Source organism: Trachurus japonicus, chromosome 23, assembly GCF_045865225.1.
Source record: "Trachurus japonicus isolate A0001 chromosome 23, Traja_1.0".
NCBI classification, from domain to species: domain Eukaryota; kingdom Metazoa; phylum Chordata; class Actinopteri; order Carangiformes; family Carangidae; genus Trachurus; species Trachurus japonicus.
Window position 1 is genome coordinate 3,969,637 of NC_140929.1, and position 144,179 is coordinate 4,113,815.

At 40.4% G+C, this 144,179-nt stretch overlaps 4 protein-coding genes and 1 long non-coding RNA gene across 13 annotated transcripts in view; 4 read left to right on the forward strand and 1 right to left on the reverse strand.

Annotated features, from left to right (window-relative positions):
• LOC146962358 (uncharacterized) overlaps positions 1-272 on the forward strand; it is a 3,514-nt gene extending 3,242 nt beyond the window's left edge. The window contains exon 3 of the long non-coding RNA XR_015035121.1: positions 194-272. This is a non-coding gene — a long non-coding RNA (uncharacterized LOC146962358). The remainder of the gene's footprint in view (positions 1-193) is intronic.
• A 14,240-nt stretch (positions 273-14,512) lies between these two features.
• Positions 14,513-66,443, reverse strand: LOC146962359 (laminin subunit beta-1-like). The gene is made up of 33 exons (XM_085769033.1): positions 66,289-66,443; positions 64,115-64,323; positions 60,122-60,257; positions 54,998-55,071; positions 53,233-53,421; positions 53,048-53,111; positions 50,798-51,000; positions 49,793-49,913; positions 48,771-48,959; positions 47,104-47,280; positions 46,049-46,161; positions 45,857-45,936; positions 45,121-45,256; positions 44,091-44,249; positions 43,207-43,340; positions 43,014-43,134; positions 41,505-41,691; positions 39,607-39,750; positions 38,570-38,801; positions 37,288-37,451; positions 35,696-35,920; positions 34,695-34,912; positions 32,440-32,536; positions 26,734-27,103; positions 25,510-25,694; positions 22,843-23,084; positions 21,826-22,032; positions 20,046-20,190; positions 19,712-19,919; positions 18,700-18,841; positions 17,285-17,461; positions 16,916-17,075; positions 14,513-15,191 (listed from the first exon to the last, which is right to left on the reverse strand). Exons 1-33 carry the CDS (start codon positions 66,320-66,322, stop codon positions 15,055-15,057), a joined length of 5,379 nt encoding a protein of 1,792 aa, XP_085625159.1. The 5' UTR covers positions 66,323-66,443; the 3' UTR covers positions 14,513-15,054.
• Positions 66,444-68,496: 2,053 nt separating this feature from the next.
• Positions 68,497-74,378, forward strand: ssbp1 (single-stranded DNA binding protein 1). Its single transcript, XM_085768800.1, has 7 exons — positions 68,497-68,573; positions 69,485-69,543; positions 70,002-70,059; positions 70,771-70,911; positions 72,317-72,404; positions 73,326-73,414; positions 73,511-74,378. Exons 2-7 carry the CDS (start codon positions 69,520-69,522, stop codon positions 73,552-73,554), a joined length of 444 nt encoding a protein of 147 aa, XP_085624926.1. The 5' UTR covers positions 68,497-68,573; positions 69,485-69,519; the 3' UTR covers positions 73,555-74,378.
• A 1,457-nt stretch (positions 74,379-75,835) lies between these two features.
• Positions 75,836-118,729, forward strand: creb3l2 (cAMP responsive element binding protein 3-like 2). 2 transcript variants are annotated; one of them, XM_085769326.1, is made up of 12 exons: positions 75,836-76,245; positions 100,333-100,600; positions 102,973-103,277; positions 104,937-105,015; positions 106,199-106,410; positions 107,398-107,544; positions 109,422-109,480; positions 109,836-109,904; positions 111,857-111,956; positions 112,918-113,047; positions 115,099-115,339; positions 116,705-118,729. In XM_085769326.1, the coding sequence occupies exons 1-12, from the start codon at positions 76,150-76,152 to the stop codon at positions 116,778-116,780; spliced, it is 1,782 nt and encodes a 593-aa protein (XP_085625452.1). In that variant the 5' UTR covers positions 75,836-76,149; the 3' UTR covers positions 116,781-118,729. The 2 variants fall into 2 exon arrangements, with proteins under 2 accessions (XP_085625452.1, XP_085625453.1); XM_085769327.1 differs by having other exon boundaries at positions 102,976-103,277.
• A 5,759-nt stretch (positions 118,730-124,488) lies between these two features.
• The window catches only part of dgki (diacylglycerol kinase, iota), a 113,149-nt gene continuing 93,458 nt past the window's right edge, over positions 124,489-144,179 (forward strand). For 2 of the 8 annotated variants that reach the window (XM_085769969.1, XM_085769973.1), the window contains exon 1: positions 124,489-125,049. In XM_085769969.1, coding sequence (XP_085626095.1) covers positions 124,814-125,049 — 236 coding nt within the window. In that variant the 5' untranslated portion in view covers positions 124,489-124,813. The remainder of the gene's footprint in view (positions 125,050-144,179) is intronic. The other 6 variants (XM_085769970.1, XM_085769971.1, XM_085769974.1 and 3 more) reach the window with 4 other exon arrangements.

A 144,179-nucleotide genomic window follows, 5' to 3' on the forward strand; every position in this document is an offset into this window, starting at 1 on the left:
TGGTCCATAGATTCATGACATCATCCTGGGGATACCACAGAAAAGTGTGACCTTTGACCTTGGGGGGCGCTGTGTTTAAACTGCTTTCCTACTGTGCATAGTTACACTTGTCTTTGTAATGTTGCTACCGCATATATTTGCTTTTTGAACACAAATATGTTTCTATGTTTCTTTCTCCCAGGTCCTGGTCTAGGAGCGACTCCAAGTGTCCTGGCTCCGACTCCGACTCCAAGTGACTCAGCTCCGACTCCGAGTGTCTCGACTCCAACTCCGACTCCGAGTGTCTCGACTCCAACTCCGACTCCGAGTGACTCGACTCCGACTCCGAGTGTCTCGACTCCAACTCCGACTCCGAGTGACTCGACTCCGACTCCGAGTGACTCGACTCCGACTTCGAGTGTCTTAGCTCCGACTCCGAGTGTCTCAGCTCCAACTCCGACTCCGACTCCGACTCCGACTCCGAGTGACTCGACTCTGACTCCGAGTGACTCGACTCCGACTCCGACTCCGACTCCGAGTGACTCGACTCCGACTCCGACTCCGACTCCGAGTGACTCGACTCCGACTCCGAGTGTCCCAGTAGAAAAGAGGCTGGTGCAGGTTGTCCGTCCGCTGCTGGATGAACTCCTGGACCGTGAGTTGGTGAAACTGAAGGGGAAATGGGGTCTGCTGCCGCGATAGCAAACAGAGAAGAGAAAGCTCGAGAGGTGATCAACACGGTGCAAAAAAAAGGACAAGCAGCTTCCTCAGCTCTGATCAAAGCTCTGTGTGAGGTGGATCGCTGCCTGTCAAGAAAGCTGAACCTGAGGTTTTTATGTCTGACACCAGGGGAAGATAAATGCATTTCATACCATTTTTTCCCTCCCGATACCAATGCCGATACTTGTGCTGTGGGTATCGGACAATAATGAGTGTGTCTTTAAAAAAGAAAATGTGTGTGTGTTTTTGTGTATAGTATATAGCCTAGTACTACTCCTGCGTGGATGTGACATGATTATTATAGTTGCAAGGCCTGGTTCATGTTTGGTTATTGAATATAAAAGATATAATTAAATCACAGACTCTAGTAGTTTTTATCTTTTTTTTTTTTATCATCTGCAACAGTTATTTTTGGGTGAAGAACACAGGAGGAAACATCATTTTAAACGGAAATTTTGCGCAATGTCAGAGTTGAATATCCACTTGAGTGCATCAAATATGTCAGAATTACTCCGTTACTGTCCACCACTGTCTAGCACTCTAGTCTGGGTGTAAACATTTAGATACACTGGTGTAAAGACGGTGGGCAAAACACATGTTACTTGAGTAAGAGTAAAGAAGTACTTGCTTTTAAAGATAGGCTACTTAAGTATCCAAAAGTACATGCTTTTAAATTTACTTTAAGTAAGAGTCAGAGTAACATTTTAAATTTCTTATTTTTCACATCATGAATTACTATATTTTTTTCTAAATGAATGTAAGGAGCTTTTAGCTCTTGTTTCTGAGAATTAACTCTTTGAAAGCAGCTGCACTGATGTGCTGCTTTTAGGGGTTAGGGTTTCCTTCTTTGACAAACACAGCTTGTGTCCAATAGGATTTTAGAGAGCAGACCTGAAAGTAACGAGTACTTTTCAGCCTTCCTAGAAATTAACTCGAGTAAAAGTAAAAATATTTGTCTTGGAAATGTATTCAAGTAAGAGTAATAAGTACCAAAGAAATCTAATACTCAAGTACAGTAGGCTACAAATCCTCTATGTACTTAAGTACAGTAGCTACTCAAGTAAATTGACTCCGTTAGCCTACTGTCCACCACTGTCTAGCACTCTAGTCTGGGTGTAAACAAAGATACGCTGGTGTAAAGACGGTGGGCAAAACACTCTACTGGGTTATGGGAGAATAGTTAGATCTGGATATGACCGGTAGAGGGCAGCATGACGCTGGATAGCGTAGCCTACAGCCTGCCGGAAGAAGAGGAAGAAGAAAGACTGTGGGCGGAGTTTTCCTGGATTTCCGGGTTTCGAATAGAGTGCACTCTAGTTTCGATTTGAAGAAGAGCGGGACCTCGGCGTCGGCGACACATACCCGTTAATATAATACATGGCTTACAGTCTATGATCCATGCACACACCGCACCGGAGTCACACACCAAATAAACAAAGAGCCAAGTGAGGAATCGAACCGAAACTACTTAGCAAGGTAATGAAACTTTCTTCGGGTCCGTGTACGTTTCGTTAGTTTGATTTTTCCTTTAAACCGAACTGTCAGAAAACGAAAGTAAGTTGGTAATTTGGTTTTCCGTTTCAAACCAAAAACCAAAAAAACACAATTCAGGCTGGTTTTTGTTTTTTAGTTTTTTTAGTTTTTAAAACGAAATAACGAGGAAACCAAAATCAAATTACGGTCAGAATTTGATTGTCTTTTCGTTTTTGATCTTAAACAACTCATTAACGCCGACGACAGACCGAAAATGTCTGAACTTCAAAATAAAAGCCCAGTGAATTGCGTTATAGCCACAGACTGTAGATGAATGGCCTATAAAATCTTTTTTTTCTTTGTAAATATTGTGTTTTGAGAACATGGATACATTTTCACAGCTGTGTTTATTTTTACACATGAGTGACAAGCTGATCGTTAATTAGCCTAGTTCATCTTCCTCATGTACTGTTCTCCTCGCTGCGCTGGCTCTCTGTCTCCGCTGCTGCAGCGCTTCGCTTTTCTTCCATTCAGTCAGATCACTTTCACAACGTGTTCTGCGGCCCGTCTCCGGTCCCAACTGGGCTCCGGAGGCTGTCCCTCTCTGAGAGGGTGAGGTCAGCTTCACTCCCGCATTAACGCCGATGACAGCCTGGAAGGGCATATTTGGCAGGTGGCAGCGGCCCCTTTATGGTTCTTACTCTTTTCAGTCACATGAGATCCAGTCCCAGACCTCGGCTACAGTCCGGGATTTCATCAGGCTCCCTTCCCGGCACAGGGCACTCTAATTGGCAGCATAGATGAGGGGAATCGCCGTGCGTAATGGTCGCGCGTGATGACAGCTCCTCGCCGGTGGAACACAATAAACTGCGCTATTTTCATGACTATTTACATTGTAGATTCTCACTGAAATTCCACTAATGAACCCTGACAAGGCACACCTGTGAGTGAAAACCATGTTCAGGTCAGGTTCACCTCTTGAAGCTCATCAAGAGAATGCCAAGAGCAAAAAGCAGTAATCAGAGCAAAGGGTGGCTACTCTGAAGAAACTAGAATTGGTGGGGTCAGAGATAGAGGAGGAGGAGGAAGAAGGAGAGGAAGAAGAAAGAGAAGACAAAGAAGAAAAGAATAAAGAGAAGACAAAGAAGAAAAGACATGTTTTTAGTTCTTTCACACTTTTTTTGTTAATTCCACATATGTTCATTCATAGTTTTGGTGCCTTCAGTGAGAATAAAGGAAACACATTGAATGAGAAGGTGTGTCCAAACTTTTGGCCTGTACTGTATAAAAAGGTAACACTGGACATCATCAGAAGAAGAAACACAACCTCAAAAGAAAAACAGATCATAGAATGCAGGAATATTCTAACACAAGGGGAAAAAAACAATAGTAAGAATGACATTTTTTTTCATTTTCATACATTTTACAAAGGAGTAAGGTGGAGGTCATCATTGATCCCTGGATATGCTGTAGCTTTCAGCTTGTAGATCCATTCTGCTTCTTTTTGATTCAGACTTTTCCTATCTGCCTCTGGGACATGGTCTATGTACTTATAGCTAAAAGAGAGGACGAGGGGGCAAAGCAAAAAAACGCGCGGAGCGTTGTAAAAGGTTTGACACCAGAAATGATATCTAGGAACGTCAAGGATTAAAACCTGGGTGGACAACCCGGTCAACTAGCTGCTGGAAAGCTACAGGGGGCCAAAATCCCTTTCTTGGGTCATTTTGCTGGCGAAATTATGTAAATGCAAATATTTAGGTACTACAATGGCATAAATAGTCATACAACTATAACATTTGGCAGAGAGTATCTTGACACATAGGGGGAGGCAGGAAAAAAAGATTCTGGGGTTTGTTGCAACTCAATTTTAAGATATCACCCTCAACATCCCAAGAAAGACCAAAAAAAGTACTGTTCGCCTGACAAATTCTCATGGAAATTATTATTTTTCAGCACTTTATGGAGAATATCTATGCTTAACACGTATTTGGAAAATTTCCTTAATTCATAAGCTTCCATTTGAGTCCAAGATAGCCTTTCTACTAGCTACTCAATCAATCAATCAATTCCTTTATTTGTTTGAGAGGGACAGTGTACATTAATGAACATTTTAAAAGGATAAAATGTAAATGCACCCAATTATAGCCAGTAGGCTAATTTCCGTTGGCAGTCCCCCTGCCGGATGGAGCATGGCAATGAGACATATAATAAAGGTGTAAAAATTACATTAAGACAAATAACACATATCATTACACAACATTACACTTTAGCCCCCACCCCTCCCACCCATACGCACGTATGCACATACAATATTATAACACATTACTAGTACTAATATATATTAAAACAGGTCAGTACATTAAAGACAGACAGATCAGTACATTAGAAGCATGCAGTTAGAACATTAAATGTGATTACATGTTTGGTTGGCTCTAAGCCATACCTTCAGGTGGCTCTTAAAAGTAGTCAGAGTAGGGCATTCCTTTATGGGTAAGGGTAGTGTGTTCCAGATTGCAGTTCCCTTCGTAGACAGGGCATTTTGACTGAATGAGGTTTTCCTGTATGGAACCACACAGTCCCTATTAGTAATTGATCTGGTGGTCCTTGTTTGTTTAAATGCAATAAACTCTTTAAGTGGAGATGGCGCCAGGCCATGAAGTACTTTATATATTAAGCATACAGAGGAGAATTTACAAAAATTAGGAAAACTCAGCAAATTATATTTCACTAGAATGTTACAATGATGGTAAGAAAGCGTTTTTTTGTCTAAGATTTTGAGTGCTTTTTTATACAGAAGCTCAACTGGTTTCACGATAGTAGAGCCGGTCATGGACCAGCTGGTAATACAGTAGCTTAAATGAGAAAAAATCATAGAGTGCAGAAACATCAAGTGGACTGGAAAGCTACAGGCTGTCTCCAAACAATGCATATATAATATGAATTAAGGAAATTTTCTATGCATGTTAGGCATAGATATTCTCCATAAAGTGCTGAAAAATAATAATTTCCATGAGAATTTGTCAGGCGAACAGTACTTTTTTGGGTCTTTTTTGGGATGTTGAGGGTGATATCTTAAAATCAAGTTGCAACAAACCCCAGAATCTTTTTTTCATGCCTCCCCCTATGTGTCAAGTTATTCTCTGCCAAATTGTATAGTAGTATGACTATTTATGCCATTGTAGTACCTAAATATTTGCATTTACATCATTTCGCCAGCAAAATGACCCAAGAAAGGGGTTTTTGCCCCCTGTAGCTTTCCAACAGCTAGTTGACCGGGTTGTCCACCCAGGTTTTAATCCTTGAAGTTCCTAGATATCATTTCTGGTGTCAAACCTTTTACAACGCTCCGTGTCCGTTTTTCAAAAAACTGGGATTTTGCCCCCTGGGTAGACGGGTCATTGCTATGACACTCTTTAAAGTGTTTAGCCATGGTATCAGTTCTGATTACCTATCCTAATAGTATATTTATGCTCTGCAAGTACGTATGTCTTGTAGCCTGCGTTTCGTGCGGCCTGTGTAGAAAACCTGGCAGACCAGGCATTAAAATTTATAAAACTTTAAAACGTCTTATTTTTAACTTGAAAGCTTTTAGACTTAACAATAGTAGCAGATATCGCCGTGTACAAGTCAGAGGTAGAAAGATGTGTGCAGTGGTGTGAGAAGCATAATTTGATTTTAAATGTTAAGAAAACAAAAGAAATCCTGTTCGATCCCAGGTCTGTTGGTGATCACAGTCTAGTCTTTCTGAATGAGGAGAGGGTTGAACAGGTTACAGTGCACAAGTATTTGGGCATTTATTTTGACTCTAAGTTACAGTGGGCTCACCATGTAGACTATGTTTGTTCAAGGATCAGCCAGCGCCTGTACTTTTTGCGCAGGCTTAGGGTTCATGGAGTGGATAAAGATGTCATGTTGTTGTTCTACAGAGCAGCCATAGAAACCATCATCCGCTATGGCATTACAACTTGGTTTGGCAACCTGACCATTAAATGTAAAGTACAACTCCAAAACCTGATCAAAAGGGCAGGAAAAATAATTGGCATGTTGCCTCCATCATCTCTCCAGGAGATATTCGAACAAACAGTTATGAAGCAAGGTCTAAAAATCACCTCAGACCCAAATCACATCCTCCACAGGGAGTATGAGTTGATGCCTTCAGGAAGAAGGTACAGGTTACCAAGCTGTAAGCTCAATAGATACAAATTCTCATTTATTCCATTATCAATTAAGCTACTTAATAACAGGAAATAAGTTGTGTGTGTGTGGGGGGGGGGGGGGGTGAGCATGTTGTGGTGTGTAAAGAGTAATGTGCAATAATGAGTGTGTTGCTGTATGTATAGAGGAATGTGCAATAATGAGTGTGCTGCTGTAGGTATAGAGGAAAGGGTAATGTGCAATAATGAGTGTGCTGCTGAACGTAAAGAGGAATGTGCAATAATGAGTGTGCTGCTGAATGTAAAGAGGAATGTGCAATAATTTTGCTGTAGCAAGGGGTCAGATGGGCATCATGGTATTATTATTATTGTCTTTCTATTTTTATATGTATAAGGGATTTCAGGACATTGTGGGGGGCAAGGAGCTGGGGGATATGATGGGGATATGGGATATGATGTTGTGTTTGTTTATGGTCTTGATGTTTTGTTTATGTGTTCATGGCGCCTGGGAGTCTCTGGTTTGTCCACTACGAATTTCTCCCAAGGGAGACAATAAAGACTAACCTAACCTAACCTAACCTAGTGCAGTGGGGACAGTTGCCACATCTGTAACACCCCTTTAATTCTGATTTGAGCCAGTTACTAGGCTGTACAGCTGGTAAATGACTATGAGAAACTCTGTCTTTTAGACTTCAGAAAGGTCACAACTTGGGGTCCAGGAAAAATACCTTTGAGTGTCTTATCACATTCAATGGGCTTTATGCACAGCTCCACTACTTCCTGAAATAAGCCAGCTCCTTTATTTCCTGTTTTACATTATTGGACCAACTGATTAATCCAGGTGTGTCTGACACACCTGGATTAATCAGTTGGTCCAACAATGTTGTTATTTGCCTGTTTACTGACTAAACTTGAAAGGAATGCCCTCAGTGATCTAGCGAAAGATAAAGTCAAAATAAGTATTATATTATCAGACCCACCTGAAAATTTAATGAATTCCCAATAATGTAACAAGGTATTACATTATCGGTAAAAATGTTATTACAATATCAGTCAGGATATTTTATTACATTATTGGGTTTTATTACATTTTCGATCGAGTTAAGTACAAATTTTATTACATTTTCAGTAAATTATTACATTGTAGGGTGCTACACTCCCTCAACAAAAGACTGGCCACTAGATGGCAGTCAGAGGTCATTTATTTGACAGGTTGAGTGAAGGGAAAAGGGAAGCTCAACAGACAGAACACAGAGGAAGGCTGAGGTGGCAGCCTACAACAATTTACTGTTATCCACACTAGGGCTGCAACGAGAAGCATATTTTACTATCCGGATGTTCGGGGTCACTATTCGAGTAGTACTCGAGTATTCGTTTACCGACGGGTGGTGGTGAGTGATTGGAGCGGAGCATGTGGGAGGAGAGCGGAGCAGCCAAAGAGAGCCATGTGAATCAGACAGTAAAGTAACACACTTTTTTCATAATAACACACTTACTATTTTACTAAAACAGCTGAAACAGTTGTCCATGTGTGATATTTTTCCTCACAGATCCGCCCTCAAATCACTCGCAATTAAAAGAGCAAAAAAAAAAAGAAGGAATGCCACGGAATTAAATTGTCCCGTTAATAGGCTAAACGTATGTCTTATAACAGCAGCGCACACTTCAATAAAGGAACCATTAACATTTCAGCCTAAATAGGCTAAAAAATAAAATATTGGCAGATACATTTTTTAGGGGGGGTTGTATCCGAGTAGGTGAAATGGTACTCGGATGCCGTCCAAGCCGAGCGAGTACTCAGATATCGGCTACAGCCCTAATTCACACAGTGTTTATAAAGAGTTTCACTATGTAAAATCAAGAAGTTATAACTGTTGAGATATGATAGTTGTGTTGTGTTGATAATCACTGGGGAGTTGGGTAACTTGGGTAATGTCCTTATCTTTATACTATAGCAAATAAGGGTCTTATTTGCTATAAAGATAAGGACATTCCCATTACTTAGTGTTATTTGCAATCCAGATGTTCAAATAAAAAAGTCTCATTGGAAACGTTCTCATGTTCACAGCAGTAAGTCATAATGTCGACCATCAGGGAGGAGCTCTTCAATACTCTGGATGATTTAAATAAAGAGCAGTTTAAGCGCTTCAAGTTTTTTCTGAAAGAAGATAGCGTCCTGGAAGGCAGCTCAAGAATCCCAGCGTCTAAGGTGGACGAGGCAGACAGGATGGACCTGGTGGATCTAATGATACAACAATATAAGAGTCGCACAGCTCAAAAGATAACCAGGAACATTCTGGAGAAGATCGGCAGGAACGATCTTGTCAAGTCAAGGCCAAGAGGTTAGTTGATTGATGAAAATAACAACTTTGTCTCTATTATTATTATTATTAGGGTATTTCTTCTGATGACCCCGTTGAAATTCAAATGTTTATTATGGGCCAGAGTGATGACAATGTTGTCTGATGAGGACCCTTTTGAAATTGTGCTGTTTCTTATTATTAGGGCCCAAGCGCAGCAGCGGTGCAAGGGAGGACTCCATGGACGTCACACCCGTGAGGGATGGGGGTGTTTCAACACCCCCACTTTTACAGCAAGGTGATTTCATCCCCTATACATTTTCCAAAGGTAAAACCTTTTGCCCACCCAAGTTAATATCAGCGGAACGCAGAAAACTCTAATTCAGATGACAGCATACATGCATGGGGGGCCGTTCTGATGTAGCCTAGTTTCTTTTGCCAGAACAAACCCATTTCTTTCAAAGTAGATGCGTGCATGCACGCTTTCATCTGATCAACTCCAGATTTGCCACACCTCAATTAGACAACTTTGGGATCTTAAGTTATCAAAAGCTTTTCTGTACATCAACGACATATTATAATTTCTCCTTACTCAAAGCGCCTTCAAGTGGTAATAGAAAATGTAGCTATTCTTTAACTCTGACGTGTACTAATCCTACACAGTTGAACCCATCAGTTTAATTTCTGCTCTCAAACATGCTCAACAAGTTGTTGAAGCTACATTATGACCCCTGTGAAGTTTCATGTCAAGGCAGCGCAGCAATCCACTGCATCCCTACTGTGCATACACCTTTGCTTTTTGAACATGAGTATGTTTCTGTGTTTTTTTCTCCCAGGTCCTGGTCTAGGACCGACTCCGAGTGTCTCAGCAGTAGAGGGGCCGAAGACTCTGTCTCAGTCCACCAAGAGTGTTTCTGCACGGGTTCCAGCTCCGACTGCGAGTGTCTTGGCGGTAAAGAGGCCGAGGTCTGCTCAGCCTCAGTCCATTGAGAATGCCATCGGGAGTGCTTTTCAATTTACAGAACTAACTATGGGTCTCATACCAAGAGTGCCCCCTATTCCCCAACTTCTGGAAGGGTTAGACCTACTCTTCCAGGAGTCACCCTAACCCTAACCGTTAGGGTTAGGGTGAATTGTCTGCTGCAGCGATAGCAAAAAAATCAGACGAAGCTCAAGAGGTGATCGACACTGTGCAAAAAAAAGGAGAAGTAGCTTACTCAGCTATGATGAGAGTTCTGTGTGAGGTGGATCGCTGCCTGTCAACACAGCTGAAGCTGAGGTAGAAACGGTCTGTCAGGTTTTTATGTGGAAGCTAAATGGAAAAGGACACAAGAAAACATCAGTTATAAAATTAGTCTGTTGAGTGTCTTACTCCATCTGGTCCCACTTCCCTGGTCATCACCATCATCTACCGTCCTCCCAAACCAAACCACTCCTTCCCTTCAGACCTTTTAGAATTCCTCACCCAGCTATCCGCCATATCCCCCTCAATTCTCCTGCTCGGCGACTTCAACATCCACGTTGATGATCCAAACTGCAAAAGTGCAATAGACCTCCTGGAACTGCTTCACTGCCTTCACTTCACCCAGCATGTCAACTTCCCCACCCACTGTCGCAGCCACATTCTGGACCTAGTCTGCTCCGCCGGTCTCACACTCCACCAACTCTCCAGTCTCAACCTCCACATCTCGGACCATCTGGCCATCACCATGGACTTTATCATCCCTGTCCCTCTCCCAAAGCTCAAACGCAACATAACCTTCCGTAACATGAAGTCCATCAACCCCATCAACCAACATTCTACAACAACACATTGTCCCTCTGTCCGATAAACTGGCTCGCCTAAAAACTAAAACTGTCTCATTCACTCACACAGCTCCCTGGTACACTCCCGAACTCCGTCAAATGAAAACCCGTAAGCGTCAGCTTGAACGACAGTACAAGAAAACCACTCTCACAGTTCATCTCCATGCCTACACAGACCACCTTTCAGACTACAAAAATGCCCTCAATACTGCCCGGTCCACCTCCTACTCACAGCTCAACCACTCTGGCTCCATCAACCCCAAGACTCTATTTTCCACCGTCAACAAACTCCTCAAACCCTGTGACAACACCCTCTCCTCCATCACAGTTGATAAATGCAACTCCTTCCTGTCATTCTTTCAGTAAAAAATCAACACCATCTATTACCATCCATCCTGCCGCCCCGACCACTCCACCCCTTTCACAGTTCACTCCCGTCTCCCCTCAAGAACTCCTACCCATCATCACTAACATGAAAAGCTCCACATCCGTCCTGGACCCCATACCATCCTCCATCATCAAAGTCTTGTCTCGCAGCAATCTCCCCACTCATCGTTACCATCATCAACTCCTCCCTGACCTCTGGCTATGTTCCCCAATCCCTGAAACTGGCCACTGTCACCCCCATCCTCAAAAAACCCGGCCTGGATCCTGACACCATCTCAAACTTTCGTCCCATCTCAAACCTCCCTTTTCTGTCAAGAATTCTGGAACGCTTTGTCGCTTCACAAATAAAAACCCACCTCCGCTCTCATGAACTGTATGAACCCTTCCAATCTGGATTCCGCCCACAACACAGCACCGAAACCGCTCTCCTGAAAATCACAAACGATCTCCTCCTCTCTGCAGACTCTGGGCACCTCAACATACTGATCCTCCTTGACCTCACTGCAGCCTTCGACACCATCAACCACTCCATTCTCCTGTAACCTGGCTCAAATCATACCTCGCCGACAGACATCAGTTCATCCACATTAACAACTGCACCTCCTCCACTGTCCCTCTCCCTCAAGGCGTCCCCCAGGGCTCGGTGCTTGGTTCTCTCCTCTTCATCCTCTACTTACTCCCCCTTGGTTCCATCATTCGCCGTCACGGTGTCTGTTTCCACTGCTACACCGACGACATCCAAATCTACATCTCTACAAAATCCATCACCCCTGCCACCCACTCCACCCTCGGCTCCACCACGGGCGGCTGTGGCTCAGGTGGTAGAACGGGTCGTTCACTAACCGGAAGGTCAGCGGTTCGATTCCCGGCTCCCCCTGTCTGCATGTCGAAGTGTCCTTGGGCAAGACACTGAACCCACACCTGCCCTGTGTGAATGTGTGTGAATGATTATCTTCCAAAGCCTGTCTGCGAGCAGTGCTGTATGAATGTGTGTGAAAGGGTGAATGCGACCATTACAGTGTAAAGCGCTTTGAGTGGTCCGAGTGACTAGAAAAGCGCTATATAAGTGCAAGTCCATTTACCATTTACCTCGCCAACTGTCTGACAGAACTAAAATCATGGCTGCGAACTAACTTCCTTCAACTGAACTGTGACAAATCAGAAATCATACTCATTGGCCCAAAATCCCCCACCACATCGACCCAGAACTTTCCCCTCAGCATCGATAACACCACCCTGTCACCCACCCGGTTCATCCGTAACCTTGGTATCATCTTCGACAATAACCTCTCATTTGAACATCACATCATGGCGGCACGGTGGCACAGTGGTTAGCACTGCCTCACAGCAAGAAGGTCCTGGGTTCGAATCCCCAGTCGCCCAGGTCCTTTCTGTGTGGAGTTTGCATGTTCTCCCCGTGTCTGCGTGGGTTTCCTCCGGGTGCTCCGGTTTCCCTAGCCTGATCCTCCAGTCAGCGCCCCTGACCAAAGACACTGGCTCATAATCTGGAGTTGGTCCCCGGGTGCTGCACCGTGGCTGCCCACTGCTCCTCAGGGATGGGTTAAATGCAGAGAAAGAATTTCACTGTACTAGCTGTATATGTGACAAATAAAGTACCTTTACCTTTACCTTTACCCTTACCAGCCGCCTCACCCAAACTGCTTTCTTTCACCTCAAGAACATCGCTCACCTCCTTCGTCCATTACTCTCCGTCTCTGCAGCCGAAACTCTCATCCAGGCATTCATCACCTCATGACTCGACTACTGCAATAGCATCCTCTACGGCTCATCGTCCAAGGTTCTCAACAAACTTTAGTACATTCAAAACTCCGCTGCCCGCCTCCTCACCCACCCCTGTACTGCAAAACTTACACTGGCTCCCTGTCCCACATCGAATTAACTTCAATCTCCTCCTCCTCACCCACAAAGCCCTCCATAACCAGGCCACTTCCTTCCTCACGGACATGCTCCACCACCACACTCCCTCCCGCAACCTCCGATCATCCGATGCAAACCTCCTCTCACACCGGCTCAGGACCAAGCACAGCACCTGGGGCGACAGAGCCTTCTCCATAGCCGCTCCCTCCCTCTGGAACGCCCTCCCCAAACACATCCGTGACTGTTCTGACCCATCCACCTTCAAATCATTTTCAGCTGTAAAAGCGCTATATTACAGGATACCCAGAGACCCCTGGACTCTGTATCTGGGTTTGTCTCCAGAAGGCACTATTCAAAAGAAGGGCCTGTATCTTTTCAAAATATTGATCTTGGCATGTAAAAAGGCCATAACAAGAAACTGGTTGAAAAGTGACCCTCCAAGTCCAGGGCAGTGGCTGTCTCAGAATGAAAGCAGGGACCTTGGACCAAAGGTGGCAGAAATGGTTTGTGTATACGAAAAAATAAGAGTCTAATATGCAGCAGACCTAATTTATTTATTTTAAATAATTTTTCTTTATTCTTTTTTATTTACTTTTGCTCTGTTTTTCATCTTCTATCATTTTGGTAACTTGCATTGTTGTACAATGGCTCTTGTTTATGTAAAACAAAAAAAGCAAAATAAATAAAGAGTTTAAAAAAATGTTTAATACATACTGTAAGTGCTGAAGCAAGCTGACTTGTATCTGTGTGACATATGGAAAAGTGCGACCAAGCAAAGTTGTCACCCACAGGACTGCGCCTTTATCCTATACTGTACTTACTTTCAAGATGAGATTCAGCTCTACACACTGTATGTTCACTCAAAAAAGTGAATGAGGTGGGTTGTGCACTGTATATTATTTTTATGTTTTCAGTTTACTTAAAATACATGTCTTTGTTAAGTTGAAATATTTTTTTATTTTTTTAAGTCCATGTAATTGTGAACTTGCCTGTATAAATAAAATGTATTATTTGTCATCCTTTTTTTTGACATTTTCAGGGGCATTCAGTCTTATTTTTGTAAAAAAAAAAATGGTGCGACTGTCGTTTCAAATTACTGTATATAAAACCAACATGAAAACAAAATGTACATGTAAACCAATCTGATATATACTATTAAAACATTAAAGATATTTCTGAATTTCTCATCTTGTGAACTCTTATTTGTCACTGACCCATATATAGTTATGAATGTACGTAGATGCATGTCCACAGATTAATGCATACACTGTATACAAATTATTCATCATGTGTGCTTGAGTATGTTAGTATTTTACTGGGCACCACATTTTAATAGGGAGCTGCAACCACTAGGTGGCACAATAAGCACTGAGTTAATGTAGAAGGACCCCGTTTTACTGCTAAAATCTGTTTTCATGTACAGTTCAACCTCTTTTTCTCTCAGCTGTATGTGATTTATAAACTGATTACGAGATCAGATTTGAAAAGATCTTGTTGGAAAACCTTGAATAGTTTCAGTTGTGGAATTAGTCCAGAGTTAAACCAGAAAGAAAGAGGCCTGAAAACAACATACTTTTGATAGTACAGCACATGAATGTATTGTAAACCTCATATTAATATGATGTAAAGCTTAATCCAAGACTTAAAAACCCTCCATGGAGTGTGTTGGTGTGTTGAAAGTCTGATTTTAGCTTTACACAACATTATTTGATTGCAACATCAAAAATGAGTCATATCTAATCAAAACCAGGCGATGCTTTGTGAACACCCACCCTGCTGGAAGGAAAAAAAGAACAAATTCGACGCCTCAGTAACTTCATCATCAAATCCAATTTTTATTATTTGGTCAAAGTCACAGCACTTTTTTTTTTTTTTTCCACAAATGCCTTTTTTTTTTTTTTTATCCAGACAGTGTTTCATATCTTTGGGCTTACTGTACGATGTAAATATAAAACTTTTAATATCTCTATCAAATATGTTCAGTCATATGTTTAAATACACACATTGTCGTAGTAGCTTACACAGTTAAATACTTCTATATTCTCTAGCTTGTAGCGCTGAGGTCACATTGGCTTTCAGTGGTTTCCTTTGGGACGTCAACACTTTTAATGGCTTTAATGGCAGATTTTCCATTGTTAAAATACTTGTTGGCATAAGCTGCCTAAAATACTTTGGTGTTAAGTTGTTGGATCGCACACAGTGACAGTGTCAAACATTTTACAGTGTTTGGTCCTAATAGTTTTTTTTTTTTTGTTGAATGAATTAGTCAGGGAGAAGTTTTCAGGAATCCTAAAAACTAAAACATTTGGTGCTATTAAACTCCCAGCCAGCGCTCATCATCATCATGATCATCATCATCACAGACAGGTGCTGTACAGAGTCACTTTGTGGCTGATCTCCTCCAGGACGCGACGGACCAGCTGCTCCAGCTCGGCCAGCTCCGAGGCTCTGGCCTCCAGGATGCACTGGTTCGCCTCGTAGGACGTTTCCAACTCTGGAAACATAGAGAACATAAAGGTGACATGGAGTCAGAGTCAGAGTCAGAGTGCTTTATTAATCCCAAAAGGCCAACTCATTTCTCCAGTCAGCCCATCCATAATAAGTAGTAGATATAATGTCGCATATGAAGCAGTAAATAAGTGGAAAACAAATAGACATACACTATATTTGTATGGTTTTATAGCTGTTAAAGCAGAAGTAAGCGATCCGGTCGTTTTGTCTAACTTCCTGTCAGCAGATGGAGTCCCTACGTCACCACATTCACACGCATCCCTTGGCTGCACACACAGAGAGGACCGCCCCTTTATGCCCTTCTCTCTCCTCATTGGATAAAGGTTGTAGGATACAAGGAAAGTTTTCTCCTCGGCTTACAGCAGAGCAGAGTGACTGACAGACCCGTGTTTCAAACCAAACACTCTATAGAAGTGATTGCTGTCAGAAGATACAACTATTTAAGACTTATATTAACACAAATATTCCGCTTACTTCTGCTTTAAGTCAATATAGACTTGGATTTTTGAGTTTGAATATGAGAAAACAAGACAACTAAAGATGTCACCCTTGACTATGGTGGTATTAGTGCCAAAATTAATAAACTGTATCCGTGCATCATCAAAAATAATCATTAGTTGCCACCCTAGTGTGCACATCTAGTCCCAGTTCAACAAAATCAGTATATAAAGGAGAATTAACACAGAATATCCTCAATTTCCCTGAGGGTAACCTCCCAAGGGATTAATAAAGTACTATCTATCTATCTATCTATCTATCTATCTATCTATCTATCTATCTATCTATCTATCTATCTATCTATCTATCTATCTATCTATCTATCTATCTATCTATCTATCTATCTATCTATCTATCTATCTACATCAAGTTCAAGGCAAAAATAACAAATCTGTAAATGTTAAGGCTAAATACAAATGTATTAAATTGTGTTGTGTTAATGAATGTGCATTATAGAAATCCTACATTGACGGCCCATTTTGGAACAATAATAAACATATTCATAGTTTTTTTTAAAGATATTTTTGATCATGTATCATACTATCATTACATTATATATTATAGACTTTTTATCTGTAGGAGGCTGTGCTGTAAGCTCAAAGTTAATTTACATTTACCTTTACATTTTACTTTTTTTTTATAGTTTTTCTTTTCTTTTCCCTTTTTAGTGTTTACTTGAACTTAAATCATCTGTACCAGTTCTCTTCTTTTGTCTCGCTTTCTTTTCTCACCTCTTTTCGTTTATTTATTTATTTAGTGTTGTTATCATTACTACTACTTTAAATTTTACTACCAACATCTTCCCTGTTTTTTTTTTTCATTTTTTCCCTTTCTTTTTATTTTTTAATTTTATTATTTCTCTACATTGTACAAGGTATGTGATTATTATTTCTTGACCGTGCTTCAGTTATTTGTTAGATCAAGGTGAGGTCATGTTATAAGGCTTTCGGGCTTCAGACCTCACCTGCACATTTCTTTTTCACATCTTTCTTACTAGTAAGAGAGATAAGTAGATGTTTTGTTTTATTTTTTATGTGCAAATAAAATAAAGTCTAAAAAAGTCTAAAAGTCTACCTTTTTTTTGCACTAATTAAACAAATACCATATGGAAGCTTCTAATATTCATTGTGAGGTGTGATATAATTATCATCTCAGAAATACATGAATGAAAAACACACCAGTAAATAAACTGTAGATATATTTTTTTACCTCTGAGTCTGTGCAGTTTGCTGCTGCTCTGAGCGAGCAGCTCTTTGGCCTCCTGCTGCAGCTCGTCGGCTCTCCTCCTCGCCTGCAGCACCGACTCCCCTTTATCCTCCACCAGGTCCTCCACCTCCTCAAACTTATCTTTCACCTCCACGTCAAACTCCTGCACACACACACACACACACACACACACACACACAAACAAGCATGACGAGGATGATGACAACAGATGAAAGCGGTTTGTGTGTTTGATGCTAGGTGGTCCTCGCTAACCCAAAATACAAATGTAAGGTATTTCAAGAGGTTAAGTGGTTGTGCTCAGTGTGTGTGTGTGTGTGTGTGTGTGTGTGTGTGTGTGTGTGTGTGAGAGACCTGCTGGGCCTCCTCTGCCTCCAGCTTGGCCTGCTCCGTGACGTATTCGGCCGTCTCCACCAGCTGGTTCACTTCCAGGTCGTTCTGCCTCAGCAGCCCCACGTCCCTCTCCAGCTGCACCAGACGATCGGTGGTTTTACTGAGCTCCAGCTCCGACGAGGCCGTCTCCGCCTCCACCTCAAACACACAGAGGATTCTAATTATTCTATCTACGCTCAAAGGTGAACAGTGTTAAATTCCTTGACTGATGCTGTTATTGCTTCAGCAGCTCTGAAAGGATCCGACTTGACGTCACGACAACATGAAAACATGGCGGCCTTCGTCTTAAACGGTTAGAGTTTAGACATTTTGGGGCGTTGCGTGGCGTAGTGGTTAGAGCGGGCGCCCCATGCATAGAGGCACAGTCCTCGCTGCAGTCGGCCCTGGTTCGAGTCCCGCGTCGGGCGCCATTTACTGCATGTCATTCCCTCTCTCTCTGCCTCCCCGTTTCCTCTCTGTCTCAACTGTGCTATCCATAAAGGCATAAATGCCCCAAAAATATACTTAAAAAAAAAAGAATTTAGACATTTTAATTTATTTGTTGAGGTTGAAACCATAGACTGTAAAAAGAATGGACGTAGCGTCCGTGACGTCACCCATTGGTTTTGGGGAGTCGTTTTTGTGACTCAAATATGGCGGCCTGAACATGTTGGATTGGCCGGCTGAGAACCCGCCCACTGGCCTCGAAGCAGCTGTCCACGGAGCTGCTCGGACCTGTCACTCAACGTTTCCGCGCCCTAATTGGCCAGAGTTTTAACCTAATAACGGTAAAACGATAGAGTTAAAAAAAAATTCACCCCCCTCAGAGTGTGTGCGGGGGTAGAAACTATCGATTGAGACGAAAAAACGTTCTGACACCAGGCTTTTAACATGTTTATTGAGGATGTAAAGTCGGCGATTTTAACATGGGGGTCTATAGGGAATGCTCCCTTCTGACACCAGCCCCCAGAGGAAGCTGAGGGGATTGCAGTTTTTTGAATGCGGAAGTGAGCTTCACTTCTCAGACCCACAACTGCCCCCTTGGTTTGAATGCATATTTTTTGTGTATCATTGCAGTAGCCTATATGAAATACGTTTATATTTAGCTGTGATTGTTGTATGCTGTGAAATTGCGGTTCCTCGTATGTGACGGAAATAACGTTTAACTGTTATCAAGGCTATGTGCACTCATCTGCAGCGTCTCCTCTTCCTCCAAAATAAACATAATTTACTGCTGCATTTATTTTTTCGTATTCAGCTATGAGCCACAATATGCCAAACTTCCTTCAGGTATCCATGTTTTTTTTTCTCCCGAGTTCCGCAATGATGTCGGAAGTCGGAAATTTTAGAGTTGGGATTTCCGACCTCCGAGTTGTTATGAACGCAGCAAAACTCACAGTGATCAGCAGTTCCAGGGTGCCTTTGGTGTTGTTCTGGGCCAGCTGGATGGCGTCCATGGCGACGTTCTGAGCGCGCTCGGTCTCATCCAGAGCTGTCTTCACCACTTCTGCCGTCTCCTTCATGTTGGACGCCTCCTCACTGACGGACACACACACACACACACACACACACACACACACACACACACACACACACACACAGAGGACGGTTAATTTCAGAGACCTAGAGCAGTGGTTTTTACACTTTTTACATGATGGACCCCTAAATTGACACATATTACACCAAGGACCCCCATTGGAGAAAATTTTGAAGCAAACACCAGAATTACAAAAATATTTTACTTTTTTAGTCAATGTACGTTCAAACTAGGGCCAGTGGCGTGAATTTTTGGAAATATTGTAGAGACATTTCGGGAAAAAAGTGGTACAATTTCTCCAAAAACGTTTCAACATTTCTAGAAAAAAGTGGTAAAAATTCTCAAAAAAAAAAAAGTTTGTATAGAAATTCTCGAAAAAAAGTGGTAAAATGTCTCAAAAACAGTTCTAGAAAAATGTGGTAAAATGTCACCAAAAAGCGGTAAAATTTCAACAAAAAATCTAGAAAAAGTACATTTCTAAAAAAAGTAAAAAAATTATATGAAAAAGTTTCTCAAAAAAAAATTCTAGAAAAAAGAGGTAAAAATCCCCCCCCCCCAAAAAAAAGTTAGTAAACAAATTCTAAACAAAGGTGGTAAAATTTCAAAAAATTTCAAAAAAAAAAAAAAAAAGTTTTCTAGAAAAAAGTGGTAATTTTTTTTTTTTTAAAGTAAAAAAGACCCAAAAAAAACCTAGAAAAAGTGTTTCCAAAAAAAAAAGAAAAAAATATATATAAAAAAGTGGTAAACATTTCTCAAAAAACATAAAAAGTTCTTGAAAAAAAGTGTTAAAATTTCAAGAGAAAGTTGGGGACCCCCTTGAACCATTGACCTCGAGATAACCAGCTTGATTCTCTGAGCTGGGTGCGTGTTACCTGGCGGCCTTGGCGTCCTTCAGCAGCGTCTCGGCGGCCTGGATGTCCTCGGCGCTCTGGCTCAGGATGGCCTCCACGCTGGTCAGGGTGCCGACCCGCTCCCTGATCTCCTTCGTCAGCTCCTGCAGCTTCTCCGTCGAGGTCGGCATCTCCAAAGCCATGACCTCGTTGGCCACCTTCTCGATCACTGCCACATCTGCTTTATCATCTGGATTAGTAAAAAGGAAAAAAAAAAGAAAACAACAACACACAACACAAGTCATTTACTCTGAAAAAGTAGAAATAAGTCCACGTGAGACCGTTTGGACGAGTGCAGGTTTGTAGTGCAGCTCACTCATGAGGAGGTCTCGAATCTCCTTGATGAGGTTGCGCAGCTGCTCGTTGCTCTGCTCCACCCGCTCTTTGCTCTGGTTGGACTTGGCCAGCACCTCCATTGCCTCCGCCTTGGCCTTGTTTGCACGACCATTTGCATCCCACACCTGAGCCCAAACACAACAATCAGTGGTTTGGTCACACAGATCCTTCAATGGGAACCTATTATGCTGATTTCAGGGGCTTTTTTTTATGATATTGAACCGCTGCACAGTTACACGCCTACACAAAGTTGTCTCACTGAAAGTCTATCTAACCTACAGGTACAGAAATTGGCTTGTTTACTATTTTAGTATATTAAAAATGTTAACTTCTCATATGAACACATGTTAGCCAGAATCAATGATGATGTGGATAATTTCAAGAGGTCATGGGACCGCTTTCTCAAATGTAATGATGTGACAATGTGATGACCGACTGCACTGATGTGAATGTAACTGATGAATGTTTATTGGTTTATTGATTGGTTGTTTCAAATATGAGCATTTATCATGGGCTGTTATATACCTGAAAACAACCTGAAGACGATTTATAAGTCTGAAAAGCTGTAAAAGCATAATAGTTCCCCTTTAAGCACTATGTATAAAGCTTTATCAGGCTTGGGTTGGGATTAAAAAAATGTCAGTCAGGTTCAAATAATGTAATTTCTTAACCTTTCTTTCAAGGTTGTTCTTTGATGCATTTCAGATGTGGTTCAGCTGCTCAGAATTACACACAAAAGAATTAATGAGAGACTTGTCTGAAATATTTAAGAGCACATTATCCCAGTGTAAAAAGAAGCTGCTGAAACATTGTGTAGGTTGCTGTCTGCATAGGAACATCTAAGGCTTCGCTCAGCGGCATTCAGTCACATGAGCCAGAAATAGGTTTGTTCATTTCACAGTTTGTTTGGTTTTGTGTATTTTGTTTGAGCCTATCACAGAGAACATGGTCTTCCTGACTTTGAACCGACGTGTGTTGTTTCCTCTAAACAGCTGATCCTATCTGTGTTCTGAATCAGAATCCAACAGAACATTTTTAGTCTTAACCCTAGAACACTAATGCTAAAATAGTAACATCATCACTAACGCCGGGTATTCTTTACCCGATATAATATACCCATAAAAAAATATTTCTCATCAAAGTATATTAAAATACAACAATACATGGCAAATTGAAGTACACTTCCTTAATTTTCCACTATACAATGTTTATATGTATGTTTTATGTATAAAAAAATGTCCCAAATTTGTGATTTTTTTTTGTTTTTTTAACAAAAACTTCCTTGAAAAAAAAACTAATGGAGCTGGGACTTTGTCCTTCAGACCACCCATTTGTGGGACATTTGAGACTTATTTGGTGGAGTTAAAAGAAAAAAGAAAAATTTTCAGCATCACCAGAAACGGTCGCCAGATTTAATACATAAACACTAACGTCGGGTGAAATCCACCCGAACATGTGCCTGCTGAAAAAACTAGGGATGGGAGCAGGGTAACATGCCTACCTTCAGTGACGTCAGTGAGCAGTATGAAGCTACCCAGGGACCCATGAAACAGCAACATAATGAAATGAATTATGAAACAATATTTCATGGGTGAAAATCACCCGACGTTAGTGTTCTAGGATTTAAAAAAAGAGGTATAGTTCCCCTTTAATTATGATTTACTGTAATAGGGTCCATGCATTTTAGTTTACTGTATGCTTACTTTTTCCACCAGTGTTGAACAGGTTAAAAAATAAAGTTCATGTTCTTATGATCTTACCATCCTGGAGAGCTTGTCCACCTCCTCCATGGCTGCTAGGATCTCCTGGTCCAGGTCCTTGGCTGACTTCAGAGCAGTTTGGGAGGTGGTGACGAGGCCTTTGCATCCTTCTCCTCCACACTGAGGAGCTCCGTCCGAGCCGACGCAACCCAACCCACCACAGGGGGCGCCGGAGCAGCTGTCGCCCTCAGCTGCACCGCCGCACGTCTGCAGAGGAAAGAGTCAGTGTGTCAGTTGATGATGTGAAAGCAAAATGTTTTTTATTATTAAAGGGATAGTTCACCCAAAATTGAAATTTCACTCATTATCTACTCACCCTCATGTGGACTAAGGGCTGGGAGAAGTTTCAGAGTCCTCCGTGGCTTCCCTGAGTTACAGGGGGTCTCGGCGTAGCAGTGCATGCCCATATAACGGTTGCAAATACCAAATACCAACTGTCTTCGTAACAAAAAGACACACCAAAAAACATCCAAATACCTCCATGCTGCTTGTATGTAATGTCTGTCTTGTATTGAAGCCCCGAAATGCGAAATTGTCCCGAAAAAAATTAAATAAGTCTATTTTTCAAGCTTGTTTGTAGCGGAAGCTCCTCTTCCCGGTTCGTCAAATTTGGACGAACCAGGGTCCTTCCTCTTCCCAGTTTGTCCAAATTTGAGGAGCTTCGAGAAGCTTCCGCTACAAAACAAGCTTGAAATATAGACTTATTTAATGTTTTTCGGGAAAATTTCGCATTTCGGGGCTTCAATACAAGACGGACATTACATACGAGCAGCATGGAGGTATTTGGATGTTTTTTTGTGGTGTGTCTTTTTGTTACGAAGACAGTTGGTATCCATTTGCAACCGTTATATGGACATGCACTGCTACGCCGAGACCCCCTGTAACTCAGAGAAGCCACGGAGGACTCTGAAACTTCTCCCAGCCCTTAGTCCACATGAGGGTGAGTAGATAATGAGTAGAAATTTCAATTTTGGGTGAACTATCCCTTTAAGTACAGTATATGATATGTTTCCTCACCTTCTCGCTAAGTGGTGTCAGGTCAAACTTGTCCAGCTCCTTGGACAGCTTGTCCAGCTTCTGCGAGTGCCTTTGCTGCTTGCGGTCGAACTCTTTCTGGCCGCTGCTCAGTTTGTCCCCCGTGGTTTTCCGTACTGCGGCCGACTCCGCCACCGTGTTCCCGGGGTCGCTGGTGGAAGCGTTGGCCTTGAGCTCTGCCAACACAGACTCCCTGTATGCTGCTGTGATGGTGTCCATGGCACCTAAAAACACACACACACACACACACACACACACACTGTCCGTCAGGGATATACTTCTAAAAACAATGCCCACGTCCGCCACAGCAAGACACTGATGTATTTGTAATTTTTTTGGAAAACAGTTCAGTCACTTTCCAATAGCTAGTAGAAAGGCTATCTTGGACTCAAATAGAAGCTTATGAATTAAGGAAGTTTTCTGTATACACGTTAGGCATAGATATTCTCCATAAAGTGCTGAAAAATAATAATTTTCATGAGAATTTGTCAGGCGAACAGTAGTTTTTTTGGTCTTTTTTGGGATGTTGAGGGTGATATCTTAAAATCGATTTGCAACAAACCCCAGAATCTTTTTTTCCTGCCTCCCCCTATGTGTCAAGATACTCTCTGCCAAATGTTATAGTTGTATGACTATTTATGCCATTGTAGTACCTAAATATTTGCATTTACATAATTTCGCCAGCCAAATTACCCGCAAAGAGGGGTTTTTGCCCCCTGTAGCTTTCCAGCAGCTAGTTGACCGGGTTGTCCACCCAGGTTTTAATCCTTGAAGTTCCTAGATATCATTTCTGGTGTCAAACCTTTTACAACGCTCCGTGTCCGTTTTTTTGCTTTGCCCCCTGGGTAAAAAATATGCGAAGACCGAACAGATTTTCTCGAAGGAGCATACAAAACGATGCTCAACTATTGCAACATGAAAGTAAAATCCCAGAATTAAAGGGATAGTTCACCCTAGAATGATATTTCGCTCATTATCTACTCACCCTCATGTTGACTAAGGGCTGGAAGAAGTTTCAGATTCCTCCGTGGCTTCTCTGAGTTACAGGGGGTCTCGGCATAGCAGTGCATGTCCATATAACGGTTGCAAATGGATACCAACTGTCTTCGTGACAAAAAGACACACCAAAAATCATCCAAATACCTCCATGCTGCTCGTATGTAATGTCCGTCTTGTGCTGAAGCCCCAAATTGCGTAATTGTCCCGAAAAAAATTAAATAAGTCTATATTTTAAGCTTGTTTGTAGCGGAAGCTTCTCGAAGCTCCTCTTCCTGGTCCGTCCAAATCTCGCGTGATTTGCGCCGGCGTCAGCATGCGTCAGTGCGGTTACTGCGAATCACGCGAGATTTGGACGGACCAGGAAGAGGAGCTTCGAGAAGCTTCCGCTACAAACAAGCTTAAAATATAGACTTATTTAATTTTTTTCGGGACAATTACGCAATTTGGGGCTTCAGCACAAGACGGACATTACATACGAGCAGCATGGAGGTATTTGGATGTTTTTTTGTGTGTGTTTTTTTACGAAGAGCTCCGGTGTCCCTTTGCAACCGTTATATGGACATGCACTGCTATGCCGAGACCCCCTGTAACTCAGAGAAGCCACGGAGGAATCTGAAACTTCTTCCAGCCCTTAGTCAACATGAGGGTGAGTAGATAATGAGCGAAATATCATTCTAGGGTGAACTATCCCTTTAAGTCTTAACCTTCCACCAAATTTAATTGAAATCTTTTTTTTTCAAATGAAGCCAATGTAATAGTATGAATGTGAAGCAATATGCCGACGATGTGCTTGTTTTCGTGTTAGTTAAAGGTTTGATTCAACTCTTTTTCAATTGAAGCCAATGTAATAGTATGAACACTGCAAAAACTCAAAATCTTACCAAGAATATTTGTCTTATTTCTAGTCAAAATTTTCATTTCTAGTCAAAACAAATCTCATTCTACTTAAAATAAGACTCATCACATTAAAAAGTAGCTTGTTTTTAGGCACTTTATTTTACTTCTTTCAAGCTGATTTTCACTTGAATTAAAGGCTAGGGAGGCAGCTTTTTTTGACAGTATTAGGCAAAAACTTACACACTAACCTTGGGGATAATGTAAATGAAGTGATGTGAAAAAAGATCAGACGTCTGCGTCTCCCCTAGGCTCTGTTTTCAGCCTGCAAAGAATCTACCCGTGACGGTTGATTTTGACCAATCACAGAGCAGCAGCCCTTATTCGTATTATTTGGACGTTTTAAAACGTAAGAAAGAGACGTTTTTTCTCTACTCGCTGCTCCGGCTGAGGGGATGAGAACCGTGTGGACTCAACTCAAAGCTTTTTTCTAGATTTCTGCCTCCCTTTCCTTTAAGTAGAAAAATCTGACAGTGGAGCAAGTTTTTCTTTCTTATTACAAGCTCAAAAAACTGCTTCCACTGGCAGATTTTTCTACTTATTTCAAATAAAAATTTGTTTGAAACAAGTGAAAATGATCTAAAAACAAGTTAATTTTTAAGTGATGAGTCTTATTTTAAGTGAAAAGAGATTGGTTTTGTCTAGAAATGAGACATTTTGACAAGAAATAAGAGAAATATTCTTGGAAAGATTTTGAGTTTTTGCAGTGAAGCAATATGCCGATGATTTGCTTGTTTTCGTGTCTTGATTTCTCACCCTGGATGTTGGCGTTCTTGGCGTCGTACACCTGCTGCCTCAGCTCCTTGACGTTCAGGTCGAGCTCATTGGCCTCGTTCACCAGTGCGTCCAAGTTCACGTCGGTGGAGTTGGCATCATCGTGGAGATCGTTCAAAGTCTCCTCGGTCGTGTTCAGCTTTCCGTTCAGGTAGGACATCAAACCACTGAGATAAACAAAGACACAGAGATGATTAGGGGTGGGCAAAAATATCGATATGGCAATATATCGCGATACTTTATATCGCGATACGATATCGATATTCAATATTTAAATATCGATTTTCTTTTCTTTTTTTTTCAAATAATAAATCATGTTTTAGACGTAAATCCAGTACGACTTCCGCACCTCTGCTTCGCGAGGTGTCACTGTACTGCTACCTCAGACAGTGTGTTGTACATGCAAATATGTTGTTGTAATTTGCACTTGTATAAAATGGCATGGATAATTTGAATTACATTGTTTTGACTCAGTTTGTCCCATAAATTATCACTATCATCTGTATGATATATCGTAGAATATCGCAATATATCGCAAAATTTGGATATCGCAATATCGTATCGTATCGTGACTTAAGTATCGTGATGCGTATCGTATCGTGAGGTCCTTGGCAATACCCACCCCTAGCGGAAACGATTACCACGCGCAAAACCCTCATTTACATATTGTGGTTTGCACGTGTTTTAATTTAGCAGGTTACTCTTAGTAGATCAGCTGTTTTGCGTGCACTAACCAAACACGCAATATTTTAGCGGGTGCAAACAATTTAGCGCCCGTTATCTGGGACCTTAGTAAATCCGGCCCACACACTGCAAAAACTCAAAATCTTACCAAGAATATTATTCTTATTATGTCTAATAAGACTCATCACATAAAAAGTAGCTTGTTTTTAGACAATTTTTACTTCTTTCAAGCATATTTTCACTTGAAATAATCTGATAGTAGAGCAAGTTTGTATTTCTTATTACAAGCACAAGAACAACTTGCTTTCACTGGCAGATTTTTCTACTTATTTCAAGTGAAAATTTGTTTGAAACAAGTGAAAATGATCTAAAAAACAAGTTATTTTTTTGTGATGAGTCTTATTTTAAGTGGAAAGAGATTAGTTTTGACTAGAAATTAGACATTTTGACAAGAAATAATACAAATATTCTTGGAAAGATTTTGAGTTTTTGCAGTGCAGTGATGACTGTTTTGGTACCTACGTGATCTGGTGCATCAGGTCCTGGTTCTGCTCCAGCTTCACCGCTGCGGGGTTGCTCTCCACGATGTCTCGGACAGCCTTAGAGTTTCTCTCCAAGCTGTCGATCAACTCCTTGTACGGCGCCGTCACCCCGATCGTCTGGAGCTCGGTCACCTGGGCCTCCAGACGACGCGTCTGATTGGTCAGCTCGCCGACCACGTTGTCCCAGATGGCGAAGCACTGGTGGCACGGTTCGCAGGCGGGGAACTCGCCCTGGTAGCCTCTGGCGCACTTGTCGCACCGCAGACCGGACACGCCCTTCACACAGGTGCACTGACCTGTGGCCCGGTGGCACTGCTCGCTGGAGATCCCCCGCGGGTCGCAGTCGCAAGCTGAAGACACAGATGGAAAAAGTCAGGTAGGAAATTAACTCAACTCCTGGAATATTCAAGTAAATCTAGGAATATGCATTTCACCATTTCACCCTACAGAGGGACAAACTATATTCTGAGGTTGTTAACTCTTCCAACTATAGACTGGAAACAAATTAACATGCTCTATTACTTAAAGCAGAAGTAAGCGATCCGGTCGTTTTGGCTAATGCTGCGTTCCAGGCAGGCTTTTGAAACCGTAAATTACAGCTTCAAGTCACGACTTACAACTTTGTAGCGTTCCAGGCAACCCACTCGTGTTTTTCCGACCTGTTTTACCTGTGAAAGTCACTATAACGGCCACTCGTAACTTCCGACCCGTGAACTCGTACCAGATCGAACTGGTACGAGTTCACAGGTCGGAAAAACACGAGTTACGGGTTGCCTTGAACGCACCATAACGTCTTGTCAACCGATGGAGTTAGCAGCCCCCGCCCTCGTCATGGATCTATTGGTCCTCGTCCCTACGTCACCACATTCAGGCGCATCCCTTGGCTGCACCACACAGCCCTTCATGCCGTTCTCTCTCCTCATTGGATAAAACTTGTAGGATACAAGAAAAGTTTTCTCCTCGGCTCAGAGCAGAGCAGAGGGACTGACAGACCCGTGTTTCGGTCCAAACACTCTATGTAAGTGATTGCTGTGGGAAGATAGAACTATTTAAGACTTATATTAACACAAAAATATTGCTTACTTCTGCTTTAATTTAGCTTAATTTAGTTATAATATTTTTTTATTTGCTTAAAATAGTTTCAAGTCCCAGAGTTTTCCTAGATCAATGATTCTCAAAGTTTGGTTCTCCAGGGGTCCTTGAGAGGGTTCAAGTGGGTCCCCAACTTTTTCTTGAAATTTTACCACTTTTTTTTGAGATTTTCTTTACTAGAAATGTTTAAAGCAGAAGTAAGTGATATATTTGTGTTAATATAAGTCTTAAATAGTTATATCTTCCGACAGCAATCACTTACATAGAGTGTTTGGTCTGAAACACGGGTCTGTCAGTCACTCTGCTCTGCTCTGAGTCGAGGAGAAAACATTTATCGTATCCTACAGTTTTTATCCAATGAGGAGAGAGAACGGCATGCAGGGCTGTGTGTGCAGCCAAGGGACGCCGTGAATGTGGCGACGTAGGGACGAGGACTGTTATGGTGCGTTCAAGGAAACTCGTATTTTTCCGACCGTGAAGTGGTACCAGTTCGATCTGGTACGAGTTCACGGGTCAGAAGTTACGAGTGGCCGTTATAGTGACTTTCACCGGTAAAACAGGTCGGAAAAACACGAGTGGGTTGCCTGAAACGCTACAAAGTCGTAAGTTGTGACTTGAAGCTGTAATTTACGATTTCAAAAGCCTGCCTGGAACGCAGCATTAGCGAAAACGACCGGACCACTTACTTCTGCTTTAAATGTTTGTTTTTGGAGAAATTGTACCAGTCTTTTCCAGATATTTCTCTACAAAAATTCATGTTATTTGAACGTCGATTGACTAAAAAAGTAACGTTCTTTTCTGGTGTTTGCTTCAAAATTTTGTCCAATGGGGGTCTGTGGTCTAATTTGTGTCAATTTCAGGGTCCTTGATATAAAAAAAGTTGGAGAACCTCTGTCCTAAATGATGCGCTCACCCTCTTTTAGCTCTGTTTTTGGTCTCCACCAGAGAACAGAACCAGTAACTATGAGCTGAAAGACGTTAAAAGTTAAGTTAATATATAGTTAATTAAAAAAATATGTACAAAAGCAATTTAATTTATTGGCCTAAAAATGGTCAGATCTCTTGAACTTCACATCTCATAACTTTAAATCAAAACTTCAAAATTCAGTTTATTTCACTTTGTATGGAGAATCAACAGAAATCTCGAGAAAGTAATAATGTAATGTCCAATTTAGGGCAATTGTGGTTGTGTGTGATGTGAATCTTTGAAAGCATTTGGCTTGCCATTAAAATAAAACTATTGTAGCATTACACTAAGTATAGTTAATGGTGCTCATGATGCTTAATATTGAAGATTTAGATGTAATAGTGACAAAAATAAAATGAGGCAATGGATGTAAAGTCGGAGTTGGGTCACAATCAACCAGTAAACGGCTATAGGCTACCAACAAAAAATAATATAGTTTATTTTCTATTTCCTGCTGCTTAACAGAGACACTGTACAGCCTTACATAAGACGTCTGGTAGTTTTTAAGTCTCCCCTGGGAGAGAAGTCATTTGAAGCTAATTCAACCTCCAGCTCCTCATGTAAATAAACTTGGACGTGAACTTGGACCGTGAAGGTCGTTCTGACCCCCCGAGCGTCCGCTCTCCCCCCCGGCAGGTTTGGTTTGGTATGATGAGTCAGGCAGAAGGAATGCAGAGTTTCAGAGTCGTTCACCGTCGACGCCGCTGCATTTTGTTTGTGTGATTTATGGAGCGGGAGGCGAAGGCTGGGTTTGAAGTTTTACGTTTTTTTGTCATGATGAAATATTACACTCGCCGTTAGAAACAGGTTTGGGTCAGAAGGTACGTGGTTATTATGGGATACTACCACCAAATGGCCACATAGCAATAACACTTATACATATACATTTTAATTGTTTTATGTTTTGTTTTTCACATGGCTGTAAACTGAATTTATGTTGAATGCTTATCTTAACAAATGTCTTGTCTTGAATTTTCACACAATATTGATTTTCTCTCTTTTTAATTGTTTTATGTTGTTTTTTCATTCTGTAAATTAAATTTATGTTGAATGTTTGTCTTTTGGAGGACCACTTGACAAGCCCTTAGGGGTTTTTTTTTGGTTTCTCCGGCACATTTGCTTCATCTACTGTATACTTTGTATGTCCTTTGTTGTTGTCGTTCCACTTTTGAATATGCTGTTTTATACATCTTTTATGTGCTAAATAAAAATACAAATACTTATACATTCTGACCTCTAACATGATGTCCAGTACATCTGAACACTAGAACAAAAACCACACTGCAAAAACTCAAAATCTTTCCAAGAATATTTGTCTTATTTCTTGTCAAAATGTCTCATTTCTGGTCAAAACTAATCTCTTTCCACTTAAAACAAGACTCATCACCTAAAAATGAACTTGTTTTTAGATCATTTTCACTTGTTTCAAACTAATTTTCACTTGAAATAAGTAGAAAAATCTGCCAGTGAAAACAAGTTTTTTTTGTGCTTGTAATAAGGAAGAAAAACTTGCTCCACTGTCAGATTTTTCTACTTATTTCAAGTGAAAATCAGCTTGAAAGAAGGAAAAAGTGTCTAAAAACAAGCTACTTTTTATGTGATTTTACGTAAAATGAGATTTGTTTTGACTAGAAATCACATTTTGACTATAAATAAGACAAATATTCTTGGTAAGATATTTGAGTTTTTGCAGTGCACCTCTCAGCTGCTGCAGCATCTTTAAGAGGCTTCACATTACTACACACATCGCTCCCACACACACATTTCTCCGTACGGCGACCACGGCGCTCAGATTTCCCATGACGCATCAGTGTATCATCTGTTCGGAGAGGAGAGGACGCCGAGGTCCAGCTGGTCTGACAGCCTGAAACTCGGTGGGAATAATTCAGAATTCCTGCGTCCTCTGGGTGTTTCTGCGTGACGAAAATGGGATGCCTGGGAGTTCTTCTGGAGAACATCTGGTTCTCATGAGCAGGGAATCCAGAGGTCATTCCCAGATCTCCTCCCACCTCCTTTTATTTCCCACTCCTCCTCTCACTCTCTCTCTTTCTGTCTCTCTCTCTGTGAGGGAGAGCCAGCTACTGTGAGAGAGAGAAGCACATTTCTGCGGATGAGTTTGTTCGACTCGACAATATAAAACTTTTTAAGACATCAGAAACAGATGTTCAGTCAGCGCCGGCTCCCTGCTGACACACTACTATACTATCGCTGCCTGACAACATCCACTTAAAGTCGTTTCAAAATCAGATGATGGAGAAACAACTTAAAAAGCTCAAGTCTTTCCACACTGGAGCTCAGAGGAGACGCTGAGCCCACACACAGAGACAGAAATGTAAAAGGAAGTGGACACAGTCGGACACTGTTTTGACTCAATTTGAAATGTAACAGTGATCAAGGCCGAGAGTTTTTACATCCATATTGGGTGAACAGTGTTGCACTCATGGCCGTGTTCCCTACTGTTGCAACAATGATCCTTTAAATATGCAAACAAGTCAACTGGAGGTCTTGTTTTTGCCACCTTAAATAGTCAGAGTTGGTTTAAAGGTCCCACGTTCTACTATATAAGATGAGATTTCCACATTTCATAAAGCAGCTCTAGGTTCTACGTATATTAATACTGTGAAAGTATCAAAGCCTCAGTCCACAGAGAAACACACACAGCCTGTATTCAGAAACTGAGCCTTAAAAAAACAGCCGTCAGGACTTCCTGTCACTTTGTGATGTCACAACAAAGCCCCGCCCCCTCACCACCTAGACCCAAACATCCAATCCAACACTTTGCAGGATTTCTCTTGAGTGTTTTATTCTGAAATCTGCTCTATTTCTTATTGGATCAATCAGAAAACAGTCATCCAATCTAGTCTGGGGCCGTTGACTTGCTGTTTTGGTAGGAAATGGATCCAGGGCAAGAGAGACAGGCCTTTCCGTCAAAATAAAAGCACCAAGCTAATAAAATGCAGTGAAACTCTTTAATTTAAGGAATATAATTTACAAGAAAGTCCCCAAGCCATTAAGTTAACATTTTGCTTTTATTGTATTACAAGTTAATGTTTATTTTATACGTTTTATGTTGGTGAACACTGTTATTTTGGTGAATTTGGTGATTTCGGTATCCGCTACAGACGGGAACCAGAATGCAGACGAAATTCGGAGTAAACAGACACCAGGCTCATCGCTTGTCTGAAGAGCCTGGTGACGCGAGGCTACATCCAATCAGAAGAGAGGCTCGGAGCCTCCTCCTCTCCTCTGATTGGCTGACACCGACCTCTTGTTACTACAGCTCAAGAGAGAATCTGAGAGAGGAGATGGGGAAACTACACTGAGATGGTTTTTAGATCTTCTTATGGATCAACCCTTCAAAATAAAACACATCTCAACTTGTGTGTAAAATGCACACAAACAGTGTCTCTTCTGATTAAAACCACTTGGTGGCACCAAAGTTAAGAATTAAATTCAAACTCGGCTGAAAGCTCATCAGCATTGTTTCAAATCTGTGCTAGAGTAAAAAAAAAAAGAAGAAAAAAACATGTGTCACTGCTCCAGTAAAAGGTCAGAAAACGGAAGGAGCGTCGTGATCTGTCCCAGTTTATTTAGTTTGTATGTCAGTGACGGGTTAGGATGACCTACCGTGGCATTTAACTTTAGGATCGCCCCAGAACAGTTCCTTACACTCCCGACACGTCTTTCCTCCAAATTCGGGTTTGCACGAGCACTGTCCTGTGACCTGCGGAGGAAAAAACGTAAAATAAATAAATAAAACACCACCAGAAGCAACCAAATCTCATCAGACAGAAGGCGTACGATACGATATGATATGAAACGTTATATATTTCTGTGTGTTTTTGCAGCTTTTTCTTTCTTTCTTTCCCTCGCAGACACAATGGCTCTTTGTGCTTTTTGATGTGACTTCTCTTCTCTTTGGACAAACGTGTATTCAGTTATTCCACAGTGTATTCTGAGACTTCCTTCCTCCGGTGGACAGCCGCCAGTAAACACAGAAACCCAAATGTTTGTGTATGTGTGTGAGAAAAAGAGAAAGAGAGAGAGAGAGAGTGGGTGCACTGCACTGCACACACACCATCCTGTTCTTTATGTGCAGAGTGTACACATGAATAATTGTGTGTTTGAGTGAAGTGGAGTTGCAGAGAGAAAAGAGTGAATTCCCAAACAGCTGGAGACCATATATCCAAAAGAAAAACAACGGTAACCAACAGCAGGTGATTAGACGTGGGGAACATTTTCCCTGCTAGGCTACTCCTCTACATTGTTGTCGGGACTGAGGCCTCGGCCAACAGCAGCTGATTGAGCCATGAGTCTGTTCGGCTATACATGATGACATTCGTAGAGAAGCAGCTGCTGCAGCGTTAATGCAGGAAACGATGCAGACAGGACAGGACAGATGTTGGACTCGCTGAGTGGTACTTACCCCTAATGTGTCTCTGAGGGGTTAAAGACCGACTCTCCCACATTAACGTCAACGTTGTTGGGAGCGATCAGCTGCAGCGGGAACACGACTATGGCTGCATCTCAATTCGATTATTTAGAGTATGTACAGGTGCATCTCAATAAATTAGAATATCATGGAAAAGTCTATTTCCAGTAGTTCAACTTAAATAGCCCCAAACCAAGTACTGAGTGCATATAGATGGACATGCTTTTCAAAAGGCCAACATTTCCATACTAAAAATGCTTTTTTTAATTGGTCTTTTGTAATATTCAAATTTTTTGAGATACTAGATTTTAGGCCTTCATTAAATGTAAGACATTATCATTACAATTACAAGAAATTAAGTAAATAAAGACATGAAATGTTTCATTCTGCTGGCAATGGAATGGATCTATTGCTTGAGAAGGTTCAAGGGGGTCCCAAACTTTTTTTTGTTTTACCACTTTTTCTATAAGTTTAAAAAAATTTTTTTTTTTTATAAATGTTTCCAGATTTTTTTTTAATTACTTTTTTTGAGAAATGTTTACCACTTTTTTTTATAATTATTTTTTTTTAGAAATGTTACCACTTTTCTAGATTTTTTATTTTTTACTTTTTTGAGAAATTGTACCACTTTTCTCTAGAATTCTTTAGAAACTTTTTTTTTGAGATTTTTTTTTCCTGAAATGTTTAAACGTTTTTGCAGAAATCGTACCAGTTTTTTCCCAGATATGTCTCTACAATATTTCCAAAAATTCACGCTATTGGCCCTAAAATTGAACGTACATTGACTAAAAAAGTAACCGTCTCAGAACAAATATTTGTGTATTTCTGGTGTTCGCTTCAAAATTTTGTCCAATGGGGGTCCTTCATGGTCTAATTTGTGTCAATTTAGGGGTCCTTGATGTAAAAAAGTTTGAGAACCACTGCTGTATACTACATCAGGGTAAATACAGCAGGAATCTTGAAGTTAATTTCAATACCTTTTTAAGACTTTTTCAAGTCCTTCTCAACATTTTTTAATACCTCACCGCTGCTTCAAGCTGTAACCATTTACATCAGTGAAACTTTTAACTGAACAGATCTCTATGATACAATAGAAATCAAAAAAGGCTGGGATAATAAATCAAAGGCAAAGTTTATCAAAAAAACAAAAACAACAATCTTCTTTTCTTTTTCATGAACCAGTTCATCTTTGTTTTTTAATAAAACAAATAAGTTCACACTTCCGCAATGTTTTTTAGGACTCAAACTCTTGGACAGCTAATTCAGAACAATATACCTTCAATATTTAAGACTTTATAAAGTCGTGAAAAGACTTTTTAATACTTTTTAAGGGTCTTAATTTTCCCCAAAATTGATTTATCACCTTTTAATACTTTTCAAGACCCCGCGGATACCCTGTTCCTGACAGTGTACTCTGTAAGTATTTGAATTGAAACAGCTTGTGACTCACCTCGTTGCAGGAGGAGCTGAGGGAGTGGACGGGGTCGCAGTCGCAGCGCCGGCAGCCCGAGCCGCTGCCCAGGTTCCAGGTGTCGGCGGCGCAGCGGTCGCAGTTCTGACCGACCACGTTGGGCTGGCACGGACACTGACCGCTGTGCTGGCTGCACTGACACTCGTCCGGGGAGGAACAAGCCTGAGGCACCGTCCCCAACGAGTAGCACATGCACTCTGCACAGAGGAGGTGGAAAGACACTCATCATAGATTCTGAGATTGTTCTCAAGTGGTTCTCAGAGCTTTTACTAACAAACACAATGATGATAATAATAATAACGATTCCTTTGTTTATATGGAGCCTTTAAAAGAATAGTTCACCCAAAATTCAAATTGCACTCATTATCTACTCCCCCTCATGTGGACTAAGGGCTGGGAGAAGTTTCAGAGTCCTCCGGGGCTTCTCTGAGTTACAGGGGGTCTCGGCGTAGCAGTGCATGTCCATATAACGGTTGCAAATGGATACCAACTGTCTTCGTAACAAAAAGACACACCAAAAAACATCCAAATAACCTCCATAGTGCTCGTATGTAATGTCCGTCCGTCCAAATCTCGCAAGATTTGCGCCGACGTCAGTGCGATTACTGACGCCGGCACAAATCTCGCGAGATTTGGACGGACCAGGAAGAGGAGCTGCCGCTACAAAACAAGCATGAAATATAGACTTATTTAATTTTTTTCGGAACAATTTCGCATTTCGGGGCTTCAATACAAGACGGACATTACATACGAGCAGCATGGAGGTATTTGGATGTTTTTTGGTGTGTCTTTTTGTTACGAAGACAGTTGGTATCCATTTGCAACCGTCATATGGACATGCACTGCTACGTCGAGACCCCCTGTAACTCGGAGAAGAAATTTCAATTTTGGGTGAACTATCCCTTTAACAGGCACTTCATCATTTAAAACCAGTTTAACTCTTATGGTTACGGTTGGATTCATGTCACAGCCGTACTCACTCCTGCAGCTCTGCGTGGCAGCGTTGCCGTAGTAACCCAGTTTGCAGTGCTGGCAGGCGTAGCCGTCGGTGTGGTGCTGGCACTTGAGGCAGGCGCCCGTCCGCACGTCGCAGGACCCGGGGTCGTGCATGTCGATGTTGTTGTTGCACTGGCAGCGCGTGCAGCGTCCGCCGGGCACCAGAGGGTTGCCGAAGTAACCGGGGGCGCACTGGTCACACCTGGCGCCTGGCAACGAGAGAGAAAAGGGGCGGGGCTTTCAGAGCAGCGGTTCTCAAATTATATTTTACCAAGAATATTTGTCTTATTTCTAGTCAAAATGTCATTTCTAGTCAAAACAAATGTCATTATACTTAAAATAAGACTCATCACATTAAAAAGCTGCTTGTTTTTAGACACTTTTTCCTTCTTTCAAGCATATTTTCACTTAAAATAATCTGATAGTGGAGCAAGTTTTTCTTCCTTATTACAAGCACAAAAAACTTGGCAGATTTTTCTACTTATTTAAAGTGAAAATTATCTAAAAACAAGATAATTTTTAGGTGATGAGTCTTATTTTAAGTGGAAAGGGATTAGTTTTGACAAGAAATGAGACATTTTGACAAGAAATAAGACAAATATTCTTGGAAAGATTTTGAGTTTTTACAGTGTAAATTGACACAAATTAGACCAAAGACCCCCACTGGACAAAATTTTGATGCAAACACCAGAAATAAACAAATATTTGTTCTCAGACTGAAGAACGTTAATTTTTTAGTCAATGTACGTTCAAATTATGGCCAATATCGTGAATTTTCGGAAATATTGTAGAGAAATATCTGGAAAAAACTAGTACAATTTCTCCAAAATCGTTTAAACATTTCAGGAAAAAAATCTCAAAAAGAAAAAAGTTTGTAAAAAATTCTAGAAAAAAGTGGTAAGATTTCCATTAAAAAAAAGTTACACATTTTCTAGAGAAAAGTTGTAAAATTTTTCAAAAAAGTAAAAACAAAAAAGAAAGTCTTGAAAAAGTGGCAACATTAAAAAAAAAATTGTTATAAAAAAAAGCGGCAAACATTTCTCAAAAACTTTGAAATTCTAGAAAAAAGTGGTAAGATTCTAAAATAAAATAAAAAAGATAAAGATTTTCTAGAAAAAAGTGGTCAAATTTCTAAAAAAAAAGAGTAAAAAAAAAAAATAAAAATTGAAAAAGTGGTAACATTTCCACTCTGCTGCACAAACTTTTTGTTTACCCCTTTTTTTTTTTTTTTAAATGTTACCACTTTTCTAGATTTTTTTTTACTTTTTTAAAGAAATCCTACCACTTTTTTCTAGAATTCTTTAGAAACTTTTTTTTGAGATTTTTTTTCCTGATATGTTTCTCAGAAAAATAAAAAAAAATCTAGAAAAAAGTGGTAAAATTTCAAGAAAAAGTTGGGGACCCCCTTAACCATCCTCAAGGACCCCTGGGGGGCCCCGGACCACACTTTGAGAACCATAGTTTTAGAGGACACTCAGACAGAAACACGAGACGGGGGTTGATCACAGCGTCTGAGCCGAGGTGTTTGGGTTTGCGTCGTGATGCGTGCGATGATGTCGTCTCTCCGTTTGTTTACCTTGGTAGCCGGGGCTGCACACGCACACCAGCTGGTTGCTGTAGTCGTGGAGATAGCAGCTGTCGGCGAACTGGCGTCCACTGCGCGGCCCGTCGGGACACATGCAGGGACGACAGTGGCTGCCTGAACCCAGCTCCGCGTCGCCGTGGTAACCGTTCAGACACCTGGAAGTAAGAAAAAAAAGGGTTGAACAGAACGACTCACACTTAATGTAATGTAGGAGAGCGGCTCAAACCCAAAATCAACTCTACAGAAGCCCAGAGCAGTCAAACTTTTCTTGAGAATAGAAACTGTCTTTTCCTGAGTTAACAATATAATTGACAAACTGATCGTTTCAAGTCTAAAAGCTCATTTTTTGAGTCCACACTCTGCATTAACTCTTTAAAATGTGGCCTCTGCTTCACACTGGTCTCCATTATGTATTATAGCCTATAAGCGATACATCTGCTTTATTAAAGGAGAAGTGTTTGTTGAAGTCGATTTTAGATCCAACCTTAAAACCGTTGTCCATAATAAACGACAGAAATGGCTCCTAGAAACATCTGGACATTTTATATAATAAAATAAATTATTTTCTTGGGAATAGAAACTTTAGGTAGGCTAACCTTTTAATTTACAGGCCATTAGTTACTTGATAATGTCAAGAAATAGGCAAGAAATAACAAGTAATTGTGTCATAATGTCTAGAAATAGGGTTATTTTTCATAGAAATGTGAAATGTTCATAAAAACATGACATTACTATGAAATTGACCTTATTTCTCGGCTGTCTCTTGACAACATCACGTAATTAATGGCCTGCACTGCAAAAACTCAAAATCTTTCCAAGAATATTTCTCATATTTCTCATATTTCTCATTTCTAGTCAAAACTAATCTCTTTCCACTTAAAATACGACTCATCACCTAAAAATTAACTTGTTTTTAGATAATTTCACTTCTTTCAACTAATTTTCACTTAAAATAAGTAGAAAAACCTGCCAGTGAAAGCCAGTTTTTTGTGCTTGTAAGAAAAACTTGCTTCACTATCAGATTTTTCTACTTATTTCAAGTAAAAATATGCTTGAAAGAAGTAAAAATTGTCTAAAACAATCTACTTTTTATGTGATTTTACGTATAATGAGATTTGTTTTGACTAGAAATTAAATTTTGACTAGAAATAAGACAAATATTCTTGGTAAGATTTTGAGTTTTTGCAGTGTGTACATTAAAGGGTTACCAAACTTTTCTTCGCCTTATCTATCGGCCGTCTTGTAAAAGCAGCAGCCAATCGGAGCGTCGTACCTCTCACAGTGGTGTCCGGTGGTGAAGTCCCTGCAGCCCTGACACTCTCCGGTCTGCGGGTGGCAGTGCTCGCTGTGGCCGTTGCAGTGGCAGCGGCGGCAGCGCGGGAAGCCCCAGAAGCCGGGGAGGCAGTGGGAACACTGATGCCCCGTCGCCCCGGGAACGCAGTCGCACTGACCCGTCGCCTCGTGGCAGAAGGCGCTGACCGCACCCTGAGGGTCGCAGCCGCACGCTGGCGGAGGAAGGAAAGGAAAGGAAAAGGGGTTTAACTCATTAGTGCATTTTGTTTTTTATAGGACGAATCTCCTTGTTGTTTACAACTACTTCCGGGTAGAAAACCAGCATGAGAACAATAGTGACGGACGAGAGTTTCACTATATCAAATTTTTCATGTTATTATATCGCCTTTTAGACTAATCTGATGTTTGTAAAGTCTATAAAACCAATGATTGGACAAACATTACTATTTCTGTGTGCACATTTTTGTAATTAGTCATGGTTATCAGAGATTAGCCGGGCTAACGGTTAGCTACCTGTTTAACTTTAATAACTCAGTGACTCAATAAACGGTCCATAAAAAAAGAAAAAAAATCTCCAGCGGATATCTGAGTTACAACATGACTGAGCTAACCGGAGTAGTTTCATGTCGTGTCCGACAACGGGAGGGTTTTAACAGCTGACGTCCTGCTGTTAGCTTAGCTACTGACGTTAGCTTAGCTACCGCCGTTAGCTTAGCTACCGTTAGCTGTCCCTGTCAGCTGCAGCCACTGATGCTTTCTAGACACTGTGATTCCCCCAAAACTAAATAAATACAACACATAGCAACACAAAACACACACACAGAAATAGTAATGTTTCTTCAATCATTTCAGATTTGTCTAAACAGTGATAGGGCGTGAAAAATATGATATATATAGCTAAACTTTCGTTCGTTACTACTGTTCTCATTCAAATTACGTGCTGGTTTTCTACCCAGAAGTAGTTGTAAACAACAAGGAGATTCGGTCAGTTGGTTCACATCAAAAAAAGGGACTCACGTATGCAGCCGGAGGGACTGAACCGGAACGTCGCCGGGGCGCAGTGATCGCAGTTCCTGCCGACGACGTTGGGTCGACACTGACACTGACCTCCGCTGGACTCGCACACGGCGCTGAGGGAGCCCTGAGGGTCACACTGGCATGCTGGGAAATGAGAGGAGGTAGAAAGAAGGAGGAGGAGGACATGAGTCGACTTTTACATTGATGAAATCAGAATCGACCCCGTGTTTCAAAGACAAACCGTCTACCGCGTACTAGAGACGCACCGATCTGATATTAAAGAGGAATTATGCAAGATTTTTACGTTAACTCTGCTACATATGACCCTTAACTCTTTGACTGCCAGCCATTTTCCAGCTTTTTGACTGATTTCCGTAGACCCACCATAATATTATGTACTGTTACTACATACACATTCAACCCATCAAAGTCTTGTGAAATTGACGGTTGAATATAGGTTAGTTTAGCCCAAAATGCCATTTTGGCACCAAAATCTTGAGAAAAAGAGGTTTTTGTGTCGGCTGTCATTTTCAGGTGAACCAGTACAATTGGCTCCTTTATATTTTGCTTTAGTGACGCCTCAACATCTGTACAGTTGTTCTCTTGTAAACAACAACTAAATCAACACTGACAAATGACTTTTGATGACAAAAGACAAAATATTTAGCTACTGACACACACTACTGCAGCCTTTTTTTAGTGTGTGTGCGTACGTGACGTGTGCGTGTGCATACGTGTGTGCATACGTGTGTGTGTGTGTGTGTGTGTGTGTGTGTGTGTGTGTGTGTGCCAGGTTTTGTAGCCGAAACACGGCGCTTTAGATCAGATCCAGCTTCCTCTGGTCAGCAGGCAGCGGTCTCACTCACTCTCTCTGTCTCACACACATCTACACACACACTACAGACACTCCCACCACGTTTACCTCTCGTCATGTTCGTAGATCGCGGGGTTTTCAAGCTGCTATCCGAGTGATTTCTCGCAAAATCTGGCGACTTTCCAAACGCTCTTGACGACTAACGACGAGCGATCGACGGGGTTGTTGTTACTAACGTTTGTGCTTTGTATCACGGAGCTGCACGGAGCTTCGACGAGCTGCCGAGCCGCCATGAGTGCACTTTATTTTGATGATACAAGTCTGATCTTCACAGAGGAGTAGGGCAAGACATTCAGCATGGCGTTGCCATTAAAAAAACGCTAAGACGAGTTATCTCGTCTTTGGCAGACTACGCTTGGATTCGCTAAGACGAGATAACTCGTCTTTGGCAGTGAAAGAGTTAATTAACCAGCTCCAGAGTCCCAGTTCTGGTTAAATCAATGACTTGTAACTAGTTCCAGGGAGATTGGAGGCTCTCTGCCTTCCACCTAGCGTCTCTTGGCTGAAAACCAACCTTGTAAGATCAGAGCCTCCGACATATTCTGCCCCTTTTCCACAAATTAAAATAGTTCCCAGGTGTCTTAAAGACATGTCTGTGACATGATTTGGTCAAAATATGATAAGGATCAAACATCACAGCTCTTTTCATCCTCTCAAAACAGCCCTGTTCAGAACGGCTGGTTTCAGTGCCTGTCCCTTTAAATGCAAATGAGCCACTGCTTGCCCCGCCCCCTTCTACTGATTGGAAGACAACTGAGGGAACAGCTGGTAAAACCACATGGATTTCAAACCAAGGGAGCCTGAAAATTGCAGATTTTTTTGTCAATTCTCAGTGATATTTCTATATGTCCGCTTTAAGATATCGACTAAATAGCCTGATCAGGTATCGGACAATGGTGCTGATCCATGACGCTGATCTACTCACTTAAATTCAAGACAAAAAACGCAGAGCAACAACGTTTCACAAAGTTAGGAAAGGTTTACAGTTTACTAATTCAACAGGCCGATCCAGTTTGGTACGTACCCATGGCTCCTTTGTGCAGCAGAGCGGAGACGCTGAAGATGTAGTCGTTGCAGATGTCGGTCATGGGGCTCTTGACGACGCTCTGGCTGCTCTCCAGACACCGGTAGCGCTGGAACGTGTCCCACGCTCCGTCGCCGTCGCTCCCGTGGAACATGTCCAGCTCCCGAACCCGCGGCATCAACACCAACTGTACAGAGAGGAAGAGGAGGAGGAAGAGGAGGAGGAGGAAGAGGAGGAAGAGGAGGAGGAGGAGGAGGAAGAGGAGGAAGGGTAAGAGGAATGGAAACCATAATAACAACATAGGTTTGGATTTAGAGAGGAGGGAGGATGTGAAAATTGAGTGAATTCAGCTTTAGAAGGTTTAGAAGATTTCCTTTAAAGGGTTACTTCACCCAAAATCGATAATTCACCAATTTTCTACTCACCGTCATGCCAAGGAAGGGTTTGGAGAACTTTCAGAGTCATCAAAACTCTTTAGGAGTTCCAGGGCAATGGATTTTCATATAATTTCATGTGTATTGGATGACATGCTATTTATTGTGTGTTATTTGTATTGTATTTTATGTGGTTTTATGTGTATTGTAAGTGGTGAAGCCAAAGACAAATTTTCCACATTGTGGACAATAAAGATATTGAATTGAATTGAATTGAATTGAATTTCATATAATTTCATCCAACGCAGTAGTTTGGTTGAAATCGGGCCAGTAGTTTTGGAGAAAATGACAGAGGCGATTTTCGAAAGTTTTTAACCCGCGCAGGAGTCGAAAGAGGTTTTTTTGACCAAAAATCAAATTTCTTCAAATTTCTTCAAATTTCTCCAAATTCGGATATGTCATCTGGGGGGCCGAGGGGAGTCCAACACGGAAGTTTGGTGGAGTTCACTTTTGAATGGTCCAAAACACACACTATGAACCATCCAGATACCTCCATACTGCTCGTCTGTACTGACCCAAGTGTTCTGAAGCCGCCACATGGAAAAGTTGTTGGGAAACAATTAATGTGATCTCTGTTTTTATCCTTGTTGTAGCAGTAGCTCCCAGTGGCTGTGTGAGATTTGCTGCCAGATGTTCATTGGTCGTTGTAAACCATTGGATGTTTGATGTAAACACAGAAGAACATCTCACAGCAAATCTCAGCAGCCACTAGGAGCTACTACTACAACAAGGATAAAAACAGAGATTAAATGAATTTTTCCCAACAACTTTTCCATGTGGCGGCTTCAGGACACTTGGGTCAATACAGACGAGCAGTGTGGAGGTATCTGGATGTTTCATAGTGTGTGTTTTGGACCATTCAAAAGTGAACTCTATCCGCCGCCATTATATGAAAATCCTAACCCTCTGAAAGTTCTCCAAACCCTTCCTTGGCACGACGGTGAGGAGATGATTGGTGAATTATCGAATTTTGGGTGAAGTATCCCTTTAAGAACAGGTACAGAATAAAGCTGCAGTAGAAACCTTTTCATATATTCATTTGTTTCTGTGTGTGTGTGTGTGTGTGTGTACGTACGGAGTCGATGAGTGTGTACGGGCTGTTGACGTCGCTGACGGACGAGTAGAGCGGCAGACTGAGCCGGACCGTGTAGTTCATCCCCTGCTCGAAGCAAACGGGCCTCAACAGCACCACATGTCTGAAACACAGCACAGAGTCAGTGTGTGTGTGTGTGTGTGTGTGTGTGTGTAGGTGTGTGTGTGTGTGTTACCTGGACCCCGGCGGCAGAGAGATGCTCTGCTCGTCTCCGCTCTGGATGGAGTTGCTGCAGTGACCTGAGTAGTTTGGTGGGTTGAAGACGGGACGTTGGACTCGGACGTTCACCTGCTCCCACTGCTCAGGCAGCTGCACACACACACACACACACACACACACACACACACACACACACACAGAGGAAGTTATTCTACAGTCTTAAAACTTAAAGGGATAGTTCAACATTTTGGCAAATTGGCCCATTGCCATAATCCCTATAGTCATAGCAGTAGGTTCGTTACCTTTATTTCTCAGTGCAAGTAATTTTTAGAACGGCGGAGCAGAGCGGCGAGCTGCTCAGAGCTACGCTACGGAGGCTCATGGGATTTCTTGGTTTCCCCTCAACAAACTCATCAAATACACAATCCAACAGCTCCACAACGCTCTGGTGGACAAGTTGTGACCTGCACATTCACCACACTATGAGATAATAACACAACGTTACCAGACAGAGTTGTTTTAGAGGGAAATTCATGCAGAACAGCTGATGTGCGTTGCCTTCAGGGACAGTTTTTCATCAAGCAGTCTCTGTATTTCCCTCTAAAACAACTCTGTCCGGTAACGTTGTGTTATTATCTCATAGCGTGGTGAATGTGCAGCTCACAACTTGTCCACCAGAGCGTTGTGGAGTTGTTGGATTGTGTATTTGATGAGTTTGATGAGGGAAACCAAGAAATCCCATTAGCCTCCGTAGCGTAGCTCTGAGCAGCTCACGGCTCTGCTCCGCCGTTCTAAAAATAGCTTGCACCGACAATTAAAGGTAACAAACCTACTGCAATTTGCCAAAATGTTGAACTATCCCTTTAAAGATACTAACTTTTAAGTGGGAGTGTGTGTTACCTGTGGTTCGTAGCGGATCAGGATGTCGTAGTCCATGGACTCTGGGACGTTGTCAATGTTGAACTCGAGGTAAGCTCCTTCTGGCACGTTGACGAAGCCGAGTCCCGTCCAGGTGGGGCTGCGGTCCAGAGGGAACGGCCGCTGCACCACCGTCACGCCCTGACACACACACACACACACACACACCACACACACAGGACGTTTACAAAAAGCTCTTAAAGGAGACGTATTCTGCCCCTTTCCCACAAATTAAAACAGTTCCCAGGTCTGTGACATGCTTCAGTCAAAATCCCCCAAGGATCAAACATCACAGCTCTTTCTGCTCATAACGGCTGGTTTCAGTGCCTGTCCCTTTAAATGCAAATGAGCCAATGCTCACTAGGCCACGCCCCCTTCTACTTGTACCTGTACTCGAGGAGGTAGGAGGTGGGATTATACGGAAGCATATTGCATTCACTTGAATAATAAAAAAAAAAATCCTGTTTTTCTGAGTAATTTATTTTTTGGTTTGTTTTTTTGAATAATGTTTTCTGTTTTTCAGGGTAATTTTTTTCTGACTTAGCTATTGAGATAAATCAACCAAAGATACTCTGGTTTCTAACCCATCTTTGGTTAAACTTTACTTGCAGGTGGGAGCTTCTCGTGGGATTTTGAAATCTCATAAAGTCAGAAAAAAAACTACCATGAAAAACTGAAGAGAAAAAAAAAAGTCAGAAAAACTGAAAAACTTGATCAAAAAAACAAAAAACAAAAAAATTATTCAGAAAAACTGAAATAATTACCTCGAAAAACAAACCAAAAAATAAATTACTCAAGTGAATGCAATACGCTTTTGTAGTATTATGCCAATTTGAAAGCAAATGACATCATTGTCGGACAAACTGAGGGAACAGATCGTAAAACCACATGGATTTCAACCTCAGGAGCCTGAAAACTACTGATTTATTTGTAAATTTTCACTTTTTGGGGGCCAAAATGAAAGACAAACACCCAAATACATGTTAAAGAGCCTTCAAGAAGTGACACTCACAGGTCCGTGCTTGGCGTCCTCGGCCTCGTAGGTGTAGTGATCCAGAGCGATGAAGTAGAAGCCGGACTCGACCTGCTCGCAGCGTCGTCCGAACATGTGCTCTCTGCACACACACTGTCCTGAGTACTGGTCGCAGCTGTGGACGCACACACAGACGTTAAAGCAGAAGTAAGCGATCCGGTGGTTTTGGCTAACTTCTTGTCAGCCGATGGAATTAGCAGTCCCCGCCCTCGTCCCTACGTCACCACATTCACGCGCATCCCTTGGCTGCACACACAGAGAGGACTGCCCCTTTATGCCGTTCTCTCTCCTCATTGGATAAAGGTTGTAGGATACAAGGAAAGTTTTCTCCTCGGCTCAGAGCAGAGCAGAGTGACTGACAGACCCGTGTTTCAGACCAAACACTCTATATAAGTGATTGCTGTCGGAAGATAGAACTATTTAAGACTTATATTAACACAAATATTCCGCTTACTTCTGCTTTAAGGACATCTAGACATTAGATACATAATCCAAAACCTACTTATAAACCTGAAAGTTTGCGAAGGGAGCACAAGTTTTTTTGGCCAACGTCACTTTGCAGACGGGAAATCTTGAATCTGAGCGCTGGATGTCACAGTTTTACCACCAATTTTACACACTGGACCTTTAATGTGCCTAATAAAGTGGCTAGTGAATGTATTTTTATATTTGATAACCGATTTTTAGCTTTTATGCTTTTATTTTGTAGACTCACTTGTTGTCGACAGCTCCGCCCTGGTCGCAGTCACATGGTCTGCAGCCGTCCATGTCGTTGGACAGACCCCAGTGCTGTGGCTGTGGAGGAAAAAAAACACACAAAAAACAGAGAACGGACATATGTGAGTCCAGATAACACACACACACACACACACACACACACAGAGTGAGGTTGTGTTTGGATCCGTACCAGACACTGATCACAGTTGTGTCCGTCGACGAGCCGCTTGCAGAAACATCTTCCTGAGTTTGAGTCGCAGGAGTTTCCTCCCGGCAGAGTTCCCACTGGGTTACAGGTACAAGCTGCCAACACACACACACACACACACACACTGATTCACTGTACTGCACTGTGTGTTTATTTATGTCCACTCAGTGTGTTTGTGTCTGCGTCCTAGAAAGTTTTCACTGAAGTTTCCCAGAAACAATCAAACTTTTTATTAGGTAAAAACCACAATTCACATACGTTTAAGTTTGAAAGCGTTTTTGCCTTTTTGATTTAATAGATATCTTAATGGGATAGTTCAACATTTTAGCAAATTGGCCCATTGCCATGATCCCTATAGTCATAGTAGTAGGTTCGTTACCTTTAATTGTCGGTGCAAGCTATTTTTAGAACGGTGGAGCAGAGCCGTGAGCTGCTCAGAGCTACGCTACGGAGGCTCATGGGATTTCTTGGTTTCCCTCATCAAACTCATCAAATACACAATCCAACAACTCCACAACGCCCTAACCCAAGTTGTGACCTGCACATTCACCACGCTATGAGATAATAACACAACGTTGTTTTAGAGGTAAATACAGAGACTGCTTGATGAAAAACTGTCCCTGAAGGCAACGTGCATCAGCGGTTTTGCATGAATTTCCCTCTAAAACAACTCTGTCTGGTAACGTTGTGTTATTATCTCATAGAACGGCTCTGCTCCGCCGTTCTAAAACAGCTTGCACCGACAATCAAAGGTAACGAACCTACTGCTATGACTATAGGGATTATGGCAATGGGGCCAATTTGCCAAAATGTTGAACTATCCCTTTGAGAGAGCATTGTTACATGGACGTTTTCAGGTGTAAATTAATACTGGATTATACTGAAAATGTTTATTTTGACTTAAACAAACAAGAAATGATGGTTTAAAAACCAAAAATAGGAATAAAACAAATATTAAAGGCGTAACGGCAAAATTCAAAACTGCATCCTGTGATTAGTTAAAGATAAATACGTGTCGTGAACTGGCGGTGACTTACGCAGGCAGCCGTCGGCGCCCTGGCCCAGGCCGTAGTGTCCCTGTCTGCAGTGGTCGCAGCGCTCGCCCTCCACGTTGCCTTTGCACCGACACTGACCCGAGATCAGCCCGGCCGCCACGTCGGTCCGAGAGTCGCACATGCCGCCCTGCAGAGAGCCGTCGGGGTCGCAGTTACAGGCTGAGAGGAGACCAGGGGAGGAGAAGGACGTCACGGTCAAACAGGAAACAATTCATCGTAAGACAAACGTCATGAACATTTATCATCAACCTGGTAATAATAAATGTTAAATCATCTTGTTGTGAGATTGCGAACTAAACATCTGCTTAGGGCGCCGTGGCCACTAGGGGGCCTCAAAGAGCAAATCACGTTTTAAAGCTAACGTGCGTAACATCTGTCGACCCCTAGAGGAATCCTGTGTAATTACAAAAACCCTTAATTGTTGTTTTTTTGCACTTTAAATTGTTGTTGCTGTTTATTTAAGACCAAAAATTAAAAAAAACTGTTTATTGGTTTATTTTAGACACAAGACATACGATTTTTTATTGATCAACAGTAGCATAGACGAATAAAAATATAAAGACTTTACTACGTAAAAAAATATGCTAAAAACAAAAATATGTACTGTTATGTAGAACATATTATTTAAATAGAGAAAAACTATAGTAATATATTGTTACTTTTAATCGGCCTGGTTGATATTCAGTATCCCACTACTTATTACTTACTACTTACTAGTTAAATAACTTCGAATATTAAGTGTAACTCAACCTCAAGCTGCACTTTTAGCTGAATTTGCGACCATTTCAGATTAAAAAAAGATGATGATTCGTAACGACAGATTAGAAAAAAAATCTGTATTATTGGCAGTAATAGAGGGCCCCAAAATACAAATTTTGCTGTGTGAGATAAAGTGAAGACTGGAATGAATGAATGCATTTTTATTTTCGAACGTTATATATAAAAAAAATGTAAAACTATTTGTACATACAAAAGAAAGAAAAAAAAAGAATAAAAATAGAGCCAAGACATAACAAAACACTGCACATTGTTTGAAAAAGGAGTAGGAAGAAGTAAAAAACTTTTTTAATTTTAGTTTGTAACTACACAGACATCCTTATAACTACATAATAAACCTATATACCATATATACACTTAATAAATATATAATATATACCATATATACCATATACTACATTAGTTACAATATAACAATCAACACTATTCTATTTATAGATTTATAGATTTATCCCTCATCATCCTCCGTTAACATACTTCCTCTTCCATATAGGCCTACTGTACTTACTGGAGGAAGTAGAAAGAAAACAAAACAGTATGTTAAATCCTGTCAGCAGCTCTTTTACTACAGAAATGTAGTAGCTGAAGTGTCAGCAGCAGCAGCCGTGTGTAATTTAAAAGAAGAAGGAGAAGACGAAGAAGGGGCAGTAAATAAAGGGCGAAGCTGCTTTTTATTTTACAGCCTTCGACTAATGACGATGAGTCTGTAACAACGACCACTTTCTGCTGCTCACTTCAAAGACCTGAGCCAGATGTTTCACTTCCAATGAGGTTTAACTGTGTTTTTAGAGGCGAGGGGGGGGGGTCGGGGGGGTCGGGGGGGTCAGAGGGGTCAGAGGTCACCGGGAGGCGACGTTATCGAGGTTACGAACCTTCACAGATCCTCGGGTCCCTCAGGTCTCTGTTTGGGTGCTGGAAGAAGAACGGCGCACACTCCTCGCACTGCCGGCCCACCGTGTTGTGTTGACAGTCGTCGCACACGCCGCCGCTCACGTTGCCCGTCGTCATGTAAACGGCGAGGTCGAAGTGACACGAGCCGGAGTGATGGTTACACTCACACACTGAGGAAGAGGAGGAAGAGGAAGACATGTCAACAGTTTAGACATGTTTTATACACTCGTCAGTATTTATTTATGGTTAATACTAGACGGAAACTAAACATTATTTTCCTCTGTGTGTTAATAAGAAAGTGAAAAATGCCCAAAAAGTCCAAACAAATCTTGTTCTGTTGGATTTAAAATTAAAAAACAAAGATATTTTTATTCCCTGTGACACATAATTGAGAAAAAAACTGTAATAAATGACTGAAATGATTAATCAATTCATCAACTATTCAATTTTATTCTCGTGTTTTACAGTATCTTTGAAAACTTGTTTTATAAATAGATTAATCTGAATTACACTAGAACCAGGTGTTTTATACACTTGTCAGTATTTATTTATGGTCACATTGTTCAATATTGGACTGAAACTAAGTTTTATTTTCCTCTGTGTGTTACTTAATAAGAAAGTGAAAAATGCCCAAAAAAAAGTCTCATTCTGTCAGATTTGAAATAAAAAAACAAATATATTTTTATTTCCTGTGACACATGACTGAGAAAACTTCAGATTTAAAAGGAAAACTTTGCACCGGCTCTGTAATAAATGACTGAAATGATGTTTTATAAATAAGAATTGAATTTACAGTAAATGAAACTAGAACCAGGCTAGCAGTTTCCCTTTGTTTCCAGTCTTTGTGCTAAGCTAAGCTAACTGGCCGATAAACACAGATAGATAGATAGATAGATAGATAGATAGATAGATAGATAGATAGATAGATAGATAGATAGATAGATAGATAGATAGATAGATAGATAGATAGATAGATAGATAGATAGATAGATGTGTGTCTCACTCTTGCAGGCGTGTGTGTTTCGTCCCTCTGCAGGTCTCCAGGGTAAATCCTGGTAGAAGTCCTGGCAGCGCTCGCAGTTCAGTCCCTCGGTGTTGTGGTTGCACACACAGCGGCCGTGAACCTGCAGAGAAACACACAAAAACACAACACACAGAAACATTCAGGTAATTTAGGAGGTTAACTTCCTCAGAAACATTGAAATCTGAATTTAAACGTCCACTTTAACTCCTCACTGCTCCAATAACTTTCAAACTATTTCAGATAAATTCAAAATATTGGAAATTAAGTTGAAAACTGAAGTGAGAAGTTCATTTTTGACCTTTAATACATCATTTCAAGAAGTAATCTCTCCTAAAAATCAATATTATTTGTGCGTTAATGCTAATTTAAGTGTCTTACAACACAAATATAGCTAATTTAGGAGGTTAATCTGCTAGAAAACTATACAATCTGAATTTAAATGTCCACTTTTTAAAACTCTTTTAACTCCTCACTGCTCCAATAACTTTCAAAATATGTTAAATAAATTAAAAACGTTGGAAGTTAAGTTGAAAACTGGGGTGAGAAGATCATTTCTGACCTTTTAATACATCAGTTTAAGAAATAATATCTCCGTAAATCCATTTTATTGGATGGGATTTACTGATGAAGACCATGCAATGTGCTCAAAAGCTTCAGAACAGCAACTAAATGGACCTCGTGTTTAAAAAAAACTAATCAAAACATCAGAGTTTTAGCAACAGAAACAACAGGTCTTTACTCCTAAAAAATAAAATAGAATAAATATAGCTTTGTAAGACTTTGAAATCACATGAAATCAAATAAAAAATAAGTAAAATCAAAGTCCCCATGCTGAAGAAAACCTTGTGATGCGACTGAAAGCTCCAGAATCAAACGTGAACTTTAAAAATCAATGGAGCTCTTATTTTGGTAATTTTTTTGTTTTTAACTTCGATAAAATAAAATAAAATAAAATAAAATAAAATAAATAAGGTGTATGTGTACCATGCCCTCGGCGCCCGTCGGCGCTCCCTCCATCGGGGCGCACTCGGAGGCGTGGCCGTAGCAGAAGCAGTTGCCGCGGACGACCATGTCGTAGAGGGCGTAGTAGTACTTCTCCGTCACCTCGTCGCGGGAGTCGAGCAGGTTGTCGCCGAGAGTGTGCAGCTTGATGAAGTTCACCCGCAGGTTGGTGATCTTCAGCATGTCTGCACGCACACACACACACACACACACACACACACACACACACACACACACACACACACACACACACACACACACACACACACACGCACACACACACACACACACACACAGACACACACACACACACACACACACAGACACACACACACACAGGAAATGGTTTAACACACACAGTTTGTTTGGACGTTCAGCTCAGCGTCTCGTTCATCATCCTCACTGCAAATACTTCACATGAGGCCTCCGTGTGTGTGTGTGTGTCTGTGTCTGTGTGTGTGTGTGTGTGTGTGTCTGTGTGTGTGTGTGTGTGTGTGTGTGTCTGTGTGTGTGTGTGTGTACACAAAGGCCGAGTTGCTTCTACATGTGAAATTCTCTCCGCTGCTCCTCCTGTCTGACCTCTGACCTCCGCGGCTCTGCTCCAGGTAGCCGTTACCTTGGCAACAGGCGACCAAGGGCCGGCCGTTACACACCGGGGACGAGACGAATAAACGACACAAAATTCAACGCATCAATACGAAACGCATCAGAATTGTTCACACTGGAGGTGACGTGAATATGCAACAGAAGCGACAGATATAAACCAAAGTTTGACTTTGCATCGTCTCTTAAAGGGATAGTTCACCCTAGAATGATATTTCGTCCAAATCTCGCGTGATTCGCAGTAACCGCACTGACGCCGGCGCAAATCACGCGAGATTTGGACGGACCAGGAAGAGGAGCTTCGAGAAGCTTCCGCTACAAACAAGCTTAAAATATAGACTTATTTAATTTTTTTTGGGACAATTACGCAATTTGGGGCTTCAGCACAAGACGGACATTACATACGAGCATCATGGAGGTATTTGGATGTTTTTTTGTGTGTGTTTTTTTACGAAGAGCTCTGGTGTCCCTTAGCCTCCGTAGCGTTGAAATGCAGCTGCCGCCGAGACCCCCTGTAACTCAGAGAAGGGATGGTGGACTCTGAGAATTCTTCCAGCCCTTAGTCCACATGAGGGTGAGTAGATAATGAGCGAAATATCATTCTAGGGTGAACTATCCCTTTAAATCTGCATAACTACTCATTGATTCTCCGTCACATATTCAACACCTGCTGTCGTCTTGTTACTAACTTCACTACATCAACACAGCAGCAGATCACAGTCTGATCAATATCTGATCACTGTCCTGACAGCCGAGCTGTTCGTTGATGCTTCTCTACTAGGGACGTCACGATTACTTGTTTTCACAATTAAAGAGACCCTGAGGAGTTTTCTTTTGGTTATATAAGAGTCTCATATTGTGGATGAATCTACGTTACCTCTTGTTAATGGCTCCATTTTCGATAAATATATTGTTTTGTCTTTATAGTTATTTTGACATTATTATATAGTGGTCCACTCAGCGTTTCCTAGTTTCAGTTTCCCGGACGCTGCCCGGCGGGTCATGGGAATAACGCCGCCGGATCGCTAGTTGGCATCGTTTATGGTCGGAACTACGACGGTATCTGATCGTCTTCCAACCTCCGACTTTCATTCTTGATCAATGAAAACATTCTTGGCAAATGTTTTCACTTTCGTCCGTCTTGCGCCGGTCCAAGAATTTCACCGTGCGCGCTGAGGCTCATGGGAAATGTAGTGTGACAACACTTCGCTTTCCGAAAGTCCTCGTTGTCACTTTAATCGCAGTATAAAACGCCATGATTATTTAATCATTAAGGTTCCTAAATACCGTCACTTTTCAAATTAAACTAACTGAGAGACACAGGTTGTTTACACTGTTGTCATGGTGATGTGACCTACCTCCTTTTCACGCTACATAATTGGTTGATGCGTTTATTCGCCGGGTGAAGGCTCAGAAAAATTCAACCTCACTCCGAAAAAGTCGCATTTTCACCGCGTAACATTCACAGTCGGTGTGAGCGGTTTTGATGCGATGAATTTCGTGTCTTTTATTCGTCACGTCCCCGGTGTGAAAGGGCCTTTAGTCGTCTGTTGCCAAGGTAACAACTGCAGAAACACCTGAGGGGTCAAAGTAACCAAACCTGCAGCAACAAGCTACTCCAGTACGTACTCTGGATCCTGACGCTGTACGGGTCCTCGATCTCAAACACCGGGTCCAGAACTCGTAAGATCACCTGGAGAAAATAAATCAGAGGTCAAAGGTCAAAGGTCAAAGGTCAAAGGTCAAAGGTCGTGTTGGAAGCATCTCCTAATCGAAACAACAACAACGTGTACAGATGAAAGCTTTGGACTCACCTCTCCCTCGGTGGACGGCTCGATGTCGGAGTAGCGCGAGTCACAGATGATGTCGTCCACTTTGAGCATCGGCCCCGTCGACTCGCCGGGGAACGACGACTCGCAGTCGTAGGCGAAGTAACGATAAACCTGCCACGACTTCCCGAAGTCCATCGACCGCTCGATCGCCATGGCAGCCGGGCGAAACGTCTGGGGGACAGACGGTTACACAACAATTTAATAGAAAAAAAATGACTTTATTATTATCTTAAATATGTTTTTCTGAATTTTCATAAATGTGTGTTTAAAATGAGAAAATGATAACAATGATAAAAAGTCATTATTTTAACTTAAAATATATTAAAAAATGGCCATTTGAAGAACTATTGTTCTGTTAAACCTTGTATTATATCTTATTTATTGATCCAGCCTAAAGTGGAGTAACAACGCCATTGGTTTAATAACATAAACCTACAAATCTATATATATTTTTTTAATGATATTTGGCTAAAAATGAACTTTTAACCACCAAGTTTTGTTGTTATTATTGTTCTTGTGACTAATGTTACAAGTTATACAGAATCTGACAATGTATTTATGTACATTTATAAACCTGTTAATGTGTTTTTTTTTTTACTCTTTTAGTTTTGTTTAAGCAAAAATTCAACAAACGATCAGAAAAATAATGGATAAAAACCAAATTACAGTCAAATCCAACTCTAAAATTTAGATACATGTAAAAATCTAATTTCTGACAACTTTTAAATCCATTTTATTGCTTTCACTGTTCTTTTATTGTTTTTAATTGTTTTTACTTATTCTTCTTTTTATTTATTACCTGCTGTAAAGCACTTTGGTACACTGAAAGGATTGTTGTAAAGGGCTGTATAAATAAAATACATTTACATTTACATTAAAGCAGAAGTAAGCGATATTTTTGTGTTAATATAAGTCTTAAATAGTTATATCTTCCGACAGCAATCACTTACATAGAGTGTTTGGTCTGAAACACGGGTCTGTCAGTCACTCTGCTCTGCTCTGAGAGGAGAAAACTTTTATCATATCCTACAAGTTTTATCCAATGAGGAGAGAGAACGGCATAAAGGGGCAGTCCTCTCTGTGTGTGCAGCCAAGGGATGCGCCTGAATGTGGTGACGTAGGGACGAGGGCGGTTATGGTGCGTTCAAGGCAACCCGTAACTCGTGTTTTTCCGACCTGTGAACTCGCACCAGTTCGATCTGGTACGAGTTCACGGGTCGGAAGTTACGAGTGGCCGTTATAGTGACTTTCACAGGTAAAACAGGTCGGAAAAACACGAGTGGGTTGCCTGGAACGCTACAAAGTCGTAAGTTGTGACTTGAAGCTGTAATTTACGGTTTCAAAAGCCTGCCTGGAACGCAGCATTAGCCAAAACGACCGGATCGCTTACTTCTGCTTTAAGTAACATAACTAATCTGTTAAAGTTGTTGATGTTTCGTGCTGTTTCTCTGAGAACAGGATGTAGTTGTCTATGTTGCGTGCGTCTCCATGAATGGCGTGCATCCAGCTGTCGGCCATCGTGGTCGATCATGTGACAACAATCAGAGCTCATCTTCCTCCTCCTCCTCCTCCTCCTCCTCCTCGTATTCCCACCGTCCTCCAGAGACCGCAGCGATTTTCCACATTCCTCCACCACAGCTGTTCAACGCTGCTGCGCTTATCTCCACGCCAGCAGTGTTGGTGAGATGTGTGTGTGTGTGACTGTCAGTGTGTGTCACTGTGTGTGTGTGTGTGTGTGTGTGTGTACCTTGAAGGTCATGATGAGATGTGTGAAATGAAACTCGGCCTCTAGGTCCAGCTGGATCGTCACGTTCTCCACACCTGCAGCCAAACACAAGAGTTGAATATTTAACATTAAAACCATCAGCAGATCTCAGACCAGGGCCGGCCGCTGGGATAAACCCTCTATGTGGTTGTTTAGGGCCACAGCCGTTAGGTGGGGGGCCACATGATCAGAAAGGTACCGGGGTTCATCAAGTCATTTAAACATCCTGAGGTCTGCACGTGCACGCTATGAGCTTTATATGTAATGTGAAGTCAATATTCAGCTTCTTTTATCTCACATTTGAGACATTTGGTGAAAATAGAACGGCAGAATGACAACATTTGTGCTCAAAAAGCAATCTTACAAAATGTCATTTTAGACTTGTTTTCTACACTTATCTATTACTGTATTCATATCCTATTTCAAGCACCAAAACAGTTCATTCTCATGACTGAAGGAGTGTTTTCACAAGGGATTTGAATTTTTTTCAAAAAGCAGACCTCAAATTTCCAGCATTTGGCCTAAATTATTTCTTTCTACAGTGTTCTAGGACAAACTGGCCTCAGTGTGCTTACAGCGGAGGTTCTAATATTTAGACATAAAACACTTGAGTATTGTTACATCTGCAAGTATCTTAAAAAGATACATTTAAGAAAATAGCCTATGTAAAAGTCAAGAAAATGGCCTCAAACCTCAGAGGGCATAAACATGTCATGCCAGTGATTTGGTGTTTGCGCTTAGAGTGCAGGGCCACAAACAAAAATCTTGTTTAGGGCCACCAAAATCCTAGGGCCGGCCCTGGTCAGACCAGCAGCTTCTTCCTCCTCCTCCTCTTCCTCCTCCTCTTGGCAACATCCAGACACAAATCTAATCCATTTTAAAGCGTCGGCTCTTGCTCCTATAAGTTATTGGTGAATTCCTTCCTTCACTAATCTTGTGAGTAACGTCTCAGACATTTAGTTCCAGACTGAATCAGGTTAAAGCTGCAGAAACAGAAACTGTAGAAACACAGAGAGAAGAGCAACCGCAGCTCAGACCGCGTGATAATTAACTTAACATAAATAATGTTCCCCTGAGGATGAATCTTAAAGGGATAGTTCAACATTTTTTAGCAAATTGGCCCATTGCCGTAATCCCTATAGTCATAGCAGTAGGTTCGTTGTCGGTGCAAGCTATTTTTAGAACGGCGGAGCAGAGGCGTGAGCTGCTCAGAGCTACGCTACAGAGGCTCATTATGGGATTTCTTGGTTTCCCTCATCAAACTCATCAAATACACAATCCAACAACTCCACAACGCTCTGGTGGACAAGTTGTGACCTGCACATTCACCACGCTATGAGATAATAACACAACGTTACCAGACAGAGTTGTTTTAGAGGGAAATAAATACAGAGACTGCTTGATGAAAAACTGCCCCCGAAACTGCATGAATTTACCTCAAACCTCACATTTAGAAGTTTTGACCTTAACCAATACATTTTGCCACTTGAAAACTGAGTAAAGGGCCATTGCAACGCATAATTTAGAGTTTTTTCCTTGTCAAAACTTGATTCCAGCTCCTTGTTGTTACAGTGAGAGGCGGGTTTCTGCCTCAAAATGACTTAACGTCACTCACAACAAGAGTCACTTTTGACCTTAACCAAAACATTTTGCCACTTGAAAAATGAGTAAAGGGCCATTGCAATGCATAATTTGGAGTTTTTTCCTTGCCAAAAATTGTGTCTGGGTTTGGGTTTCTGCCTCAAAATGACTTTATGTCGTTTATATAACTCTAGTGAGTGACACAAAGTCATTGTGAAGTAGAAACCAAACCCAGACACAACTTTTGGCAAGGAAAAAACTCAGAATTTTGTGTTGCAATGCCCCTTTACTCATTTTTCAAGTGATAAAAATGTATTGATTAAGGTCAAAACTTCTAAATGTGACTCTTGTGAGTGACATAAAGTCATTTTGAGGTAGAAACCCCGTTTCACTGCAACACCAGAAGCTGGAATCAGTTTTTGGCAAAGGAAAAAACTCAAAATTATGCGTTGCAATGGCCCTTTACTCATTTTAAAGTGGTAAAAAAGGGCTAGTTAAGGTCAAATCTTTAAAAGCATATTGAGTTGCCTTGGTATGAAATGCGCTATATTAATAAAGATGCCTTGCCTTGCCTTGAATTTGAGTGATATAAAGTCATTTTGAGGTGGAAAACTTGTCTTAAACGCAGCATTAGCTTGTGCAGTTTGCTAAGTAACAGTCCCACCTGACACTTATTGTGATTAAACTTCATTAACATCTATACTTTATGTCACAAACAGTTTGTGTGCTGCAGCAGCTGGATGTCTGAGTCACTGCAGGTCTGGACTCTAACAGCTGGAGCCGCTCCGACGAGCAGGACGACGACTGTCAGCGAATCAGGAAATCCCAAACAAAGCCATTGTGTGTCTGCAGCTTCCTGCTGGTGGAGAGACATCTGCAGATGTGACTGCAGCTTCCTCCTCCTCCTCCTCCTCCTCCTCCTCCTCCTCCTCTATGACTCACTCCTCTGACAGATTCCCACCGCTGTGCAGCAGCAACAACAGGCTCTGGATCAGTTGTTGTTGTGCATGAGAACCTGCTGCTCTGCTCTGATGATGATGTTGTAATGGAGATTCATGGTTTTCATTTCACGGCCTCTCACTTACAACGACTTGGCAGTTTGTCTGGAACACTTATCGCCGCGGAAACGACCCAAACTAAACACGTGTTGTATGTTTGAACAAGTGGTGACTGGTGAGGCGTCCGGCTGCAGACTGAAACTGTTTCTGAGTCTCTAGAAAACATCAGACTGACTAAATCATTTTAAAAGCTACTTTAAAAAACATATAAGACTTCAGTTTAATGGAGGTTACTTAACATCTAGCAACAGTCTATGCTTTTATTTTGAAATACAACAATTACTCCATATTTTATGTTGTTTTTATGTATGTTTTTCTCACTGGTTCAAAGCACAAATTTAACAAGTTCTTGAGTGTTTATCTAACTCTAAATGATTTGTTTTTGTTTTCACAGAACTCTAAATTGATTTAGATATAAAATGTTAATATATAATCGATAAATAAACTTGAATTTCAATTTAAACTTGCACCTGCCGGTCTTAAATGATCATTGTAGGTTTTCAGTTTTCAGTCCACTAATGATGGTGTGGCAAACAAATTTAAAAACAGAACAAAAACAAATTTACAGTATTTTTACAGGCTTCTTTAAAAGATATTAAATCCTTAATTACAACTTCCTTTAAATCCTTTCAAATTGAGATTACTTTAGATCAAGATAGATGTTATGTTTACTTTGATTTATCTCATTGGTTCTAAGTTTGATTTAACAACAAATATTTGATATATAAACTATAAAATAAGCTTGAATTTCAACTTAAACCTGCACCGGCATTCAATAGTGTGAAAAGTGGCACAAAAAAAAACAAGTTCACAGTATTTTTAAAGGCTCCTTTAAAACATATTAAACCCTTACATATAACTTCCCTTTACTTCCTTCCTTTTACTTGATAGATCTTATGTTTACTGTAACATACAGCAACTATTCCACATTTTTATGTCTGTTATATTTTGTTTGTGTTTATCTCAGTGCTTCAAAGCACAAACTTGAGCCCAATCTAGATTTTACAAGGTAAATCAATGCACAAAATGATGTTTTAACTTTGATTTAACAACAAATATTTGATATATAAACTATAAATAAACTTGAATTTCAACTTAAACCTGCATCGGCGGGTTGTAAATGATTGTTTTAGGCTTTCAGTCTTTAATAATCTGTCGATAACAGTGTGAAAAGCTGATTTTAATGTCAGTATGAGCTCATAAAGTGGCCTGTAGTTGTATTTAGTGTTTAGTGATCTGATGGTCTGGTCTCACGGCTTCGACTCCTCTGATCCTCCGTCTCATTACAAACTTCCTTTTTTCCCACTTTTAAGTCGAGTGTGACTGCAGGTGATGACACACATCTGGTTCCTGCCTGCACACCTGTTCTCCTAAGCCCCGCCCCCTCCCACACACCCCCGGCCTGCTGTGATTGGCTGCAGCGAGGGTCTCTGTGATCTCTCCCTGTCTAGTCATTACTGAGCCCAGTTCACCATGGGAACGCTCTGAGTGACGGCTCACACGCTGCTGCTGCTGCTGCTGCTGCGTTCACTGGGAACGGGAACTCTCAGCTTCCTTTAAATGAAAGGGCCGAAAACACAGGTGTGTGTGTGTGTGTGTGTGTGTGTGTGTGTGTGTGTGTGTGTGTGTGTGTGAGGTCTCAAAAGCTGTATGTAGGAAATGTGATGCACTAGGTGTTAGAGGATTAGTGTTTTATTTGTTAATGTAAAGTTTATGACTTTATCATGATGAATCTTGCAGGAACAAAAGCTTTAATTTGAGTTTTAACACTTTTAGAAGTTTATAAATTAGTTTCTAACGACACGTGCTTCCTAGATATAGAAACTAACAATTTGCTTAAAGGGATAGTTCGACACTTTGGCAAATTGGCCCTCATCAAACTCATCAAATACACAATCCAACAACTCCACAACGCTCTGGTGGACAAGTTGTGACCTGCACATTCACCACGCTATGAAATAATAACACAACGTTACCAGACAGAGTTGTTTTAGAGGGAAATACAGAGACTGCTTGTTGAAAAACTGTCCCTGAAGGCAACGCGCATCAGTGGTTTTGCATGAATTTACCTCTAAAACAACTCTTTCTTCTAAAAATAGCTTGCACCGACAATTAAAGGTAACAAACCTACTGCTATGACTATAGTGATTATGGCAATGGGCCAATTTGCCAAAATGTTGAACTATCCCTTTAAACATTTGCTTAAATTAGATGCCAAATAGATCCATTAAAGTAATGGAAAATTCTATTTTTTATTTAGGAAAGCATTTGTTTATACTTTTTCCATCCTTATTAATGTAAATTTAATTTGTTCCGAGGGCTAAAACCTCAAATTTGAGTCTTTCTTAAGTTTATAAGACACAAACTTCCATAAATATAGATGAGGACTTGAATAAGGAAAGAAATCCCAAACTTGTATGTGTGTGTGTGTGTGTTTGTGTGTGTGTGTTTAACGTGTGTGTCTCACCGTTCTCCGACTGCCACCAGGTCTTGAGGCGGTTGTGGGCGAAGGTGGTGACGACGTTCTCGATGGTGTGGCTGACGGGGTTGTTGTCCTCGTCGTACATCCGCCGCGAGTCGCAGGCGAAGCATTTCTTCTCGTCCTGATGGGACACGAGGTCAGAGGTCATTACTAAACATCACACACACACACACACACACACAAAACTGTCAGTAATAATCAATAAATACATAGTTAATCTGTATGTTGAGTTATTATGATCAGATTATTGCACTTGGGTGGAGGAAAACTGTCCATGAATCTAGATTTCTGTTTATTATAAATGATTACGTCCATTATTGATTACAACCTGCAGATAATTTTCTTGATTAATTGAGTCATTTATTGATTGTTTGGGTTGGCAAATGTCAAGTAAATATTACTTTTAAAAAGAAAACACACAATATTCAGTTTCCTGTTACAAAAGACAAAGAGAAGATGGAAAAATCGTCGCCATTTAAGAAGAATTTTGCCTATAGAAAATAGTTCCTGATTGATCTAGTGATCAATGAATTTACTGATAGTTTCTTTTTTTTTTTCTTTGCTCAGACTGTGAAACGTCTCGGCCAAGTGGAAGTGGAACAAAGTCATTAAACTGTTACTGAGCTGAAGGAGCTGAAGGACAGCTGAGCTTCCTCCTGTGGGGATATAAATATTTATCTATTGATCTCTAAATATTTATCTATTGATCCGTTATCTGGTGCATCTGTTCAGTCTGAAGGAGGAGGAGGAGTTTGATCCGACATGTTTAACGTCCACGTAGTTCTGGCCGCGTTAGAGAGCTGCAGTTATACAGTTTGTTGTATATATCACGTTTACAGTCTGTTTAGTGATGTATATACAGAGTGAGTGGTTTGGTATGTAAAACACTCTTTGGTATGCACACACACACAGAAAGAAAGAAAGAAAGAAAGAAAGAAAGAAAGAAAGAAAGAAAGAAAGAAAGAAAGAAAGAAAGAAAGAAAGATAGATAGATAGATAGATAGATAGATAGATAGATAGATAGATAGATAGATAGATAGATAGATAGATAGATAGATAGATAGATAGATAGATAGATAGATAGGTAGATAGATAGAAAGAGAGACAGAGAGAAAGAAACAGAGAGAGAGAAAGAAATAGAGAGAGAGAAAGAAAGAAAGATAAAAAGAAAGAAAGAGAGCGAGATCGGAAGAAAGAGATAGAAATAAATAAATAAATAAAGAGATAGATAGATAGAAAGAAAGATAGAAAGAAAGAGAGAGAGATTGAAAGAAAGAGAGAGAGATAGAAAGAAAGATAAAAAGAAAGAGATAGATAGATAGATAGATAGATAGATAGATAGATAGATAGATAGATAGATAGATAGATAGATAGATAGATAGATAGATAGATAGAAAGAGAGAGAGAGATAGAAAGAAAGAAAGATAAAAAGAAAGAGATAGATAGATAGATAGATAGATAGATAGATAGATAGATAGATAGATAGATAGATAGATAGATAGATAGATAGATAGATAGATAGATAGATAGATAGATAGATAGATAGATAGATAGATAGATAGAAAGAGAGAGATTGAAAGAAAGAAAGAAAGAAAGAAAGAAAGAAAGAAAGAAAGAAAGAAAGAAAGAAAGAAAGAACACACACACACACATCGTGTCACTGTGAATAAACAACTTGAGTTTCTCAACGTCTCCGTCTCTCTGGGCCAATCACATCACGGCGTCGCTGATGAAACACAGAGCAGCAGCAGCAGCAGCAGAGCGTCGCCGCCCGGCAACGACTTCCTCTCTTCCTCATTCTTATCCACTGTCATCATCATCATCTTCCTCATCATCTTCACCCTCATCATCATCTTCATCTTCATCATCATCATCTTGTGTCTCCATAACGACTCCATTCACAGACAGAAACCGACCGTTTGATAAAAGCAGAATCCGACTCCGCCTCCGCTGCGGCCGCCGGCACAGGGCCGGGATTGTTGAGCAGCACAGAGCTTTTATTGTGAAAGGGTGGAGAAAGAGGGGAAGAGGGGGGGGGGGTGTCTGCTGCTGAACTCCCACTCCATAAGACAGTGAGCAGATACACACACACACAGAGACACACACACACATGACAGCAGCTACAGAAACATGTGGTTGAAGGAAGGTTCAAGTAGACTCAACTTTTCTCCTGTTTAATTAATTAATAGATAGATAGATGTTTATAAGAAATGCCAAAATGCCAAAAAAGTCTTGTTCTGTCAGATTTGAAATAAAAAAAACAAAGATATTTTTATTTCCTGTGACACATGACTGATAGAACAATAGATTTAAAAGGAAAACTTTGCACCGGCTCTGTAATAAATGACTGAAATGATGTTTTATAAACAAGAATTGAATTTACGTAAATGAAGAAGAACTAGAACCAGGCTAGCAGTTTCCCTTTGTTTCCAGTCTTTGTGCTAGGCTAAGCTAACTGGCCGATAAACACACATACAATACAGTAGATAGATAGATAGATAGATAGATAGATAGATAGATAGATAGATAGATAGATAGATAGATAGATAGATAGATAGATAGATAGATAGATAGATAGATAGATAGATAGATAGATAGATAGATAGATAGATAGATAGATAGATAGATAGATAGATAGATAAGTTTATTGGTCACGTGCAAAGCTAAAACCAAGGTTAAAAAACAGTGCAGTGAAATGCAAAAAAAAACAAGCTCTCGACTTTAAATGTTATTGGGATGTCAATTACACTTCATATGCTTTTACATTCTGATCTGCAGAGAGTTTCCTGACAGGTTTTCTCTCAACAAGTGACAGGAAAAAAGCTAAAAAAGGTTACATTTATACATAAATAATTGAATTAACCAATCAAATCTGATCTATTGATTTATTGGGGGCGTTGTTTAATGTGTTAGAAATGAAGAGTTTTAGTGTCTGTTTCCCTCTAGTATAACGATCCTGAATGTGAAAGACTGAGGTTTATCAGCTCAGTGAGGAATCTGACCCTTGTTCTGATTGGCTCTCACTTGGATACACACTGATACACAATAATACACACACACTGATGCACAATAATACACACACACTGACACACTAATACACACACACTGACACACACACACACACACACACACACACACACACACACACAATCTGATACACAATGACACACACCCAGCTTTAAACACAGTGTTGAAAACAGGCTGTAAATGTGAAAACGTGACTGAAACTGTAGAAAAATCCATCATAATGTGGATTTTAATCCATTTCAACTGACTTGACTTTTCTGGTAAATCTTTATATTTTGAGTTCACACCTGATCGATTGATTGACTGATTGATCAGTTGAGAAAGAAAGAAAGAAAGAAAGAAAGAAAGAAAGAAAGAAAGAAAGAAAGAAAGAGGGGTCAAACGATAGAAAGAAAGAAAGAAAGAAAGAAAGAAAGAAAGAAAGGGGTCAAAAGATAGAAAGAAAGAAAGAAAGAAAGAGAGAGTGATCGAAAGATAGAAAGAAAGAGAGAGAGATCGGAAGAAAGAAAGAAAGAAAGAGAGATCGAATGATTGAGAGAAAGAGAGAGAGAGAGAGAGACAGAAAGAAAGAAAGAGATCAAAAGATTGAAAGAAAGAAAGAGAGATCGAAAGATTGAGAGAGAGAGAGAGAGAGAGAGAGAGAAAGAAAGAAAGAAAGAAAGAAAGAAAGAAAGAGATCAAAAGATTGAAAGAAAGAAAGAGAGATCGAAAGATTGAGAGAAAGAGAGAGAGAGAGAAAGAGAAAGAAAGAAAGAAAGAAAGAAAGAAAGAAAGAAAGAAAGAAAGAAAGAAAGAAAGAAGGAAAGAAAGAAAGAAATTAAATTTTGAGTTCACACAGACAAACCAAGCTTTAGTCTGGAGCAGAATCAGATGATCAATCAACCGATCGATCAGTTGATTGAAATACCGATCGATCAGAGACTGATTGATCAATAACTCTCGTTGTCTGACCTCCAGGTGTCCCACGATGCAGAAGCGCTGCGGCTCCGTGAGGCCGCAGGTGGACGAGGAGCTCAGCTTGTGCGCGCGGCCGATGAGCAGGTCGCCCGTAGCGGGATAGCAGCTTCCCTCGGTGCAGCGGTCCCGGTTCATCCGACTGGGAAGCAGCAGCTGTCCCGGTTCATCCAGGAGCTCCGTGGCCCGGACCGGGGCACACAGAGCTGCAGGGGGGGGGGGGGGGGTTCAGATAAAAAACACAGAGTTAAAAGAAGGAGCAAAAGAAGAATAAAAAAGTAAAGTAAAAGATAGATAAAGTTAAAAGTTCTTAAAAAGGGCTCAGCTATAAGCACAAGAAAAGAGAAATGTTTTTAACCTGGATTTAAAGGGATTTTTCACCCAAAATTGAAATTTCACTCATTATCTACTCACCCTCATGTCGACTAAGGGCTGGGAGAAGTTTCAGAGTCGGCATAGCAGTGCATGTCCATATAACGGTTGCAAATGGATACCAACTGTCTTCTTAACAAAAAGACACAGCAAAAAACATCCCAATACCTCAATGCTGCTCGTATGTAATGTCCGTCTTGTATTGAAGCCCCGAAATGCGAAATTGTCCCAAAATTTTTTTAAAAAGTCTATATTTCAAGCTTGTTTGTAGCGGAAGCTTCTCGAAGCTTCTCTTCCCGGTTCGTCAAATTTGGACAAACTGGGAAGAGGAGCTTCGAGAAGCTTCCACATTTCGGGGCTTCAATACAAGACGGACGTTACATACGAGCAGCATGGAGGTATTTGGATGTTTTTTGGTGTGTCTTTTTGTTACGAAGACAGTTGGTGTCCATTTGCAACCGTTATATGGACATGCACTGCTATGCCGAGACCCCCCGTAACTCAGAGAAGCCACGGAGGACTCTGAAACTTCTCCCAGCCCTTAGTCCACATGAGGGGGAGGAGATAATGAGTGAAATTTCAATTTTGGGTGAACTATCCAAGTTGGGGCTGATCTCAGGTCTGCTGGTATTTTGTTCCAGTTGTGAGCAGCATAACAGCTAAATGCTGCTTCACCATGTCTGGTCTGAACTCTGAGCTCCACTATCTGACCTGAGTCAGTAGATCTCAGAGCTCTACTGGGTTTATACTCTACTAACATGTCATTCATGTATTCTGGACCTAAACCATTCAGTGATTTGTAGCAGAACTTTAAAATCTATTCTGTAGCCGACTGGGAGCCAGTGTAAGGTCTTAAGAACTGGATTGGATTGGATTGAAAAAAACATCAGAAATACACAAATAGCCTATTTGTTCTAAGACTGAATACTGTTTTTAGTCAACATGCTTTGAAATTAGGACCAGTGGCGTGAATTTTTTAGGGGAAATTAGAAATTTCTGTGGAAAAATGTAATATTTCTAGAAAAAAGTGGTAAAAAATCTTATGGGAAAAGTTGGGGACCCCCTTGAACCATCTCAATGACCCACTGGTCTATGTGATACTCAGTTACCCACTGAAAATATTTCAATGTTTTATCTGATCTTCTTCTTTTTGCTTATATATGCTTTTAATTTACTGTATTTTAACTTTAACTTCATTTATTTTACTGTTTTGTAGCTATCTGTTGTGCAGCACTTTGGTAACCTTGAATACTGTTACTATTTTTAGTCAATATACTTATTTACTGTAAAACGTGCTATAAAGTGGATTGGATTGGATTGAAAAAACATCAGACTGTTACTTTTTTAGTCAATATACCTTGAAATTAGGACTAATGACGTGAATTTTTTAGGAGAAATTAGAAATTTCTGTGGAAAAATGTAATATTTCTAGAAGAAAGTGGTAAAATGTTGGGGGAAAAGTTGTGGACCCCCTTGAACCATCTCAATGACCCACTTTGAAACCACTGAAAATGTCAGTTCAGCCACTACAATAAAACTTCTCTACAGGTAAGAACAGAGTAAAAGCAGCAGCCTAGACCCACTACACCACATTAGACCACTCCACTGCTATAAACCTACTTTGTTTTGTTAAATTGAAATCACATGATGAAGCAGCAGCAGCAGCAGCAGCAGTTCAGGACAAAGTGGGAGTGAAGCTGCTCCGGGCTCCGTCTAATCCCTGGTCGAGCTTTATTACAACAAACATGTAGAGATAAAAAAAAAAAAGAAAAACAAGAAAAAGAAAAGTTAAGACTCACCCAGGCTCGATGTGAAGAAGATGATCAGAAACATCTTCTCTAGGAGGATGAAGAAGCTGATGATGATGATGAAGGTCCCTCAGCTGAGCGCGTGTGTGTTGATGGAGTGAGAGGAGAAGAATAAGAAGGAGAAGAGGAGGAGGAAGAAGCAGCAGAGAGGAGTGAGAGATGGACGGAGTTGTCCCGCACTAAGAAGAGAGTGAGACTCCTCATCAAGTCAACACCAACACCTCCCACCGAACTACACAACCACACAACAACTGTCTCCACCCCGCTGTCACAGAGCGGAGCGCAGCGCTGAGGGGAAACGAGCGCCCCCTCTGGCGGCAGCGGCGGGAACTGCAGGCAGACGCTGTTACATTATTTTACTATTACAGATTAAAGTATGTATGGAGTACAAAACATGACCTAAGTATAAATAAATATATAAATTCAAGTTCAATCTGAGATTTGTTTATGTTCATTTATATTTTTCAAAAATAAAAGTCCTTTTTAATCTAAAACAGATAGTGTGTTAAAGGGATAGTAGCATTTTTTTAAAGTGAGGTTGTATGATCTACAAATAGCCTCTAAGTACTTTAATTGCAGTAGAAGACTCTCTGCACTCCTCCCGTTAGCAACGCCAGCCCATAATAGCCCAGCCCAGAGATTTACAACATACAGTGTTGTGAACAGACCCAAAGAAACGGCCTATTTTCACGGCCTAAAAGAGGTTTTACCTGAAAAAAAAATACACAGTTCCATTGTTCGCTATAAAGTAATTTTTTCCAGCCCTTCAAACTGCAGGAAAAACACAGTTTTTATTTGGAGCTAACCAACTGCTGATCGGCGGGCGCTAACCCTGGGTGGAGGGATACGTGAGTTGGTTAGGTCCAAATAAAAACTGTGTTTTTCCTGCACTTTGAGGGGCTGGAAAAAATTATATTATAGTGAACAATGGAACTGTGTATTTTTTTTCAGGTAAAACCTCTTTTAGGCCGCAAAATAGGCCGTTTCTTTGGGTCTGTTCACAACATGTTGTAAATCTCTGGGCAGGGCTATTATGGGCTGGCGTTGCTAACGGGAGGAGTGCAGAGAGTCTTCTACTGCAATTAAAGTACTTAGGGGCTATTTGTAGATCGTACAACCCCACTTTTAAAAAAAATGCTACTATCCCTTTAAAATAGCAATTTGCATATTTTCAATTTTCATTCATATTATACTTGATATGTCCAGCATTTTTAACATGTATTGTTCATAACGTCTGTGTTAAAATTTTATGTTTTATAAATAAGATTTTTTTAAAGAAAAAGTATGATACTAATGATATAGAGGTCTCAAAAACTAGGCGTTAAAGGATTGATTTTTCATTTATTGATGTCAAGTTTAATACTTCATCGTGATAAATCTTGCAGGAACAAAACTTTAATTTGAGTTTCTAAATCAGTTTCTATCAACACGTGCTCCACAAATATAGACACGAACAAGTTTTCAAGATTGTTCATGACGACACAAATAGACACTTCCATAACTATAGGTGAAGAATTGAATAAGGAAAGAAATCCCAGACTTCTGTAAACATTAAATATTTAGAATTTGAAGTTTATAGCCTAAAGCCAACAATGACCCAAATTAGTACTGCAAGAGCAAGAACACTTATAAGTTATAATACTTTATTTGTACAGTTTTATATAGCCTAATGTTTAAGAACATGTTTCTGTCTGCTGTTATCAGACCTCTGGGTGTTTTTGCACCTCTTCTGAGTGTTTTACTTTTCTTGGAAACTGAATGAATGTTTTCCACTTAACTCTTTTCCAACTAACTATCACTGTAAAAACATCAGCTCCAGTTTCCTCACAGTCAGATAATGATAATAAAGATGTGGAGGTTCAACGCCACCTGGTGGTTTGTGGAGAAAAGAAATAGCCTACTTAGCTATTTAACGTTTTTCTTATTATTTAGATTTTTTTAAATTATTTTTGATTAATGAAATTACACAAATTGTTGATTTAATTGTGATTTTTTTAATGAATTGAACTGAATTTAATGCCTTTATTGTCATTTATAGAAACGGTGGTAGCCTACAAATGAAATAAAAATGTGATTCAAAGAGACAGTGAAGGTTTTCAGGTTAAAAAGAAAATATATATATTGCACAGTCTTCTACAGTGCAGCACTTTTTTATTTTATTATTTTTTTTACAGGCGGAACTTTTGTTTATTTCCGGTTGAGCGTCGGACCTTTGTCGCAGACGGACCGGAAGCAGCGTGAGGTTACAGACGTCTCTGCAGAAAGTGCTGCACCTGGTGAGTTTGTCTCTATGAAGCTTTTTTCCTTTTATCTCTTCATTCTCTGTATTTATTATGAAACTCTGTTTTAATGACTCGGAGCTCCACCGACTCTCCAGCCGCTCTCTCCCCGGGAAACACGCACCGAACCCGGGAGAGAAACAGTGGATTTGTCGGGGTCGGTTCGAGTCTGGAGGATCTGGTGGCGGGAGAGAGAGAGAATAACCCGAACTAACCAACCTCCATTAAAAAAATCTATTTATTATAATCGCTGCTTTGATTATCGATTAATACAGGGGTCATCTAATAGTAAAAAGCAATAAATGCACCTGATAACACTCAGAACTGATATAAATATCACAGTCAATAATCAGGCTCAAGGATCAATGAATAGGAGTCAGACAATATTTACACACATGTTGGTCACGGGATTTTCAAAATAAAAGCAAAATTAGTGTTATGTAAATGTTTTTGAGAAGCTCTTAATTTGGTAAATCATGATGCAACTCACCTGAAACTGTAACTAAACATTATTTTTCTATGTTTTATGTTTTATTTCACATAATTGTAAATTGGTTGTGTAAAACTAAAGTTGACCTGCGACACCTCTTGTGTTATTTGTTTTGCTGTAAAAAAAACTATGAGACTAAGAGAAGAAAGTGTGCAGGAGTTTCTTCTTTTTCTGAAAACCTGTGTGCAAAAGATTTCCATGTGCGAAAACTATGAAAATGTTCATTTTAATTCATCACAAGTGACGTAGAATTCAGTTTACCAGCAGGATGTGAATAGAAGTAGGAAATCTGATTATTATTTGAAGGCAGTTTGAGGTAAATTGTTGAATTTTTAAACGACTGAACATGTGATAAAAAGAGTTTGACCTTCAGTTTTATGAATGGAGAGTAAAACTTCTTCTCCTCTGTGTCCGTCAGAGTCCTGAGCTGCTGTTTGTTCATCGTTTGACAAGATGTTGAGAAGCGCCTCGGCTCAGGTGAGCAGCACAAACACACTCATCTCACTGCATTGAGTTTAATCTCATTTAACCCTTTACCTACTCCTCATTTAGACATATTTTGTTATTATGGCTATAAAACTTGAATTTTTAAAAGCTGGTAAATGATTATTGCACATCTTTTTAGGGTTTTAATGAGGGAGTGAAGTTCTGCTTTGACATTTGAAATGGGAAACTACACATGTTAAGAATCAGTCTTAGTAATATAGTGATAGAAGTGCAAAACCAAACTATACACAATAGGTGAAAAGACACACAATAAATGTGATTTTGCAAAAAAAAAGTTGCACGAAACGATTCAGAAATGAGCTGCAGTTTTATCCGTTTGTCGTTGACACTTAAAGAAAATGATTTATTTATTAGGCTGTAAAGTAGAAATAAAGCAAAGTTAATCTAATATATTTCTGTTTGTTTTGTTTCGTCCTGTGTTTCCTCAGCTCTTCAGACAGGTGGTGAGACACCGGAGCACAGACGCCAGCCTCATCCTGGAGAGATGTAAGAACACACAAGGAGTTAAAGGGATAGTTCAACATTTTTGGCAAATTGGCCCATTGCCATAATCCCTATAGTCATAGCAGTAGGTTTGTTACCTTTAATTGTCGGTGCAAGCTATTTTAAGAACGGCGGAGCAGAGCCGTGAGCTGCTCAGAGCTACGCTACGGAGGCTCATGGGATTTCTTGGTTTCCCTCATCAAACTCATCAAATACACAATCCAACAACTCCACAACGCTCTGGTGGACAAGTTGTGACCTGCACATTCACCACGCTATGAGATAATAACACAACGTTACCACACAGAGTTGTTTTAGAGGGAAATTCACGCAAAACCACTGATGCACGTTGCCTTCAGGGACAGTTTTTCATCAAACAGTCTCTGCATTTCCCTCTATAACAACTCTGTGTGGTAACGTTGTGTTATTATCTCATAGCGTGGTGAATGTGCAGGTCACAACTTGTCCACCAGAGCGTTGTGGAGTTGTTGGATTGTGTATTTGATGAGTTTGATGAGGGAAACCAAGAAATATCTTGCATCGACAAATAAAGGTAACGAACCTACTGCTATGACTATAGGGATTATGGCAATGGGCCAATTTGCCAAAATGTTGAACTATCCCTTTAAGTTTTACAGCATTTACACGTTTTAAAAGGTCAAACATGTTCAAAATAACTACCTGTGTGTGTATGTTTGTGTGTTTGTGTTGCAGCGATAAACCGTGTGCAGCTGTTGGGTCGGGTCGGTCAGGACCCGGTGATGAGACAAGTTGAAGGTCGTAACCCGGTGACCATCTTCTCCATGGCAACCAACGAGATGTGGCGCTCAGGCGACGGAGAGATGAGCTCGACAGGTTGGATGATGTGATGATGATGAACATTATTTATTACACATTTTATTATGGATATAATGTAGACTGTGTTTAAAGCAGCGTTCGCTTCAGTCAAACCACCGTCACTTTATTCAGCGTCTCAAGGTTTCGACTGCAGCGCTTTTCTTTTTTATTATTATTTTAATTCTAATCTGATATCCCAGTTCACACACATCCTGTTGCTGTGTTTCCATTTTTATAGTTCGAAATTAGAAATTAGTTCGGAATAAACCTTTAAAAACACATTAAATCATAATCAAAGGAAACTTATTATTGTTCGTGTGAATGAGGAAAAAGTCAAGTCAGGTTTTAGTTTGACTGTAGCTTCATGTTTAGTCAAATAATAATAATAAGTAATGAACTTTTTTTTATTTAGTATTTTCAGTTTAATGGGAAAAAAGCTGTTAAGAAAAATTTAATATTCATAATCATTTTCATTAAAATGATTATGAATATTAAAACAACAGTTTTACAAAGTGCTTCACAACAATTTGACACAAGATATGAAGGAGAAACTTATAAAACATTTTGATAAAAGTTTGTTTTCATAAGTGAAGCAAAAATGAAAGACAGGGAAAATAATTGTTAGAGCTCAGAAAAAAAATATTTTGGTTTTAATTTATGCAGCTAAATAAATAAATAAAATAAAATCAGATATTTAGAGATGTTCACATCATAGGAGTTCCTGTGGTGTTGGTTCATCTGCTTCCTGTCGGTGTAAGCGCCGTTTTCTGCCACTAGAGGTCGACGTTGGTCCCTGAACTAAACACACAGGGGTAGAAACATCTGTCCAGCTGTTGGAGCTGAAGGTGGAGGATGATGATGATGATGATGATGATGATGCATTGTATTGTGTATATTTCATACATTGGTGTGTACATAATACATTTACAGTATGTATACAAACTTTGCAATATTGGACACACATCTGCATGTGCAACCGTGTGCTATGGGATAGTGCAGTTTAAGTCGATCCTGCACTTTATTGGGGCATGGTGTAATCAAATTAAATTAAATCTTGCACTTATGCACTCGTCACTTTAGCAAACAGCACTTTAACACATAGCACTTTAACTAGCACTGCAGCACTTTATAACTTCTCAGTAATCTTTGGTCCCCTTACCCACTTTTTAACCGTCTATGGTCAGTTAACTGGTGGTTTATGTCGTTCATATATGTTTTGTGTAAGATGTCAAGGTGTTTTATTGTCCTAGTCCTGCCTCTTGTACTTTTTATCGCTATTGTTTTTATGTCTAACATCAACCTGCCAATGGGACTGGGGATGGAGATTAGCCACTGGGCTACAATCCCACATATTTACATGTCAATGTCCATCAATATGTACTATATAAATAAATCTGAAATCTGAAATGCTTCCTGTCTCCAGGTGACATCAGTCAGAAGACGACGTGGCACCGGGTGTCGGTGTTCAAGCCCGGGCTCAGAGACGTGGCCTATCAGTACGTCAAGAAGGGGTACGTACGACGAGACGAGCCAATCAGATCGCTCCGCTGCTTTTACCTCTGTTTTTACCTCTGTTTTTATTTTTATTTTGACTAGATTTTAGCTTCTCAGTGCGATTGTTGAGCTTTATTCACCACATTTAATTCATTAATTTTACAAAAACACTTAAAGCGAAATGATTTTATTTTATTGGATGGATTTATTATTTGATACCAAGACGTTATAGAACATTTTTGGTTCATTATCACATCATTGTTTCACAAAAATGATCAATTAACCTTTTTTTCTCTCTATTTGTTGTGATAAATCTCTTAATTAATTTATTTTTTTTAATTTACCGACTTTAAAGATATAAAAGATTCACACATACAGGATATAATGAACAAAAAAAATAAGTAAATAGCATTTTCTTCAGTGTGTGATTCGGTTACAGACAGAGATCTATATTACAGTTCATGTTCGTCCATCGAGCAATGACGGTTATTTTCCCTCCCTGTCGTCATTTCTCCTCCTCTCAGTTTATTTCTCTGTAACGGTTCATTAATACACAGTTTATCCCCCAGTGTTTCTGTCTTTATTCACACATAAAACTGTTTAAATTAGGAATAAAAGAGAAAAATCACAAGTTAATCATTAAAAATCACCTTTAAAATACAAATAATAAATATAACGATTTTTTTTTTTTTTGCATTAAAACAAATAAGTTTAAAATTCAAACAGATTTTCAAAATAATGAATAACAAACTTATAAAATCTCATCCTCACCTGTAAATCACAGAGTCAGTTTTTAGGATTAAATCCTTTGAGCTCCAGGTTAATAAAGTTTCACATTAATGCAAAAAAAATTGTGTAAAAAACACTTTTAAATGAGCAGATGTGTGAAAATATGAACAATAGAGGCTTTTATTTTGAAAGTTTTCGCTGTGTTTCAGCTCCAGGATCCTGGTGGAGGGGAAACTGGACTACGGAGAGTACGTGGACAAGAACCAGGTCCGACGACAGGCCACCACCATCATCGCAGGTGAGACACACACACACAAACACACACAAACACACACTACTCTGCACAACAACAACGACTACTTTCTTCTTTTTTCTTCTTTTCCTTCTCTTCCAGACAACATCGTCTTCCTGAGCGACAACGTGCGGGAAAGAACCTGAAGACGTTTCCTTCTGTGACAACGACAACAACGACGCAACTTCTTCTTTTTTTCTATCTTCTTGTTTGTTCATAAAAAGACTTGAGACCCTGAACGCACCACGGCGAGGAACTGAGAGATCATGTTTGACTGTGGCGCCTCCTGCTGGTGGGAACGACTAAAATAATGTTGACGACGAGTTAAAGAGACGACGGTTTGATGATGATGATGATGATGATGATGATGATGATGATGATGTTGAACCGTCCACACGATTTGGAAACTGTTGTACAATTTCAGCTTGTGTAGTTTCTCAGAGTGAAAAGTCGTGAATCAGGAAAACACAAACATTATTACATTATTATTATTATTTTTCTTTTTTTTATTATTTCCTTTAAACTGATCGGTTCATTTTTTCTAAAAGTCAAATCTTTAGAACGATGTAAAAAAACAAAAAAAAAACAAGAAAAAAGTTTGATGCACTGAGACGACATTAAAACCAAAGTGTCTGTGTGTGAACCTGGTAGAGGCCTTTTGATTATTGATTATTGATCCACTATAACTGTTCTTTTCTTCATTCAAGTCTCATGGTTAAAAAAAGAGAAAAGTTCAGACTACAGGAACAGCCGAGGGTCAAAAAAGAGGCGACTGATTGTCAAATTAACATGAAGCACTTTCAACTCCCTGAATGATTCAAACAGTTTTTCTTTTTTTTCACCTGTTTCATTTCTTCTAGTTTATTATTTCATCATCTTATGTAGTTTTTTTATTTTCCCGCCCTGTCGTCATTTCTCCTCCTCTCAGTTTATTTCTCTGTAACGGTTCATTAATACACAGTTTATCCCCCAGTGTTTCTGTCTTTATTCACACATAAAACTCTTTAAATTAGGAATAAAAGAGAAAATTCTGAAGTTAATCATTAAAAACCACCTTTAAAATATAAATAATAACTATAACGACAGATATTTTGTATTAAAACTCATTAAAACGTGTTTTTTACGTGTATTTAATTCAGTTCTGACTCGTTTTTTTAAATGCCCACAGTGCCGGGCGCTGATTGGCTGTTTCCCTGACAACGAGGGCGGGCTTTTACACCAGAGGGATTCTTGGCCTTAGGTGATTGGTCGCAGGAATTCGTTAACTGTTTCCTGATTGGTCGATTCAGTTGTCAGTTAAACGCGCGGGAGGGCTCAGACCGGGCTTTAAAACCGAGGAGCGCTCTGATTGGTCGGTGAGACCCGAAGTGGGCGGGGCCAACGGGAGCAGAGCAGCGAAACCTGTGGATTCAGTTTTGAAGAAGACCGGAAGTGCGGACTTAAAAAATAAAAGCTTGGACAATAAATGATTTAAAAACTGAATAAAAGAGCTGTGAAAAGTTTTCTTTTCAGTAAACACAAAATAGTTTTAAACATATGAATAAAAAGCTCAGATTAACTTCATTTATAACATAATAACATTAGATAATATTTTTATAATATATTTATAACATTATAACATTTATTTTATTATTTTCAATATAGTTTTAAGTTTTTTAACCTTGAACTTTATCCTGTGTGGAGCAAAATAAAATAAACTCTTTAAATGTATTTATCATTTATCATAATACTGTATTTATCCTCATGTTATATCCTGATCTTTTTTCTTCAGTATCATAAAAATAGAGATGAAAGCAGAATAAAAACATATAGAATAGAATAGCACTTTATTAATCCTTTGCAGGAAATTATTGTGTCACTGCAGCTCCAATAGAACAGAATTAAAAAAACAGATATGATAATTAGGAGAATGAAATAATGTAGGCTTATATTAAGGATACAGTAACAAAATCTGTATATAATTATAAGGAAGCATAAAACAGTTAGTGCAGTATTATAACTCATTAAAGTGTAAAAGTGTGCAAACAGCAGTGAATTCAGAGGGAATAAATTAGGAATGTGAGCTTTATTTTGAAATGAGTAACCGGAAGCTCGTGTTTCTCTCTGTGTGTTTTTGACACAGTGTGACAAACAGCTGGAAGAAATGAATCAGAGTGTAACTTCGCATTTAACTCCAAGATGTGTTGAACTGGACCGGATTTATATATATAAGTTATAACAAACCGATCAGCAGCATCAAACCTGATTGATTATTGATTAATTATTGAGTCTTATTATGGTATTTACTGCTTTTTCTCTCTGTATGTAGCCTATGTGTGTGTGTGTGTCAGTGGCTCCGCCCACATTCCTGTGTGTCTGAGGAGGAGGAAGAGGAGGAGGAGGAGGACAGAAAAAGGAGAGAGAGGCAGCAGAGTCCTGAGAGAGGAGCAGAGCTGCAGAGGAGATGATAATACACAACAATAACAACACAAACCACCATAATAACAACTACACACACACAGACTCACTCTCACTCTCACCGTGAAGCCGTCGGACCAGCTCCCTCTTTGGAAAAGAAGTTGTCGGAACTTTTTATTTTTTTTTTCTTCTTTCCTTTCCTCCACCGGACTTGTCGCAGGAGTTTAGTCCGAGTTTGAGGCGCCGCCGCCGGGGAGAGGAGACACCGAGACACCGCTGACACTGTGACCGAGAACCAGACACCGAAGGCCGGACAGAGAGAAACACACACCGACCGACCGAGCATGGAGATCCTGGACAGCAGCGAACCGTTCCTGCACTGGGACCGGAACCTGAGCGAGCTGTCCGAGGCCGGAGAGATCGATTCCCTCTACACCAATGTAAGTGATCGATCCGATATTGATTATAGGGAGGATTAAGGGAGGAAGGGATGGAGGGATGGAGGAGGAAAGGTGATTGGAGTGATCGATCAGGGGCCTGCGCAGCGTCTATAGGACGGAAATAATCAACTTTATCTCACTGTGATGTGGATTTAGTTAGTGTGTGTTAGTGTGCGTGTGTGTGTGTGTGTGTGTGTGTGTGTGTGTGTGTGTGTGTGTGTGTGTGTGTGTGTGTGTGTGTGTGTGTGTGTGTGTGTGTGTGTGTGTGTGTGTGTGTGTGTGCGTGTGTGCGTGTGTGTGGCCCTTGCTCTCCATTCACAACTTGAGCCTTGGGATCCAGGATGCTGCAACACTTCTTCTTTCACCTCCTTTCACTGTTTTCTCTGCTGATTTCAACTCATTCGAACTAAACTGGGTCAAAGCATCGATCAATATCCAACACACTGACTTATTATAGGCTATAAATAACATTTAAACGTTTTAGACACAGAAGAAAAGATCTGAGCTCAGTCCAACATAGTGCAGCTCTGCAGGGATCAATCATCTTTTCCTAATTGATCGTTTTTAGAAAAAAAAAAAAAAAAAGCTGAAACCATCCACTACAGCTCAAGGTCTTTTATATTCTCAGTTTTTATTTGATCAAAAGCTTCAAAAACCCTCAAAGATATCCAATTAAAATTCTCTTTTTGATCTTTTAAAGACAGAAAAGTTCTGCACTTTGAAGAATTCAGTGTTTTTGTTTCATAATTTCAAAGAAAAAAGTTCTAAAAACAAACTTTTTAACAGAGACGTTGAAGTTGCCTCAGTGACTCATGTGAAGGAGCTTTTATTTTGTAAAGTAAACAATTTTTTTTCCATGAGTTAAAGTAAAAAGCTGCTGCTGCTGGTCGTCGGGGGTGAATTTCTTTGATGCTTGAGCTACTTCAGGTTCCTGCAGCTCTGGAGCCCCCGAGGGTTTTTACCTCTGACTCACTCACTCCTTCATTTTTTCACCTTTTCACTCGTTCACACTCTTTTTTTTAACAGTTTACATGAAAACATTCAGCAGTTTGATAAAGATCAGGTTAATAATCCTTAATAACGAGCCTCAGACTCAGCAGCACCCTCCACTAAAAGAAAAGGGTCTCCTTCAAAATAAAACGCCCAATGTGCTGCAGATTCCAGACCCACTGAGGGAGGAGGGAGGAGGGGTATGTGGGGGGTGGGGGGGTAGTTTCCAGACAAATGCCTCCTGTTGGATGAATCTCAGTTCACTGAGCTCAGTTTAAACCTCAGCTTTGATTTAAATTATGGGCTAGAAGTAAAACTTTTAACAGTTTTGTGCAATGAAGCAGGAAATAAAAGCGTGAATGTGTCCGTGAATAAATGAGAGAGTAGAAACTGAGTAGAAGTTTATTTTGCAGATCGTAATTATCACTTTAAAACCTCAGGAAACTGTTTATTCACTTTTCTACAGTAAATATCTGCTTAAATATTCATGTTTACGCTGATTACGTCTGTAAAAACACCGTTATGGTTTTATTTCTATAAGAAAAACTTCAGATTTGTCTTTTTTAGACGATTTTCTTGTAGGAAAAAGTCAGAAAAGTGTTTGTGTTCTTCAGTCGGCGTCTTTAAAAGCTGAAATTGTTCAGTTTTCCATCAGAAAAACAGCAGATTCTTCAGTTTGACGCTGAGTTGAGTTGTATTTCTTATATTCTGCTGCTGTGTCTCGAGGGTAAATGCAGAAAAACTTCAGATTTCTCTTTTTTAGATGATTCTTCTTGCAGCTTTTTGTTAGAAAAAAGTCAGAAAAGTGTTTGTTTTCTTCAGTCGGCGTCTTTAAAAGCTGAAATTGTTCAGTTTTCCATCAGAAAAGCAGCATTTATTTTCTTCAGTTTGAGGCTGAAATAACGAGGGAAGTCATTTCAGCTTATTCACGACCACAGAGATGATGAAACCGTGCAAAACTCTGATCCCACGTGCAGATTCAACCTGTTTGTTCACGTAGTTTATTATATATTCTGTCGCTGGAGGCAAAGATGCATCGATTAAACACTTTAATGTGCGTCGTTATAGATTATTGATTATTAGATGTTTCTTATGGTGCACGATGATGAGACGGTTTCACCTGTTGATCAGTGGAAACACAGAGAGAGAAAGAGACGAAGCTTCAGTTATGTAACGTGAAGTGAAGTGAAGTGTGTGGAAGCCATATGTGTGTCTGGGGCCAAGAGGAGTGTGTATATGTGTGTGTTTGTGTGTGTGAGAGTGAGCCACAGTGTGTGTGTGTGTGTGTGTGTGTGTGTGTGTGTGTGTATGTGTGTGTGTGTGTGTAGACGACGGGGGGAGGTTTGGGTTTACAGGGAGAAATCCAGCTGGCTCACAGGACGGGAATCAGACACCACAGAGACCGACTGAGCCCTGAGACTGAGACAATACACACACACACACACACACACACACACATCTACACACACATATATACACACACACACACACACACACACTGGCATTCAGCTGCAGACAGGTAAAGACCTGTGTGTCGTCCTCAGGCTACAGTATTTGCCAGATTCCAGAGCTGCAGCTGCTTCACTTCGCTCCTCTAGCAGCAGGAAAAGCTCCAGTTTTTCACAATAAAAGCCTCAGGAAACAGTTTACTCACTTTTCTACAGTAAATATCTGGTTAAATATTCATTTTTTATACCGATTCACAGTCCAGATGTCTGTAAAATACACCGTTATTGTTTTATTTCTTATATTCTGCTGCTGTGTCTCGACGTAAATCAAGAAAAGCTCCAGATTTATCTTTTTTTAGATGGTTTTTCTTGCAGCTTTATGTTAGAAAAAAGTCAGAAAAGTGTTTGTTTTCTTCAGTCGGCGTCTTTAAAAGCTGAAATTGTTCAGTTTTCCATCAAAAAAGCAGCAGAATCTTCAGTTTGACGCTGAAATAACGAGGGAAGTTATTTCAGCTTATTCGCTTCGCTCCTCTGCAGCAGGAAAAGCTCCAGTTTTTCACAATAAAAGCCTCAGGAAACTGTTTTGAATGTTTGTATCGAAAAGGATCGAAATAAAAACCGGAGCTGCAGAGTGAAGAAGAAGAAGAAGAAGAAGAGGAAGTGTTAAAAAAAAAAAGAAGCTGCTGAATCATCAGAGCAGAGAAGTTTAGTGTGGAGTTCACTGAGTCTGATCCACTTAGATCAACTTCACTTAATCTGAACCTGCTGCAGATTAGAGGAGGGGAACTGAGCCGTCAGCGCTACGGCAGCCCCGCAGGGACAAAAGAGGCTGAAAGCACAGATTCAGCAGCAGCAGCAGCAGCAGCAGCAGCTCCTCTGGGCTTTGACCCAGTTTGACTCACAGAGGGACGAAGAGGAGGAGGAGGAAGAGGAGGAAGGACGGTCACTTCCTGTTGATTCGCTGCTTCCTCTTTGTTGAATCAATCATAACGTAATTAATAACTTGGCCGAGTGTAAAAGTCTGTAGTTATATTTTGTTTTTTTGTTTTTATTGAAGGTAAAATGTGTCAAAAAATGAAAAAGCATCATAAGTGTTGTTGTTGTTGCTATGGAGACGCCCCCCGACAAATTAGCCTATTAATCCAGAGTTAAACATTTATAACATGGATGAATAAGGAACAACCAGCGCTTCATGTAGTCGTTGTGTTGGAAACTGTGAGTTTTAGTGTTGATTTTATTGATTATATCGATATTATTAAAGGGATAGTTCAACATTTTGGCAAATTGGCCCATCGCCATAATCCCTATAGTCATAGCAGTAGGTTCGTTACCTTTAATTGTCGGTGCAAGCTGTTTTTAGAACGGCGGAGCAGAGCCGTGAGCTGCTCAGAGCTACACTACGGAGGCTCATTATGGGATTTCTTGGTTTTCCTCATCAAACTCATCAAATACACAATCCAACAACTCCACAACGCTCTGGTGGACAAGTTGTGACCTGCACATTCACCACGCTATGAGATAATAACACAACGTTACCACACAGAGTTGTTTTAGAGGGAAATGTAGAGACTGTTGATGAAAAACTGTCCCTGAAGGCAACGCACATCAGTGGTTTTGCATGAATTTCCCTCTAAAACAACTCTGTGTGGTAACGTTGTGTTATTATCTCATAGCGTGGTGAATGTGCAGGTCACAACTTGTCCACCAGAGCGTTGTGGAGTTGTTGGATTGTGTATTTGATGAGTTTGATGAGGGAAACCAAACAAGAAATCCCATGAGCCTCCGTAGCGTAGCTCTGAGCAGCTCGCGGCTTTGCTCCGCCGTTCTAAAAATAGCTTGCACCGACAATTAAAGGTAACGAACCTACTGCTATGACTATAGGGATTATGGCAATGGGCCAATTTGCCAAAATGTTGAACTATCCTTTTAATATTATTAATGTTATTGATTGGAATGAGTGAGAGTTGAAGCTGCTCCTTGTTCACACCACAGTGGATGTTTCTATATATAGTAAAGTATGAATTGTGTGTGTGTGTGTGTGTGTGTGTGTGTGTGTGTGTGTGTGTGTGTGTGTGTGTGTGTGTGTGTGTGTGTGTGTGTGTGTGTGTGTGTGTGTGTGTCGGGGTGCAGTGCAGGACTGTAGTCGTAGTGTTTGGATGTGAAGCCGCTGGAGAAACAGACTGTTGAGTCTTTGTCCGTGGTCCAGCTGAGGGTGGAGGTCTCTGTTGACCTGGGATTCCTCACAACAATGTAAACTCTCTCTCTCTCTCTGTGGGATCAGCTGAACCCTCCACGCTGCTTCTCCCATCAGGCCCAGCTGCTCCTTCCTCCTCCTCCTCCTCCTCCTCCTCTGAAGTTTTATAACAATCAAGTTCCTCAGGTTTTTTCATAATAACAACACACGCACCTCCGTCTTTCTTCTCCACTCACCTGTGGACAGAGAAACACACCTGTGTGACGTCACACCGGGTTAAGAATAGAAGCTCAAGTCGATTGGCGACACAAACGTGAACTCGACCGTCTACTCACGTGAGAAAAAAATCTGAAATATTCTACCTATGAGCAGAAAACAATGTTTATTACATATGTACATAGTCACGTGGTTGTGTTTTGTCGTGGTTTTGGTTCATTATCTGAATTTGTCTTCAGGAATAGTCAGATAATTTGTCATTTTTTTAAAAAGAGGATTAAAAATAAACAGTGCACATGTCAAATTGAAAGTTTAATATCAAATCAATGGTCTTTAGGGTCCAAAAGAGAGAAAAATCCAGAGGATAGCGAAGCTTTGAAGGAGCTAAACGCTGGTTTTGTCCTCGTTTCATCGTCATTATTAACATGAGCTGCTGTTAATGTTTGAGTCTTAAAGATTTGTTGTGAGTTTAGCATCAAACTTCACTTCTTTTACCTGTTAAAAGCTGTTTTTGCCTTTTTGAAATCACTTTAAAACCTCATTACACGTCATTAACTTGTATTTTATGTTATGTTCAGGTCAAAAAACATTGAAATTTATGTTTTTATCATCAAAAGTGAAAAGATTCACTTATCAGTAGCAATGCTTTTTATTTGTAAGCGCTTTTACAAATGCTCAAAGACACTTTACACTTAAAAATAATAAAATAAAGCGATCTCAGAATGAAATACAATTTAAAAACAGCAATAAAACACAAAATTATATATTAAAAGCTCATTTAAAAAGGTGAGTTTTGAGCAGGGAGGTGTGTGCAGATACAGACACATTATTGTGTTAACTTTAGCTGTTAAATACATTTAAAAAGTAGTGTAGTGTTGAAATACTCATATTAAGTACTTCATGTGTATACTCTAGTAATAACATGTGCTTTTAACTACTGATATAGAAGGTAAACGGCCGATAATCAATAAGTTAAGTGTCATTACTACTGATATCAGTGATTATCAGAGGTGGATAGAGATAAATATCAGCTGATCGATCAGAAACAGGACGAGACGGAGAGAAAACACACACACACACACACTTACAAACACACACACCCACACATTTACTAACACACACACACACACACAGACACACATCTGTCACAGAGCACACAGTGTACTGACTGAGCAGGAGGCCGTCGTCGTGCACAGGGAGTGAGTGTGTTTACTGTGCACAGGCTCCAGGGCTTTCCAACTATGTGTGTGTGTGTGTGTGTATATATGTGTGTGTGTGTGTGTGTGGTTACATAACACACACACACACACACACACACACACACACAGTCGTAGCTGCAGTTAGAGACTCACTTCTCTGTGTGTGAATCTAACATCAGTTTGTATTAATATGCATGATGTTTCTCTCTCTGGACGGCTCGACTCGACACTCAGGGTCGACTTAGACCGTTCACACACACACACACACACACACACACACACACACACACACACACACACACACACACACACACACACACACACTTACACACACTTAAACACACACACGGAGTGAAGGGTAAACAGCTTGATCCATGTGCTCACAGTGCAGAGCCTGTTCTCCGGCGGGGCAGGGCATCCTGCTCGCCGGTGGCCTCGCTCTGTCTCCGTCTGAATGGACCGTGTGTGTGTATGTGTGTGTGTGTGTGTGTGTGTGTGTGTTGCCTGCACACTGGCACTCATGTTACAGCAGACACACACACACACACCTACACACTTAAACACACACACTAGTGTTGTAGTTTTGCATGTGGAGCAGATAAATGACGACAACGCTTCACAGTTTATTGCCAATCAAAGGTCAAAGTGTGACACACGTTTTACATATCGGAGCCAGAGCGGCCTCCTATCTGTGTGTGTGTGTGTGTGTGTGTGTGTGAGAGATAGTGAAACAGGCCGTGTTGTTTCTGCAGGTGTGGTTCAGGATCTTCAGGTTGGTCGGAGACAAACAGACTCTGTCACAGCTGCTGAGGCGTTGAACGATCCTTGATGTTAAAATTAAACTAAAGAATTTGAGAGAACTGCTTTATTTTGAAAATTGGAGCTTTATTTTGAAGGCTCAGTTTGATTTCCTGTTTTATTTCACTTCAGTATCAAACCTAAAGTTGTTTCATGTTGTCCAGTTCTGTTAACGAACGAATATTAAATCTAATATGTCGATACACTTCAGAGTTTAAGCCAATAAAAAGGAATAAAGATAAAAAGTTAACATGCTATATGCGACCTACAGTCTGGTTTGGTTCAGTAGGTTCAGTGTTTTACTCTGTAACGTGGTCACAGAGTCTGTTCTCATCTATAATTAGACTCTGATTTCATCTAAAACTAGTGAAACTATTCAACAGGAAGTGAAATAATAAACCAGCTGTCCAGAGCGATGCCTTCAGGTTCAGTGTGTCAGGTGTAAACGTGGATTTACTGAAGTGTGAAAGTTCGTGTTGAAGCTTTTGTTGTTTTGAATTCTGTATCTTCACCCAGTTCGACGATAAATCACAGTAAACGTATCGTGTGCAGCACGACATCGTCTTACATCATCTTATTTTTGGCTCATTTGTTATTTTTCTACTTTAAACTGTTGTTTTTACTTGATTTTTTTATTTTCTACCTCGTTTGCTTTGCTGCTGCAGCAACAAGTGACTTTACCAGTGAGGAGTTAGAAAGATTTATCATATTGGGTCGTAGTTTTGCTTCTTTTTTTTGCATTTTTATTTCTATCTATCTATCTATCTATCTATCTATCTATCTATCTATCTATCTATCTATCTATCTATCTATCTATCTATCTATCTATCTATCTATCTATCTATCTATCTATCTCTTTCTTTCTTTTTATCTTTCTTTCTTTCTTTCTTTCTTTCTTTCTTTCTATCTCTCTCTCTTTCTTTCTATCTATCTATCTATCTATCTATCTCTTTCTTTCTTTCTTTTTATCTTTCTTTCTATCTATCTCTTTCTTTCTTTCTATCTATCTATCTATCTATCTATCTATCTATCTATCTCTTTCTTTTTATCTTTCTTTCTATCTATCTCTTTCTTTCTTTCTGTCTCTCTTCCTTTCTATCTATCTATCTATCTATCTTAGCTTATCTTAGCTTATCATATCATATATCTCATGTATTTTATCTTGTGTTGTCTTATCATGGTATCTTATCATATTGTATATCTTATCTTGTCTCATCATAACTTATCTTATCTCGTCTTGTTTTATCGTATCATATTCTATCATATCGTATCTTATCTTATCTTGTGTTGTGTTTTCTTATCTTCTCTGATAATATAGTATCATATTGTCTGTATAGTCTTCTCTAATGTTGTCTCGTCTCATCGTATCGTATCGTACCTCGATACTTTGACCTCGTCCTCCGTCTTTTACCGTCTTTACAAACTGTACAGTGTTTTCTCCTGCTCTGTCATGAGTCTCCATCTGCTTCTTCTCCTTCTTTCTTCTTTCTTCATCTCTGATCTCGTCTCCTCTTTGCCTCGGTCTTGGTCTCTGGCAGCGGCGGCGACCTACACGTGGTTCGCACATGGACGTCGTCGTCGAGGTCACATTTTTTCCTTCTCCTCTTCGAATCTGATGCAACTTTTCCCTCTGACTCTGAAAGAAGTGGAGACTCAGAGCTGGGATTTTGTGTTCAGAGAAGGAGGACGGAGGAGGTGGGGGGGTAGAGGAGGAGGACGGAGGGGCAACAGAGGGGGGGTAAGAGGGGGGAGGGGGGCGTGGCCTGGCTGGGAGTGAAGTGAAGGTAGTAATCAGACTGTGAGGGATCATTATGGAAAATCCACAGGAGCCGTCGTTCTCCGAGGCAAAGCTAAATTTACCGTCCGTCTGTCTGACTGTCTGTGTCCGTCCCTCATCTACCCCCCCCCCCTCTGTGGTGTGTGTGTGTGTGTGTGTGTGTGTGTGTGTGTGTGTGTGTGTGTGTGTGTGTGTGTGTGTGTGTGTGTGTGTGTGTGTGTGTGCGTGTGTGTGTGGTTAACAGGGTGTGTGTGGGTTTAATGTTTTAATGTCGCTCCGACTGCTTTAAACATCCAGCTCCTGGAAACGGCTGCAGCTCTTTGCTTTACGACCTTTAGTTTTCAGTTCAACTTTTTGCCGTCTCATCTATTTTCTTCCTTTTCTTTTTTTCTTTTGACACTTTTATCACAAACTTGTGTCAGAGTTCGAGCTGTTTATACTTTTTCCAAATCAAAAATAGTTTGTTAAAGTTGCAGCATCGACAGAAACAACTCAACTTTAAACATCAAAGAGGTTGAAACAGCTTTAAAACCTGCTTATTAAACAGTGAGGTGTGTGTTTGTGTGCGTTTTATGGATGTTGCAGCTTTTACTTCCTGTCTCGTCTACAATTTGAGACACAAACTTGTTGCCCAGTTGACCTCTCACTCCTTTCTCCTCCTCCTCCTCCTCCTCTTCCTCCCTCGCTCCTCCAAGCTGAGGCGAGTTGGCTCCTGTCGGAAATACCAGAAACTTCTCCTGAACTTCTGCAGCTTCACCTCCGTGTTGGTTTTTCTTGTAAAGACCTTTCTGTCTCTTCAATCTTCTTCTGGATGAAGTGAATGAACTTTAGTTTTAACCTCCTGATCTGATCCAAGTGGGAACTTGTTGTTTGTTATTTTATGATTCACATGAATTTCCCCTCGAATTTCAAACATGTTCGGCCTCGACTGGAGAGTTCGCTGGAAATACAAAGTAACATCCATCAATCCATGACGCCGATCCACTAACTTTCCCTTTTTCTCCTATTTTCTACTCCCTTTACTCTTCCATTTGCACCAATAATCCGTTTTCTATCAGTTATTGGATGTAAATCAATATAAAGTCACTTTTTTTTGTTGATAAAAACGTTTTATTCTTTAAGCATTTTCTGCATTTATTTGATAGTTACAATAAATGTTTGAAAAAGGAGAGCAAAGTTGAGGTTTAAGTTGAGTTTATGTTTAAGTTTAAGGTTTATTTTAGTTTGGATTAGCAGCGGAACGTCTTCTGTCACATCTTCAGGCTGTTTTTTGTTAATTTTCCTTTGACCTATTCAGAGTCTAATTAAGTTGTCAAAACTCAGCATGTAATTATATTTATTTAAGATGTGGCGTGTGTTGCCGTGACACAGTTTCCTTCAGGGCTCAAATATGAAGTGATCTCATTGTGTCTCAGACAGTTTAATCCATCTGAAAGGACACGATGTGTAGCAGAGGTTTGAGACAGATGTGGAGCAGGATCAGATGGTTGTGTTCAGGTTCAGGTCTCAGCAGCTTCAGTCTCTAATATTAGATTTAAAAACATGACTCAGCTTCTTGATCTGCTTCTTAAAAGTGAAGGTGTGGCTGTAAGAGATCTGAGTCGAGCACCGTGAGCTGAGAGTTGTTTACATTTACCAGCAGAACATGGCCCAGTGTCGACCAGATGTCTGCTCAATGTCATCTTTGTGTTGTTCTGATGTCGGCTCAATGTTGGTGTGATGTCAGCCTGATGTCGGACAAGAATTTGGCCTGATGTTGGCTCAGTGTTGGCCCAATGTCAACCCAATGTTGGCCTACTGTTGGCTTAGTATTGGCCCAATGTTAACCCAATGTTGGCCTGATGTTGGCTCAGTGTTGGCCCAATGTTGGCCCAATGTTGGCCTGATGTTGGCCCGATGTTGGCTCAGTATTGGCCTAATGTTGGCCCGATGTTGGCTCAGTATTGGCCCAATGTCGACCCAATGTTGGCCTAATGTTGGCTCAGTATTGGCCCAATGTTGGCCCGATGTTGGCCTAATGTTGGCTCAGTATTGGCCCAATGTCGGCCCAATGTTGGCCTAATGTTGGCCCGATGTTGGCTCAGTATTGGCCTAATGTTGGCCCGATGTTGGCTCAGTATTGGCCTAATGTTGGCCCGATGTTGGCTCAGTATTGGCCCAATGTTGGCCCGATGTTGGCTCAGTATTGGCCCAATGTTGGCCCGATGTTGGCTCAGTATTGGCCTAATGTTGGCCCGATGTTGGCTCAGTATTGGCCCAATGTCGACCCAATGTTGGCCCGATGTCGGCCCAATGTTGGCCCAATGTTGGCCCAATGTTGGCCCAATGTTGGCCTGATGTCGACCCAGTGTTGAACCTCATTAGATGAAGCCGACAAAGGAAACATCACGTGTTGGCGTCTTCACCTGAGGCCTCGACGGGTGGAGACGCTGGGATCAAGAAACATCAACAGGTGGAAAAAATTTTTGAATCAACTATTTAAAATCCTTCAGGCATCAAACCCTCGTCTTCTCACCCAGAGAGACGTGAACAAGCCCGTTCATCCATTAAAGTTCAGTGTGTGTGTGTGTGTTGACATTCAGACATTCTTGTACTCGGCTCTTGGCTGCTTTAACTCAGGAATTAAGTTCAACGACTCGCCCAAACAAGTTTCTCTGAGTGCGAGGAGGATTAACTCTCTCACCGTGTGGGGGGTGGGGGTGGGGTTGGGGGGTCTGACCCAGATCTTACCCAGAATCCACCAGGAGAGACATCTTTACACATCTTGACAACAACGAATGTTATGAGGGGGAAACACCAGATTAAACACAAAGACACAAGAAGATAAAGTGAAGAAAAAACTCCTCAGACACTGGAGGAGAGGAGGAGTGAAGGAGGGATGAATGAGAAGGAGGTGAAGGAGTTCACATGGAGACCAGTGTGTGTGTGTGTGTGTGTGTGTGTGTGTGTTTCAGTGTGTAATGGTGCTTGATGACCGGTCAGTGTTACAGTGGAGCGATGGAAAAAGTTATGCATGCAGGACTGTGTGTGTGTGTGTGTGTGTGTGTGTGTGTGTGTGTGTTGACCCAGTTTTATACAAGTGCACACAGGAAGAAGGGAAAAAGAGAGAAAGAGAGTTTGCGTTTGCGTCTCGCAGCTGTTTGATGTTAATTTGCTCATATTTGACGTCGGTGTCACACTGAAATGTTTCCCCCCGTGTGTTTTCTCATCTAAAAACTCAAAACTGACACTGAAACCTCCACATGGATCTTTTTACCTCTAAATAAAATCAATATTTTCTGATTTTATAAACAACATCAGAACCGACAGCGAGTTGGTCCGTCTCTAAAACCTTCCTGACTGCACCCTGAGCTCATTGGTTCCTACTGAAGACGTAAATCAACAGAGGAGTAAATCAACATTTAGGGAAATTCACTTATTTTCCACCTTATTAGATTAATTAGAAGAGGAAATTGATGCAACTCTGGTAAATATAAAGCATCAGCAGCTGGTTTGTAGCTTAGCTTAGCATAAAGACTGGAAACAAGGGGGAACGTTAGCCTAGCTTTAGCCAAAACAAACAAAATGACACGATTAACGTCTGTAAAACTCATTAATTCAAACTTTTAACATATTTTATTTAAACTTTAGAGTTTGACAGTGACAAACCTGTTTAGTTCAATCAAAGTTGTTCAAAATCCAATTTAGAAACATTTGTCATGTTATAAATGCAACAAATCCATAATATTATTAATATTTTCCAACTCAACAAGGCTCATTAATTCTTTTTTACACTTGTGGAAACGAGGAAAACTCATCAAAAACATCAAAATAAGTAAAATTAAGACCAAAAAAACTGTTGATTCTGTTGTTTTAATTGTTTCATGTTGTTTGTGAGAGTGGGAGATTTAAACAATCAGCCGTAAACAGCCTGAGTCAGTCTGCTGAAGTCATTGTGTAACATCTGGAGCTGGAGGGTCAGTGTGTGTGTGCATGTGTGTGTGTTTATGGGGGGGGAAGAGTGGGGGTTGCCCTGGATAATGGGTCAGTGTGACATAGAGAGGCTGGAAAGTTTGTGTTACCATCTGTGTGTGTGTGTGTGTGTGTGTGTGTGTGTTGGGGGTTGGATTTTGTACTTTTGGGAAACCTCGTGTGTGTGTGTGTGTGTGGGGGGGGCTGTTCACCCTCAGACGGACCCACAGGGAGAGAGGGAGACGCTTTTTCCATTTCTCATATTGGAAATCTGAGTCACACACTCACACATCTGCACTTTACACACACACAGACACACACACACACGCGTGCACTGATAACAACTGACTCATAGTTTTTTGATCTTTGACTTTTCCACCCGTCCTGGTTCAGATCCACTTCCTGTCGTTTCTCTCTCTCTTGCTCTCAGTGTTTCTGATCCCGTCCACTCTGATCTACATTTAATGAATCCACGTTATTATTTTATCATTTCAGCGTCTCGTCCAGACAGAAACAGCGTTTTCCGATGGGTGAAAACTGTATTTTTTATGGAAAAATCTGAAGGAATAAAGCGTTTTCATGTCGATATCCAAAATGATGCCATACCCCCCACCGCTCTGACCTGTAACCGGAGTCACACTGACACCGCTAGACGTTACAGTCTATGGATGTATACAACAACAATAACAACGGCGTTAAAGGACAATTCCGGGCAAATTCAACTCGGGGCTGTATTTTCCTAACATTTTAGGTCTAAAAAAAAAAATGTTAGGAAAATACAGCCCCGAGTTGAATTTGCCCGGAATTGTCCTTTAAATTATAGGGGTAGGATTAGAGGGGTAGGATTAGATAAGTTTATACTTCTTCCTCCTCCTTTTCGCTCATGTAAACTGCGTTGCTTATGAGATGTTACTTTTTTGTGTATACATTTTTGCTGTTTCACTTATTTCCTTATTATTATTATATTATTATAGTGTAGGAAGATATTTCTTGAAGCAAAGACGTGTTTAAAGTGAATTTTTTTCAAAACTAACCAGAAAAAGCAGATCCTGGCTGGAGGAAGGGGAGGTCAAAGTTCAAAGTCCCCGTGTTTAAAACAGAAAGTGTAAAGTTTGAGCTGCTGCTGTGATTTGTGATCGTTGCTGTTTGACATTGTGTGTTGTCGCCTGCTGAGGGTGGAGGAAAGTAAACAGTGGCTCAGCTGGACGTCACACACACACACACACACACACACACACACTTCCTGTTGTTTAACATCCATCATCTATTCTTTTCTAGTCTATTTTAGTCTCTTAATCTTTTTCCTTTGTGCGTCAGGAAGTCGCCGTTTCATTAGTTGATTAAAAAACTCAGTTTAATTAAAACTCAAAAAGCTTCAGTCTCTCAGGATTCCTCTGTTTCCTGAAAACACACAGGTTTCTGTTTCCTCTCGCTATCGGGTTGTTGTTCTGGCGAAGCAGCAGCTGCCTGGTCCTGAGTGTGTGTGTGTGTGTCCGTGTGTGTGTGTGTGTGTGTGTGATCTGGGTCAGGTCTGTGCTGTTCTCTGATCCCTGTGAGAACCAGAGGACATTTTTGTGAAGCGACTTCATGTTTAGGCCGAGCTCCAGCTCCAGCTTCCAGCTCCTTCATTTTTTTCGTTCACGGCCGAGTTCGTCGAGACATGATGGAAGAGATGTTGTCACGGCGACGGGCGACAGGCGGTGGCCGCAGTCGACTGACGTTACTGTTTTATTTCATGACCGAATCGGTTAAAAACGACGATCTGACACAGTAAAAGTTTGTCCTGCAAAGACTCCAGACAGGAAACACACACACACACACACACACATTGCTCATATTTGACGTCGGTGTCACACTGAAATGTTTCCCCCTGTGTGTTTTCTCGTCCAAAAACTCAAACCTGACACTGAAACCTCCACATGGATCTTTTACCTCTAAATAAAATCAATATTTTCTGATTTATAAACAACATCAGAACCGACAGCGAGTTGGTCCGTCTCTAAAACCTTCCTGACTGCAACCTGAGCTCATTGGTTCCTACTGAAGACGTAAATCCACGGAGGAGTAAATCAACATTTAGGGAAATTCACTTATTTTCCACCTTAGATGAGGAAATTGATGCAACTCTGGTAAATATAAAGCATCAGCAGCTGGTTTTTAGCTTAGCTTAGCTTAGCTTAGCATAAAGACTGGAAACAAGGGGGAACATTAGCCTAGCTTTAGCCAAAACAAACAAAATCACACCATTAACGGCTGTAAAACTCATTAATTCAAACTCTTTAGCTTATTTTATTTAAACATTAGAGTTTAACAAGGATCTGACACAGTAAAAGTTTGTCCTGCAAAGACTCCAGACAGGAAACACACACACACACACACACCTCCAGATAAGCCTCAGATAGCGGCCTCCCTCCCTCCAAGGCCTGTGATCCGTCTTGTTGCCGTGACAGTGACACTGTACCGACGCCATGGCGAGCAGCGGTTTGTGGCCTTCCTAGAAACAATGCCGGTGATTTATCAGACTGTTTCTCACCTCATCATTCAGACTGACGGACGTTGGAGCTGTTTAGAAAAAATATGTCGATTTAACAGTTGTTGTTTCAGTAACTTGACCTCTGACCTTCATCTGAGTCGTTTTTCTATCAAAAAATCTAATTTTTTCGAGGCGTAAACGAAGAGAACAGTTGTCTGATGAGCTCATTATGGACTTGGATGTTGGAAAAAAGACAAAACTTTGCGACTTGGCCTTCTCAGATTGAAAATGGTTGTTGTCTGTGCATTTATTTTGAAAGGTCAGAGAAAGGTTTTAAACTAAAGGATCCTCCGCTGTCAGTCCCCAATGTTAATGATGATGATTCACAGCTGCCACAAAGAAAGAAAGAAACGAGGTCACACGTGTAAATGCTGTCGTCATCTACAGATGTAGAGGAACTGGATTTTACCAGCTGCAGGAGGAAAAGACGGATGTTTCCTCCTCCAGTTTCAAATCACTTCCCTCTCCTTCAATGGGGAGTATTATATAATATTTAAATTGACATCTACAGACTTTATGAATTGAATCTGTATAAATGAACCCTTAACACAGATCTGACTGTTGTTTTAGAAAGTGAAACTCAGTGTTTATTGATGATTAATTGACATTTTACGACTCTTTATGAGACTAATATAAATACTTTGATTATCAGTGAGTCGCTCCAACCTGTTGCTCTCATACCAAACTGTAGCCTATGAATTATTTGTTAATAGTAAACAAAGCCATTTACAGCTGCAGTGATTAGTCCGTATATTGATTAGTTGATTAGTTGGCAAATATTTTGATAATCGATTGATGGAGCACAATGTTCTTGTGTTTGATCTTCTGAACTGCAGCTTCATCTCATTGTAATGTTGTAATAAGTAGATTTTTTTAGGTTTTAGGCTGTAAATAAGGTTTTTACATTACTTTAAACTTATAAACAGGTTTTTAAATGTTTTATTATTTAAATCTTTTCCTAGAAAGTTAGAAAATGAAGTCGTTTCCCTTTTCATCACAGTTATTGATGATCAGGACTGAAGCAGATAATCACTCAGATCAGATACCTGTTGAACCTTTACCACCGGTTATCTGCTGTGATGGGACACGTGTGTGTGTGTGAGTGAGTGTGTGTGTGAGTGTGTGTGAGTGTGTGTGTGTGAGTGTGTGTCTGGTCCAAATCAAACAAAGTGAGTCACTGATTTTATCCTTTTTTTATTTGTGTGTGTGTGTGTAATGAACATATGAGTCCGGTTCAAGGTACACACACACACACACACACACATGGCCAGAGGTCATTTCTATATAGTGTTTCCAGCTGTTTAGTCTCTCACATCTGGTTTGGCTTTTCAGGAAAGAAGGAAAGAAGGTGTTACATCATCACACTTTCCTCTTCCTTGTCTGTAAAACTGTGGCAGTTAAGGGTTAAAGACACACACACACACACACACACACACACACACACACACACACACACACACAGCAGGATTACAGAGCGGAGGACATTCCTCTCCTCCCTCCCACTGTCACACTGCTCATTTAGCTGCTAACTAGCGACCGGCACAGATGTCCAGGTTTTTACTGACCGGCCTCATCAATCAATCAGTCAATCAATCACCGTGACGACTGATAATAACCAGTTATTAGCTAGGCCTACTGGGATTTATTTACCAGTTGTTCAGAACTGGTTTATTAGGCTATCTCCCAGTTTTAAGCTTTAGGTTTATAAATGTTATAAAAAAACTCACTGTAAAATCTGAGTTTGGAGCTAAAACTAACCTACATTTTAATGTCAAAAACAAGTTGCTGCTGTTAGCATTAGCAGCTGTTTGCTTTGTTTACTAGTCTTTAAGCCATAGTTATGCTAACGATTCAACAGGTTATAAATATAGGGGTGTGGTGGAAGTGGGATTAATTTACCAAGTGAGAAAATTACAAGAAGAGGCATTATGTTGTTGAAATTGCATCTATTTTTCTCAAAAGATTTCAGGTTGAGTAAAGGATATCTCATTAACATAAACATAATTTGCGCTTTTTTGCACTAAACAAAGAGAAAAGTTTAGAGTTCTTATTATTTATAGATAGGCTATTAGCTATTTGACCGGTCCAGCCCACTTGAGATCAAATTGCACTTTATGTGGCCCCTGAACTAAAATGAGTTTGACATAAACACGTGTAAGTTCAGATGTTAGTAGCCTGTAATGTAGAAATAGCAACAGTTACAAATAACTCCAAGTCTGGCTAACAGAGCTAACAGATTATCACGCTAACTTCAATAGCAGAAAGGAAGTGAATCTTGGTGAGAGCATTGGTATTAGCTTTTCACCTGACAAAAGAGTAAATGAATGAAATTAGATGTTTATTGATTGTGAACAACTGCTAAGCTAAGCCATTTTCCCACTAAAATTAGCGGGTCGACGCGGGTCTGGCGTTCCCACTGCAAGCCGTTCGGAGCCGAGCCGATTAAAGGCGATTTTAACCCGCGTCGCTTGCCGAGTCGTTTGACCGCTCGGTGCGCCTTTCCCACTGCCACCAAAAGCCGATTGTTAGCGGGTTTAAACAGGTTTTTTAGCCAGTGGGAAAGGGGTACTAGAAACATACAAGAAACTCCTTTAAATGAAATGTTAATTCAGGCTGACTGGGCCGGAGCTAGCTCATTAGCATGCTAAGTGTGATGTCAAAATAAACAGCAGCTAATGCTAACACTAGAGCAAAACGTAAAAATGGCAACTTAAATAAAATGTTATGTGTCCTTCCAGCTTTGAATGTTAGCCTAGATGATATTGAAGACAGACTTTGACAGACAGTTTACTTTAAATATCTTTTTTAGTCTGAGCTTTAACAGTTTCACAGCAGCGTCGATCCTCTAGTCGCCGTAACGATCCATCATCCAGCTAATTGAAACGCTAGATTTTGCTCCTTGTTGAACAGAACAGACTTCTTCTGACCCAGTTTTCCCCCTTCGTGTCTTCGTCCTCTGATTTGATTTGATTTGATTAGGATCGGGCTCAGATGAAGTGAAACGTACAAGTTTACAAATCAAAGAGCCGTAGCTAGAGTCTGTTTGCACAACTCAGGATTTTCTGAGCACAACTCGGCTGCTGGAGGAGGAGGAAATAATCGCTCTGCATTTCCTCCTCCATCTTCAACCTCCATCACGGCTTCAATTAAAAGATTAGGATCTGCACTTTCAGCAATGTTCTCCACTTTTTATTTATTTATTTTTATTCAGCAGCAGCGAGGAAGGGGAGGACCGATCAAGTCTTTTTTGTTGTCGCCGCCGTCTTTGCTGCTCCTTCTTGGTCCGAGTTCAATGCCCCCACAAGACCTCTGTTTCATCGCTTCGGTCTCCTCCGGTTAACTGAAGTTAATGTATTTCACAATGTCTGTGTGATGCATCAAATTATCCATAAAACCAACCACAGATTGTGTGAGCTTGTTCCGGTCTGCGGTCCTCGGCATGCGTATGATACCAGGAAAAAACACCTAATTACTGGGAAAAAAAGAAGATTAAAAAGAACGAGACCTCTCCATTTTCAAGAAAAAGCTAAAAATTAAATTACTTAGTTTATATATATATATAAGCTGCAACCATTGAACATCTGAACCATAGTAAATTGAATGTAAATTGAATTATCATCTGCTTTTTTATCTACTTGTTATGAAAAGCTTCTGTTGGTACGCTTGGGGTCCACGTTGTCTAATGTCTGTTAATGTTTCATGTATTGTATTGTATTGTTAGTTTTGTACGTGCTTTATTGTTGTGTGTGTAGTATGGAAAGTATGGAAAAGTATGGAATTTGATTTTAATAATAATAATAATGGATTACATTTATATAGCGCTTTTCTACCGTTACCCGATACCCAAAGCGCGTTTTATACATTTCCAGGTCTGGAAAAGAATGGAAAATGGAAATTATTGTATGGGAATATATTTATCTTATCTGGTTTGGTCTTATCTGAAGTTATCTAGGTTAATTATTTTTGTATGTGCTATTGTATATCTATAGCTACAAACTCCTGGAAATGATTTGGTTACATAATGGCATACACATTCAGAATAATGAAAACAAATGATTAATTGCATGATTTTTTTATATAATGCACAACTATTTACTCAAATATCACAAATTATTTGAATTTTTTTACCGAGAAGTCTGGAAATTAGGGTCTGGAAAAAGTATGGAATTTGGACATTTCAAATGTGTAGGAACCCTGGTATATGCTGTATTGTTTTGTGTTATATGTATCCAGGCTCCCGCAATAAGCTTTTGGTAGCTTCAATGGGAGACCTGATTCACACAAAATATGTGTTGTAGCCTATGTGTCTGTGTGTATGTGTGAATAAACCTTTCAAGTTCATAAACCTTTCAAGTTTAGTTGAGTTTAATAAGTTTATTTGTATCAGGGACAATGTACAAAATAACATTAGTCTCGAGATGAGACGAGATGCCTTGTACCGGATTTAGCTTACTAGCTACTTTCCATCCGTATAGTCCCTGGGCAGGTGAATAAGAACAATAGAAATATAAGAATTATCAATTTACATAGCGTTCTAAACATCCATACACATATGCATACACCCTCTCACACATCACAAACACTCAGGACATAGGCCTATTTCATATCAGTTAACAAAACATACAGTTATTAAAATACTTAACACTTTGCCAAGGTTAAAAATAATTTAGGCTCATGATTAATGCTGACATGACTGATTTCTTAGGATCCATTGTTTGACTTCCCGGGAGAAAACATTGAAGTCTGTACAAAGTTTCAGATTAGTTGAAAGATTGTTCCATGATTTGACAGATTTAAAAGAAAAGGCAGATTGAGCAAAGGCTCAAGTTCTTCCTCTCAGGAGCTTGTGACCCACTGATCGTCGTTGTCGTTGCCCCAGTTCCCAGTTTGAAGCTCCCAGTTAGTTTTCCCAGTCCGGCCTCATGTAGCTGCTGCAGCTCCTTCTGTTTCCCAGCTGGAGGGTGTAGAGTTACAGTCGGCCCTAAATAACACCTCAGTGCTGGGGCAGCTAGCAGCGCACACAAAGAGCTTTCTGTTGTCGTGTGTGACGAGTTAAAGGCCCCGCGGCCCCGGTCAGTCACTGATGCTGCTGTTTCTTCAACACACACACACACACAGACACACACACACACACATACTCACACAGAACCACAACCACACACTCCACATAGAAATGACAGGGAGTCTATAAAAGCCTGTGGTGGTGGTGGCACGGTGCGTTCAGGGACCTGGACCTCCGTTTCCTGTCCTGAGAAACAGCTCCTCGTTTATTCATGTTGGTGTGTTGGATGGATGGGTTCATTATTTGTATCCACACACACTTCAGACGAGTTTCAAGATCATTCATTCATTTATTTATTTATTTGAGAGTTTTTCCTGCTTCATTATACAGACGAGAGGGCGTAGGGAGGAAGAGGGCGCTGTCAAAGGTCACGTCAACCACAAACTATGGCCTGCTTGTGTCTTTTAAACATAGTTTCTCTGTGTAATTACTCCTCTGTAAAGAAACAACGCCCTTTTTTGCTTTTTCCCATCTCTGTGGTTTTTTTCCTCTTTCTGAGCTGAAACCAAACCAGAATGTTTTAAAACCGTCTTATTCTACATGTATTATTTTTATTTTTAGGCCTGAAAGTTACATAAAATACAGTATCAGGATCTTTTCAGCATAAAACAGGAAATAATAAATAGTTGACGTTGACTTTTCTTCTTACAAAGATACTAGAAAACTTATTTCAGTTATAAAAGTTGCAATAATAATGTAATAATCACAATAACTTCATTTATACAGCACATTTTAACGACAATTTACAAACAAAACAGAAGCACATAGCATAACATCAGCAGATTTTCAAAATAAAAGTCAGAAATCCAGAGCAGCTTCTCCTCCAGGGTTTTGATTTAACTTTATTTAAACACGTTAATCTGATAATAAGATGATAATAATTCACTTAGATGATAACGCTGTCTGTTTCGGATGCACACAAGAAATTTTCAACAGGATATTTGAAATATTTTTCTCATCAAAGTCGATTATAAGTTCATATTCAGTGTATTTTCTGATTCAGTCGTGGCCTAGAGCTGATAAAATAGAGGCATTTTAGGTTTTTGTCTTTTATTTATGAACTTTGTGTGAAGCTCTGCTTTTTTTTCAATGAAACTTTATTTAAATCTCATACTTTCAAAGCTCCTGGTCTGAAGTTTTTCATAGATATCTCAGTGAAACTACACAAAGCTGCATGCTTATAATTACGTGTGTGTGTGTGCCCCACATTTTCGATGGATCTGAGTAACCGTGGAGATTTTGTTGTTGCCAGGAGACGCTTGGGAAGATGCCTTCATGTTATAACTATTGTAAATGTTTGCACACACACACACACTGAGGGTCGCTGTGAAAGTCAGAGATGATCCATGTGTAAATATTTACCCCCTCCTCCCCCCTCAAAGAGATTCACAGTACACTGTCAGTGTTTACCACACACACACACACACACAGCCGGGGTTCAGGCCTTATAGGGCAGCAGCAGCAGCAGCAGCAGGAGTGTGTCGTGTGTTTATCGTTTCACTCTGAGTGTGAGGAAAAGAAAAACTCTGGAAGTCGATCACTCTTCCTCCTCTTCCTCTTCTTCCTCTTCTTCTTCTCACTCTGTAATCGAATCCACATGTTTGGCTCTCGCCCGTCCTCCATCTTGATTTCACTCTCACTTCATCCGTCCGTCCGTCATCCCTCCTTCCTTCTCTCCTCTCGTGTTACATAACAACAGAAAGAAAGAAAACGTATTTAAACTCCACTTTTCTTTGTCCTTTAACTCCACACGTGTGTCTGATTTTAAATGGTTTATTATTTGATTCACTCTGATTGGCCGAGGCCTCTCTCTGCCTTGGTTAAAATATTTCCATTGGTCACACTCTGTGAATTCTGCCCGGTAACAACCACAACCAAGCCAAGTTACATCAGAAATTTTTTTCTTCTGGTCCTCTCAGTTCAGTGAGTTCAGGTCGGGACAGAAGTGGAAACTGGAAAAAAAAAAAAAAAGTTTTTATATGAAAGTCGAACACACAAACTGATCTGGTTTTGATTTATGAGAATAAATGTGATTTAATTCACGTTTTCCAGCCAAACCAATGAAAAAAGAAAGGAAAAAAAATCATAGTTAAATCTAAAAACTGTGATTTAAACTAAACTCTGCAGAGTGACCAGAGTACGGAGGCTCATCAGGGACAAAACTAATGAACAGGAGGAAATTTAGATATTTCAGATTCATATAAATATAAGGTTTTTGACATTTTGCAACATAAATAAACCAAATAGTTTGAAAAGGTTTATAAAGATAAGTAGATATTAACTGATTATAAAACAATAACTCATTCAGAACTTGATTTATTGAGGTTTCAAACCAGAAATTGATAATAAATAGTGTTCGAGGCTTCTTTAAAGTTATAAAACAGAGCAAATAGAAACAAAAACTTATCACTTAGCCGATCAATTAATCAATAAGTCTCTGGTTTCTGCTCCTACAGAATGAGGACGAGCTGATTCGATCTGTTTTATGTCACGTTAAACTTACACGACACGTTTGAGGACAGTTTTCATCATCAACTTGATTTATTGAGTTTCCAAACCAATAACTGATAACAAATATTGATCAAGGGTTAATTCAAGTTATAAAACAGAACAAAACAAAGAGAGAGAGAGAAAGAAATATCAGCTGATAATGAACATAAACATTATGATCCGCTAGTTAACCACTAATTAAAGTAATTTTAGGACTCATGCACATGTTTCCTGTTAGAAGATCCAGATGTGGTTATTACAGTACCACACACACACACACACACACACACACACACACACACACACACACACACACACACACAGACAGACAGATGTGTGTCAGTGTGTTATCATCACATCAGCGCTGCAGGTTTTTGCTTTGGCTGAGCTTTTGTTGACGGCAGACATAACACACCTGATGATGGAGGGAGATCGACACTCACACACCTGGAGAGAGAGAGGTGTGTGTGTGTGTGTGTGTGTGTGTGTGTGTGTGTGTGTGTGTGTGTGTGTGTGTGTGTGTGTGTGTGTGTGTGTGTGTGTGTGTGTGTGTGTGTGTGTGTGTGTGTGTGTGTGTGTGTGTGTGCACAACAGGATTGTGGTGAAGGGAGGAGGAGGAGGAGGAGGAGGATGAAAGAAGAAGTTAAAGAGAGGGAAATCTGTAGATCTGTCACCACACTGAGAATCACACACACTTTAAAGGGATAGTTCAACATTTTCTTATAGTCATAGCAGTAGGTTCGTTACCTTTAATTGTCGGTGCAAGCTGTTTTTAGAACGGCGGAGCAGAGCCGTGAGCTGCTCAGAGCTACGCTACGGAGGCTCATAGGATTTCTTGGTTTCCCTCATCAAACTCATCAAATACACAATCCAACAACTCCACAACGCTCTGGTGGACAAGTTGTGACCTGCACATTCACCACGCTATGAGATAATAACACAACGTTACCAGACAGAGTTGTTTTAGAGGGAAATTCATGCAAAACCGCTGATGCACGTTGCCTTCAGGGACAGTTTTCCATCAACAGTCTCTGCATTTACCTCTAAAACAACTCTGTCTGGTAACGTTGTGTTATTATCTCATAGTGTGGTGAATGTGCAGGTCACAACTTGTCCACCAGAGCGTTGTGGAGTTGTTGGATTGTGTATTTGATGAGTTTGATGAGTTTGAAATCAAGAAATCCCATAATGAGCCTCCGTAACGTAGCTCTGAGCAGCTCACGGCTCTGCTCCGCCGTTCTAAAAACAGCTTGCACCGACAATTAAAGGTAACGAACCTACTGCTAAGACTATAGAGATTATGGCAATGGGCCAGTTTGCTAAAATGTTGAACTATCCCTTTAAAGCTCTCTGATTGGTTGATTGGTTGCTGTACTTCCTTTCTCATCATCGTCATGACAACCCCTCTCTCTCTGTCTCCTCTCTGCAGCACTTCTCCGAGCTCCTCGACGACCTTTCCCAGGATGCTTTGCTGGGCCAGCTGCTCAGCGACCCCTTCCTGTCGGGCGTGCGCGGCGGCGGTGGCGGCGGCGGCTGCGGCGGCGTGGAGCCGATGGAGGGGGAGGACGGGGGAGACCTGTCCCCCTCCTCCCCCCTGCCCCCCCACATCACCGCCGAGCACAGCTACTCCCTGTGTGGAGACAGCCGGCCCCAGTCGCCGCTGTCGCACCTGACCGGAGAGCAAGGCAGCGACGCAGGTGAGATAGAGCACAACGCCACAGAGGGTTAATGATGTCATAGAGATTAAAGGTTAAAGGGATAGTTCAACATTTTGGCATTTCCATAATCTCTATAGTTAAGTAACCCTAACCCAACATAAATAAACTAAATAGTTTGATAACTTTTATAATATGAGTAGATATTAAGTATTTGTTAACTGATTATGAAGCAATAACTCATTCAGAACTTGATTTATTGAGTTTTCAAACCAAAAATGTATAATAATCAGTGTTCAAGGCTTCTTTAATGTTATAAAACAGAACAAATAGAAACAAAAACTTGTCACTTAGCCGATCAATTAATCAATTAGTTCATCAACTAGGGGTTAGGGATAGTTCAACAGTATTTCCATAATCTCTATAGTAGTCTATAGTATCACACATGAAGGATCTGTTAGAACTTTTAGTATATTATTAATAATATTGTGGATTTGTTGCATTTATAACATAGGGAACTTGTTAATCAATGGGATTATTATTATAATTATTGTTTTATTTTGTTTTTACTTAGATTATACCATTTTTTACATTTTTTTCTGTTGCAACATAAACTGTCTGTGGAAATAAAACGTTTCTGAATCAGATTTTAACTTTAACTTTAATTCAACTTAACTTTGACTTTTCTGGTGCATCTTTATATTTTGAGTTTAACTTAAAGTCTGGTCTGATCCACAATTTGAAATACACAATCCAACAACTCCAAAACGCTTTGGTGGACAAGTTGTGACCTGCACATTCACCACGCTATGAAATAATCACGTATAATTATGTAACATTGCGACGATTATGAAGCAAATACTCAGAACTACAGTAACCTTTTAATTTACAGGCTCTTAATTACATGATAATGTCAATAAATAACAGTCAATTTCATAGTAATGTCATGTTTTTCATAAAGGCAAAAGATTACACATGAATTTTTAGGTAAAGGCCAGAATTTTTCTCCACCAAGTCCTTTGCAATCGACCGTTATTTCTGGGCTATTTCTAAACATTATGACACAATTAATTGTTATTTCTTGACATTATTAGCCTACGTAATTAACGGGCTGTAAATTAAAGGGTTAGCCTACCATAGTTACAAGTATTTGCTTCATGTGTCGTAATGTTACATAATTATACATGATTATCTCATAGCGTGGTGAATGTGCAGGTCACACCTTGTCCACCAGAGCGTTTCTGAATTGATTGATCAGTTGTTTCTGCTCCAGACTTTAAGTTAAACTCAAAATGCACCAGAAAAGTCAAAGTTAAGTTGAATTAAAGTTGTTTAAAATCTGATTTAGAAACGTTTTATTTCCACAGACAGTTTATGTTGCAACAGAAAAAAAAGTTTAAAAAAAAAAGATATAATGTAAGTAAAAACAAAACAAAACAATAATTATAATAATAATCCCATTGATTAACAAGTTCCCTATGTTATAAATGTTGTTGGATTGTCTATTTCAAATGGTGGATCTCAAAACAACATGCACCGATAATTAAAGGTAAAAGTAATGAAGAATCTGACTAAATGTTGAACTGTCCCTTTAATGATGTCATACATAGACTGATTCCTACTGATGGAAACAAAGGGAGTTGAAATAAAGCGTTTGTTTTTATTCTGTACATAAAAAACACCAACAGGAAGTTATTTAAAAGGAACTAAAAGTTATATCTGGGAAGTTAATTTATATATATATGCAAATGACATGCGATGACATCATGCCGTATGTTGATGATGTCATGTTTCCTGGAGGAAGGGAGGGAAAAGGATCATGGAAAAAAGGAAGGAAAGAAGGAAGGATGGAGGAAGGGAACAGATTGGGTCAATTGGGTCAAAAAGGAAGGAAGGAAAGGGAAGGAAAGAAAGATGGAGGGAAGGAACAGATTTGTTCAAGGAAGGAAGAAGAAGGAAGGAAGAAGGGAAAGAAGGAATTGGGAAAGATAGATGGAGGGAAGGAACGGATTCATTCAAGGAAGGAAGAAGGGAAAGAAGGGAGGAAAGAAGGAAGAGGAAAAGGAAGGAAAGAAAGATGGAGGGAAGGAACGGATTTGTTCAAGGAAGGAAGAAGGGAGGAAAGAAGGAAGGGGAAAAGGAAGAAAAGAAAGATGGAGGGAAGAAACAGATTTGTTCAAGGAAGGAAGAAGAAGGAAGGAAGAAGGGAAAGAAGGAAAGGGGAAAGAAGGAAGGGGGAAGATAGATGGAGGGAAGGAACGGATTCATTCAAGGATTCATTCTGTACATAAAACACCAACAGGAAGTTATTTTAAAGGAACTAAGTTATATCTGGGAAGTTAATTTATGCAAATATATGCAAATGACATGCGATGACATCACGCCGTATGTTGATGATGTCACGTTTCCCGCAGCAGAGTCAGACGGCGAGTCGAGCGAGTGGCCGATGGAGCAGGACGAGGTCATCGACGGGCTGCTGTGTGAGACGCCGGCGCTGCTGCTCCCGGCGCTGTCGCTGTCGCTCACCGTCGCCGGGGACGACGAGGACGAGGCGGCCGCTGCACCTGAACGCATCATCACCACCGCCGTGACCGCCGCTGTGACTCCGCCCACTCTGACCGCCACCGTCGCCAGTAGCAACAGCAGCAGCAGCAGCAGCAGCAGCAGTAACGCCGCCGCGAGTCAGAGCTCCGTGTCCAACCAGAGCAAAGGCATCAAGGTTTTAACTGTTTTCTTATTATTATTCTTTTTCTCTCTTTCTTCCACTTCTCCTCCTCCTCCTTTTTCTTTTTCTCCTCCTCCTCTCCCCCTCATTCTTTTTCTCCTCCTTCTTCCTCTTCTCTTTCTTTTTCTCCTCCTCCACTCTTCCTTCTTCTTCCTCTTCTCCTTCTTCTTCTCCTCCTCCTTCTACTTTTTCTCCTCCTTCTTCTTCTTCCTCCTCTTCTTTTTCTTCTTCTCCTCCTCCTTCTTCTTCATCTTCTCCTCCTCCTCCTTCTTCTTCCTCTTCTTTTTCTTCTACTCCTCCTCCGTCTTCTTTTTCTCCTCCTCCTCTTCTGTTTCGCCTCCTCCTTCTTTTTCTCCTCTTCTCTTCCTCCTTGTTCTTCTTCCTCTTTCCTTTTTTTCCTTCATTTCTTTTTCTCCTCCTTCTTCTTCCCATTCTCCTTCTTTTTCTCCTCCTCCTTCTTCTTCCTCTTTTTCTTCTTCTTCCCCTCCTCCTCCTCCTCCCTCCTCTTCTTCCTCTTTCCTTCTTCTCCTTCATTTCTTTTTCTCCTCTTCCTCTCCTCCTCCTCCTCCTCCTCCTTTTTCTTTTTCTCCTCCTTTTTCTTCTCCTTCATTTCTTTTTCTCCTCCTTCTTCTTCCTATTCTCCTTCTTTTTCTCCTCCTCCTCCTTCTTCCTCCTCTTCTTCTGTTTCTCCTCCTCTTTCATTTCTTTTTCTCCTCCTCCTTCTTCCTCCTCTTCTTCTGTTTCTCCTCCTCCTTCATTTCTTTTTCTCCTCCTTCTTCTTCCTCCTCTTCTTCTTCCTCCTTTTTCTCCTTCATTTCTTTTTCTCCTCCATCTCCTTCCTCCTCTTCTTCTTTTTCTCCTCCTCTCCTCCTCCTTTTTCCTCCTCTTCTTCTCCTCCTCCTCCTTTTTCTTCTCATTCTTTTTCTCTTCCTCTTCTCCTCCTCCTTCTTCTTCCTCTTCTTTTTCTCCTCCTCCTCCTTCTTCCTCTTGTCCTTCTTCTTCTTCTTCTCCTCCTTCTTCCTCCTCTTTGTCTTCCTCTTTCCTTCTTCTCCTTCATTTCTTATTCTCCTCCTCCTTCTTTTTCTTCCTATTCTTATACTCCCCCTCCTCTCCTCCTCCTTCCACTTCTCCTCCTCCTTCTTCTTTTTCTCCTCCACTTCTCCTTCTCCTCTTCTTCTTTTTATCCTCCTCTCCCCTCCTCCTTCTTCTTCCTCTTCTTCTTCCTCTTTCCTTCTTCTCCTTCATTTCTTTTTCTCCTCCTCCTCCTTTTTCTTCTCCTTCTTTTGTCCTCTTCTTCTCCTCCTCCTCCTTTTTCTTCTCATTCTTTTTCTCTTCCTCTTCTCCTCCTCCTTCTTCTTCCTCTTCTTTTTCTCCTCCTCCTCCTCCTCCTTCTTCCACTTCTCATCCTTCTTCTTCTTCTCCTCCACTTCTCCTTCTCCTCTTCTTCTTTTTATCCTCCTCTCCCCTCCTCCTTCTTCCTCCTCTTCTTCTTCCTCTTTCCTTCTTCTCCTTCATTTCTTTTTGTCCTCCTCCTCCTTCTTCCACTTCCCCTCCTCCCCTCCTCCTCATTCTTCTTCTTCACTTTGTTCCCAGTTAAATGTAAATAACGTGTTTTTAACATCTCAGATCTCTCCTTCTTCTCCTCCCTCCCAGATAAAGGAGGAGAACGTCCTCCCTCAGATCAAACTGGAGCCTCATGAGGTCGATCAGTTTCTCAACCTGTCGCCTAAAGGTCAGACTCTCTCTCTCTCTCTCTCTCTCTCTCTCTCTCTCTCTCTCTCTCTCTCTCTCTCTCTCTCTCTCTCTCTGTCTCTCTCTCTCTCTCTCTCTCCTCATCCTGTTGTTGTGATGCTGTGTCGCCCCCTGCTGGTCGACTCCTCACATCACCGACATCGATATTAAAACTCCTGCATGTTGTCCTCCTGGGTCAAGGAAGGAAGGAAGGACAAAGGGAAGGATGGGAGGAAAGAGGGAAGGGAAAAAGGAAGGAAAGATAGATGGAGGGAGGGAAAAGATTTGTTCAAAGAAGGAAGAAGGGAAAGGAGGAAGGGGAAAGGGAGGAAAGAAAGATGGAGGGAAGGAACAGATCAATCAGGTCAATCGGGTCAAAAAGCAAGGAAGGAAGGGAGAGAAAAAGGATTGTGGACAGAAGGAAGGGGGAAAAGGAAGGAAAGAAAGATGGAGGGAAGGAAGGAACGGATTTGTTCAAGGAAGGAAGAAGAAGGAGGGAAGAAGGGAAAGAAGGAAGGGGGAAAGGAAAGATGGAGGGAAGCAACAGATTTGTTCAAGGAAGGAAGAAGGGAAAGAAGGAAGGGGAAAATGAAGGAAAGAAAGATGGAGGGAGGAAGGGATGGAATGGATTTGTTCAAGGAAGGAAGAAGGGAAAGAAGGGAGGAAAGAAGGAAGGGGAAAAGGAAGGAAAGATGGAGGGAATGAACGGATTTGTACAAGGAAGGAAGAAGAAGGAAGGACAAAGGGAAAGATGGAATGAAAGAAGGAAGGGGAAAAGGAAGGAAAGAAAGATGGAGGGAGGGAACGGATTTGTTCAAGGAAGGAAGAAGAAGGAAGGAAGAAGGGAGGGAGGAAAAAAGAGTTGTGGAAAAAAGGAAGGAAAGAAGGAAGGATGGAGGAAAGGAACAGAATGGGTCAATCGGGTCAAAAAGCAAGGAAGGAAGGGAGAGAAAAAGGATTGTGGACAGAAGGAAGGGGAAAAGATAGGAACGAAAGATGGAGGGAAGGAACAGATCAGGTCAATTGGATCAAAAGAGGAAGGAAGAAGAAGTAAGGACAAAGGGAAGGAAGGAAGGAAGGGAGGAAAAAAGGAAGGAAAGAAGGAAGGATGGAGGAAGGGAACAGATTGAAGGACAACAGGAGGGATAAACTAAACAAATCTTCCTCTTCTCCTCCTCCTCCAGGTCTGGAGTCTCTGCAGATGCCTCCGACTCCTCCCAGTTCCCACGGCAGCGACTCCGAGGGCAGCCAGAGCCCCGTCCACGCTCCGCCCGGCCTCTCCTCCTGCCCCACCTCCCCCACCAGCCCCTCCCCCTCCCCCTCCCCGGCCGGCCTCAAGGTGTCGCCGCGGCAACCCTCCTCCCTGTCCAACTCCCCGCTGCTCACCGCCCCCCACGTAAGAACAAACCTCGTCAGAAACCAGAATAACTTCACTAAAGACTGTCAAATAAATGAATATAAGCATAAATATAGCCATGAAATGAGTCCCGAATTAAATAAATCGGAAGATGTATAGATAAATATGTGTAAAATATATATTAAAAGTAAATTAAATACATAGATTCATTTATATTTTGATTTTTATTGCACAGATACAACAGCAAATTGATATTGCACAAATAATTTAGCATATTATTGCACATGAAGGAAGGAATAGGCTACAATCCACTGTATCTTGTGCCCAAGTGCTACACAAGAAAAGGATAAAAAGGATATTACTATTTAGCTAAGCCTTTATTTCGAACATGTAAGGTAGTATGAAAAGAGACTGACAAAAAACAAAGCAAACAGTAATAGAAAACAAATTAAATTCATCAACAGTCTTAACATGCTCGAAAGGGAATGGGAAGAAGTAAAAAACAAACAAAAAAAAAACGTACTCCTTGTCCTTTTTATCATCTTATCCTCTAATAATTATTGTCAATATTCCTTTTCAATATTGTCAATATTACTTTTCAATATATATATAAGCAACAAATCCATTCAAGATGTACATACACCCATATACAGACCTATATACATGCATATTCAGCCAATATGCATCTATTTACAACCCATATACAGTCATACACACATATGTAAATATACACCCACACCTAAATATATGCACACAAATCCAAATTCATATACACACATTTACAGACTCTCATTCTACCTTTTGAAATGGGTTATGTTTCAGCTGCTTTAACTTAAAAGATAAAAGATAAAAAGGATAAAAACACTCCAAAAATTGATAAATAGCAGCAGATGAATAATGAACAAGACGAAAAATGAGACTAGAGTCACTGTGTTTTTGTTTAATAGCGCTATAACTATAGATATGGACCTGATTAACATGTTAATAACGTATAATATGTGTGTGTGTGTGTGTGTGTGTGTGTAGAAGCTGCAGGGCTCGGGGCCTCTGATCCTGACGGAGGAGGAGCGGCGCACCCTGGTGGCCGAAGGTTACCCCGTCCCCACCAAACTGCCCCTCACCAAGGCCGAGGAGAAGGCGCTGAAGAAGATCCGCAGGAAGATCAAGAACAAGGTCTGAAGCGTTTCCTTCTACAGACGTTTCTAGTTTAGTTTCTCTGTTTGGAACCAGTTTGTATTCAACTCAACTTAAAACAACTTAAAGAGAAAGAACCGTCCTCTAATATTCATCAATACCAATTTAGTTGAATCTTACTGTTTGGTTTAAACATTAATGTAGATGCACGATTTACATCAATGGTTCTCAAAGTGGAGTCCCCAATTTTTTCTCGAAATTTTACCACATTTTTCGTTTTCCTAGAATTTTGAACCACTATTTATTACTTTTATTTTTTTTTGAGAAATTTTACCACATTTTCTAGAATTTTTTTTTTTTTAAATCTTACCACTTTTTTGAGAATTTTTTTTTTTTGAGAAATGTTACCACTTTTTCTAGAATTTTTTTTTTAAATCTTACCACTTTTTTGAGATTTCTTTTTTTTTTTTGAGAAATTTTACCACTTTTTCTAGAATTTTTTTTTTTTAAATCTTACCACTTTTTCTAGAATTTTTTTTTTTTAAATCTTACCACTTTTTGTAGAATTTTTTTTTTTTTTAATCTTACCACTTTTTTGAGAATTTTTTTTTTGGGGAGAAATTTTACCACTTTTTTCTAGAATTTTTTTTTTAATCTTACCACTTTTTTGAGAATTTTTTTTTTCAACTTTTTTTTTTTTTTAAGAATTTTTACCACTTTTTTCTAGAATTGTTTTTTTTTTGTGGCTTTTTTGCCTTTTTTTAAAAATTTGATAGCACAGTAGAGATAGACAGGAAAGGGGGAGGCAGAGAGAGGGGGAATGACATGCAGGAAAGGTCTGCCCAACGCGGGACTCGAACCAAGGACGCCTGCGTTGAGGACTGTAGCCTCTACATGGGGCGGCCGCTTTAAAGGTGTACAGAAAAGAAAACTGAATTTGAGCCCACTCTGGATCATAAAATTAATGTGATAACTCATCTTTCAGACGTTGTAGGCCAAACTTTGTGCAAAATTCTATTTTTGAGTAAATCCGGGATGAAAGTGTGTATTTTTTTTTTCGCATTGGATAATGCAGGCGCACGGATTATACGTCAGCCTGCACACGATTCACCAGCCACTGATATTGGATCCGTAATCCGTCATTCAAATGTCTGAGACACGCACACACACACAGAGCTCGGGCTCGCCCCAAACTTTGAATATCCCGCCCGCTCGATAACGACCAATCAAATTTGTTTTCCTTACTCGGGTAAACTCGTGTTGCAGCTCGTGACAACTCGGCGCGACAAACGGGACAAACGGCCATTTCTGTACACCTTTAACCACTGCGCCACACACCGCCCCTTTTCTAGAATTTTTAAAACATTTTTGGAACAATAGTACCATTTTTTTTCCAGAAATGTCTCTACAATATTTCCAAAAATTCATGCTATTGGCCCTATTTAGCTTACATTAACTAAAAAAGTACCGTTCTTCAGTCTCAGAACAAATATTTGTGTATTTCTGGTGTTTGCTTTAGGTCCATGGTCTAATTTGTGTCAATTTAGCTGTCCTTAATGTACAAAAGTTTGAGAACCACTGATTTACATAACTACACTTTGGCAGATATTTTTCTCTGAAAGTCATTATAGGTACTTATATTCTTGCCCTCAAACCAAATGTGGAACTCGTCGCCAAGACAGTTATCAACACAAATATTACAAAACCTCTGGCTTCTATCTAAGCTTTTATATCTTCCAATAACTTTTGGGATTCTGGTGTTATTCACTCTAAAGTTACAAATGGCCGCTCTAAACTTCTGATTTGGACACAATAAATACTTTTCTACTTTAAACTCTTGTTTGAACTCACCTGTTTGATTGAACCTGACATGAATGAATTTCATCATTAATCCCATTTCCTTCGTCTCTGTTCAGATCTCAGCTCAAGAGAGTCGCAGGAAGAAGAAGGAGTACATGGACGCTCTGGAGAAGAAGTGAGTTCTGCTTCTTCTTCATCATCCTTTTCATCAGATCCTGGATCAGTCTGCAGCAACAGACACTAATCACTATTTTTTATTATTGCTTTAAGTTCTAAGATCTTATATTTTTTAAGGTTTTAAGTCACTTCCTGTTTGCTGATCTGACCTTGAAGCTTGCAACAACTCAGATTTCCTACAGTTCTGAGTTGAATTTTAACACAAATTTGTCAGATACAGTAAATAATGTGTTTATTAAAGATATGTGCAGCATAAAAAAAAACTGAAACGCCACAGTTTTGTAAATATATAAACATATAAATGTCTAAATGTGATCAGTGAGTGACGCTGCAGTTCCTCTGTGTGGCCACAGGGTGGAGACCTGCTCCAACGAAAACAACGAGCTGCGCAGGAAAGTGGAAACTCTGGAGTGTACAAACAAGTACGTACTGTACCATCCACATTACACACACACACTCACACACACATTATACACACTCTCATTTAACATGCGGTGTATTTAACACACAATAAAATCCCTCAATTTATCATTAATTTGCATTTTAGACCCTCAACTTATCAAATTTAACTTTATTTTGAAGTAAAACAGGCTCAGACAGTTTATAAATCTATTTAATAGACTGAAACTGTTTCAGTTTATGATTGAGCTGTAACAAATCAGTGATATAGGTAATAATCAATACATAAAAATACAGTTAAAACTGCAAATAAAAGAGAATTTCATTATAAAAATATATAGTTTTTTCCTTATATATCTCCCACAAGTCTTCACTGCTCCGCTTTGGTGTTAATCAGTCTCTGTGTTGCTTGACTGACTGAGTGATTGATTGAGATTGATTGGTTGATTGATTGATAGATAGATTGATTGATCGGTTGGTTTCCCCTGACCTCAGACCAGCGTTCCTTCGTTCGTTCGTCCTGTTTATAAACCGACCCTGAGGACTCAGACTGAGCAGCGAACTTGAGGCCTGATGACAAGTCTGACTCGTGTCCGTCACAGAGATTCACCGAGGCTGACAATCAAAGCACCGCACACACACACACACACACACACAGACACACACACACACACACAGTGGATCAGTTCAGCTGCATCGATGCATAACCATGAGGTTTATTTTAATGTAAAATGTTCAGGCTGCTTCAAATAGACTGTTGTGTTGTCTGCTCTGGTTATGCATGACTGAACCGTGTGTGTGTCTATATATATATATATATATGTGTGTGTGTGCGTGTGTGTGTGTGTGTGTGTGTGTGTGTGTGGCTGACTTGAGATCTCAGCTGTTTAGCGTCTTGTGTTGCGCTCGATTGTTAAAGTGAGTTTTACTGAGAGTCGATTGTGTGTGTGTGTGTGTTGTTTGCTGCCCTTTGTAATGAAGCAACATCCATCCTCCCTTTGTCCTTCATCCTCCTCTCTCTCTGTCTCTCTCTTCTTTCCTCCTGGGCTCTGCTGGTCCAATAATTAACCCCTGAAATTATTGATTATTCTGATTTCTGATTGTTCACTGATTGAAAACCCCGATCGCCTTGGGAGAATTGATATTTTTAACGTTTACGACTCTGGTTCCAAACCTTTTTTTGGCTCGTGACCCCGTTCTGATATCCCAAATTTCTGGCGACCCTCTCTCTCTCTTTTTATATGCTAAATTTTATTTGAACTCGATTAATATTTGAGAAAGTGAAAGTTTAGAATACAGATTTTTAAGGTTGTATGTGGTGTTTTTAATCATAATTTTAAAAAGAATAATAATTAGTTAAAAAGATATTTTTATCATTCTTTTTTTTTAAATCAATTACTAGACATTTCAGGCGACCGCATTTGAATTCCAGGCGACCCCACGTGGGGTCCCGACCCCAAGGTTGAAAAGTACCGGTTTACGATCAATGAAAACTGATAAATACAGGCTCTGAATGTAAAGTTATTATTGATTGTAATAAAAATAAGAACAGTATTTGTATAAAACACCATTCACACACACACACACACACATACAGTGTTTTAACTTGAACCAATAAAACAGCAGCAAATAAAAGAAGTGAAGAACAACGACCTTCAGCAGCTGATGAACTGTGACTGTGTGTTTTTTTTATTTCCTAATAAAAGTTTATTGTAATAAATAAAAAATAATGATGTTATTAGCAATTAATAATTATATTTACTGGTCTCCACTGTAAAGTAGAAACACAGAAACAAAAACATCTGTTCAGTGGGAAAATACAATTAAAAATCTAAAGGAAATCGACTGAAACACAGAAACAAGGACGTTTAATCCATCGACGTTCATCAGCTGGAAGTGTGTGTGTGTCCTCCCTGTGTGTAGTGTGTAACGTTGTGTGTCTAACCTGTGTGTGTGTGTGTGTGTGTGTGTGCAGGTCTCTGCTGCAGCAGCTGCAGTCTCTCCAGGCGGTCGTGGCAGGAAAAGTCCCAAAGTCCTGCAGAGTGACGGGAACCCAGACCTCCTCCTGCCTGATGGTACGGCCCCGCGTGTGTGTGTGTGTGTGTGTGTGTGTGTGTGTGTGTGTGTGTGTGTGTGTGTGTGTGTGTGTGTGTGTGTGTGTGTGTTGAAACATTGATTGAAATATTGAATTTGAAACATCTGCCTCCATCGTTCATTAGCTCAGAGCAGCTCAGCATTTTGTTGTGATTCATAATTTATTTACCCCCTCGCTGCCTCCACCCTTCCTCTCTTTCTCTCTTTTTTGTATTTCTTTCTTTCCTTCTCTTTCTCTCTTTTTTTGTATTTCTTTCTCTCTCTTTTTTCTTTTTCTTTCTTTCTTTTTTGTTCTCTTTCTTTCTCTCTCTCTCCTCTCTCCTTACATTTCTTTCTTTCTTTCTTTCTTTCTTTCTTTCTTTCTTTCTCTCTCCTCTTTCCCTATGTTTCTTTCTTTCTTTCTCTCTCCCCTCTCTCTATGTTTCTTTCTTTCTTTCTTTCTTTCTTTCTCTCTCCTCTTTCCCTATCTCGCTCTCTTTCTCTCTTTTTTGTTTTTCTTTCTATCTCTCTCTCTCCTTTCTACCTCTCTTTCTCTTTTTCTCTCTTTTTTCTTTTTTGTTCTCTTTCTTTCTCTCCTCTCTCCCTACATTTCTTTCTTTCTCTCTCTCTCTCTCCTCTCTCCCTCTCTTTCTCTCTTTTTATTTTTCTTTCTTACTTTTTTTATTTCTCTCTCCTCTTTGCCTATCTCCCTCTCTTTCTCTTTCTTTTTTTAAATTCTCTGTCCTTCTCTCTCTCTCTCTCTAGGTTTTGTGCTCAGTCCAGGAAAAGTCACTGGTTCTGAAGTTTAGATTTTTCTGTGTCATCATCCATTTCGTTTTCTCTTTGTTGTAATTTATGATTAGCAACAATATGATTGTGATAAAGGACAAAACGGTAATAAAGGTTTATTAAAAGAATTAAAAATCAATCTCTCTCTCTCTCCATCCTCTCTCCATCTCTCAGGTGGTGGTGTTGTGCTTCGCCCTGTTCCTGGGGAGTTTCTACCCCTCCGGTCTGACTCCCTGCTCCTCCATCACCGAGTCCGGCCTCGCCTCCAAACAGCCGGCGCTCAAAGAGTCGTACACAACCACAGGTAACACACACACACACACACACTGCAACACACACACACACACACACACACACACACACTGAGGGCAACTTCACTACAATATGTTCAACTTTTCTTATCAGAGTTAGAAAGTATTTTGATCGAGGGTTTAAATAAAAGAGACGAATAAAGAAACACGGCGCTAAAGAGTCAGAGTGAGAATATGTTGAGTCGTAAACACACACAAACACACACACACAGACACACACACACACACACACACACACCGTCCTGCTGTTTCCTCTGTGATGAATCATCAGCTGTGAATCTGTGGACGTCCATCAGAACATCACCAATAATCAGATTCCTCCCACAAACAGCAGCTACACACACTGATTACAGGAGGTGACCTCAAACTGCTTCCTCCCACACACACACACACACACACACACACACACACACACACACACACACAAACACACACACACAAACACACAACACTTTTATAATAAAGACCTGATATAATTTTCTTAACAATGAAATCCAGTTTCCTTCCCGATCCTGCCCACACACTCACACACACACACATACATAATACTGTGTGTGTAGGATGCCACAGGGTGTGTTCAGTCTAAAAGTTTCAGTTTCTATAAAACAATACAACTTTTTTTTCTTTTTTAAAGGTTGGGTCTGGAGTTTTGTGCCCAAAAATAAACTTATACAAATGAAATCCGTCTTAGTCATCACCTGTGGGCTTCTAGTCCTGTGAAAACAAATCTAATTCTACTTAAAATAAGACTCATCACAAAGTAGCTTGTTTTAGACACTTTTTTTTTTACTTTTCTTTCTTATTACAAGCACAAAAAACTAGCTTTCACTGGCAGATTTTTCTAGGCCTACCTATTTCAATTGAAAATGTGTTTGAAACAAGTGAAAATTATCATTTTTTAGGTTATGAGTCTTTTTTTAAGTGGAAAGAGATTAGTTTTGACTAGAAATGAGACATTTTGACAAGAAATAGGACAAATATTCTTGGAAAGATTTTGAGTTTTTGCAGTGTTGCCAATGACGGAGCTGAGGTGAAGCTCTGTGCAGCAGAGTCGGAGGCTCAGGGCTGCTAGCCGCACTAGCTGTCTCTGATGCTAACGAGTGCTAGCACGTCTCTCTCTCTCTCAGCAGCAGCAGTCAGGACCGCAAAGAAAAAGAAATACAGTCTGAGTGAAGCGCTGGAGCCACGGACCGATTCCCGACCGTCACCGACAACTAAAGCCTCGACTGGTAACAAGTATTAGGGCAGTTGTAGCGAGCTAACTCGATGCTAACTTCGGTTAGCGGTAGCGGTTAGCATCCGCTGCTAACACCGTCTTCCCAGCTCACCACAACGGCATAACAACATAACACCAGAGGCTCCCGGTGTTGGTAACGGTCGGCTATCGGCCCAAGGCTCCAGCGCTTCACTCGGACTGTATTTCATTTCCTTTGTCGTCATGACAACCGCTGCTATCTGGGGCAGGAGGCTACAGAGCTTAGCCCGAGAGGAGGGGCCGAGTTTCAATGTTTTGTTTACAATCTGCAACAAACAAAACTCCACACTGCAAAAACTCAAAATCTTACCAAGAATATTTGCCTTATTTCTAGTCAAAATGTCATTTCTAGTCAAAACTAATCTCATACCACTTAAAATAAGACTCATCACATTAAAAAGTAGCTTGTTTTTAGAAACTTTTTACTTTTTTCAAGCATATTTTCACTTGAAATAAGTAGAAAAATCTGACAGTGGATCAAGTTTTTCTTTCTTATTACAAGCACAAAAATCTTGCTTTTACTGGCAGATGTTTCTACTTATTTCAATTGAAAATTACTTTGAAACAAGTGAAAACTGTCTAAAAACAAGTACATTTTTAGGTGATGAGTCTTATTTTAAGTGGAAAGGGGTTAGTATTGAGTGGAAATTAGACATTTTGACAAGAAATAAGACAAATGTTCTTGGAAAGATTTTGAGTTTTTGCAGTGCAGACTCTACCTTTAAATAAAAAAGAATAAAATCAATAAATGAAACAAACTCGGCTCATCGACATGTTTCTGCTCCTCAGTGAAGTCAAGGAGTTTGTTGTCGACCTTCGAGGACGAGCCGCAGCCTCACCTGCTCGGTCTGGGCGGAGAGTATCCCGACCAGGGCTGGGAGGACGCGCCCGCCGTCGTCATGGCGGCGTGGCGTCACTCGGAGCAACAGAAGGTGGTGGCGGAGCCCAGCCGGGTGGAGACACACCCGCCGTTCAGGAATAACAACAACGACACGCAGACGCAGAAAAACCTGCTGCTGGACCTGCACAGGTAATAACACACACTCTTTGTGTATCTTTGTAGTCACTTTGTGTCTCTTTGTAGCCACGTTGTATCTCTCCGTACTCACCTTATATCTCTTTGTAGCCACTTTGTATCTCTTTGTAGTCACTTTCTGTCTCTTTGTATTTCTTTGTAGTCACTTTGTCTCTTTGTAGTCACTTTGTGTCTCTTTGTAGTCACTTTGTGTCTCTTTGTAGTCACTTTGTATTTCTTTGTAGTCACTTTGTCTCTTTGTAGTCACTTTGTGTCTCTTCGTAGTCACTTTGTGTCTTTTTGTAGTCACTTTGTATTTCTTTGTAGTCACTTTGTCTCTTTGTAGTCACTTTGTGTCTCTTTGTAGTCACTTTGTGTCTCTTTGTAGTCACTTTGTATTTCTTTGTAGTCACTTTGTCTCTTAGTAGTGTGTCTCTTCGTAGTCACTTTGTGTCTCTTTGTAGTTACTTTGTGTCTCTTTGTAGTCACTTTGTATCTCTTTTGTAGTCACTTAATCTCTTTGTAGTCACTTTGTGTCTCTTTGTAGTCACTTTGTGTCTCTTTGTAGTCACTTTGTATCTCTTTGTAGTCACTTTGTGTCTCTTTGTAGTCACTTTGTATCTCTTTTGTAGCCACGTTGTATCTCTTTGTAGTCACTTTGTGTCTCTTTGTTGTCACTTTGTATCTCTTTGTAGCCACGTTGTATCGCTCCGTACTCACCTTATATCTCTTTGTAGCCACTTTGTATCTCTTTGTAGTCACTTTCTGTCTCTTTGTAGTCACTTTGTATTTCTTTGTAGTCACTTTGTCTCTTTGTAGTCACTTTGTGTCTCTTTGTAGTCACTTTGTATCTCTTTGTGTCTCTTTGTAGTCACTTTGTATTTCTTTGTAGTCACTTTGTGTCTCTTTGTAGTCACTTTGTATCTCTTTGTGTCTCTTTGTAGTCACTTTGTATTTCTTTGTAGTCACTTTGTATTTCTTTGTAGTCACTTTGTATCTCTTTGTGTCTTTGTAGTCACCTTTTATGTCTTTGTATCTCTTTGTAGTCACTTTGTATCTCTTTGTAGTCACTTTGTATCTCTTTATAGTCACTTTGTGTCTCTTTGTAGTCACTTTGTATCTCTTTGTGTCTTTGTAGTCACCTTTTATGTCTTTCTATCTCTTTGTAGTCACTTTCTATCTCTTTGTAGTCACATTTTATGTCTTATGGCTTCTTGTTACCCTTTTGACTCTTTGTAGTTGTCTTGTTATTTCATTGTTTGTTGTGCATCTTTTTTCAACATTTGATCAAGAAACATTCCCAGTTGACCCCAGTTGACCTCTGTTGACCTTTGTTGACCTCTGTTGACCTCTGTCTCACCTGTGTCTTCTCTCCCTCAGGTCTCTGGAGCAGAGGACGAATGAAAGCAGTAGTAAAGTTTTAGAGTTGGAGCGAACGGTCAACGAGACCTCATGAGGTCGACGTCAACACCCCCTCCCCACACCTCTACCCTCTACACCCCATGATGACCTTTGACCTTCCCCCTCTAGAGCATGGTTCAGTGTCCTGGAGCAAACCTCATACAGTAGTTCCCACTGCTGATTGTTTAAGGTCATTTTTTTTCAAATCACTGTACACTGTAATAATTAATATTAATAATATTGATAATATTAATAATAATGATAATGATAATAATAATAACAAATGGGCACTGGTTGCCTTTATTCTGAAGTAAAAGTTGCACTGAATATTTTTTACACAACTCAACTCACCAGTTTTAGTCATCTTAATGGATCCGGCTTGAAACACTGTTAAAAACCACATTCAGATAAATAATAAAAAAAACAGATCGAGGGAAAATTAAATCCAGTGTAAAGTGTCTTAAATTATGACGTGAGGCTTTTTACAGGACACTGACGAGGACCTCTGTATTTATAGAAACCTTTTATGTTTTTCAAAAATGTATTTCTCTTTTGTAGTTGTATTTCTTTTTAATATAAAATGTTTTAATTCGATTTCAGTAACGCATACTTCACATTTTGATACTTTATTTGTGTTCATACTGTATTTTGTGATTTATTTTATTGTACTCTTTTATATGTATATTGTTCATTTGTCTTTGTCTGACTCGAGATTTCGCACATCAAGGGTTTAGCTCGAGGTTCCTGCGCTTATACGGAAAAATCAAGTGAATATTATGGGATATTTAAGGCAGTTGATGACCAAATGTCATTTTCATTAATCGTCTGACAATTGTAAAAATCATATTTTGGATATTTACATTAGGGATAAACTCGAATCTTCCACTTTTTTCACATTAAATTGACTGAAATATTTAAAAATCCAGTCAAAAATTAAGGTTTGCGAACGGAAAAAGGGCAAAAAGTGGATTATTTTTTACAGTGTTTTATATTTAAGATGTAGGGATCCTCATAACGACTTAGCTTTAAAGGAGCTAATTCAGATTTTGGTCAGTAAACACATCTTAATTGACAAATAGAGTTAGAAGGAGATGATTGACATGTTAATTAGTGAGCCAGATTTCAGATTTCACTTCCTGCACTATAGATCTTTTGACCTTTTCTTCTTCACTTTGCAACCTTTATCTGCTACTTCTTCAGCATTTGCCAAAAAATATATTTCTTCCCAGAAATATTACAAAAAAAAAGAAAAGGATTTATTTTTGTAAATATGTGTTATGTGTTAATAAATAAGGAAGTCTAAATGTGTCTGGGATCTGTGGGTTAAAAACAAATCCATAATTCATTCCCAGTCTATTCTGGATGCAGTTGTTGAGTTGATAAATTATGAACGTGAGGCGGCGCAGCAGCGTTCAGTTTGATGATGATTCACAGATCGTGGCTTTAAAAGTCTTTGAGCTGTAGCTGAATTTATTACAGGAACATTTCTGAGCTTTATTCAAACATGTTCTTTGATGTGTTACAGAGCAAACCAGACGCGAGGCCACTTCACTGTCTGTGCATCCAAGTTGTAAATATGACGTTGCCCATTTTTATTGAGATTAAACCGAAGCCCAGATATTTGTTTTTAGAGCAGAGAGGGTGAACTTAAACAGATCCCAGCCCAGTTCACAGACGAGAACACATCGTTTTTATATCGTATATCTATCGTAGATCAGTGGCTGCTGTTGTTAGGATTCACTTCCTCCCTGGTAAAGCAAAGTTTATTATAATTATTATTGTCGTGGTTTCTGAGGGTTTAAGGAACCGACACATTCCTGTGCAGGAGATAGATACTGGATTTTATTTTGAAATTCTCTTGTAGTAAAGCGTGAGACTTTAAAGCAGCCAAGTGGAGCGTTTTTTTCTAAATTCCAGTGTTGCTTCTGTGTAAAAGTCACCTGACTCGGACTTTCTGTCTTTTTGCATTCGAATGAATAAAGTATTTTCCTTAGTAAAAGCATACTTCCTGTTTCTGTGTGTGGTCTGTTCATGATGGGATTGTTGTTGCTGTTGATAATGACGATGGTTTTTCTTCTGGGTGTCTGTCTGCTGCTCTTACTAAAATAAACAGTGGCATTGTGATGATAATAGATTGTATTTCTAGTTTCACCACATAAACACCAGAGTGCAGACTGAGAACTATGTACACTGCAAAACACAATATATGAAAAACATCATAAAAGGCTGCAGCATTGTTTTATAAACCAATGTTTTTAAAAAGGAAAACCAGGAATGTCACAGATTAAACCACACACTATTATTTTAAATGGACTATAAAAACTAATCAAAAGAACATTTTTGTACTTAAAGCAGAAGTAAGTGGTCCGGTCGTTTTCGCTAATGCTGCGTTCCAGGCAGGCTTTTGAAATCGTAAATTACAGCTTCAAGTCACAACTTACGACTTTGTAGCGTTCCAGGCAACCCACTCGTGTTTTTCCGACCTGTTTTACCTGTGAAAGTCACTATAACGGCCACTCGTAACTTCTGACCTGTGAAGTCGTACCAGATCGAACTGGTACCACTTCACGGCCGGAAAAATACGAGTTTCCTTGAACGCACCATAACAGTCCTCGTCCCTACGTCACCACATTCACGGCGTCCCTTGGCTGCACACACAGCCCTGCGTGCCGTTCTCTCTCCTCATTGGATAAAAACTGTAGGATACGATAAAAGTTTTCTCCTCGGCTCAGAGCAGAGCAGAGTGACTGACAGACCCGTGTTTCAGACCAAACACTCTATGTAAGTGATTGCTGTCGGAAGATATAACTATTTAAGACTTATATTAACACAAATATATCACTTACTTCTGCTTTCAATACACCATTTAAAAATAGTTTGAAGAAAACATAGTAGAATCAATATTCACAAATGAAATAAAGAAATGTTTTATGAAGCAATTTCAACAATTTTTTTAATACAATTCGTACCAATTCTTTGTAAATTGTTCTTCTACACATCATTACCCCAGTGCCCAACAGTTTGTTTTCTTTTTATTCTTATTCTTAGTGATTAAATCTAGCTTTTATTGATAAAGGCATCCAGTTCCTTTAAAAGGTTAAAAAGTCAGATATCCTTTCATAGCAACATGTTTTCTCTAAAATCTCTCTCCACATATCAATAGATCAATAACTCAAACAGCTGCTTCCACACAGAACATAGAACAACCTCTTTCAGGTTTCAAAGCAACAACTTTAAATTAAATTAAGTTAAGGCCCAAACTCCATTAGGACAGAGAGGAGTCTCATGAAAACACACGGAGCTTCATCGACGAGGATCCTTAAAATAGATTATCACCGTCGTCATCAGCGGCAGCGACGGTGGCGCCTCATGAAACGAACGTAGCGGCGCAAATTGCTCTGACAACAATCCCAGAGCTGCACAACAGCAACAATGAAGCTGAGCAGCAGTTACAGTTACAGTTACTGTTACAGCAACTCATTTGTAAGGCAAGGCATCTTTATTTATATAGTGCATTTCATACCAAGGCAACTCAATGTGCTTTACATAAAGACAAAACATTAAAAAAAATTAAAAAAAAACAGCATAAAAACCAAAAACACAAAGTTAAAAGCAGGAGCAAAGAAGAATAAAAAGGTCAAAAATAATAATAATAAAGTTTACAATTCTTAAAAGGAGCTCAGCCATAAGCACATGAAAAGAGAAATGTTTTTAACCTGGATTTAAAGGTGCTCACAGTTGGGGCTGATCTCAGTTCTGCTGGTAGTTTGTTCCAGTTGTTTGCAGCATAACAACTAAATGCTGCTTCACCATGTCTGGTTGTAATGGAGTTGACATAAATAACTGAGCAGAGTTTCTGAAAAACAGGTGATGAACAGAACAGAAGGTGAAAAAAATCTGATTTTATTATTGGAGAAAGGATTATGGGATTGTTTTCTTTCTTCTTATTCTTATTCTCCTCAGGTTTTCCAACCACCTGAGGCTTCTTGTCTATGTTTGGCTGCAGTTCTTGGTAAAAAAAAAAAGAAAAGAAAGTGATTTCATAACACCAACACGACGTCATTGCTTTTTATTGTTTTTTTTTCTGGGTATTTCCTTGGAAATCAGACTGGATAACCCGAAGAGAGAGAGAGAGAGATTTGGTTTCCGTTGCCAAATGAAACCTGTTCTGTGATTCCAGTTGAGTTTCTGCTCGTTTTATCAAACCAAAAGATCTTAATTTAAAAACACGTCTGCTGCCAAAAAAACAAGCCTGTGAAGTGAAGTGAAGTGCAGGTTTTTTTAAAGATGGAGGATGACTTTTGAAATCTTCAACATGTTTTCACAAGAAGCAGAAAGTTACAGTGAAAGACTCAACGTCCCTGTTGGTGCAGGGATTTGACCTTTGACCCCTGACCTCCACTGTTCACAGGCCTACAGTAAGTTTGTGTGTGCGCTAGACCGCCTGAACAGAGACCAAGACACTACCAAGACCAGAGAGTATCAAGACCAAGACCAAGACCAAGTCAAGACTAAGACCAGTTGAGCTCAAGACCGAGAACGAGACCAAAAAACCCAACTAGTTACACCATATTTTGCTATTCCGCATGAGTTGTAGAACGCGAGAGGACGAGTGTCAACGTGTCTGTGTCACAAAACGCATTTTTGGTTCCACCTGAAGGGGGTGTATAATAAATAACGAAATCCCCCCCAAAAAAGCATTCCTGCATGGATATTGTAGGCCAGTGGTTCTCAACTGGTGGGTCACGGACCCATTCTGGAGGGGTCGCAGACAGCTGGTCAAAAAAGTAAACAATATTTAATGCACATCTGATGTTGGACATGTCTTTTATTTTGAAAAATAACTTATATTGAAAGGCACACGAGACACGTGAACACATTCATGCTCCTCCTCAGTTTCTTATTATTTGCTCTGAATGCAAAGATATTAGTTTCTTATTAATGTGGCCTGAATGCAGTGAATCTTGTTTTGTTTTGTGGGTCTTTATTTTGTGCAATTTGATATTTATTCACTTGTGTGAACATGCTCTGAATGCAGAGATGCATTAGAAGTCAAATATATCGTTTTGTTGGTCTCCATTTTGTGCAGTTTGATATTTTTTTATTCACTTCCGTACATGCAGTTGTCATGGTAACACCTCAGTTTCATTCATGTGCTCTGAAATGCACTTTGCTCAATAAAGGGCAAAATGAGTTTTTAAAGGCTTTAAAAAAAAAATCTGGGTTTGAATTCTATAAAAGTGGGTCGCGACTTATGACGCGACCATGGGAAAATGTGGAGCCCAGAGTGATGCTGCCTTCATGTGCTACGGTACAGATGGTATTTTCCACTTGTGAACTGGTATTTACCAGTGTGTTGTGTTCATGTGCTTTTGTTGTTGTACAGAGAAAATAAAGATGGTGGACACACAGATTCAGACTTGTTACTTGGGTAAAACCAAAGACGTGCGGCATCTACGTGTATATATCTATGGGGTAAAATAATCTTGGATTGCCAAGTTCATCTCTTACAGCAAGAAGATGAATTATCAAAACTCAAAACGGTAAATATTAATATTCATGGAGATTTAGCACTGGCTATTTGGCTAGCTTTTTAAAAGCTTTTTTTTTTTTTACTGTACATGCACGCATACATAAAGTGAATAGCTGCCAACTGTTTTCTAAAGGCTTGCCTTGCTTACCATTAACAAATCTTGCGTTGCTCGGCCGCCATGTTGAAAAGGTCAAGGGTTATTTTCATCTCGGCAGCTCGGGCATCAAAACATTCTACGAGTTGCCCAGTGGAAAATACCACATGAGAGGGTGTTCATGTGCACTTTTCACGTCGTCTTTTGGTATCTACCATAATTACCATAGCACATGAAGGCACTACAAATCCCTTTGAGACCGTTCTGCCAGTCCGAGACATTGCAAGACCAAGAGACCCGAGGCCGAGACTGAGACAAGACCGAGACCACAAAAAAGTGGTCTTGAGACCTACAAGTCTAGTGTGTGCTGTATAACCAGTGGCCTCAGGTGTGTCTGTGTGTGTCAGTGTGTGTGTGTGTGTGTGTGTGTGTGGAGGTAAAACACTGTAAATGTGTTTGTTCCATTTCACTTTACATTTCACTGGGTAAATATGCCTCGTTTGTGTTTCTGACATGTAACCAATCAGAGGTGACGAGTTGACCACACACACACACACACACACACATGGCCTGTGGCTGAACATATACATGAGTGTGTGTCCTGTGGTGTCCTGTGGTGTCGTGTCGTCCCATTACACACGGTGAGTGGCAGCAGACAGATGCAGACAGATGTTCCTCATGTGGAGCAGGAAGGTCGCTGAGTTGACGGCAGGTCAGCCAGTCACAGAGAGGAGCAGACAGATGTGGCCAGATGTGTGTGTGGTAGTCTGAACCCCGGCTGCTGCAAACTACAGTAACAAGACGTAAACCAAGGAACATCACAGCCCTGACACATCACACACACACACACACACTTGCAGCATATGGACTGTGTGTGTGTGTGTGTGTGTGTGTGTGTGTGATTAGCGTCTGAGAGTGAGATACTGACAGCGTGCGTGCGTGCGTGTGCTCGCTCGTGCACGCTCACCCTCTGCCCTACTTTCTGACTGATGATGCTGCAGAAAGGAGGAGGAGGAGTGGGAGTATCCCACAATGCCACACTGCCGGTCCCCTGGGCCTGATGGATGGATGGATGGATGGATGGATGGAGGGATGAACGGATGGATGGATGGATGGATGGATGATGCAGTTATAGTTATGATGAGTGAACGCCGTTTCTTGTCGCCGCCCTCACGGCAGCTCGCGCTCTTGCAGCTTTTTAAAATCTGTGTCATGGCACAACGATACAAACACTCCACTTCCGGTCATGTTTTTGAAAATAAAAGCCCCCTTTTTTTTTAAAAGCAGTTCAAGGTTAAATGCTCAGTCTGCTCATACAAAAAACATGAGAATTACAGTAATCACATCACAATGAACCAGCATCGATTATTTATTCATATTCTGCATTTATATGTTATATAGCCTATTTAAAAGTGTGCTTTGTAGAAAACTGTTCATCTTATTTCAGACTGCAAATCATAATCCAAATTCACATTTAAGGAATCAAATTGGTATCTAAATGATTTTAAATATCTACAATAAGCCCAAATTGGCAAATAATTTGAATGAATTCCTCATTGACCTCTGGGGGAAAAAAATCTACTGAGAAATTTTAGATTACGATTGTGTAGAAATAAATCTGATATTCTCATTCATCACATCAGATATTTCTTAATGGTAAAAGTAGTTTTTATTTATTTAATTTATTTTTTTTATACCAGGTCTGAAAAACAGAAATAGTGTTGTGGAGCTTCACTTCCCAGACTAAATAAACAAAAAAAAAGAAGTACAACAAGTCGCAAAAAATATTTAAGTAAAACTTACCTATATTTTAAAGTGAAGACGGTACTCTTTATAAAATAAAATACCTAGGATGTTCAAATTGTGTCATTAAAGGATATATTCATCTTTTTCTGGCTTTTTATAATCAGTATTTATGAGCACAACTGTGAAAGAAATATTTTATTCATTCAATTCTCCAATAATCGTCTTAATTTGAGGAGACGTTCGTTCGGGCTTTTATTTTGAAGTTTTAAGCCGCCACTGTTCCGGCGCGGCGTCACCAGCTTGACGTCGCTCACGCTCACTGACTGACTGTTGGTTCAGGACGGAGGAGCTCGTGAGTTGAGTTGTTGCAGCAGCTCCTGTCTGTTCTGTTGTCTGTCTGTTGAGGCGGCGCGTGCTGCTGCCGTTACCTGACTGCGGTATATTTAAAACGGCAGTCAACGGTCACAAGTCACAACGGTCAAATTCAAACGAACGGACGGAGCGACGACAGCGGCAGCGGCGGCCAACGGCACCGTGTTACCGGCCGTTACCGCCCCCCGGAACCCCCTTCCCGTGTCCCCCCACCACACCACACACAACCACCAGCCCCGGGGGGACCTAGCGAGAGAAGACGGGGGTCCAGACAGCCAGGAGGAGGGAGACCGGGACCACCAGGACCAGGACCAGGAGGACCGGGACAGGGACCGGGACCAGCATGGACCCCCAACCGAAAACGAAGGACCGTAGTAGCCCGGCGACGTCGGCCAGTTTCAGCGGTCGCCTGGCCTCCCTGGGAGCCGACGGGGGAGACTCTGAGTCCGCAGCCGGCTCGGAGGAAGCCGCCGTCGGCTGCTGCAGCGACACGTTCAGCGGCAGCCTGCCCGACATGGAGCAGGAGACTCTGGAGGAGAAACTAAGGGGACTGGCGTTCAGGAAGCAGACCTCGTACCGGTGAGTGGATGGATGGATGGATGGGATGGATGGAGGGCTTTAGTTATCTATATCCATATCTAGCTTTATATATTTTATCCACTGTAAAGCGACCTTGGGTTTTTTTTTAAAGGCGCTATATAGCTAAATTGATTCATTCAGCTTCCAGCTTTCAGCTTTCAGCATTCACCCGTATTTCCTTCAGGAAATGCATTCTCTAGTTCATTTATTATTATCTGTCTGTCCCACTGTGTCATGTCTTAATTTATTTTGTTTATTTATATATATATATATTTTTACCCCGTCTGTCCTCATGTGTCATTTCTTTATTTCTTTCTTTTACCCATTTTCACTTGTTTTAAGCTAATGCTACTGTGGGAATGACATGTTTATAAGCTAGCTGCAGCTTATAAACAAACACAAGGCAGTCTGTGTGTGTGTGTGTGTGTGTGTGTGTGTGTGTGTGTGTGTTGGGGGAGATTATAATCTGATGCTCTTCTCCCAGTTTAAAAGCTAAATAGTGACCTAGCAGCTACACCTGCTGCTGCTGCTGTGGTGGTGTGGTGGTTAGCTGTGTGTAGGTAGGTTTGTCCACGTTAAACACACACACATACACAACAGACACACACAAACTGACCCATGTCAATGATGGATCCAAACAATTTTTTTTCTTTTTGCATACACAACAATGTGAGTGAAGTGTGTGTGCATTTCCCTGTGGTGTTGTTGTAGCCGTTGTTGGGGTGGGGGAGAAACAATATTGATTTTTGGACAGTGTGTGTCTGTGTGTGTCCATGTGTGTGTGTGTGTGTGTGTCTATGTGTGTGTGGATGCCAGCAGCAGCCTGACACCCCGGTGCGACTGGCAGCTGCTGTTGATAGTGAAAACTGGCCAGAGACCAAACACACACACACACACACTTTACACAGTAGTTTTGGCTGTGAAATGTCACTGTCAGGAATGTGTGGCATCTATCTATCTATCTATCTATCTATCTATCTATCTATCTATCTATCTATCTATCTATCTATCTATCTATCGTTCTATCGTTCTATCGTTCTATCTATCGTTCTGTCTATCTATCTATCTATCTATCTATCTATCTATCTATCTATCTATCTATCTATCTATCTATCTATCTATCGTTCTATCGTTCTATCGTTCTATCGTTCTATCTATCTATCTATCTATCTATCTATCTATCTATCTATCTATCTATCTATCTATCTATCTGTCTATCTGTCTGTCTCTCTGTCTATTATAGTTCTATTTATCTATCTATATAGTTCTATCTATCTATCTATCTATCTATCTATCTATCTATCTATCTATCTATCTATCTATCTATCTATCTATCTATCTATCTGTCTGTCTGTCTGTCTGTCTATTATAGTTCTATCTATCTATCTATCTATCTATCTATCTATCTATCTATCTATCTATCTATCTATCTATCTATCTATCTATCTATCTATCCATCTATCGTTCTATCTATCGTTCTATCTATCGTTCTATCTATCGTTCTATCTATCGTTCTATCTGTTTATCTCTCTGTCTGTCTATTATAGTTCTATCTATCTATCTATCTATCTGTCTGTCTGTCTGTCTGTCTGTCTGTCTGTCTGTCTGTCTGTCTGTCTGTCTATCTATCTATCTATCTATCTATCTATCTATCTATCTATCTATCTATCTATCTATCTATCTATCTATCTATCTATCTATCTATCTATCTATCTATCTATCTATCTATCTATCAGTGCTTCTATGTGTGTCAGCCTCTGTACAGGAAGTGAAGTGCTGCGCAGACAGAGACACTAAAATCAATCATTTTAACTTGTTTGTGTGTGATTTGGGGCACTGTGGCAAAGCAGCAGCAACAGTTTAACACACACACACACACACACACACACACACACACTCCTGAGAGTCACCACACACAACAACACAACCATCAGCATCACAACACAGCGACAAACTCACACATCTGCACGGCGCTGCAGGTTCAGCATTCATCTCAATCTGGCCCAGTTAGATCCATAATATCCTCCGGTTTTTATAATAAATTAAATGTTGTGTGTGTGTGTTTACGGTGAATTAATTTCACTTACAAGCATAAAAGACTCGTTCATGTTTCAGCTTTAACCACCAATCAGATGAAATATGCATCACACACACACACACACACACAGAGAGAAAGACATTAAAACACAATAAAGTGGCTCGTTTGAGGGAAAGGAAGGGCTGGTGCAGTGTAATCAGATTACCTCTCCAGCTGCCGACTGATGATGATGAAGATGATGATGATGATGATGAAGATGTGTCCTGTTGATTCTGTGTGTTTTTTTATACGTAAGAAGATCCACAGAGTCTTTAAACACAGAGAGGCTCCACTCCTCCACGCTTTTCTTGCCTCATCATCAACATCATCAACATCAGTCACCGTGGGGAACCCCGTCCTCGGTGACGTGTGTGTGTGTCAGTGTGTGTGTGATGTGTGTGTCCTGGGGGAGCACCACCACCACCACCACCACCACCACCACCACCACCTCCTCCTCAGTTTCCTCCGCTGCTGCAGACGTACCGGTAGTTTGTTCTGATACAACTGTTGCTGCCTCGGTGGAAAACGCTGCAGTGAAGCTGTGGTGTTTTTTTTTTTGATCACAATGGTGGTTTCTGCGCTTTTATTCTGAAAGGCTGGTGGATGTGAGGTGAAGAGTCTGTGTTCGACCTGCAGGAAGCCGAGCTGTGGAAGTGGATAAAGGGACATTTTGGATGTTTTGGAAGTGTGGATACAGTCATAATACGTGCCTGTAAAACATTCGTATTTGACACATTCACAGTTTCAGGCTCAGGTGACTTTATTTGATCAGGAAATGTTAAAAAAAGTACAACAGTTTCTACAGCGTTTAGGATTTAACATGATAATAAATAGATAAAACAACAAATATAGATAAAAGTGCCAATCACAAAAGGTTAAATACCAATAAAAACGTCTAAACTTCAACCAAATCCTCCAAAATAAAACAATCTGATCAAAAAAATCTGAACATTGAAGAATTTTATCCTGTTTTTTGAGACATACGGCTTGTAAAATGTGCAGACACATTGAGAGTAGTACAAAGTACAGCACAGTGTCTACTGTATTCTGGATTTAACATGATAATACAAAGATAAAGCAATAAATATAGATAAAAGTGCTATCAAAAAACATAAAATAAGTGCTAAATACCAATAAAAACCTTGAAACTTCAACCAAATCCACATTCTGCACGAGTTTTATTAAATTTTTTGAGACACACGTGTTGATTCAGGCAAACAGGAAGTTGGAAAACGCCATGGCAACACGAACCTGGTGCGAAAACAAAACACCCCCCCCCAAAAACATGGCGGTGGAGATAGATAACGAACCTTGGCCTCATCGCTTTTGAATGAACCTTTATTGACACCGGTGTGGTTGTGGCTGACGATGTGCAGATCCATTTTCCCAGTCACGTCGTCCTGTAGATGAAGAAATCTCCAGTCGGATTAATTTCACCTCAGGAGACTGAGGAGGTTTTAATGTTGCTCTTATTGTGCAACAGAAACACAGGCCTGTGGTTTTATTGTGTGTGTGTGTGTGTTTTTTAATCCTCAGTGTGTGTGTTAATTGTGTGTCAGAGACTAGACTGAAAGAATGTGTGTTTGTGTATGTTTTTGTGTGCTGCCTTTTTTTAATTAGTGAAATAAATCAGTTTGAGTTTCTTTTGATTCGGTTAACGCGCCGTGTCGTGTCGAATCTACGGAAGCCCTGAGAGACAAACGTTCACAACGACAAAACTCACTTTCCTCTTTTGAACAGAGGAGTTATTCTGAAGTCTTTTGGCTCTCTGGGCTTCCGTACAAACCTGCTGCTGAAGCCGACCTGTAAAAAATGTGAAATGTTAACGGGTCAGCGCCTCGACGACGACGTCCTTCACACTGAAGCTTTGAAGTGGCCAACGCCAAGAAGTGAATTACCATATGTGGCAGAATGAAAGAGCTGAGAAATGATGCTGCTGGACATCAAAGGGAGTCTGTGTGTGTCTGTGTGTGTAAGTGTGTGTGTGTGTTAGGTATTATGTGTTTATGGCAGCGAAGGCACGCGTAACTTATCTGCCAGACATTCGTCACACTTTGTCTGTTTATGTGTGTGTGTGTGTGTGTGTGTGTGTGTGTGTGTGTGTGTGTGTGTTCCCAGAATACGGTCCCTCCTTTTATCTATTCTTAGACATGACAGTCAGAAAGCCATTAGCAGTGTGTGTGTGTGTGTGTGTGTGTATCATGACCAGCAGTTAGTCAGCTAGTCAGACGTTACTTCAGTTAGCAGGTTAGTCAACCGCTCCGGCTGCAACTCACTTAGTGACTCACTCACTCACACTTTCTTCATCTCTTCCGTCTGATAAGGAAGCAGCCGACCCTTCAAAATAAAACGCTGCAGCCGTATGTACCTGACATGCTGTCAATACCTCATCCTTAGTACTGTAATACACTTTCGTGGTCTGAACATATCAATCAAATTGTCGCCGAGATGGGTAGAAGTATTGCTGCTGCTTAAGAAACGTGCTACCTATTCACTGACAGGTTGTACAAACATTGGTGTTTGTTGTGTCATCTGGATTATTGTTCAGTTATTTGAGCTTCTGCACCCAAAGTCTGAGCTTACAACATTACAAACAGCTCAAAATAGGGCAGCTAGACTAATGTTCTTATAGATCTAGTGTTGACCGAATGCATTCTTGTCTTGGATGGCTGAAGGTTATTCATAGGTTATAATATCCAGCAGTTTATTGTTATTTATTCGAAACATTATTCACAGCAAGTATCCTACAGCTCTTTCTAATCAGATTGGTTATAATGCTGATGTTCACCACTACAGTACCAGAGCTTCAACTCAACGTCTACTTGCATTACCACGACCAAGAACTACTTCAATGAAAAGCACTGTTGTGTGTATATATAGAGCCATTTAATTATGGAACTCTCTTCCTTTAAATATTAGGACTATTCCAATTAAAAAAGCATTTAAGAAACATGTAAAGTCACTTTTCAGACTTAAAGCAGAAGTAAGCGATATTTTTGTGTTAATATAATTCTTAAATAGTTCTATCTTCCGACAGCAATCACTTACATAGAGTGTTTGGTCTGAAACACGGGTCTGTCAGTCACTCTGCTCTGCTCTGAGCCGAGGAGAAAACTTTTCTCGTATCCTACAAGTTATATCCAATGAGGAGAGAGAACGGCATGAAGGGCTGTGTGTGCAGGGACGAGGACCAATAGATCCATGACGAGGGCGGGGGCTGCTAACTCCGTCGGCTGACAAGAAGTTATGGTGCGTTCAGGGCAACCCGTAACTCGTGTTTTTCCGACCTGTGAAGTCGTACCAGTTCGATCTGGTACGAGTTCACGGGTTGGAAGTTACGAGTGGCCGTTATAGTGACTTTCACAGGTAAAACAGGTCGGAAAAACACGAGTGGGTTGCCCGGAACGCTACAAAGTCGTAAGTTGTGACTTGAAGCTGTAATTTACGGTTTCAAAAGCCTGCCTGGAACGCAGCATTAGCGAAAACGACCGGATCGCTTACTTCTGCTTTAAGAGACATGTAAAGTCACTTTTCAGACTTCAGAGTTAGTCTTTTATGTTACCATTTGGAGAACTTTCTTTTTCTTTCCTTTTTTCCTTTCTTTTTATTGTGACTGGATCTGTGTATTGTTGTTTTATTTTGAACTTTTTGAAAAGGACCCCAGGAAGACTCGCCTGGCCTTTGTGTGTCGGCTTAATGGGGATCCTCAATTAACAATAATCAATAATCAATAATCTCTCCTCCTGATGCAACAGTTGATTAACCTGATGGAGCAGCAGCAGCAGCAGCAGCAGCGGTGTTGGTGTTGGTGTTGGTTGTGTTTTCTGATCGATCCTTCCCCGTCCTCGTCATCCTCATCAGTCTCTTTTGTTTAGAAATATTCAGTCGATCATTAGAAACGACAGCAGAGCGGCATCTTGGGAAAAATGACCCCGATCAATAACAGAGACGAGTGGACGACCTCCGATCGATCAACGTGGCCGTTTGATCACTGCTCTCAGCTCCGGTTGCAGATCAATAATCAGCACTGATTTATGACAAACTGAGATGTTTTAAGTGAATTTGGCATCAATGACATTTCATTATAATATTTTATTTTATTAATGTTTTCATCTTTTAATCTGGTGGATCTGTTTCTCCACTCTGATCTCAATGCACTTGTGTAATAAAGGAACAAGCGTCTTAAATTATACATGAAAATGAAAAATGAATACGTCTTTAAATAAACATTATTACATTACATTACAAAGAGTCTCTCCAGCCATGAAAATCCTCCGTGACTTCTTTTCACTGTGTTAAAACACAACGTTATGTAATCGCACATTACACAGAGAATTTCACAAAGTCTTACACACGTGTTAATTGTGAATAATCACTCAGAGCGAGTGTGACCGGGATCAATGAGGAGAAAACAATGGAGCAACAGTCAGAAGCCCAAGCTGCTGCTGCTGCAAATACAAACCTGTTTATTTGGGGTTTTTTTTTAGTCGTGCGTAGTTTGAGTTTCCTTCAGTCTGGATCCAGTTACAGCCTCAGAGAGCTGATGTTTGTTTCTTCTGTTTGCTTGTTTGTTTGTGTGATGAAACTCTTCATATCCGACCTCAGACCAGAGCAGAACCACACATCATGATGAAAGAGACTTCAGGTACTTCTTTTAAAAGGTTTAATTTCCAAAGCAGTCGAAAAAAAAACAACGTACAAACATTAGCTGTGCTCTAGAGCACCGTTAGTCTTACTGGGATACCACATTTAAAGACAGTACATTTAAACATACATTTACAATCACGACATGAATAGGACAAGGCAAGTTAACAAAAACTTACATTAAATCTTTAAAATAGGTATGAATTAAATCATCCTAAATCAAAGAACATATATGAGACACTCCAATACACAAATAAAATAAAGAGGCAAAACAAATCAAAGTGACAACACGAAAACCTGCGTAAAACCATCAAATTAACTGAAATGATGAACTTAAAGTCCTTAAAGGGATAGTTCAACATTTTTGACAAATTGGCCCATTGTCATAATCCCTATAGTCATAGCAGTAGGTTCGTTACCTTTAATTGTCGGTGCAAGCTATTTTTAGAACGGCGGAGCAGAGCCGTGAGCTGCTCAGAGCTACGCTACGGAGGCTCATGGGATTTCTTGGTTTCCCTCATCAGATTCATCAAATACACAATCCAACAACTAGGGATGTGCACGGTTACCCGGGTACTCGAGTACTCGAGTAGCAATCTGCTACTCGGGTATGAATTTATTACTCGGGTACCCGAGGATTAAAAAAAACGGCACGTCAGAGCGCAATCTAGTGTCGGATCAGACTACATTATCATGCCCTGGTTCGGCTTTTTGTAGTGTTAAACAGTTTCGGATCAAGCAACGTGATTTTCTGCTGTGTAAAAGCGTTTTTGGATCGAGCCTCGGACTTTCAAACCTTTTACAATAATTCTCCCTCCCTCCCTCGGCGACGTACGCCGTCGGGAGGGAGACGACAGGTCTCAAGTCTGGTAGAAAATATACTTTCACTTTACAAACACTCTGAAACCTTCCCTGTTATTTCCTGAAACGATGCGAGGCAGAGAGGACCGAAGGCACCAACATGTGTAGTGTGGACTAATAAATAAGCACCGCTAATGATTTAAAAAAGAAAAGAAAAAAAAAGTTTTCTCCTCCGTGGCAGCCGCGGCATAAATGCGCTGCACTCAGCACTGCACTCAGCGCTCAGAGCGCATGCAGCGCATTTATTCCCCGGCATAAAGATGCACATCTGCCTCGTGTGTGCATCTTAAACTCCAGTCTCTACTCTTATTATCCACCTGACATTGTGTGTGACGACGCTGTGTGTCAGTAATGCGGACTGTCTGACGGACAGAGCGCATTTATGCACCGGCTGCGCTCTGTCCGTCAGACATGACGTCATTTTATTTTTTATTACAGTACTCGATTACCCGATTAGTACCAGCTTCGGTTACTCGATTAGTAAATTAGTCGAAATGCCCATCCCTACCAACAACTCCACAACGCTCTGGTGGACAAGTTGTGAGCTGCACATTCACCACGCTATGAGATAATAACACAACGTTACCAGACAGAGTTGTTTTAGAGGGAAATGCAGAGACTGCTTGCTGAAAAACTGCCCCCACGGGAACATGCATCAGTGGTTTTGCATGAATTTCCCTCTAAAACAACTCTGTGTGGTAACGTTGTGTTATTATCTCATAGCGTGGTGAATGTGCAGGTCACAACTTGTCCACCAGAGCGTTGTGGAGTTGTTGGATTGTGTATTTGATGAGTTTGATGAGGGAAAGCAAGAAATCCCATGAGCCTCTGTAGTGTAGCTCTGAGCAGCTCGCGGCTCTGCTCCGCCGTTCTAAAAATAGCTTGCACCGACAATTAAAGGTAACGAACCTACTGCTATGACTATAGGGATTATGGCAATGGGCCCATTTGCCAAAATGTTGAACTATCCGGCTTTAACAAACTGAAACCTCCACCACCTGGTAAAGCCATCAGCTGCCCAACAACCCCAAGACCTCCGACCTCTGACTGAAAGATGCCGACATCAACTGTTTTACCCAACAGAAGAAGAAGAAGAAGAAGAAGAAAAAGAAACAAACACTTAGTTTCGACAGGCGGGTTACTGGCGGTGAGATTTCACCACCGCTGCCGCTGCTGCTGCTGCTTCTGCTGCCTTTGTGGGAAATGTTGCAGAAACACAAAAAACTGCCACGGGACGGGATGTCGTAACATTATCCAGTGTTTACAGCGAAGAGCACATCTTCACATAAACAACATAAACAACAACAACAACGTCGGGGTCCAATGTACCTCTGGCTTTTTACAGTAAAGGGAGAAAAAGACACAAGAGCAGAGCAGATATTAAATGTATCTCATGTTGCCACCGCTGAGCAACCACCTGCAGCGGTAAACACTGATCAAAGGCCTTTCATCGTCTGATGCCGCCTGAATATGAAACTCACTATTCAGCCTTCAATTAGGATGAAATGCAGAGAGGGAGGGAGGGATGGATGGAGGGAGGGAGGGGTATAAAAAGATGGAGAGAGACAGGAAAATAGGCCAGGTGTGTAATGACTCAACATACATGGAAAAGGAGGAGCAGACGAGGAATGATGACGAGGCAATTACATGATGTTTCTATTATCAAAGCTTCAATAAAGGTAGATTAAAGAGATTAAAGCTCCTTCAAAATAAAGGTAGATGTTTGTGTTAAAGCTCCATACAGTATAAAGGTAGATGTTTGTATTAAAGCTCCATACAGTATAAAGGTAGATGTCCATGTGTAGTGTGATTATAAAGCAGCTCTAGGTTCTATATTAATACTGTGAAAGTATCAAAGCCTCAGTCCACAGAGAAATGCACACAGCCTGTATTCAGAAACTGAGCCTTAAAACCAGCCGTCAGGACTTCCTGTCACTTTGTGATGTCACAACTAAGCCCCGCCCCCTCACCACCTGGACCCAAACATCCAACAACTTGCAGGATTTGGTTTCTTTGAGTGTTTTATTCTGAAATCTGCTCCATTAAACTGAGATGTTTTTTTTTTTTTTGGTTTTTAAAAACCACAAATAAAATCTACCTATGGATCAGACCTTCAAAATAAAACACAGGAGAAGTGTAAACTCTAGCACCTTTAAGTCATAATTCACCAAAAATAGAAGCAGCCAAAAAAAAAGAAGGACATTTAAAACCCACAGCTTCTCCAGAGGAAACAGCCGTGCTTGTTGATTTTATGGATCAACACGTTAAAAATGAAACTCAGCGAGTGTCAGATAAGGGAACGTTAAGTCCAGCGCTGACTTGTATTACCTAACAGAGGAACAAAAAGTTTTCTGTCTCTAAAAATAAAACCTGGTCACTTGTGTGACTTCCAGGAATGAGGCATTTAAGGTCTCTGGAAATATTTTTAACAATCAGAGCCTCAGCTGCAGCTTATTGATGCTGAACTTCTGAGTCCAGAAAAGATTCCTCAGCTGCCTGAAGCTTTAATCGTATCACTCTAAAAAAAAAACAAAAAAAAAAACAGAGGCCAACATCATTTGACATTTGTTTTTCCTTTTTAAACAAACCCATGCAAATAAGTGAATGTTTGTGTCTGAGACAAAGTGCCTGAGGTGCGGCCAGTGTCACATTTCACAGGCAAATCTGATTCTGTTTTCATATAAACACTGCTCTCAGGTCAGCGGCCTAAAAGGAAACTGATCCGTCAGATTTAGAAACCTCTGTAATGTCACGCTGCGTACAGTAATTGTGTAACCGTGTAATACATCAGCGGCGCAGTACAATAGCTCTGGCTTCCCCCCGGGGAAATTAAGTTTTTGAAAGGCCAAAACAGAAGAAGTGCTCATTATACACGACGGGGGGGACGACACTCAACACATTTCACACAGGAGTTTGAGGAGTTGAGGGCGGCAGATCATCTTTATATATAGTCTCATGGCACCAAACAAAAGGATGGTGACGTTTTATTCTGAAAGGGTTTGGTTTGATCCACAGTGTATAGTCCGGGGAGCAGTTGTTAGACAAACAGTGACAGGAAGTAGGTTTGGAAAAACCCTTGTGATTTGATACTAAATTTTACTACCAAAGGAATTAGTCAAAATCTAATCGGCCAATCAGCACGCAGCATCCTTGGACACATCCATCTAAATAGTGCTTGTGATTGGGTGTTTATTTAGGTGAACATGTTTGACTGTTAGTGTTTGGAAAAAGTATTGTGGAGGTATTGAAGATGTTGTATTAATAACAATTCATCATCTGCAAAGAAACGTACGTGGCAATTTATTGCCATTGAGTTTTTTTAATCTGTCAGCCAACTTCAGCCTCGAGAATTAAGTATTGATTAGGGATGTCACGATTACTTGTTTTCACAATTAAACGCCCAATTAATTGATCGTAAAGATTCCTAAATACCGCCACTTTCCGAAAAAGATTATATTGGAACCCAAAGTAAAGGTAAATGCACAGATACTGGTCCATTTATCTAACGTAACACTGGATTGGTAGGAATTTAAATGTTAGCCTGTCATTTGTAATAAAAAAAAAATGATTAAAACAAACTTAAACATTTGGTATAGATGACAATAAATGACTTAAATATTTCAAACACTTCTTAATAATAACTGGTCCTATATGTATTTATATTTTGACTATATTTGATTTTACACATTCATAGTGTTGTGAAATGTATTGATGCATAATAATCGTGATAATCGTAATACCGTGATTATATCTCTGACAATAATCGAACCAAGAAAATCTATAATAGTGACATCCCTAAGTATTGATCGACCTGTAAACTACTTTATAAACTGTGTTACCTACCTCCAGTTACCTGTGTACAGGTGACCAGTCACTGTATCTGTTGTTATTGTTGCTGACATGAGGTCTGAACCAAAAAAGGAAGCGCTCTAGTCTATAGAGGATTTTCTATTTATTTTTTTATTTTTTCCTGCTTTGCATCAACAGCTGTGCTCACAAAGTGCAGCTCCAGTCGCCTAGCAACACATGTGACAACACCACAATTATTTTTATTTACCAAACGTGTGTGAGGGTTTAAGGCCTTTTTTGTTGTTGTGGTACTTTGTTTGCTGTTATTTTTTCCGTGCGCTGAATCTTACAGATCGTTCGGGCCTTTAAACGATCCATCCGCCTGTTCGATTCCTCACATCTGAGGACGTGTCTCTCTCAACCAGTTTGGGGAAACAGAAAGGAAACAGATCAGAAATCAGTGAGGAGGAGTGAGGCGAACGCTCACCTGAACACACCTGTACACTCTGTTTTATAGCCGCTGTGTGTATATTTAAGCAATATATCACGACAGGCCGTGGTCTATGCTCATTATACCACGGCTAAGGGGCGTTGTTCGGCCCGACGCGAATGATATATTGCTTTTATAAAACGGTTACCAATAATGACAATATGAAAGAGGGATACGCAATCAATTTCATGTAGTTTTATTTAACCAGAAATACATATTATCCAATGAAATAGCCTCACTGTGAAAAAAATAGTCCCACCTCTCCAGACGTTAGCTCCAAGTAGCTCTGCATCTCGTCTTTTCCTCCGCTTTTTTTCAGGTGAAAGTCACTGCTCAGTCCCCTCTACCGTTGTTAACCCTCTGGAGGTGAAAGTTCACCTTAAACATGTGAATTCAACTACTTTTGTCCATTTTTTTAACATCGTAAAAACATCAGCTGTCTTTTGCTACGGACTGCAACTTCCATTCATACCAGTCATACATTGCCTGACGCGGAGTGATAGCCTACCTACGCTGTGATAAGGCTTTAGAATAGTAGCCGTGGTATATGCTCAATATACCACGGCTAACAACCAATCAGATCGCCGGATTTCACCTTTCTGTTTTATAAATGTGTGTGTGTGTGTGTGTGTGTGTGTGTGTGTGTTGTAGCGTTGTAGCCGGTCTGTGTTAAATTTATTGGAACGTTGGATCAGAGTCCCGGCAGCTTAAAGACACTCATGCATTTTTAAGCAGACGATCAGAGCACCAATTGTTGAAGGCTCACTGACACAATTTCCCCCTCTCATCCTCCGAAAGGATGAACAGATATACATGCATATTTATGATGCTCTCTCTCTCCCTCTCCCCCGTTAGAGGGATGGAGGGAGGGAGGAGGGAGGAGAGAGAGAGTATAAGCTGGATGCAAGTATGGATAATTCAGAAGACATAACGGGTCAAAGGATTTAAAAGCAGTGCATCGTCGACGTCTCTGGTTGTGTTTTTTATTCAGGATGGGGTTAACAAAGAGGAGGAACTACTTTGTGGTGATTTACTGGTGAATGCACAAAGACAATGACTCAGTCTGAGATGTTTTTTTTGCATTTCTGATCATAAACGATTGATAAATTATCAGTTAAGCTTGATAATAAACTTGTTTCAGCTCTGAGTGATACAGCCTTTATAATATAAACATAATAAAACATCTCTTCTGCTCTGTTTTGCTCCTGAGTTCACACGACTCCAGAGCTTTTTTTAAAAACGCTGCTGCTGCTGTTGTTGCTGAGCGTGTTTTATTTTCTAATAAACTCCAACTGTGTGTGTGTGTGTGTTGTGTGGATGGTAAATAACACAGTCGCTCTCTGATTGGCTCGTACCAGTCTTGTCTTCAGGGATAGAAACAACACAGATACCAAAATCCAAGTCAGTTAAATTCTGTATTTTATTTTAACTCGTTGCTCTTCCTTGTTTTTACGTATTTTTTCAGAAAATACAGAAGTATTTTACCGTATAAGTAATACAGAAGTATTTTACGGTATTTTTTCCAAAAAAAGAATACAAAAAAAACAAGGAAGGTGATCTGCAAAAAATGTTTTTGCATATCATCTGCAGAGTGGACGATCCACTTCCTGTTTACACCAGTTCATTCATGGGTGATTCCCAATTTGCATTTTCAGTTGTGTTAAGTCTGCATAGATGGTTTTTGTTTAAAAAAAAAAAAAGAAAAGAAAATATGAGGCTGTGACTGGTGTATTTTAGCCACATCAACGTCTTTCAAACAGCTGTGTGTTCAGGCTGTTTTTAAAGAAGTTTTACTGACACCTGAACGCATCATTTGATTTAGTAATTAAGCCGATCAACACAAAACAAACAGCTGAAACCGTCTGTTTGCTTCATGTTTTTCATCCATGTTTCTAAAGCTGACCCTGTTATCACCCATTCAGCTTCAGAAACACAACACAAACAGTTCATAAATGATCTATAACACACTATATAAATGTTATATATAAACAACTACAACTCCTCCTGCTGTGGAGGCTTCTGGATAAACGGATACTGAATGGAAATATAATAAAACTCAGCTATAATGCTATTTTATATTAAAGCAGAAGTAAGCGATCCGGTCGTTTTGGCTAATGCTGCGTTCCAGGCAGGCTTTTAAAACCGTAAATTACAGCTTCAAGTCACGACTTACGACTTTGTAGCGTTCCAGGCAACCCACTCGTGTTTTTCCGACCTGTTTTACCTGTGAAAGTCACTATAACGGCCACTCGTAACTTCTGACCCGTGAACTCGTACCAGATCGAACTGGTACGACTTCACAGGTCAGAAAAACACGAGTTACGGGTTGCCTTGAACGCACCATAACGTCTTGTCAGCCGATGGAGTTAGCAGCCCCCGCCCTCGTCATGGATCTATTGGTCCTCGTCCCTACGTCACCACATTCACGCGCATCCCTTGGCTGCACACACAGCTAAATAGATAAATAGATAAAACTTGTAGGATACGAGAAAAGTTTTCTCCTGGGCTCAGAGCAGAGCAGAGGGACTGACAGACCCGTGTTTCAGTCCAAACACTCTATGTAAGTGATTGCTGTCGGAAGATACAACTATTTAAGACTTATATTAACACAAATATATCGCTTACTTCTGCTTTAAGCCGATCAACACAAATCAAACAGCTCTGTCTGTTTGCTTCATGTTTTTCATCCATGTTTCTAAAGCTGCTTTCTGTTATCGCCCATTCAGCTTCAGAAACACAACACAAACAGTTCATAAATGATCTATAACACACTGTATAAATGTTTATTAACGCATTAATAAACAGCTATAACTCCTCCTGCTGTGGAGGCTTCTGGATGAACAGATACTGAATGGAAATAATAATAATAAATAATAAAACTATAGCTATAATGCTATTTTATATTAATAATATGCACATTTGTTTTAGATTAAAGGAGCCAATCGTACAGAGTGGGCGGAGTCGGCGTCGGGTCAGCACCAGGTCAAACAGAAAATAAGCAGTTTGTTAAAGACTGAGGAGGATTTACTCTTTTCCTGGAATAACCTGAGTGTGTGTGTAAGTGTGTGTGTTCAGACTGGTGTAAGTGTGTGTGTTGGTTCCTCTCCACCTTCTCACGAGGGTGCGTTTGTTTACACTTTGTGCGTATCAATCATTTTGTGCAGAGAAGACGAAGGAGAAAGAGGAGGAGGAGGAGGAGGAGGGTGGAGGGGTTTCTGACGTCTTTCCCTCTCTCTCTCGCTCATTTCCTCGCCTTTTCAGGAGTGTTTCAGAGAGAGCGTGTGTGTGTGTGTGTGTGAGTGTGTGTTGGGGGTTATTTTGACCATAATGCAGTGTGCTGAGGCATTAAGGGGGATTGGCTGACAGGAGCCTCTCCTTATTAGTCGTCTGGCTGTAAGAGGCTTTTCCTGCTTGGAAATGGAGCTGGAAAAAAAAAAAAAAAAAAAAAGGACGAAAAGTGCAAAAAAAAAGGCTAAAAACAAAAACCAGAGAGAAAAGAGAAGTGGAGCTTCCTGGGGTAATAGAGAGGAAGAGGAAGAGGAAGCTCGTTGAAGAGAAACTTTGACTTGTTGAAGACGAGTCGGTCACTTCCTCCTTCTTCTTCTTCTTCTTAGAACAAAAGTGACGACCACTGTTGTTCACATCACACACACCACACACACTATTAATACACACCTTCTGCATTTATCGACATTAGCATCATTGGATTCAGCTGCAAAGCCTCAAGACAAACAGAAATGTCATTCTGTTTCTTTACCTTCTGTACCAACCTGCAGGAAACTGTGTCCTCCTGCTTCGCTGTAATGACCCTGACCTACTACTAACTATGACATCATCACCTGATCACAGTCATTTGAAACTGACCGCGATTGTTTTTGCATCATGGTTAAAGTCGTCTCACTTCATCTGTATAAAAACAGCTGGATGAAACTAACAGAAGTGCCGTATTTCCATCTTCGCCTCCTGAACACCGGTGGAGAATGAGCTATGTAAGATTTGTATCTTAAAGCAGAAGTAAGCGATCCGGTCGTTTTCGCTAATGCTGCGTTCCAGGCAGGCTTTTGAAACCGTAAATTACAGCTTCAAGTCACAACTTACGACTTTGTAGCGTTCCAGACAACCCACTCGTGTTTCTCCGACCTGTTTTACCTGTGAAAGTCACTATAACGGCCACTCGTAACTTCCGACCCGTGAACTCGTACCAGATCGAACTGGTACGACTTCACAGGTCGGAAAAACACGAGTTATGGGCTGCCCTGAACGCACCATAACAGTCCTCGTCCCTACGTCACCACATTCAGGCGCATCCCTTGGCTGCACACACAGCCCTGCATGCTGTTCTCTCTCCTCATTGGATAAAACTTGTAGGATACGATAAATGTTTTCTCCTCGGCTCAGAGCAGAGCAGAGTGACTGACAGACCCGTGTTTCAGTCCAAACACTCTATGTAAGTGATTGCTGTCGGAAGATATAACTATTTAAGACTTATATTAACACAAAAATATCGCTTACTTCTGCTTTAATTAAGCAGCTTCAGAGTGATTGTGGCGCTCCACGGATCGCCTTCTTGCCGGCTTCGTCTGCAAAACAGCGAAAAAAAGTAGTTCCCCTTTAATTCATAATATCCAATGAGCATTTATCGACATTAGCAGCATGGATTCAGCTGCAAAGCCTCAAGACAAACAGAAACGTCCAGTGTTTAAAGCCGATAGATGCCTCTTCTTCTTCTTCATAAGGTGCACGTGTGTTATTAAACTATGTTTAGACTTCTACGATAACTGACTCAGACTTCTTCCTGATAATTTACAGGCCAAGGTCAAGAAATAACAAGTAATTGCGTCATAAATAATGCCTAGAAACAACGGGTCAGTTTCATAGTAATGTCATGTTTTTCAGAAAGACAAAAGATTACACATGCTTTTCACGCTTTGAATTTTTTGGTCTTCTAGCAATTGATCGATATTTCTGGGGCTATTTCTAGACATTATAACACAATTGATTGTTATTTCTTGACATTATTACGTAATTAACGGCCTGTAAATGAAAGGGTTACCAAATCATCAACTAAAACTTCACAGCCCCAATAGACCGTAACAATACTAATCTTTTAAAACGTTGTTTGGCCTTTAAATTGCAGTGGGACGGACTGGACAGCGGCTCTTTACTGCTCTATCCTGACACTATATATATATATATATATATATATAGTAATTTATATTTACTGTACATGTGTGTTTACATTCCTCAGATGTACAGGAAGGAGGAGGTACCAGCCGACCGTTCAGACCAGCTCCAACTCAACCTCCCGACAAGAGTTCTTCCCACATTGATTATAGATTAGTGTCTAATTTATAACAGTTATAAATGATTAAGTCTGAATCAATGAGTCTAACATCTATTAACTCACTCTGTGTCTGAATCACTGTGCAGCATCAATGTTCATCTATATAGTTGATTAAATCATTGACTGACACTTCAATACAAACATTAAACACATTACAGATGAGTTTATTAATCAGATCTAATCTGCAGTCTAATGATTATCAATATAAGTGTTTATTATGTTACACTAAAGCTTAATAGTGTGTAATTATGATAAAGAAATAATAAATAAATAAACTCATTGTGAAGTTTCCCAGTTAAAAACAGACTCAGTTGAAATGAAAATCACTTAAATGTTTAATTACATGAAGTCTTTGATTAATTCTTGATGAAAACAAAATCCACACATGTGAATTATTTACACACACACACACACACACACACACACACACACACACACACACACACACACACACACACACACACACACACACACACATACACAAGCTGCTTCCTGCTGAGTGTTAATGTCGGTGATTGGCGTTGAGGCCGTCGGCCTCCCGCGGTGCAGCACATGGTTTCATGGTTTAAGAGAAGCTGCGAGTCGACACTGATGTGATTTATCCTGTGGTATCGCCGTGACAACGTGTTCACATTAATAATGTAATAAAAACCAGACCTGGGGGGTTCGGACACGTTTACAAACCCTGTGTGAGTAAAACGTGTCTGGGCGGACGGACGGACGGTCCAACGGCTGATTGATCGACTGAATGATTCAGAGAGCGGCTGAGTGACTGACTGGCTGACTGACTGACTGACTGACTGACTGACTGACTGACCGGCTGTAGCTGCAGAACAGCTGCAGGTTCGATCCCAGCTGCTGTAGCACTTTGAGTTTTTCAAAATAAAACGCCCCAGTGTTTACAATCTGTCCTTGAGGCCTGAATGAAGCTTTGCACCGAATTTACAGATGTTCCCTGAACGTCCCACAGAGACTTTACAGAGGGTGGGAATCTTTTGGCACCTCACGATTCGATTACGATTTGATTATAAAACGATTATTGATGCATCTTTAATATTGATGCACAACCCATTTCTTTTTGTCTCACTGAATAAAAATTCATCACTTGCAATCTTTAAAAACAATGCATTTGTAATAAGAAACAAGAATTGAATTCATTTCCATTATATTTGATTAAACTAGAAATGGAAATGCCTGCAAACTGGAAAGTTACATTTTCGTTGGCAACTTTCTGATGGCTTCTTTGATGGTTCTCTGGTCGGTAGCTTATAATACTTACTGTACAAGTTTAGTTCAGTGAGATAATCTTCACATGTGAACACCTTTTATACCGTATCTGAAGCTTAATGCGATGGCCAGAAGTAACAAGCTAACGTTAGGCTTTAACGGCTAACAGAGTTTCAGGTTTACCGACGGACTCGAAATTTGGACGTTTGTGAATCGATTCAGATTCGTCAATGTCCGAATCGCGATGCATCATCTGAAATTTTCCCCACTCCTAACAGAGCTAAAAGCGTGTTTGGTGAGGTCGCCTTGACCTTTTGACCTTTTGACCTTTGACCTTTGACCTTTAACGATCAGTTTATCCTCGTGTGTTTTAAGAATCACAGCAGCTGCAAAGATAAAAATGTGTCACATCATTGTTTGTTGTTGTGCATGGTCAGCACCACCATCATTGTTTGTGTTGTGTTGTGTTGTGTTGCCGTGGAGACGCCCCGGACGACAAATCAGATTCCCAGAGACGTGAAGGGACATGATTGTTTGTTTGGTACGAGACGCAACAAACATCCCATCATCAGTTTGTTAATGGACACTGGAGTCACTGTCACAGTTTCTGCTGTAGTACGGTAGTTCCTGGTGGCAAACTTGAAGAAGAAGCTCCATAGAGACACCGTTTCCATGAGAACAGTTCACATGGATGAACA

Excerpts from the sequence above, each read along its gene's own strand:
- LOC146962359 (XM_085769033.1), bottom strand. The coding sequence starts at position 66,322 with ATGTTTCTGATCATCTTCTTCACATCGAGCCTGG. Across the intron at positions 43,135-43,206 it reads TCTCTGCCGCCGGGGTCCAG|ACATGTGGTGCTGTTGAGGC; the intron begins GTAACACACACA and ends GCTGTGTTTCAG. Across the intron at positions 41,692-43,013 it reads CGTACACACTCATCGACTCC|TTGGTGTTGATGCCGCGGGT; the intron begins GTACGTACACAC and ends CTCTCTGTACAG.
- ssbp1 (XM_085768800.1), top strand. The coding sequence starts at position 69,520 with ATGTTGAGAAGCGCCTCGGCTCAG. Across the intron at positions 70,060-70,770 it reads CAGCCTCATCCTGGAGAGAT|CGATAAACCGTGTGCAGCTG; the intron begins GTAAGAACACAC and ends TTTGTGTTGCAG. Across the intron at positions 73,415-73,510 it reads GGCCACCACCATCATCGCAG|ACAACATCGTCTTCCTGAGC; the intron begins GTGAGACACACA and ends CTTCTCTTCCAG.
- creb3l2 (XM_085769326.1), top strand. The coding sequence starts at position 76,150 with ATGGAGATCCTGGACAGCAGCGAACCGTTCCTGCACTGGGACCGGAAC. Across the intron at positions 113,048-115,098 it reads AGAGTCGTACACAACCACAG|TGAAGTCAAGGAGTTTGTTG; the intron begins GTAACACACACA and ends TCTGCTCCTCAG. Across the intron at positions 115,340-116,704 it reads CTGCTGCTGGACCTGCACAG|GTCTCTGGAGCAGAGGACGA; the intron begins GTAATAACACAC and ends TCTCTCCCTCAG.